General features: G+C 35.8%; 9 protein-coding genes across 14 annotated transcripts; 6 read left to right on the plus strand and 3 right to left on the minus strand.

Moving 5' to 3' along the window:
* Positions 1 to 13,157: 13,157 nt before the first annotated feature.
* Positions 13,158 to 15,064, plus strand: LOC111796714 (uncharacterized). The gene is made up of 2 exons (XM_023679455.2): positions 13,158 to 14,784; positions 14,891 to 15,064. Exon 1 carries the CDS (start codon positions 13,178 to 13,180, stop codon positions 14,753 to 14,755), a length of 1,578 nt encoding a protein of 525 aa, XP_023535223.2. The 5' UTR covers positions 13,158 to 13,177; the 3' UTR covers positions 14,756 to 14,784; positions 14,891 to 15,064.
* Positions 15,065 to 24,953: 9,889 nt separating this feature from the next.
* Positions 24,954 to 27,076, plus strand: LOC111797634 (uncharacterized). Its single transcript, XM_023680694.2, has 2 exons — positions 24,954 to 26,794; positions 26,909 to 27,076. The coding sequence occupies exon 1, from the start codon at positions 24,996 to 24,998 to the stop codon at positions 26,763 to 26,765; it is 1,770 nt and encodes a 589-aa protein (XP_023536462.2). The 5' UTR covers positions 24,954 to 24,995; the 3' UTR covers positions 26,766 to 26,794; positions 26,909 to 27,076.
* Positions 27,077 to 28,774: 1,698 nt separating this feature from the next.
* Positions 28,775 to 36,837, minus strand: LOC111797100 (KRR1 family protein). 3 transcript variants are annotated; one of them, XM_023679998.2, is made up of 3 exons: positions 36,665 to 36,837; positions 32,183 to 34,153; positions 28,775 to 29,138 (listed from the first exon to the last, which is right to left on the minus strand). In XM_023679998.2, the coding sequence occupies exon 2, from the start codon at positions 34,146 to 34,148 to the stop codon at positions 32,205 to 32,207; it is 1,944 nt and encodes a 647-aa protein (XP_023535766.2). In that variant the 5' UTR covers positions 34,149 to 34,153; positions 36,665 to 36,837; the 3' UTR covers positions 28,775 to 29,138; positions 32,183 to 32,204. The 3 variants fall into 3 exon arrangements, with proteins under 3 accessions (XP_023535766.2, XP_023535764.2, XP_086981031.1); XM_023679996.2 differs by lacking the exon at positions 28,775 to 29,138 and having other exon boundaries at positions 31,835 to 34,153; positions 36,665 to 36,836; XM_087124905.1 differs by lacking the exons at positions 28,775 to 29,138; positions 36,665 to 36,837 and adding an exon at positions 35,355 to 35,629 and having other exon boundaries at positions 31,835 to 34,153.
* A 4,893-nt stretch (positions 36,838 to 41,730) lies between these two features.
* LOC111797359 (uncharacterized) lies at positions 41,731 to 48,266 on the plus strand. The gene is made up of 2 exons (XM_087124601.1): positions 41,731 to 42,662; positions 46,284 to 48,266. Exons 1-2 carry the CDS (start codon positions 41,736 to 41,738, stop codon positions 48,078 to 48,080), a joined length of 2,724 nt encoding a protein of 907 aa, XP_086980727.1. The 5' UTR covers positions 41,731 to 41,735; the 3' UTR covers positions 48,081 to 48,266.
* A 2,463-nt stretch (positions 48,267 to 50,729) lies between these two features.
* LOC111797174 (TonB-dependent heme receptor A) lies at positions 50,730 to 55,053 on the plus strand. Of its 2 annotated transcripts, none has more exons than XM_023680108.2 (3): positions 50,730 to 50,861; positions 51,617 to 51,743; positions 54,626 to 55,053. In XM_023680108.2, exons 2-3 carry the CDS (start codon positions 51,671 to 51,673, stop codon positions 54,844 to 54,846), a joined length of 294 nt encoding a protein of 97 aa, XP_023535876.1. In that variant the 5' UTR covers positions 50,730 to 50,861; positions 51,617 to 51,670; the 3' UTR covers positions 54,847 to 55,053. The 2 variants fall into 2 exon arrangements, with proteins under 2 accessions (XP_023535876.1, XP_023535877.1); XM_023680109.2 differs by having other exon boundaries at positions 50,756 to 50,861; positions 51,640 to 51,743.
* A 2,057-nt stretch (positions 55,054 to 57,110) lies between these two features.
* LOC111797173 (uncharacterized) lies at positions 57,111 to 57,978 on the minus strand. Its single transcript, XM_023680106.2, has 2 exons — positions 57,377 to 57,978; positions 57,111 to 57,310 (listed from the first exon to the last, which is right to left on the minus strand). The coding sequence occupies exon 1, from the start codon at positions 57,933 to 57,935 to the stop codon at positions 57,402 to 57,404; it is 534 nt and encodes a 177-aa protein (XP_023535874.1). The 5' UTR covers positions 57,936 to 57,978; the 3' UTR covers positions 57,111 to 57,310; positions 57,377 to 57,401.
* Positions 57,979 to 62,841: 4,863 nt separating this feature from the next.
* On the plus strand, positions 62,842 to 63,734 carry LOC111797172 (uncharacterized). Its single transcript, XM_023680105.2, has 2 exons — positions 62,842 to 63,479; positions 63,560 to 63,734. Exon 1 carries the CDS (start codon positions 62,888 to 62,890, stop codon positions 63,452 to 63,454), a length of 567 nt encoding a protein of 188 aa, XP_023535873.2. The 5' UTR covers positions 62,842 to 62,887; the 3' UTR covers positions 63,455 to 63,479; positions 63,560 to 63,734.
* Positions 63,735 to 66,112: 2,378 nt separating this feature from the next.
* LOC111796898 (exocyst complex component SEC5A) lies at positions 66,113 to 88,093 on the plus strand. Of its 3 annotated transcripts, none has more exons than XM_087124613.1 (21): positions 66,114 to 66,712; positions 67,066 to 67,217; positions 71,294 to 71,385; positions 71,894 to 72,088; positions 72,249 to 72,376; positions 72,461 to 72,619; positions 73,584 to 73,688; positions 74,608 to 74,682; positions 78,148 to 78,289; positions 78,386 to 78,570; positions 78,728 to 78,871; positions 79,419 to 79,545; positions 79,623 to 79,833; positions 83,487 to 83,602; positions 83,699 to 83,933; positions 84,175 to 84,271; positions 85,780 to 85,857; positions 86,012 to 86,068; positions 86,325 to 86,474; positions 86,821 to 87,030; positions 87,590 to 88,093. In XM_087124613.1, the coding sequence occupies exons 1-21, from the start codon at positions 66,305 to 66,307 to the stop codon at positions 87,797 to 87,799; spliced, it is 3,276 nt and encodes a 1,091-aa protein (XP_086980739.1). In that variant the 5' UTR covers positions 66,114 to 66,304; the 3' UTR covers positions 87,800 to 88,093. The 3 variants fall into 3 exon arrangements, with proteins under 3 accessions (XP_023535461.1, XP_086980739.1, XP_023535462.1); XM_023679694.2 differs by having other exon boundaries at positions 66,115 to 66,712; positions 78,148 to 78,285; positions 78,382 to 78,570; XM_023679693.2 differs by having other exon boundaries at positions 66,113 to 66,712; positions 78,148 to 78,570.
* Positions 88,094 to 93,003: 4,910 nt separating this feature from the next.
* Positions 93,004 to 98,467, minus strand: LOC111796713 (ABC transporter G family member 25). Its single transcript, XM_023679453.2, has 4 exons — positions 98,263 to 98,467; positions 97,958 to 98,182; positions 96,902 to 97,505; positions 93,004 to 94,184 (listed from the first exon to the last, which is right to left on the minus strand). The coding sequence occupies exons 1-4, from the start codon at positions 98,350 to 98,352 to the stop codon at positions 93,196 to 93,198; spliced, it is 1,908 nt and encodes a 635-aa protein (XP_023535221.1). The 5' UTR covers positions 98,353 to 98,467; the 3' UTR covers positions 93,004 to 93,195.
* Between the last annotated feature and the right edge of the window lie 13,621 nt (positions 98,468 to 112,088).

A 112,088-nucleotide genomic window follows, 5' to 3' on the forward strand; every position in this document is an offset into this window, starting at 1 on the left:
CACTACTTATGAGTTATCCCATTGATGGATCTTTCCTCGGTCTTCGAGACTCGCAATATAAATATGAAAAGAAACTTACCCAATGATTATGAGCTATCTCACCTGGGACCTCCCTCGCCCTTTTCTAGGACTTGATCGAGGACTCATCAAACCATGATAAAATGAACTAGCATCGATTTATCTTCGCCTAAGCTAGGGGGAGCGCACCCTAACATGGCAACCTTGGCCTCAACACTCGTATTCTCTGTGTCGCACATGATGGTGCATGTTGGCACTACACTTCAGCCAACTTTCCACCGGCCACCTTTATGTGGCAGTCGCCTGCCTTGACACTTCTCTTGCACATCTCTTTGGTGTGTTAGATGATGCATCCTCCTCCTCGGTCACATCATGAAATTTGTCTCTCTTGTCCCTCATGCGGCTGAATGGGCACCACTTGAGGGTCGCTGTTTTACTTGTCTTGTAGTGAGGATCACAACCTACTCTTTCCTTAGTATGATTATAACACACTGTGTGTGCTTCTAAGAAGCTATAACCGGTGCGTGCATAGCCGCCTATTTTTTTCATTTTTTAATTTTATTTTAAAAGGTAGAGAAGATTGCCCAAATACATCAGTCGTGCAATATTTCCAATCATAGGTTTAACCTACCCACGACACCCATGTCACATCATCAAATTTTTGCTAGTGAAGCACCACATCATCCCAATTTTAATTGTTAGCCTGTCAAGTCAGCATCCAAATGCCGACTTCTGGTTTGTTAGCTCATTTGCATATAGACATCGAAAATCGTGTATCGAGTTTTATGCTATTGATATTTTAAATACTAAAATTATTAAGATGTTCAAAGTTTATTATCATTGATCAAAACATATGGTCGTGATTAAAGTTCATAAAGCTAACAAAATTTTGATGATCGATAAGAATATCAAGGTGTTCGAGTACAAAAAGGTGAAGATTGATATCTTTCGTAATTGCTCGAAAACTAGTATATAAAGGATACACAAACATATATTATACGTACTTTTTTCTTTCGAGAATTAAGTTTTACTAGGACTAAATTATAACATATGAAAGTTTTATAAAATTGAAAAAATAGAAACTAAATTATTACTTTCTTGAAACAAATATTAAACCACGGTGTCTAATTAATGATTAGATATACATGAACGCACACCAAGTCAAACCTTTCTAATTAGAAGTAGTAAAAGTGTTGAAAAAGATTTAGTTGCTATTTTTATGTTTTAATTACGAGTATCAAACCACAAACATTTCTTTGACACTATGACACAATCATATGGTAGTAGTATTTATTATCTTAATTTTAGGCTAGTACAAGATGTTTTTAATTTAAATGCTTATCTATTTTATTTAATCTTTTGTTGTGTCGTTTTAAAGCTGTTTTCAAAACACGTAAGTCCATGGCTGTGATTTAAGCTGAAAGTTATGTTTTATGAAAGTTTAAATGAAGTATTTCTGCATTCAATGTTTATGATATGTATACCGTAGCAACGTTAAATTAAATAGAAAATTTCGGGTCGTTACATCACTGATATGATCTTATGTCGTATCAAATCATAGATACAATCTTATGCCAGATTCTTTGTTTTGGCCCGATATTCTACTTTCTATTAGGATTTTATTTTTATCTTCGGTTTATAAATATGGTCATTTTCACATAATAAAGTACCGAATTTTCGTCATTTTAAAAACTTATCTCCAGAAAGAACGTAAAAAACTAAAGATCGTATAAGAAAAGGAAAAATAATAATCAAAATTGATTTTATGATGAGATGATACCCAAAGTTGACAGCCGCATTTTTTAGATTGTGTAATAATTTTTTGTTGGGGGGACAAAAGTGGGTTTGAAATGAGGAAAAGAAGCATCAAATAATGTAAAGAAAAGAACAAAAAAAAAAAAAAAAGAGACCAAAAATTGAAAGTGGTCGAAGAGGCCATCATGAGCTTTGATTAATCATTGAGAATATATTAGGGTTTGGTCGGGCTATCACCATGCATGCAGGGACCTTTAATCTCTTTTTCAATGTCTCATTTCTAGGTTTCTACCTAACCTTTTGCCACTTTTATCCACTTTTTTTTTTTTTTTTTTTTCTTGTTCTTTATTGGCATGTTATGGGGTGATTAAAATGTTTGGGTTTTTGGTTTTAATTCTTTTAATTTAAAGTGATTTTCAAGAGATTTGGGCATTTATATAGCTATGGATTGATGATTTGATCTAATTGAGGTTAACATGGCTGTGATGTTTACAAGTTGTGACAAGAAATACCTTATCGAGGTCTAGCGGATATGTTTTTATATTGGGTTTCAGACCTTATTCACTAGCCTTATAAGAGGTCCAAGTAAGAATGGTTAGGAATTACAGATATATACATGTTAGGATCGATACCAATTGTTAGCTCTCATACCAATTGTTAGGATCGCTCAACAACGCATACACTCGATCAAGATGAACACAAAGAACAGGAGAGAGAAAATACAAGGAGGAATATTGACTAAAAGTTTTATTATTGATGATTTAAGGGACAACAACAGAGAATACAGAGAGAGAAGTACATTTTGAGCTCGGGGACTAGGCTATATATATATATATGGTTTCAATTTACTAAATATAACTTCCAAAGATTTAAACATATAATCTAACAAACATATGTGTATCAAATCTTTACCATCTTTCAAATATATCTGTATTAGATCTTTACAAAATATCTCTCAAATATATCTATCTTCCAATTATATCTCTACCAGATCTAGGCATCAGGCTCCATATCCAACAACTGATATTGTCCACCTTGAGCATAAGTTCTCATCGCTTTGCTTTGGGCTTTCCCAAAAGGCGACATTATTCCTTAATTATAAACCCATGATCATTTCTTAAATTAGCGACTCACTCCCAACCATCCTCAAGAACTAGGTAGCTAATAATAAAGAATTTCAAGTTGGTCACATTTATTTAGTGGTTTAGTTGGACAATAAGTTTAGGATATTATTCATTGGAGGTCTATGTTTAAAAAATAATATATGTACTTTATAGTGTATGGATAAAGTTTGGTATCTTATCTTTATCTTGATAGCATTGTTGATATGTTCTACTATTATTTGATTCAAATTTTAACAATTTTTATCTAAGAAAAAAGATTTTAGTCGCTTGTGAACTTGCAACACAATCCCAAATGAATTATGTTTGTTTTAGCCCACTTCTGCGCCCAAAAAGCTTAGAATCATATCTGAGCGTTTTCTCTCTCTCGATTTTGAAAATCGTCGTTCCACTCTCTCGAACTCTCTCTATATCGATCTAAGTGTCATTGAAGTTATCTGAAAAGGAAATTAAGGATTGATGTCTTGTTTAAGTAGGAATTGACATGCAACGCTGTTGTGATTCATCTCGATCATTGTGGATGTCCATATTCGTGAACAATGAACCACAAAGTATAGTCGATAATTTCTCAGATCTCATTCTTGGTGGTTTATTGGTTTCTTGGTGGGTTTTGGTTGGCGCTTTTGATTAATGTTCTTTTGGTATTGCTGTCATCGCCATGAAATTAGTAGGTGCATTAGGCTTATCGTTGCAGCCCGATTAATCTTGTGTGCTTTACTATCATAACCTAATTTTCGAGATTTTGAAATTTCGACCACGAAAGAGTACGAAAGCAAAAAATAAAAAAATAAAAAATATGATGAAATTAAAATCAACACCACTACATTAAAATTAAAAGAAAATCTAATTATAAGTTGTATTTTTTTGAATTTATTACAAATGGAGAATGAATTTGGAAATAATTACCAACAAAGCACAAAAGACAAAAAATATATATATATATATATAAAGATTAGACTGACGTCCCGTGATGATCTCCTATTTGATTGTGGAGCTCACGAATGCTCTTCTACATTGACTTGTAGCCCATGAATGCCTAAAAAACGGGGTGAAGGGGGTGAGCATAAAAAAACTCACTAATGAGCCTACTTGTACCCTCATGGCATCTTTATCCTAGTAATTTATTAAGGATTTTTCTTTAGACTCTAGAAAGTTCGAGCCTAATTCTATAGATATTTGAGTTTCTGAGAAGGCCTTGATATTTCGAGCTATTATCTTATATGTTATAGACCATATTGGGGTCTAGAAGCTGTTTATCGGATTCTAGCCCCGCAGGTTTCTTGGACGGAAAATCTCATCTCGAAGTGAACCAACTTCCTATTCTCAAACTTGATAAGCTTGTATAGCCACAATAGTGAACGTTCGATATCCTAGGTTGAGATGAAACCTCATCAAATCTCACAGGACAATATTAATCTAGTTTGAACACATCTGTATAAGGTTAATTGTCTACCCATCCACAAGAAAAACCATAGTCATTAGGTACCTTGCCCCTCTCGCAAGACTAGTAAACAATATAGCAAGCTTGTTTAGGGGACACCTGACTGTTTCCACTAACGATAGTGGCACTTGTCGTGAGTTAAACTATTTATGTAGTTCTTTGTCCCATCTCAAGGCTGGTTTATGATCTTTTGACCCCCTTCTATATACAATAGTAGCTCCTTAAGTCAACTACTTATGTAGTCCCTCGTCCCCTCTCAACATTGGTTCATGGGCTCTCGACCTGCTTCTACACACAATAGTGGCTTCTCAAATTGATACTATTCACGTTGCTAGTGGTCTCACAAGTTCTCTTAAATTTCTTTAGAAGCCGTGGAGGTTTACTTGGTTCTTAGTGTATCTATTTGGTTTAAATCTCATCTGATGTTCCTAGGACGCTTGGAGTTAGCTCTTCAAGGCTAATTCAATCTCTAGTTGCACTCAAATCTAGACCTCTGATCACCGCTCACGATCCTAGAGTGCTCGTTCTACTGGAAACGTATTGACTTAGGTCAACGTGTAAACCGCTCTAGCTCTATCTCTAGTGTCCTAATCATAACTTGATTAATTCATGCATGCTTTGTTAAGGAAATAATTAAATATTTCTACAAATCCGGAAATCATTAAAATAGGCCTACAAGTTAAATTCTCATCCTAGGAGAATTTTGGTAATTTTCATAATTCAAATTGCCTATTATGAGTCCTAAGTATGAATATTCTAATGAACTAAGGAAAAATATGCTCACATGCTAGCATGTCCTACGGATCCCTATAAGTATTACTTGAAAAAAGTCTAAATGGCTAATTACTTGCGTAAAACGTGCCTTTCAAAGTTAGTTTTTCTGTATGTTGGAAGCTCTCAATTTTCTAAAATTTCTTTAGTAGGTTCTAATTTAGGTAAATTAAGGTCAATAACGAAATAAGAGCGAAAAATAATCGAATGGGACAAAAAAAAACTAGAACACACTCATTCACATGCCTTAAGCGCCTGGAGGAAGTCCCACGGTGCGGATTAATGCATGTGTTAGGGGAAGGATACTTGCACTCCTTGCGTGACACATGGCATGCTCGAACAAACCATAACAAAGTCAGTGTAACACCCGAGACTTGATGAGAAATTTAAGTAACTTTTTCTTTTAAAATAAAAATTTCAGGATTTTATCCAATCTTTAGAGGTTGAATTTTGAGATGAGGTAGGAGAGAAAATTGTTTAGAAAAATTAGAGAGACTCAAGAAAAATATAAAAGAAAATAGTAAAAAAAAATAATAAAAAAAATCCGTCAAAGTCAACCCGAAGGATAAATTGATTAATTTGACCGATTGCCTAATCAGGTGGTCTGTAATAACCCTACTTATATGACCAATATGAAATATATATATATATATAGAGAGAGAGAGAGGTAACACATGCGATCATGAATGAAACCTATCATTTTAAATCGTATTCCCTTAGGTGACTATCCTAAGCGGTTCATAGGATGTGTATTTATCATTCTATACAATGTCCATACGTGCGAATATGGACCCACCAGTCAGTTTGCACACCTCCTGGGGCACTTTTTGGTAGGGCTAGCATTCTCTTGTACTATTGCCGAACACCCGGTAGGAATAGTGACCATCGTAGCATCATGTTAAACATGAAGATCATTTTTATTTTCATAACGTACACGTTCGTACTCATCATAAGGGACAACATATCCCGATGCATGTGACTTACAATAATGCATAAGATCCCAACATTTTTTCACTTTAATTAGCTCACGTAAGATAACCCTTTCCATTTTCGTTCGCATCATATCATTTTATAACATAGCCTTTAAAACATATTTCGGGGTTGTATATCAATTCAAGACATATTTACTGTGTATCATTCATGCCATACATTGTATTATATCCTATCGTGCTCATAACATATCCCTCAACATATCATTTCATAAATTGTATCATATTATAATATGCATCATTTATCAAATATATCATACCATGACATGTACCATATCATCAAGCATATCATAACATAACATGTATCATAATATCAAACATATCATATCATAGTCATATCGTATCTCGAACATAACATTTCATAAACAACTCGCACATATCAATCATATGACACGTGCAAAGACACCAGGCACGTGTCATCATACATAACACAACTTCTAACCATGTCGATAGTAAGGTTCCAAGTATCATCGAGGTGTTCGTCATATCGTATATCGAACATAACATGTTGGTTGACCTTAACCGACATTCTCCCTAAACTCGAATGCTTGATTTCGTCCCTCGAAGTTGTCCCAAGTATCGTCGAGGTGTTCGTCCTATTAGCAAATCTCATTTATTAACTTAATTGAACTCAAATTGACACCTTAATTGCCTTAAATGAAGGTAGGGTTGCAAGTTGATATTCGACCCGAGTTCGATTCGATCGTCTTCTTTGCCCTACTCGAGCATCCTCCAGTCTACCCCTTCTCTCTCTTCTGGAAACGGTGTTCGGAGGCCTTTCCTTTTAAAAATCCAACCGTCGTGATTTGGTTTCAATATGTCTTCCACGCCCTCGACGTTAAACGCTTCGTATGTACCTACAAACACAACTTCTTGCTCTTTAGTTTCCCATATCCTTCCATATACCATATCCTTTCATTCTCGTCAGCGTCACTCTTTGATGAACGTAAAACGTTCACCTTTTTTTGGTATTCTCACATTCTTAGACCACATGAAAGTATTGAATGGTGAAGGTGATGTGTTTCATTTTTAAAAGGAGGGTAATGGGTTGGTTGAAATCGTAAGATCTCGGATGCCTCATCGAAAATTTCGCATTTTTCCGCGACGACATATATATGTATATATATATATATTTTTTTTTTTGAATCGTTACACAAACCATCACAAACAAAAATTCATAACTCATTCAAGATTAAAATCGAGTCACATATAATCATTTTGTGAATATTAATTTTCTCAATTAACAAATTTAGTAGGAGAGCTTTTATATTTTGTAATGCACTCATTGAAATGATTGCTATATTGGTATAACTTGCAATAATTAAAAAGTTATTGCAATAGGAAGCCCATTGTCACTATTACTAAATGTGATATTTGAAATGGACTTTCATCCATACTCATAGATTTTTCACAACAATAGACATGCGTTCTTGTAGCAACCAAACTATAATATTCATTTTGTAACGGTCTAAGCCCATCATTAGCAGATATTGTCCTCTTCCGACTTTTCCTTTCAAACTTCCCTTCAAAGTTTTTAAAACGTGTATGCTACGGAGAGGTTTCTACACCCTTATAAACATTGTTTCGTTCTTCTTTCCAATCGATGCGAGATCTCACACATCTCATCATTTCTTACGAGCCCTTTTTGACATTTCTCTCTATTACCATCCCTAAATCCGCACCCACGTCAATATTTCAACCAAATTTTGAAAAGATTAATGTTTTAACATGGGTAAGACAACATAAAGTAGAAAAACAAAGTAAATAAGATCTTTGAAAACTAAAAGTCCAAGATTAACCAAAAGTTAAAGACCATATTCACTCCAACAACTTCAAAGTTATGATGAATCAATAGTCAAAAACTTGACATAGAAAAGAAAATTAGTTGTCTTGATGAATGGGAAAGCTACCCATTCTTTACATGTGGCTACTTGTTTTGAATTCTATGGGCTCATAAAAGTTTGGCTTTCTCCCACAAACAAACAATAAACAAATGAACACATAATTCTTCGGCTTTATTACACCTAACAATGGAAATTCAAATATATCATTACTAGTGAATATTACAATTTATGATTCTAAATCATCAATTTGTTTGAATATTTGCACTTCCATTTATGCATTAATTGATGAATGGAAGAGAGTTCAATTACAATTTTGTTTACATTTTGTATGATTGAAGATAAGGTCAAAATCTTATTTTTCATTATTTTAATCCAAGCTCACCCGTAGCAGATATTGTCTTTTTTGGGCTTTCCCTCCCGAGTTTCCCCTCAAGGTTTTTAAAACGCGTCTGCTATGGAAAGGTTTTCATACCCTTGTAAAGGGTGTTTCGTTCTCCTCCATAACCAACGTGGGATTCTTACACTGATTCTTTTTATAACATAAATTTTAAGAACTCATTTTAAAGAACCATGGTGATTTATATACGTGTGTGTTCATGGAGTTGTTCATTGCCTAAATATATAATGCAATGCCACGTGATTAAGATTCCGATTAGGATTTAGAATATAGATTCAGGCTAGATTCTCTTGTTTCTCCTAGGACGTGGTCATATTACTTACTCATTTCTTTTAAGAATGAAGACGGTCACCACATAATTTTAGAGTTCTCATGGTTGAGCTAATTAAGATCACCCTGTTGATACATATAGTAACTTTTAATTCTTTTAAACCTTCTTAAGTCATCTTACCCTCAATATCGCTATTATTTGAATGTGGTATCATTCATTTACTTAGGTATTAGTGAAGAATCTTTGTTTAAACTGAGAAGGGGGAGAGATAGTCAGAGATTTTTTTCCGTTAATTAAACTGGACGAGAGGTGCATATTATATTTTCCATCTCTATCTCTGTCGTTATTTTTTTCTCAAGTATTAAATAGTATTTTGTAATATTAAAATTTAAATTTTTAGAAATTAGGTTGAAAAACATTATATTATAATATTATATATTTTCTTATGAAATACTATCAAATTTATTAAGATATTTTAATTTTTTATTTTTAGAAAATAAATATTATCCAATTGAAAATATATTTCTTTCAAAAATTGAGAAAATTTTCCCATAGGGGTCATGCCCAAATTCCCGCAAAAATAGATGAAAAATTTCTAAGAAACGAAGATTGAAACAGGTGGTGAAGAAGGGACGAGACTTTGTCATCTTTGCCCCTGCCCTATGAACATCTCTAACAATAATCTCGGTATAACACAAACCGACATCAATCAATAACGTACACAAACTTATTTTTCGGTAAAAGATACTGGGATTAGTTCAAACGCTCGGGATCAAGGGACATAGTTGTTATTTCACCATGAGTGAATGAGGCTAGGGCTATTTTACACTAATAATCTCCTGACCTCTATCTAGTCTAAATCCTATCTAGTCTAAATGGTAATAAGGATCGGGGATTGTCTAAATGGTAATAAGGAAGTGGCAGCCGTCCTCTCATATCATATAAAAGATAAAGTTATTCTGCTTGTTCTCTCTTTTCCCGAGTCATTACATTCAAATCGTTATTTTCAATCAAGTTGGTCGTCGTCACACCACTCGCTAATGCAGATCTAGGAAGCTGAGTCGTCCTGCATTGAATACGACTAAGCTACGAGAACGAAAAAGATGAGTATTATTTGGCTCCTACACCAAACAACATTGATTCAATTAAATACAAAAGTGATGAATTATTGAAAAAATTAAATAATAAATATATGATAGTCAAAAGTGAAAGCAAATGAATACACAGATCCGTACGTGGAATTCCAATGGCCTCTATTAATTTCAACACACCTAATCTTGAAGAGATCTTAATTAAGAAAAAAATGGAAGGTTGTAGGAGACATGCCAACCACTCTTGCCAAACCCCAACTCCTTAGTACCTCAACTTTCCTCTAAACCTATCTTCCAAACTTCGTGCCTTTCCACTCGCTCCTCTAACGATTTTGAGGTTTGTGTTTATTTGAATTCGAACGGTAAAGAAATCGTCACGAAAAATCAAAAAACGTGTCGGGATAAATATCTCCCGACGCTATACTGACTCGACAAAAAACGTAGGTAAAACTGCATTGTGGAAACATTACGGAATGTTTGTGTTAGAAGCATCGAGAATAAGACTTGTTCTTTCAATGCTTAATTTAGCATTGAGGAAACATCGTTATACTAATAACGTTTATATCAGTATAATTTTTTTCTTTTTTTTTTGTACCAACGCCTCATAGCTCTATTTCAACCCAACCCATATGAAAAGATTCTTGTAATTATTTGAAAATTTTCGTTAATATCAATGCTAGTATCTTGAATTAAGTGCGATAAAAGGTTAATATACTCCAACAAAATATGGGTAGAAAAGTATAAATTTATACGACCAGAAATCCAAATAAAGTCCCTCCGTGAAATATAAAGATGGTTATTTCTACTGGGTATGACGTATTTGTGTGAAACCGAACGCAAACTATAGGGTTTAAGCTCCCGAAATGCATTGAGGCGCAACTGTTGACTAGACATCTAAGGGTAAAGCACTATTTCGGTACGAGTCGCGAGAGCAGTACCAAATCGAAGCAACCTCTGAATACTAGATATGATCTCAAAATAACAGAGGTCAAGGTCGGCCAGTGAGACGATGAGAGGTAAGTTCCATCGTTTTTAAAACATAAATTTATTTATTTATAGCAATTTAGATAAAATAGTGTTTTTTAACATAAAATAAATTAATGTAGAATAGAAAATATTGATGGAAGACTAAAGTACAATATGAAAATCAACTCTTTATTTATTTATTTATTTATTTATTTTCTTCCATGCATGGTGTGACCAAAAAGGATATATTTAAAAAAAAAATAATGGAAATTTCAAATGTAATAATAAATGAATAATTGATAAAGCATAATAATAAATAAATAAATAAATAAATAAATATAATAATTAATAATAGACTCGAATATTGACTATAAACCAATTCCAGCTAGATACCACAAATTATGCCACCCATTCTTTTCTTACGTATTTTATTCACCGCCTCATATTAATTTCATATAAATAAATAATATTTTTTTAATTAATTAGTTTATTTTTATTACGTCATTAAATTTTGTTTTAATTTTCATTTATTATGAAATATATTACAAATAATATGAATTAAAATTCATAATTATTTTTAAATAAATAATTTAAATAAAATTGCACAAACTTTAAACTATAAATAATTAATTCAATAATCAAATTGAAAAATTAAATAAAATTTGTATTTAAATTATCTCTAAAATTTAATTTTTAAATATTTAATTTTATGCTAAATAAATCTAAAATTTTAAAAATTTAAAAGATTTATTAGAAACAAAATTTTAAAAATCTACCATTTTCGGGAAGATTCTGGCTTTCGTGCTTTGGTGGGTCTCCGAGATCCTTTCGATGACCTATGTTGTGTTGAAGGGATATTTATATGATCTGATTGATTGCGTAAAGCCCGTGGTAGCAACGAAACTGAGGAAAGTATACAGAAAATACAATTCTTTTCTATTCTATTAGTATTAGTTAGTGATCTCGGCTCAGTGAGTTCTTTCTTCCGTGATGAATTGTTGGCACCAGTCCTCCATTTTGTCTCTGTGGATCAAGGAGAAAGGGGCTCGACCAAAGTTCAATTAATTTAAATTGGTTAAGAAAAATAATTTATTTAAAAATTACAAATAGGTTTTATTAAAATTAGAAATGTGGAAAAATCATAAAAATAAAATAAAATAAAATTAATGAGTGGAATATTCATATTAAAATATGGAGTTGATTAATTAGTTTATAAAAAAATAATAATAATAATAATAATAATAAAATAAAATAATAATAATAATAATAAAAGAAAAAACCCATAAATTGATAAGGTTAGTTAAAATTACAACAACCATATAAGAAAAACTAAAACAAACAAATTCAATATTCACACGTTTCCTCAAAATTCAACTCTTCTCCTCGCACGTGTTAGGTCACATGCCATAAATTACTACCATTTTCATTCTACATTCTAGAATGTTCATTTATTTAAACTAAATCGAAAGGTAAGACTCAATATTAATTCGAGCATATTCTCTCCTTTGAGACATGCTCCGAGAGGGTTAGCCCTGACTATCAAGATGGGAGGCGATCTAATCCTTGAAGTCAAAATCAATTTAGTTCGACCATATATATCAGGTTGGACGGATCAGGTTATATTTTAAAAGTGAGCCTATGCCCTACCGAAGAATAGACTTGATAGAATCAATCGATTGCATCAGATATGCCAAAACCCCGAGAGAAGTCGATCCTTTTGATTAGGACAAAATGAATACAACTAACTTCGAGCTATCAGGAGAGGAGAGAATATGTGAGACTCGAAGAGGAGCGGATTTCGCTACTGGTGTGGGAGCGATCCCCTCATATTTTCTATACTACTAAATATAATGTCTCCACCACCCTTATACCGCGCTGTGCATTAAATGACTAGATTTCACACGATTTTATTTTTACCCCAACTGAAATTCTACACAAACTCTCCACAATCGTATGATATTGTCCATTTTGAGCATAAGCTCACATGGCTTCACTTTAGGCTTCCCCGAAAGGCCTCACACCAATGGAGAGAGTATTTTTTGTTTATAAACCCATGATCATTCCCTAAATTAGCCGACGTGGAACTTCCATCATCCAACACCCCGAGTTATTAATTATCAAGAAATTTACTATTGAATGTTTCAATATTATAAATTTTGAATAATTCAAACTTCGACTGGATTCGATTCACGTTTGTTCTTAAAAGATAATATAAAAATTAATTCAAATGTAATATGGGAAGCTTTTTCAAACCAAAAATTATGGTTATAAATTTAAATAATTTTATAACTCAATCCAAATTTGAATAGTATAATGGCATACTCATTTGTCAACATATTGGTCTCTTCCACGAAGGTTAGGTGTAAAAGTTAATATCATTTTATAATTGGTTGGCTATCATTTGTTGCCTTGGAGGAGCTTATTTGAAAGCTATATAAAGAGAGGGGAGGCTTGGGTTTGAAGGCATAACTCAATCCCATTGAGGTACAAACATGGGGAAATCTAGGTCTTCGATGGCCTATCTCGTGGCCACGATCTTGGTGGCGACTCTAAGTTTGCCATCGGTGTTTGCTGCTGATTATGTCTATTCGTCTCCGCCGCCTCCTTACTATTCATACAATTCACCTCCTCCTCCTGTTTATCATTCTCCTCCGCCACCGAAAGTGAAGTATGAATATAAATCACCACCACCACCTCCTGTTTACTATTCTCCTCCACCGCCTGTTTATCACTCTCCACCACCTCCGGTTTACCATTCTCCTCCACCTCCCGTTTACCATTCTCCTCCACCACCTGTGTATCACTCTCCACCGCCTCCGGTTTACTATTCTCCTCCACCACCTGTTTATCACTCTCCACCGCCTCCAGTTTACTATTCTCCTCCACCACCTAAGAAGGACTATGAATACAAATCTCCACCACCACCAAAGATGGATTATGAATACAAGTCTCCACCACCTCCTAAGAAGGACTACGAGTACAAGTCTCCTCCTCCACCCAAGAAGGATTACGAGTACAAGTCCCCTCCACCACCGAAGAAGGACTACGAGTACAAGTCTCCCCCACCACCGAAGAAGGATTATGAGTACAAGTCCCCTCCACCACCAAAGAAGGACTACGAGTACAAGTCTCCCCCACCACCGAAGAAGGATTATGAGTACAAGTCCCCTCCACCACCAAAGAAGGACTACGAGTACAAGTCTCCCCCACCACCGAAGAAGGATTATGAGTACAAGTCCCCTCCACCACCAAAGAAGGACTACGAGTACAAGTCTCCCCCACCACCGAAGAAGGATTATGAGTACAAGTCCCCTCCACCACCAAAGAAGGATTACGAGTACAAGTCTCCACCACCTCCCAAGAAGGACTACGAGTACAAGTCTCCTCCTCCACCCAAGAAGGATTACGAGTACAAGTCTCCACCACCTCCCAAGAAGGATTACGAGTACAAGTCTCCACCACCTCCCAAGAAGGATTACGAGTACAAGTCTCCACCACCACCAAAGAAGGACTACGAGTACAAGTCCCCTCCACCACCCAAGAAGGATTACGAGTACAAGTCCCCTCCACCACCCAAGAAGGATTACGAGTACAAGTCCCCTCCACCACCGAAGAAGGGTTACGAGTACAAGTCTCCCCCACCACCCAAGAAGGATTATGAGTACAAGTCCCCTCCACCTCCCAAGAAGGACTATGAGTACAAGTCTCCCCCACCTCCCAAGAAGGATTACGAGTACAAGTCCCCTCCACCACCCAAAAAGGACTACGAGTACAAGTCTCCACCACCACCCAAGAAGGATTACGAGTATAAGTCTCCTCCACCACCCAAGAAGGATTACGAGTACAAGTCCCCTCCACCACCAAAGAAGGACTACGAGTACAAATCTCCCCCACCACCCAAGAAGGATTACGAGTACAAGTCCCCTCCACCACCCAAGAAGGACTACGAGTACAAGTCTCCTCCACCACCAAAGAAGGACTATGAATACAAATCTCCGCCACCACCCAAGAAAGACTACGAGTACAAGTCTCCACCACCTCCCAAGAACGACTACATTTATGCCTCACCACCACCTCCATACCACTACTAGAGTGATATCCTTCACATCCCTACTCTAGGGTAAGCTTTTCACAAATGAAAATCTCCCCTCGAACCCATTTAACAATATCATCTTTTGTTCCTTCATTTTACATTGATATTAACTTAATCCTATAAACTCTTGCAGGTAAAAGAAGAAAATACTCATATCAATAAAGAGATGGCCTAAGATGATCGTCACTACGTTCAAACAATGGCCCTCCATTATTTATGTCGTGTTCCATGTGTTCTTTTCTTTTCAAATTTAGTTTCATACTGTGTATTCATATTTTACATTAAGAAGTGAGAAAATTTTATTTAATTTCCAAACGATTCAAAAACTTCCTTAAATATAACTATCAATGACCACGAATCATTACAGACTACTATCAAATAAGTTCTTAAACTGTTCATATTTGGATCAACATGTCCCATGTTGTTCTTCGTTGTACTTAGCCATATTTAACAAACAAATCCATACTTTTGTTGACCTAAAAAATCACTTTATAGGTCAATGTTTGTTAAAATAGTAGCTCATAGGGAGGATTATTATAAACCTTTCCTTATTATTATTATTATTATTATTTTTCAATTTTGAAGGTTGACTATTACCATAGTTGACCACTTTAAAATTGTTTTTTTTTTAATCTTTTTAGATGTCTTGTGTAGTAGAGCTCCTATAGTTTAATTGGGTCAACCATTTATATGTTTTAAATTTGAAGATAGTAACTATTTTTAAAATTAGAATAAAATATTATGTAACATTCATGACCATTTCTAAATAGCAAAATAAAAAAAATAAAAAAAAAAATGCTTAAAATGTACCCACCGACCTAGGAAAAACATAAATAAAAAAAAAAAAAAAAAACAAAAAAAAAAAACAACCAAAGTCAACACTAAGAGACTTTTGTAAATTATCATAAGATTTGTATTTAATTTAGTTATTAACTCTCATTCATTTATAAGCATTGATTAAATAAGAATATTATTAATTTGGTTATTAATTTTGTAACTATTTTAATATTAATCTTTCATAACGTTTGATGATTCAAACAATTGTCCCTATATAATGAGCTTGTCTAGGAGAATGAGGGTATCGGAATTTGATATCTGAGTCTGATTGAGTTTTGTGAGTCACAGTGTATTTCTTGAGTGACGTTTTGGGAAGAGAATTTTTAGTGTGAGAGTGAGGCATTCACTTGTAACACTTTGATTATTAGTGAATGATTGCTACTCGTGGATACAGTGAAATTTCTTCTCTCCGAACCACGTAAATATGTTGGTGTCTTTTTGTGTAATTTTGTTCATTGGTGTTGTGAGTACATTCGTTCCGCTTTCGGCCACAACAAGTGGTATTAGAGCCATATTGTGGTATTTGGGGTATTGTGAAAGTTTTGACCTCATCGACTACTAGACGTGCTCACAATCGTGCTTATTTTCTTGAAAATCAATTTTTCAAGAATTGTGTTTTTCTACTTTCATCCAGATTACTTATTACAAATGCAGAGTCATCTGGAACTAAATCACGACGTGGATCGAGAATTTTGAGTTCTAAGCTCGAAGTAGAGAAATTTGATGGAACCAATAATTATGGTGTTTTGCAAGGCAAAGTTAGCAATTTGCTTGTCATGCAAGACCTTGATGCTTCTCTCGAAGAGGAGATGAGTGAAGACATGACAGACGCCGAATGGAGGAAATTAAATAGACAAGCTTGTGGGATTATTCGATCCTATCTTGGCAAGGATCATAAATATTCATTTATGAAGGTGACCATCGCGAAAGAACTATGGGACAAGCTTGAGGCAAAATATATGCAGAAGAGTGTGGAAAATAAACTCCATTTGAGGAAGAAACTCTTCGGTTTTGACTTACGGCAAAATATATGGAGTTTATTTTCCACACTCTTCGGTTTTGTCTTCTCTCCTCTTCGAGAGAAGCATCAAGGTCTTGCATGGCCAGCAAATCGCTAACTTCGCCTTCCAAACACCAAAATTTTTTGTTCCATCAAATTTCTCTACTTCGAGATTAAAACTCAAAATTCTCGATCCACGTCGTGATTTAATTCCAGATGACTCTGCTATTTGTAATAAGTAATCTGGATGAAAGTAGAAAAACTCAATTCTTGAAAAATTGATTTTCAAGAAAATAAGCACGATTGTGAGCACGTCTAGTGGTCGATGAGGTCAAAACTTTTACAATACCACAAAAACCATAATATGGCTCTGATACCACTTGTTGTGGACCGAAAGCAGAACGAATATACTCACAACACTAATGAACGAAATTACACAAAAAGACACCAAAATATGTACGTGGTTCGGAGAGAAGAAATTCCCCTACATCCACAAGTAACAATCAATCACTAATATTCAAAGTGTTACAAGTGAATACCTTACTCTCACACTACAAAGTCTCTTAACAAAATGTCACCCAAGAAATACAATGTGACACACAAAACTCAATTAAACTCCGATATCAAATTTTGATATCCTCAGCCTCCTAGACAAACCCATTATATAGGAACAATTGTTTGAATCATCAAACGTTATGAAATTAAACAAGATTAATATTAAAATAGTTACAAAATTAATAACCAAATTAATAATATTCTTATTTAATAACGGTTATAAAATTATGAGAGTTTATTACTAAAATAAATATTAAAAAAACTCAATTTACAACATTTTTATTCCTTTCTAACATCCATCCCAAGAATTTGCAAGTGACTTAATTGATGAGATTAGGAAGAATAAAAGAGAGAAATAAAAGAGGTAAGTTTGAAAAAAAAAAAAAAAAAAAAAAAAAAAAAAAAAAAAAAAAAGTAACCCGATGACTTCCTATAATGACCCTAAATTTCTACGGACCTAAAATACCTATTATCATATTATACTCTCTTAGGTAGAAATAAACATTTAAAAACTTTATCATAAAACACTGTCATGGACTTACATGTTTGATAACATTTTTAAAACAACGATATGAAATACTAAATAAAACAAATAAAACATTAAAAGTAAAAACATCCTATACTAACCTACTTTTAAGAAAATTAAGTAGTACTATCATATGCACGTACCATAGTCTCTACTTGTGATGTTGTCATTAGTCGTACAGGGGTATCTTGCATTTACCTGAAATAGAAGTAGCACACCACTTTAATATTTTAAGAAATACTTAGTAAGGGACTTGATTATTGGGGTCAGGGAATGCAAATACATGCAACTTATGATTAAAGACCTCTCGTTAAAACCATCATAGGGATGGCCTCCAATCAAGATAAAATTGGGTGCGTAGTATTTCCCTACACATGACCCACACATGCGAGCATGAATCTCCTGGCAGTTCACACCCCCTAGACCCATCATAGTCGGGCTAGCTGTCCATAGCCGACATCCAGAGGTCAACAGTCTCCCGAATGTCATGTCTAGCATGATGAAGATCATCATCATAGTGTACCCGTCCGTACTCATCCTCATAAATGAGGAAGTAACCCGATGTATATGAAAACACAAATTGCATGAGATCCTTATAGTTTTCATCTTTAAATCATCTTTATGATACAATCCTATACACCATTCACACATTACCCTAAGTAACATGCATGCATTGGTTTTCATACGTTCATCATCATTAACATTAATTAGGGTTGTGTCTTAGCAAAATCATCGTCATAATGCATCATGAAATTTAATACATACACATCATCCTAATATGGAATAACGTCATATTAGGTCATCTCATCATCATGCATCTTACATCGTCATGTTATCATACAACATCATCATCATGTCGTCATCATATAAAGTCATCATATAACATCGTCGTATAATATCATATAACATAATCACACCATCATATATCATAGTTTCATCATCATATAACTAGTCACATCATCATATAATATAAAGCATAAATGATAAGTGCAAGGGCCATTAGACACGTGTTGTCGTACACAAGACAAGTCTTTCAACCGACCGATAGTAAAGCTACTTATTTGGTTGGCCTTAGTCGTCGTTCATTCTCACCAAGACTCTAACAAGGATTAAATTTGCAGACATGAGTGAGTTGCTCAAACCGAAGAATCTCAAGTAAAATCAAGTTTATGGAGGAGAATGTAAGCCAATAACCTTGACTGAGCGGAAAAAAAAATTAGAATATTAAGAACAATTAACTGGTTTAATTCTTTATCAATGAAAATCCAACTTTACAAGGTTCGACATCAATTAGAACGATTTGACAAATGACTTATTCTAGCAAATCTAAATTAACAATACTTCTGGCAATAATAAGTCTTTATTCAACTTCTATTCAAATTTTATTTAATGATCGAGCTAGAAATGAAAAGTCAATCTCTTCAATTTAAATAAAAATTAATAATTCTATAAAGATTAAACAAAAATGAAACTAATCATTAGCATAATACATAATACATGAATTAATATTTTAAGAAACAAATAATTCAAGTATTTTAAAACATCACAACTTTAGCCGTTTAAATATTCATTTTTTCAAAAAAATCTACGACATATGTCAAACTATTATACAATATATTTGTAACGTTCGATGAAAGTCCCACCTCCGCTAATTTAGAGAAGGATCATAGGTTTATAATCAAAGAATACTCTCTCTCTATTGGTACGAAACCTTTAGAGAAGCCTAAAGAAAAGCCACGAGAACTTATGATATAAGTGGATAATATCACACCAACATGGAAAGTCGTGTTCTAAAACTATCCAAAACAAAAAGAATATGAAAACATTAAAAAAATATATATATATACAAAGAAGAAATAAACAATCACACGTTTCTTCAACATCTGTCGACTGATGAACAAAATTATTAAAATCACCGAACCGCGTACTACAATTCCTTAAACGACAGCCTGCATGAATTTTTATTGTCGAGGTCAGCTCTAGGTGTAACATGTTGGAAGGGGTGTAACTTGAAATTTAAATATTTATGTTTGATATGGTCGGAGTTCTTGCCATTTTTATGTTGGGATATGTTGACTTTACTGGCATAGGTTAGCATAATAAAACACTTATTTTATTTGACCACAACGTGATGAAGGCCAAAGTAACGGCTCGAGATTAGGGGTGTATATAGGTCGAATTGGATTGGGTTGAAGAAATTGTTTTGGACCAACCCAAAAGTTCGGATTTGTTGGATGGATAATCCAACCCAGCCCAACCCAAACCTCTATTTCAGGTTTCGGTTATCGGGTTATTAAAAAAAAAAAATTTACCCACAATCCATATGGAATAATTCAAAAAAAAAAAAATGAAAGTTGTTCGAACCCCGTTAAAGAATACAATATTTGGTCTTCATTTCATGGCATTTGAGTGGTTTCAAGCTTGTCAAGAAATACATTTTTTGACGTCTCGAGACCGACATTTCGACTAATCTGGTTTGGTTCTGATATGTTACAACATTTTCCTATTAGTTTCAACTCTTTGAAAGCATTTTAAGGTTAGTATGACTATAATAGCACTAGCCCACCACTAGCAGATATTATCGTCTTTGGGTTTTTTCTTTAGCGCTTCCCTTCAAGATTGTTAAAATGCGTCTACTCAAGAGAGGTTTCCACACCTTTATAAGGAATGTTTTGTTCCCCTCTCCAATCGATGTGAGATCTCACAATCCACCTCTCTTCGACGCCTAGAGTCCTTGTTGTCACTCCTTCCCTTCTCCAATTGATGTGGGACTCCCCAATTCACCCCCTTCATGGGTCCCAACGTCCTTACTGGCACATCGCCTCGTGTCCAGCCACCATTCGAAGCTCAACCTCCTCGCTAGCACATCGCCCAGTGTCTAGCCCTGATACTATTTGTAACGACCCTAGATTTCTACTAACCTAAAGTCGTTACTATAAACATAACATAACCGTTTTATGCATAAATAATCACTTGAAACATATTCATAAAACATTGTCATGAACTTACATGTTCAATAAAAGGTCTTTAAAACAAAACAACCTATATTAACCTATAGTCTACAAAATTAAATACAACTATCTTATGCATGTGTCATAGTCTTTAAAGTTGCAATGACACCATCACCATGCAAGAGTACTTTGCCTTTACCTGAAATATAGAAGTAGCACGTGATTGAAGTATTTTAAGAAATAGTCCATAATTGACCCATTGAGTTAGACTCAAACACATACAATCATGAATGAGACGTAACCTATCATCTAAATTTGAATTCCCTTAGGCGACTATCCTAAGCGGGTAATTGGGTCAGGGCACATATAGGTTGCATTTTGAGTCGGGTCACTACTAGGTCGGAGTAGGATTCAAGGTCGCGTGCGGGGTGAGGCAAAAATGAATTGGGCCAGACAAAGTGTTTGGGTTAGATTCATTTACGGGCCCGGGAGACACATGGGCTGAGGTGGAGAATAGATTCATTTTCTTCCTTTTTAGTCGACTTATGGCCTCTTTTGATCATTCTTGACCCCTTTTAACGACGATCTCCATAGGTAAATTCCTATAACATGTAGATAATTTTTGTATTTAATTTATAATCCAAACGACAAATTCTTAAAACACATTGTTTCGAATGCATAAATAATTCTTGACATTTACTTCCATATACAAGTAGAATGCACCGAGCTGACACTGATGAAGGGGCACAGGTCGAGCTTTTCGAGTCGGGTGTAGGGGTCGGTCGCAGATCATAGGTCAAGGCGCATACCCAGGTTGCAGTTCGAGTGAGGTTGCCATCAGGTCAGACACATGGGGTCACCTTGCAAGCTTAAGCTTCTAGCTATTTCTACTCGAATTAGTTCGAAAGGCTTTCATAACATTTGGTGCGTTAGAAGTTTAACCATTCTTATTTTTCTATTACTTTTTTTAATTATTTAACTAAATTATGTTTAGATTTTTTTTAGAAATAGTGACTTAATTGACAAATTCAATATTAGTACTTAATCTTAGTCAATGCATCTCAATTAAAGGCCATTTAAGAATATGATCAACATAATTTGGTTCAAAATTGGAGTAAGACATGCCAACTAACCTTTGCCAAACTCCAAAAATATTGCTCATTTTTCTTCCCTCATGTCTTATTTTACTCCATTTTTTCAAACAAAGCTTCCTTTTATTTAATCATTATAACACTTCATTTAATTATCTCCCTAATTGTTTTTAGATCATTGTCTTCATGATGAATAAAAGAGGAGCAATGTTTAAAAACTCGGTTTGTATGTGGATGGAAACGGGGAATGAAAGAGGGAGCAGGGAGAACGTTTTTTTTCGTTAGCTAAAATGGGTTAGGGATAGAGATCGTATTCTCCACCAAACTCTACCCAATTTTTCGCCCCTTTCCACCGTGTATATATATTTATATTGAAATTTGTATTCGTAGAAATTATAGAAATTTAAATGTCACGCTAATCAAAGATGAAATTTGAATTATCATACTGGAAAGGGAAAAAAAAAACTCTCGACGAGAAACTCGATCTCTACAAAATAAATGAAAAGTTTCACAAAATTGCAGCATGAAACAGGTGGTAAAAACAAAACGTCTTCGTCCCGTGAACATCTCTATTTCTTACTGTGAGATCCAACATCGGTTGAGGAGGAGAATGACTCATTCTTTATAAGGCCGTCGAAATCTCTCCCTACCATTTTAAAAACCTTGAGGGGAAGTTTGAGAGGGAAATCCCAAAGAGGACAATATCAGCTAGAGGTGGGTTTGAGATGTTACAAATGGTATCAGAGCTAGACACCGGGTGATATGTCAGCGAGGAGGTTAAGCCTCGAAGGGGGTAGACACGAGGCGGTGTGCCTTAAAGAGGGTGGATTGGGAGGTCCATTTCAATTGGAGAAGGGAACAAGTACCAGCGAAAACGCTGACCCTAAAAGGAGTGAATTGTGTGATCGATAGACTAAATAGTTGCATATTTAAAAATAAAAAAACGCTAAATTATCACCCACCAAAGTATTTTGTTGGGCCAAATTTAATCCATGGAGAGTAGTCAATGAAAACGATTAAGGAATTAATTAATGTGAAATACGCGCTTATGATTTGGTATGCATGCCATTACACACATTTTTTTGTTCTTTTGTTCTTGTTCTTTTTTGTTCATCCCATGTTCGATGATGTTTGCCTTTGAATTTTCCTTTTTTAAAATTATAGATTCAAATAACGTTAGTATAATGAAAGAAATATGCATTGGTACAGTGCTAACAGAAGCCTCGAGACTCCAAATTCGATAAGTATTAGCATTGATTCTCCCTCACACGCATGTACAACGCAATTGGTTTCCTCTTCGATTATGACGACTTTCATTTCGACACTGTTTGACATCATCCATAGCATAGTTAACTCCAATCTCGAGTACCCACTTCATTCAACATTAGGGTTACAAGATCAAACAAGTTCTAACACTGTCCAGCATCGAATCGAGACTTTTTGGTGAGATTATTTTTTTTTTTCATGGAATTTTCTACTTAAAAATGACTATTTTATTAGCCAAATAATCCAAATTCCTTCTCTATCATGACCGTCGTCCAAATTCATCCATTAATTTATCACATACCATAATATAATTAAATATAATCTCTTTTATATTTTATTCATTTGACCATATAATAAAATCTATATTTTAATTTGACTCATTATTCCTTAATATTTTAATTTTTTTTTATTATTTACAATTTTATATTTTCTCTATCAATCATCAACTTGGTATTTTCGTGTTAGATTTTAATCTTTTAATATATATTTCACCTTTTTTTTCCTAAGAACTTTTCAAATATAACGTGATGTTTAATAATCAAATATTTTTTAATAATTCACATTTATAAATTCTAGCTGGCTCCCTCCATTATTATTATTATTTAATTACTTTTTCAATATTTATTTTGTACCGACCGCAAAAAGTCACCTGTTAAGAGAGAAAAAAAGCTCGAAAAAGGGCGAACTCACGGTCAACTAGCTCCCTAATTAATCTAACCATACCTAGGGATCAGTGAGACAAGTCGCGAGCCAAAAGCTCGGTTGGTCATCTCGATGTGTGACATCATACAACATGTTATGTGACTTAAATTCATGACTGAATTTGGACTCTGCTCATATTTATAGGATGGTTGAATGCATAGAACTTCTCTACATGAGGTCTACACACATGCACATGGACCTACTAGGAGAGCTCGTTAACCTACCCATAAGGTCTATTACTACTCAAAACAAACCTAAAAGATAAAGGATCATGAATAATATTGGAGAAGTAGTCTATTACTACTCGAGCGTGCAATATGCATAATGTCTCACAATTTAAATCATCAGTTCAATGATATTATGCCCTATAACTTTTTTTCGAGACGTGAATTCATAATCTTGATCTGTCTATCGTATTTTATGAACAATTCTAATTCATGATTTCTCGTATAATACGTACATTCATACAAAGTCATAATCGATCATACATGACCATACCCAAATCACATAAATCATATATACTCGTTCAATTCAACAACACATTAGTTTAATCAACATATTACCCAACGTACCAATATGATATTTTTTTATCACTTTAAAAGTACAATAGGGTTGGTAAAAATTTCATCAACTTTACAAAAAGAAAAATAAAAAACAAGAGGATCCACGCGTTCTTCAACCTCTTACGACGACTGATTCTCAAGAAATATTATAACCTAATTCATCACCAAAAGGCGTCGGTCACTATTTGGTCTCATTGGAATCTGTCTTTCCTAACCTTCCAAATTGGTTACCCTAAATTCTGTTCGGTACAAAATTGAAAACTTGATTCGTTTCATAGTTTATGTGATTTCAATACGTACGTGTTTAAAGTTAAATCATTGATGATAGAAAAATCACGAGATAAAAATTGAAATTATTATTTTCAGAAATGATAAACACGAATTTTTTCCAAATAATTTTATTTGAAATTGTATATATGCAACTATCCCTCGACGTAAAATATAAAAAAATACGTCGTTATTGTTACACGAAGAAGTATTCAACCGAAGAACGAAGAACGAGATGTGTTACAAATTTATATAATTTTATAATCTAATCCAAATTTGAATACGAAGCAGGCGGGTCTCATTTGTCAAACATATTGCATTATATTTCCACGAAGATTAGGTAGAACAATGAACAATTTAATACTTAAATTTCTTGACCATGATTTGATTGCCTTGAAGGAGCAATGAATGGAAGCTATATAAAGGGTGGAGATGCATGTTTGGAAGCAAAACCAAGATACCATTGAGAGACACAAGGATATGGGAGAATCCAAGTCTTCGATGGCGTATCTCGTAGCTACTGTTTTGGTGGCAATTTTGAGTTTTACGTCGGTGATCGCTACTGATTATAGCTACTCTTCTCCACCGCCTCCTTACTATGTCTATAAATCTCCTCCTCCTCCTCCGGTTTATCATTCTCCCCCGCCACCGAAGGTAAAATATGAGTACAAATCGCCACCTCCTCCAGTTTATTACTCTCCTCCTCCACCTGTTTATAAGTCACCGCCACCTCCAGTCTACCACTCTCCACCACCTCCAGTTTATCACTCTCCTCCACCACCCGTTTATAAGTCACCGCCACCTCCAGTTTACCATTCTCCTCCTCCACCAGTTTACAAGTCACCGCCACCTCCAGTCTACCATTCTCCTCCTCCACCAGTTTACAAATCACCACCACCTCCAGTGTATTACTCTCCTCCTCCACCAGTTTACAAGTCACCGCCACCTCCAGTGTATTACTCTCCTCCACCACCCGTTTACAAGTCACCGCCACCTCCAGTGTATTACTCTCCTCCTCCACCAGTTTACAAGTCACCACCACCTCCAGTGTATTACTCTCCTCCACCACCAGTTTACAAGTCCCCGCCACCTCCAGTGTATTACTCTCCTCCACCACCAATTTACAAGTCACCGCCACCTCCAGTGTATTACTCTCCTCCTCCACCAGTTTACAAGTCCCCGCCACCTCCAGTGTATTACTCTCCTCCTCCACCAGTTTACAAGTCACCACCACCTCCAGTTTATTACTCTCCTCCACCACCCGTTTACAAGTCACCACCACCTCCAGTTTATTACTCTCCTCCTCCACCAGTTTACAAGTCACCACCTCCTCCAGTTTACCATTCTCCTCCCCCGCCTGTTTATCACTCACCACCACCTCCAGTTTACCATTCTCCTCCTCCACCAGTTTACAAGTCACCGCCACCTCCAGTCTACCATTCTCCTCCTCCACCAGTTTACAAATCACCACCACCTCCAGTGTATTACTCTCCTCCTCCACCAGTTTACAAGTCACCGCCACCTCCAGTGTATTACTCTCCTCCACCACCCGTTTACAAGTCACCGCCACCTCCAGTGTATTACTCTCCTCCTCCACCAGTTTACAAGTCACCACCACCTCCAGTGTATTACTCTCCTCCTCCACCAGTTTACAAGTCACCACCACCTCCAGTGTATTATTCTCCTCCACCACCAGTTTACAAGTCCCCGCCACCTCCAGTGTATTACTCTCCTCCTCCACCAGTTTACAAGTCACCACCACCTCCAGTTTATTACTCTCCTCCACCACCAGTTTACAAGTCACCGCCACCTCCAGTTTACCATTCTCCTCCCCCACCTGTTTATCACTCTCCACCACCTCCAGTGTATTACTCTCCTCCACCACCCGTTTACAAGTCACCACCACCTCCAGTTTATTACTCTCCTCCTCCACCAGTTTACAAGTCACCACCTCCTCCAGTTTACCATTCTCCTCCCCCGCCTGTTTATCACTCACCACCACCTCCAGTTTATTACTCTCCTCCACCACCGGTTTATAAGTCACCACCTCCTCCAGTTTACCATTCTCCTCCCCCACCTGTTTATCACTCTCCACCTCCTCCCGTTTATTATTCTCCACCTCCACCAAAGGAGTATAAATCACCACCTCCACCTGTATACTACTCTCCTCCCCCACCCGTTTACAAGTCTCCTCCACCACCTAAGAAGGACTACGAGTACAAGTCTCCACCACCTCCTCAATACTATTAGATGCACGAACATTTTACTATTCCATTGAGGTATATTTCTTGAATGCAATCCTCCTTGATGTAACCATTTTTCTAATAATGTTCGAGAAGATTGATCAATCTTGCATTGGTATTCATCAAATTCTATTATATTATTTTCTTGCAGGAAACAAAGAGAATATTAGTATCAAATAAAAGAGATGGCCGAATGAAGACGATCCCTACAGACAAATCATGATCTCTCATTAGTTTACTACATGTGATATATGTTTGTTTCAATATTTAGTTTTACATTGTATTCAATATTCCCTTTCAAAGCTTACTATAAAAAGGAAACTTACGCAAATTTTCAATAACTATTACTAACGCATTATTCATCATTCAAATCAAAACACGATCTATATTTATGAACTTGAAGTCAAGAGAACTAAAACATTGACCAAATAACGATTAAAAGAAACAAGATTCTGATTTAATTTGATTGTATGTGGATATCAAAAAATCAAGATTACGTTATTAAGCATCTTCAAATCTCTCACCAAAGCTCAAAGGCGGCATGCTCAAGATGTTCGTATTTTCTTTCACAGCATCTTTACGGGATCAATGATTAGATGATCAACAAGTTCGTAAGGTAAAAGATCTCTCCATTATCACTAACAATGATCTTTAACGCTAAACACTAAAATCCCTTATAGATTATATGATTATTTTTTGAGATAATGTGGAGTTTTGCTATGATATTTCTTGTTGTCTTTTCTTATTGTCTTTGAAATGTAGAGCTTACTATTTTAATGGGTAGTTTGTTCTAAATTATTAAATGTTTATTGTAGCTAATTGCAACTAACGACAATGAAGAAACGGTCTCATATGAGTTGTCGAGTTGCTTAAGCATTGTAACGATAGTAAAAAATCATAATAAATAGTAATAATACGTAAAATAAATAAAATATGGTTTCTTTAATCCACGCCCCCAAATTCACTCATACGCTCATCTAGCTCATTTAACTAAAACGCTCTCATTTCTTTTTCTCTTTTGTGAGTGGTTAGGATCTGCAACTTTTACCATATCTATGTGTAGGTTGTTATAAACTTCGAGGGACAAGTGAAGCTAATCTCGAAGATAGGATAGAATGTCGGCTAAGGCCAACCAAGTGACCTTACTATCGATATGGTTGTAAGAGTGGCTCCGCACGTGTCATATGTTTGATATATGTACTGTGTTTTATGATATGATATGTTGAAAGATGTGATGTATTTTGAAAGAAAGTTGAATGGTACAATATGTTGAAGGATACGAAATGTTGAACGACATAATGACATGTATTAATGTTATCCCGATATTCATTGATTTTTCATTGTTTTATTTTAATTTACTTTAAATATTTTCTTTCTTTTAATTTAAGACTATTTTAAATGTATAAGTTCATGACATCATTTACTATTAGAGTGCCTTATGCCCCATAAGACACTTGATCAATCGTGTATGATAAGTATGAATGATATTTCTTGCATGTGTGTATGTCTCACAGGGAGTTCATGTCATGAAATAAGTACGATGCGCATCATGACCATGTACAATGATGTAAAATATGAGACCTCATGTATGTTGTATATCACGAGCACAGGTTACTATCCCAATATGTTGCGTGCGAATGTGTACATCATGATATGATATGTGCTCCTTTCTTTTTGTTGGTTTCTAGTAGCATGAACATGAACTAACCCATAGTCAAGCTTAGGGAGTACATATACAAGTCAGCCTAATGGGTTCTTCCATGCGTGTGTGCACAATGTCGAGAGAAGTACTATGCATATAACTCTATCCAAAAAAATAAAGTATACCCAAGGAATAGTAACAAAAAGTAGGTCCCTTGCATGTGTTACATTTTTCAAGTCTAACAGCGACATCACTTATTGAACCTACGTTTAGCATTTTTTGAAGGCAAGAACCTCATGTACAGATGATGACATCAGTTAACGAAGCCATAGACACCAAAGAGGACAGCTATGTAAGAAGAGAATCAATGAAAATCGTGCAAAAAGGAGGGCATGTCTAATTTGTCTTGAATTCGATCAACTCAAGATTATAAAAGAATACGAGTCGTTTTTTTGGTAGAATGTGGAGGAAGATTGACAAGATACCTGTTACAAGAAAACAGACCCAAGAAAGGAAGCCTAGGAAGGTTACTTAACTCTTAGGAGAGCATAGACGCAAGAATAGCCAACATAGAAACAAAGAGTATCTAAAGCAAGAAGATGGAACTAAGGGAACTTTGAGGAAGCTTATGCTAGTTCTTCTTACCTCCTCCACTGTTCATCTATCTTTGTTAGTGTTGTGTCAATTTTTATATACCATGTCATAAGTGTAATGACTTTGCTCTGGAATTTCTCCGACCTGTTACATCCAAATTACTTGAGCAAGATTAAGAAGACCATTGTAAAGAGTTTCGAACTTAAGCCAAAGCAGAAATTTAAAATTATGGCCTAGAGTTTGTATTAGATCCAGAAATTGAAAGAACTTTTAAAAGAAGATTGATTGAACAAAGAGCTAGAATGATAGAACAACTCGTACCAAATCTTGATCCTAAAGTATAGCTAAACCTTGAGTTAAACACACCAAATGATGCAACCAATCAGACTAGAAATTCTGCTAAGTATCTATTGAATCATGTGTGTGTTGTAGAGAATCTATTGGAGATCGTAGAGAATAAGTCGAGACCTAACAAAAGAAGTAAATTTGAAGTGTTGCGAAAGACTGAAATGGAAAATAAACCGAAATCTATCGGATTTTTAGCATGTACAACCATCAAACCAGGGACCCAAAACTGGGCTCAACAAAACAACATTCAAATTTTTCCCAAAAAATCCACCTCAATTGTCTATGTTGGAAACCAAGGGAGAATCAGGGAAATAATCCATTCTCAAACACTTCTAACCCTGAGGGGAAAAATCATTCAAAAATTTCCCATGGAGATTTAGGACATAATGCTAACAACTCTCATATGCAATAGAAACTGAACTATCTCCCTAGATTTGAACAACAAAATTTTGGAATTCAATAAGCCACAACCGAATCAGAAGTTAAACAATGCTCAATGAGGAGGAGGTTCCTTAAGTGAAGCCAATAGAATCATAAAGTTGTGCCCCCTTCACCAAAAAAACATATACCCATCTCCCTCCTTTTTGTCACGAGATTGAAGAAGAAGAAAGAGGAAACCCACTTCGAAAAGTTTATGGACATTCTAAAGAAAATACATATAAACACACCATTGTAGAAGCTCTCAAGCAAATTCATAACCATGCAAAATTCCTTAAGGACATCGTCACAAAGTGGAAAAAGTTTGAAGAGTTTAAGGTAGTGCCATTGAATGAGGAATGTACTGTCCTGAAAAATAAGATTCAGAAAGACTCTAGATCCTTCACTATTTCAATGTCAATTAGAGGACAGTTGCTAGGAAGAGCTCTTCGATATTTGAGAGCAAGCATCAACCTAATGCCTCTTTCTATTGGGTATTGGTAACGCTTGACTAATCTCATTCACACTTCAACTAGCTAATAGATCTATCACTTATCCTGAACGAAACATCGAAGATATCCTATTGCAAGTAGATAAATTTATATTCCTATCAGATCTTTTAAATTTTGGACTATGAGGCTGATAAATATGTACATATCATTTGGGAAGACCTTTCCTTAAAATAGGAAGAACTGTGGTGAGTGTGTATAAATGCACTATAACCCTAAGAATGAATGAGAAATAAGTGAAATTCAACATAAATGACACCCTCAAATATCCTTATGAAGTTGAGGAATGTTATGTGTTGAAGGAACTAAAAGAATGTCTGATGCTAAACTAATGTATGATGCTAGTAGTGATTGTGTTGTTGGTGCAATGCTTGGACAAAAGAATGGAAAAATATTGCACCTAGTTCACTATGCTAGTAAAATATTATATGAAGCTCAAATCAATTATACCATTACTAAAAAGGAGTTGTTGGCTGTAGTGTTCATCCTATTTGGTTGGCGCAAAGGTTAAAGTATGCACGGACCACACAGCAATCAAATACCTAATGACTAAGAAAGATGCAAGGCTAAAGTTGATTCGTTGGACCCTGTTGTTACAAGAACTTGAAATAGAGATTCAAGATACAAAAGGGTCTAACACTCAAGTGGCTTATCATCTGTCTAGCCTTGAGCATCCTGAGTAAGAAGACATTAAGAATTCCTTCCCTGATGTTCAACAGTTAATTGTGGATATCCCTAAAGACTTGCCTAGACAGCAAAAGAATTTTTTTTTCCATAGAGCAGAGAGTTATTTATAGGATGATTCCTTCCTATTTAAGTAATGTGTTTATGATATGCTTAGTCATTGTGTCTCAAACGATAAAATACAATCCATTTTAGAGTAATGTTGTGCAACTTCATATGGAGGTCATTTTGGAGGTCAAAAAATAGCTACAACTTCAATAATCCAATCAAATTCAAGTTAATTAGACATAATAAAGTTTAAAATAATCTTCAAATGGATAAAATAATCTTATCTTAAAACCTGAGACATTATACTACGAACAATGGTAAAACAATTTATGAGAATTTTATCAAACCATAGGGATAAATTCCAATTTTTAAATCATATGGACTAAATTTTAATTTTCTCTTGGGACTATACTCATAGCAAGGGATCATACTCATAGTTTAGCCCTACCAATTTTAATAGATATAACCTCCCAAATTTAGAAATATAAATAGTTCTCTTTTTTCCCTAAAAAATTAATCATGCAGATTCTATAAGCAACCATTAACAAGCCATGGTATAGTACACGTCTCAACAAAATATACCCAAGCAAATGTAACCAAACGATGGAAAAATGGTTTTTAGACTGAAAATAAAACCATTCCGAATGTTTAAGTTATTGCTCTTTGAATTAAGGAACACCCAAAAACATTCCATACTAACAAAACGAAACCACAGCTACAACCAAAAGAACTATTCAAATCTCCATAGTCATTTCCTCCATAGTCCCTATTTGGAGTTGTCCCAATAAAATTAGGCTCAACAAATGGCTATTACTAAGTCCAAAGGAATGAAGCTTAACTCAAAGGGTATAATAACATAATAACAATAGGAATGGTTCAAGAACAAAATCTACCAAACTAAAGCTTTTAGGTTCGAACTTTTACAATATAACAAGTCGGGAATGACTGCCAGGTTTAACCGAGAAAAAAAAAACGTGACAAAAAAAAACAAAACAAAACATTATGCCAGACTCTGTCGCTCAATCTAGGAACTAACCTGCATTACTTTGTGTGCTATTTTCTTTAGATATTCATAATTCAGATACACCATCATAAAATGTTGAGAAAAGACCACAGGGAGGACAAAGAAATAAATAATAAAACACAGAAGTTAACTCATTAATGATTGACAAGAAGAATCACCTGCTAGCTTGCTTTTGAATGATCAGTGTTTTGTTTTCTTCTTCGGTTTCGAGGTTATCTTGCCGTATCCCAAGAGCCTACTGTGTGACAATTTAAATTCAGCTTGTCGTTGTTTTCTTCTGGCTTTCCGAGATAAATTGCTTCTATCAACATTTGAATCCTCATTTTGTACTTTGTCAATCTCATTGTCATCCAAAATGTGCAAGTCAGAGCTATTCTTCATCTTTTTCTTCTCATTCTCATCGTCATCCAAAGTGTGCAAGTCGGAGCGATTCTTCATCTTTTTCTTCAAGCCATCTTTCTGCTCACCAAATTGTTTGCCTTTAAGGAGCTCCTTGGTCCTCATTTTCAGGCGCTGTCTAGTACTATTTGGCATCTTCCATTCTTCCTTATAAGGGGCCAACTTTTTCAAAGAAACAAACTGATTCAACTCCTTGTCGTCCAATGCCAGGATTTCGGCAGTACTTAATCCATAACGATTAGGTTGTATTTTGGCATACTTAAACCTCGTCTTTATGTCGTCAATTGTGTCCTCGTAATCTAATTTATAATATTCCTCCATCATGGCTTCTTTAGCTCTTTTGTACAGAGACAATTTACGCTTCCTCTTTCTTTTGCCTTTTTCATCCTCATCGTCATGTTCTTCATCGTCTTCATTGTTCTCTTCATCACTTGGATCATTATCAATTTTATGGCTTAAACTCCTTTGCCTAGCTGCTAAGAAGCCATCACCTGACTCAGATGAAGCCCATCCTTTTGGCAATCCAAGCAACTCATCCTCTTTGTCGAAATCGGGTTTCTCAATCTCACCATCACCTTCATCATCCATATCACTTCCAAACCCAGGATCAATGTCTTCTTTCTCATAATATTCTTCACCAAAAGCCACCTTCATCATCCTGTCATACTCTTCTGGATCAAATTCATCATCTAAATCTTTGATATTCAATAAGCAAGTCTCGTCCTCCCCAATTCCTGCGGTCTCCCTAATCTTCCTAAGCTTCTCTTTTACCTCCTCCTTCTTCAAATTTTTTAAATGCTTCAACTCCTCCTTCCTCTCTAATCTTGCAATCTCCATCCTCTCTTCCTTACTCTTCCTCTGCTCCTTCCTCGAATTCTTCTTTTTCCTAACTGACCCCTCAATAGTCCTACTATGCCCTATAATGCTATCTCCTACATTTTCTTGAAACTTGTATTCATATTCCTCTTGTTTTTCAATCTCTTCCTCATCCTCCGACAGCATCTCCAACTCCTCCTCCCCGACCTTTCCATCTTCACTGAGCCAAAGTTTATTCTTAAAGTACTCCTTCAAGAACTTTGAATTTTCATCCAATTGGTCATCCCCATCCCCAAAATACTCATCCAACTTCTTCTCTAATTCTTCATCCTTTTCCTCTTCTACCATACCTTTATCCTTCACTTTTAACAATGCTTCCTCATCATCTTCATCTTGCATTTCTGCTGCCTCCAAGAATGCCTTGCGTATCTCTTCTTGCTCCTTATCATAAATCTTCACATTTTTAGGCTTCTCATCATTGAATTCAGGGCCCTCTTCAATCAAATGTTTTGCAACCACATCTTTCAAATACATACTACTTTTCTTCTTCTCTGTTAAACTACTTTTGACATCGTCACTTTCCTTTGTAGAGTTGTCATCATCTGAATCGAAAAGCTTGGCATCTTTCTGTTTAAGGGTTGGATCATGCTTCTTGACCTTGATTAATGCATCAAAGAACTCCAGGTCCTTCCTACTTTGGCTGCCTTCTTCATCCTCGGAGGAAGATGATTCAGATTCTGAGCTTTCTGATTCAGAGTCTTCAATTAGACCCTTCTTCTTTAGCTCCTCTAAGCGCTGAAGATCCTCTCGCTTCTTATTATGCTCAAACTTCTTTGCATAATCCCGATTAATTTCTATCTTTGAGTCATCATTGTCAGAATCGCTTCCATCAAACAGTTGTAGACCCATTATTTCTGCAACAAGAAAACGCTTCAAATTAGGATTTTTAGTGATTTCTATCCATATATGTCAGAAGGCATAAATAGATTCAAATTGGTATGGTTTTAGACCTCAATCCCTCAATGTTATGCAACTTTTTTCCATAACAAGCAACAATATTGTATTCTAAAAAATTAAAACAGTTAGCGTAATCAAGCTAATCGTTAAAAATATAAGTAAAAATCAGATGTACTAAGGAAAACATGACCCCCTATTGAATATATGGAAAATGAATCATAATTATGATTCTACATCAAAGAGAAATGAGGGGCAAAGGTGACAGCCTTCACATCACATACAGATAGGCAGAAAAAAAAAGAGTTACAGAAAGATGAAGCAGAAAATGTAAGCGAAAAAATAGAACACAGTAAACGAGAATGGACAAAATAAAACACAAATGCTTATTATCTAAGTAATAAAAAAAAAATTGAAAAAGAAAAAACGTGTCAAAAAATTATTGAAATTGACAATTACAAAACCAAAAATTTAAATCCAAACTACTCAAATGCAAGCATAGACACAATCTCAAACAATAGTTTAAATTCAGCATATATTTCAATAGCCTAGTTGCACATCTATGGCATCCATAATAGCGATTCTCCTTGCAAAACAAACGTAGGTTTGGAACTTTGTAGATATTGAAGAGAGTGTGTCATAAGCTCAATAAAGTAGAGCATATAGAAATCCCTTAATTCCTATAGTTGAAGTTCATTGTTCAATTAATAAAATCCATGGTTTCTTCAGATAAAATCCTATCCCATGGATATCTTTCATATTGAGAAAATCTAGTAGTAAAGTATGGTCCTACCCTATCTCACTGTTTAAATTTGCCTTTCTAAGATTGACATCTATACAGCATCTTCAATTTGAGAGATATAGGCATACAAGCATAAAAAGTAGGTGAAAGAGAAAATTCAAAGGCTTTACATGATGCCTTGTATATCATGTCATTGAATAAGGGTACATCGTTACTATTTGGATGGATATATGAGAAAAGTATAGAAATTTCAACTAAGGAACTAATTAGCAAAGAAAATACAGTAATGATAACTAAAAGATAAAAGTTGTAATCTTAAATCTAAACACAATTAAACTGTATACAAATCTTATGTTTATTAGAGTCTTAGCAATTTTTGCAAAAATAAATAAATTTAAAGCTACTTTAAGCCAAGTTACCTTTTGGTTTCAAACACAATCTTATCTTCTTTTTTTTTTTTTTTTTCCTTCCCTCTTTTTCCTTTGGTAGTGAGGAGGGATAATATTGGAATCATAGCCCATGATAATTAAACCAGTCTTGTGAATATACCAGACACTAAGCAACCAAGCTTTCTTTATACTTTATCTACTGACTGCTACACCTATAATGAGATAGAACATTTTTCAATTCCTTGATGATCCCCTCCTAATTTTGGATTCTATAATTCTCCATAGCTTCAGAGACGCAGAGGTAGTTTATTGTAGGTAGGTAAATCCTCTCTATCTTCCTTCCTCCAAATGTCTCAAAAGATTAAAAATCAATATAGATGTTAGATGTATATTCAATAGCACTTATATTATGATCATACAATTTTGATATAAAAAAATGGATAATCAGATGTTTTAATTGATGTTGTTGATCTAATTTAACAAATTAGAGTCATCAAATTAAATTTCACTGAACTGGATTATGATTATGACCTCGATCAAGACAAACTCAATACTTCCTAAAGAAAAAAAAAAAAAAAAAAAGAGTGTCCATCAAAGTCACTTGAAGATTTGATGTTTCTCCATTTTATCTGAGTTTAAACGAATTCAAGTCTAATAAACGTGTATCAATAAGAAAAAGAACCTAAAGTCATGCATGCATTTGAGAAAATTTCAAAAGGGTACTACATATTAGATACCCGACTAATCAAAATTTGAGCAATAAAGAACTAGAGAACAGTTGAGATGAACAAAGACCAAATTTGGTTTTATTTGAAAAACAGAACACAAATTCAACAAATCACGAAGATCCACAAGAATAATTAGATTCTTAACATCGATGACAGTCAGGGACAGAAAGATTAAATGTGAACTTCAAATGAAAACGAAAGAGATAAATAGACAATTCAAGCAAACAGAAATTAAAAATCGACTTAACAAATAATCATAGAAACAGAACAAAATAGATAATCATTATAGAGGGGAGAATTATATAATAAGAGAGAGAAGAAGAAAATTAGAAAAGCAAAACTTCAAACCATCAAAAAGCAGATCAAAGCCTCGAACATATGCAACAATTCAAAACGGCGATTAGCCCACGTCTAAATTGGAACAGCCTAACACAAATCACGTCCTAATTTGGCGCAAGACTTTTTCTTTCTTTTTTCGCTATTGTTATCTTTCAAATACATACATACATATATATATATATAGATATCAAACAACTGCTCCTTCCATTCGACAAGGCTTAATTCGTGATTTCAAGTGAGAAGAAAAACAGAGTTGGAGATTGGAAGAATTACCAATAAAGAGAAGAAAATCAGTGCAAAATCGCTAAGAGGCAGACTGCAGCGGCACAAGCAGAAGAACAACAACGACGGCAGCAGCACTGAACCGGAGGATGCGGCGACACCACTGAGCAGCTGAAGAGGACGTGGTGGCGTGGAGGGAAGAGTTAGGGCTTTCCTCTTTATTTTCTTTTATTTTATTTTAGAACTTTTATAAAGTGGGAATTTTTTTTTTTTTTTTTTTTTTTTTTCCTCTTAACGGCTAATTCAATAATATGGTTTAATTTAACAATCTTTCAAATTTTAATTTAAATTAGTGAGCTAGAAGATTAGGGTTTTTGTCATCTCGAGAAGGATATTTTCTAGATCGAAGAGTATTAAGATAAGATAAGGAGACCCGTTGTCTTGTTGTTTTTGTTCCTGTTATCATGGAAGTGTTATCTCGAATATATAGAAAGATATGAATTTATATTTTTCACAAATTTAATCGAAACGAACGTAAATGATTTTTTTTCATCAAAATAAAATATTCCAACTTTACATACGTATATCGATCGGAATCGTTCAAACAACTAAAACATTTAAGAACACTCTGGAAAACTTCATTACAAAAAGCACCGTCAGTTCACAAATCAAATAAAAAGCGTTCCACGACCAACTTCTCCACCCGCATCATTAACCAATGAAATTGGAGAGCGGGAACTAATAGTGGGGAGTGATGCATTTCAGTTAAAAAAAACGTGAAGTAGCAAAACCTTGGGTAAAAATGGTACTTGGTGCAATAACTAATAATCTTGTAAATCCTTCGAATCTCGACTCTCAGCCGTTGGATCTCCTCCAAACTTGGATATATTCTAGAACACTCATGGATCATCAAATCCAACGGCTAGGATTCAAAGTTCGAAGGATTTTGTGCCAAACACAAGGTGAAGATTCTGATTTTTTAACAGAATGGCAAATCTGTAATTATCCTTATCTTCAGGGTTATTTTGGTAATTTGCCACTTTTCGAATGTTTTATTATTATTTTCTCGAAAAAAAATCCATAATTTTCTTACCGGTCATTTTTCCCTTGAGCATCTTGAAATTCCTTCTAGACAAGGAATTAAAAATCCGAAAAGATCCTTGATAATTGAATAAAATGACCTTTTCGTCCTTTTCGCTTACACTCTCATTCCCCATCCTTCTCCACAGGTTTCATGTCTTTAAAATTACTTCTCAGCGTCTTACATGGACAGCTATCCTTCATTTTTGGGTGTTACACGTTTACATGGCTAATCAAACAAAAATGGACCTTGATGGTTAATTATTCAAAACATTGGTAGCTGGTTATCATCATTTACGGTAATTACTCTTCAAAGTGACCATTAGTAGCAGGTTATCATCATCAGACATCGTGTAACCTTTACTACAGAAAAATTAGTTTCATCACCCTTAAAATGATTATCAATGATTGGTTACCGATACATATAACATGTAACCTTTACCACAAAAATTATTTTCGACAACCACTCTTCAAAGTGACAATGAGTAACTAGCTATGAAATTACAGAACGTGTCAGTTTAAAACCTTACTACCTCATGGGATTTGAAAATGATACCTTCTATAGTAACTACGTGATCGAGAAACATAACTTTGTCTACATAAGACTTATACTTCGAACACTTAGACACTAGACTCATTATCACTTACGATTGTCCAGAATTGACTTATAGCCGTCATGTTACTTTTTAATCTCGAGATGAACTCCTGCGGTTTATATAACCATCACTGCAATCGAATCTATAAATTTCTTTGAAGATCTCGTTCATGAAATCCATGTAAGTTATCATGCATCGATGATATTTCATATATTAATGATAGACGTAAAAGTTGAGTTAACTACATTTGTTAAGAAACTCTTAGAATTTGATGTAGGAACCTTATGGAAGAACAATACCTTTAGATCTAAACTATCAGCTCCAGAACGATGTGGGATCAACCCAAGAGAAAGTTTTGGAACAGATTATCTTGATGATCAAGATTAAGAGTAAAGAAAACTCGTTGTCAAACTCGTGATTCGAATCACTCCACGAGATAGCTGACTCAAAACTACTTGAATTACTCTAGCATGCAAATCTAAACACGAGAAATACAAAGAAATAATATGCAAACTTCATTTATTATCCAAAATCTTCATACTAAAGCAATAACATGAACGGGTATTTATAGTCTTAAAAATAAACCTTATACTAATCTATATTAATTGAAAGGTTGTAACTTTCTACCGTAATGGCCACTAGCGATGACGTTGAACGTCGATTAGGTTCACGGCGTGGGTATGGTCATCACCACCGTGATCTTCATCCGAGATAGTTGGGGAACGGGGAGGCATGTCAAGTACCATCATTTGAAAGGTTTCATAAATTTTTCGCATGTATTACATGTAGTGGCGTCTTTGATCTAGATAAGAATTTTAAGGATGTTACATAAACGCTTCACTATTAAAGCCTCGAAGTTTTATTCCGATAGTTCTTTGGCCAGTATCGTAATAACAACCCTCAACCAAAATGTTGCTCGAGTAAACTCCAAAGCAATCTCAAGGAAGAAGCTTATTAGTCGTGACATATCTTCAGAGATCTAAACTTTTCTAATTAATAACTCTCGAAAACTTTTATCTTTAGAATTCTCGGTGTTCTCACCACATGAGAAATTCACACTTTAGCTCAAGTTAAGAGACCGTGTCAACCAATGACTTCTAAAATCCTTTAGTCTCTTCCGGTCTCCCCTCCTCTCTCAAGGTCGTAACTGACACCAAAATCGTACTTTAACTAAATTCAGAGTGTAATAGACATCGATCTCAAACATATACCTGTTTAGCACAAAACATACATCCACAAGTATTCAACATAGCCACAAATAAGCCAACCGAACCATTGACTTTTTTCAAACGGTCGTTTCCAATAGTATGCAATTCTCGTGCACCTAGATAAGTCATTAGCAAAAGATTAGAGCACACGGCTCTTGCAAGAACAATTTCCTAGCATTTAACTGTTCAATTATGGAAATTTTATATAACTTACAACGTAAACCGTCTAAACAACTTCAAAACTTAACTCTAACACCAATTGCATTGACCTAACTTTCCACACACGTACCGGTTGAAACGGTTCGTTGAAACATGGAAATCTCTATTAGGAAAGTACAATCGGTTCACAAATCAAGTTAAATCAAAAGCATTTGAGTTGTCCCATGACCAGTTTCTCCACCATGCTCGTTATTCTCGCACCACAAGCTTGCTTTACTTGAAAATCATTTTAAAAAATGGATGAGTATTAAAAATACTTAGATACTCGCACAACCAATAATCTTTGGGATCTAATGTATGCACGTTGTACATTTTGGGTAACTAACCATTAAGGTCCCTTAATTTTTCAGAATTACGATATATATTGGTATCTTTTAATTTCATAAAGCTACACAAACTCATAATATATATTAATGGATACACATCTTATGTTACATAATTCAATAATTCATAAAGTCACGTATGAACGACGCAGTTTACACGACATTCAAGTGTCTATAACGAACTTTCACACCAAATATATAGAATATTTGATACATGAATTAAAATAAATAAATAAAATATGCTAGTTTGAATATTTCTTTTTAACTAGAACAAATAAATTTCAACGTCATAGGCTAGTTGGCCATGGCTAGCTTGTTATTAAACCACAATATAGTCAATTATTGCAAAAAGTCAAAAATAGACTACCATACTTTGGCTAATATTTTTTTTTTTTTTTTTTTTTTTTTTTTTTTTTTGGATCTTCCGATAGGATTCGAGTCCATATGAAATTATGATCGTCTGTTAGGAAAAAAACGAATGAATCTTGTAGGACTCTCGAGAAAATTTTCAATTTCTTTTAGAAGTAGATGATTATTTATTTACTTTTCACTTTTTGTGTAAAAGGTGGTACTGCAACGGTTGAGGCCCACCGCTAACAAATATTGTCCTCTTTAGGCTTTCCCTCATGGATTTAAAACGTGTCTTTCAGAGTTACACAACGGAACCAGTGCTGAGCAGATACTATTACAAATGGTATCATAGTCATATCGGTCGATGTGTCAACGAGGAAGCTATTTCCCGAAGGGGGTAGACACGAGGCGGTGTGCCAGTAAGGACTTTGGGGCTCGAAGGGGGGTGGATTTGGTGGGGGTCCCATATTGATTGGAGAAAGGAACAAGTGCCAGCGAGGACGCTGAGTCCTGATTTGGTGGGCGTCCCACATCGATTGGAGAAAGAAACAAGTGTCAGCGAGGACGCTGGGCCCTGAAGGAGGGTGGATTGTGATATCCCACATCGGGTGGGGAGGACAACGAAACACCCTTTGTAAGGGTGTGGAAACCTTTCCTTAGTAGATGCGTTTTAAAAGCCTTGAGGGGAAGCCCGAAAGGGAAAACCCATAGAGGACAATATCTACTAGTGGTGGATCTGGGCCGTTACAGGTATTAATCTTCGGGGACGTGACAATATATCTAAAAAGTTATTTCGTCAATCATGTTCTCCCCTGAATGTAGGAAAAGCGATACAAAATAAATGTCCAATCCAAGCCAAAGAACGTACCCTGAATAGTCCTCGAGCCGAGATTAAGGATTATTTATTTTTTTAAGGAAATTAAAAAAAAAATTGAAAATGGGTTAATTAATTTGAACAAATCATTCTTATTGAAACATTCTTATGGAACAACTTGATCACTTTTAACTTTAATTAAAAAAATATTTAAATAAATTACCTAAAATTTTGGTTGTTAATATTAAAAAGAATTAAAATGGTGTTATGAACACACGTGGGTCAACTATATACTAATTCAAAACTCCAACAATTTCATATATTAAAATATTATTAACAAAATATATCTTATTATAATTAATTGATAATATTTTACTAATTCCACGTTTGGTGATTAATAATGGATATTTTTAATTAATTAATAATTAAAAAGGACTTGGTTTGCGCTTAGGAGGTATGAAAATTGGAACTATATAAAGGGGCAAAATTTGCATTTCAAACTATATCCCCAAAAAAATATTGTTCTAAGATATGGCGTCTTCCGTGGCGTCCCTGGTTATTGCTATCTTAGTTGTTGCTCTAAGCGTGCCATCGTCAATTGCTAGAGGGTATCGTTACGATCCTTGGCTACCACCTCCGACATATAAGTGGCGGCCAATTTATCGCTATCCTCCATCACCTGTGTATTACTCTCCTCCTCCACCGGTGTATCATTCTCCTCCACCTCCTATCTACAAATCTCCTCCACCACCTGTGTATTACTCTCCTCCTCCCCCGGTGTACCATTCTCCTCCACCTCCCGTCTACAAATCTCCTCCTCCACCTATCTACCCCTCTCCACCACCACCGGTCTACAAATCTCCTCCACCGCCAGTTTACCCTTCTCCTCCACCTCCAGTGTACTATTCTCCTCCACCACCAGTCTACTATTCTCCTCCACCACCAGTCTATTCCTCTCCTCCACCTCCTACCTACAAAACTCCTCCGCCACCGGTTTATCACTCTCCTCCACCTCCCGTGTACAAGTCTCCTCCACCACCAGTCTACTATTCTCCTCTGCCACCGGTCTATCACTCTCCTCCACCTCCCGTGTACAAGTCTCCTCCGCCACCGGTCTACCATTCTCCTCCACCACCAGTCTATCACTCTCCTCCACCTCCAGTGTACAAGTCTCCTCCGCCACCAGTCTACCATTCTCCTCCGCCACCAGTCTACCATTCTCCTCCACCACCTGTGTACAAGTCTCCTCCACCACCGGTCTATTACTCTCCTCCACCGCCAGTGTACAAGTCTCCTCCACCACCAGTCTACTATTCTCCTCCGCCACCCATCTATCACTCTCCTCCACCTCCTGTGTACAAGTCTCTTCCGCCACCAGTCTACTATTCTCCTCTACCACCGGTCTATCACTCTCCTCCGCCACCCGTCTACCATTCTCCTCCGCCACCTACATACTATTAGGTCAACATATACAATCTACTACATACTAGGTAAACGCGAGCTTCATTACAGTTTACATAACTGTCTGCATGTTTTTTAATATACAATTTACCTTAACATGATTGGTATCCTAATTTTGCAGGAAAAAAATCAATGAAATATTCAATTTTCAATTCAATAAAGAGGACAGCCCTAATGAAGATTTGATCATTCCTCTACAATGAAGACTTTAATTTCTTTGCTGATTTCCAAATAATCCCTTATGATTTGAAATGATTTTGATTGATTTTATGTGCTTGTAACGCCGTTGCTACCATGGCATATTGTTTTATTGTTTAACTTTCAATTATTTCATAATATTCATGTCTAAACTCGTCACCACATGCATGTCAATATCATTTTAAGTAAATAATTCTATCAACGGGATCGAAACATATAGACACACATAATACGTATCATATTGGCTTAACTTGGGAGATCGGAGCCTTTTTCATCACGTAATTAAACCTTCCTCGTCCTACACAACCTCTCCCAACTTCTTCGTGCATGAATATCTCCTCCCGGGACTTAACCCCATGTTGAGAGTAAACCTTGTAAGAAGGGTTAGAGTTACCGAAAATGTGAAGAAAATGTTGTTTAAATTATCACAGGATGTTGCAATTCATGCCACGTTAAAAGAAGAATATAACTGCATTTATTGTTAGCGAAATGACCGTAGTTTTCTACTGACCTAAAGTCGCTACCATATGTATGATATAACATCTTGTACGAAAATATTAATTTGAAACGTTTTCATAAAACAATGTTATGGACTTACATGTTTAAGAAAAAAGGTCTTAAAACAATACAACCCAAAAATTAAAATAGAGGCAAGTAGAAATCAAACAGCAATGCCCTCTACTAATCTAAAGTCTATGAAATTAAATATAACTAAATACAACTACCGGTCATGGTCTTTAAATTTGTGATGTAGCCGTCAAACGTGTAGGGGTGCCTTGCCTTTATCTAAAATGTAGAAGTAGCACATGGCTTGAAGTATTTTAAGAAATACTCAGTAAGTGACCACGCTATTGGGGTTAGAAAATGCAAAGACATACAAAATGATCAAGACTTATCAACTTGAAGTTGTATTCCCTTAGGTGACTATCCTAACCGGGTCATTGGATGTGTATTTTACTATTCTACACACAACCTATACGAGTGAATATGGACCCACGCACACCTCCTAGGCTTCGTTCTGGTCGGGCTAGCATTCTCTGGTGTTGTTGTCGGACACGTATGTATATATGTGTGTGATTAAGCGGGGTGGGGATAGGGCGGAGACGAGAAATATAATCCTGTCACCAACCTCATTTATCTAACGGAGTCCCCTATTTCCCGTTGGGAATCCCCTTCCCGTTCGGGACAGGTTGGATCGCTACATCTAACTATTGGATTTAAAAGAAAACTTGAAAACTAATAATAATAAATGAAAAAAATTCATGTAGATGCATATAAGCATATACTCGTAGCATTCTCGTCTCTTGCATTTTACATTGTTAACGATATCTGAAAATTTTTATAAGAAAAGTTCGAGAATATAAATATCTAGTAAGGAATCCTACTATTAAAATCAAAATTAGAACACCGTAGAATATTGACTTAACTTGTGAGACCTCATGGTCTCCTCTCGAGACCGTACCCCATGTTGAGAGTACACCCTGCAAGAAGGGTTAGTTAGGTATAAGTACACATTGCCCTCGAGAAGTAAAAAAGTTTCGGAAGTCGAACCAAGAATTTCGAGAAATCTCGATGGCTAATTTATACATTTGAAATAGGAGTGTTGAGGTTCAACGAATGTATAAACCTGATAGAACCAAGAAGGCTCAACATGGGGTACGGTCTCGAGAGGAGACCTCATGTCTCCTCTCGAGACCGTACCCCATGTTGAGAGTACACCCTGTAAGAAGGGTTAGTTAGGTATAAGTACACATTGCCCTCGAGAAGTAAAAAAGTTTCGGAAGTCGAACCAAGAATTTTGAGAAATCTCGATGTCTAATTTATACATTTGAAATAGGAGTGTTGAGGTTCAACGAATATATAAACCTGATAGGACTAAACGGCTAGGTCATAGAATTGACCAACACTAGGGCCTAGGTAAAACACGTAGCCTCGAGAACATTGAATATGAGTGATATTCAACGAGAGCCTACAAGTAAGTTACTTGCTGAGTATTTTTATACTCATTCTTATTATTCTTTATTTTTTAAATGGATTGTAATTGTAGATGAATCGTCGATGGCAAGAGCATATAGGGAGCTGTTAGATCCGATTCATTATCCCTATTTTATATTCGATTGTCATCTTTAAGCTTATATTATCGTAAGTTATAAATTTCAAATATCAAACATTTACAAGTCACATCGCATCACTAACATCAGTTATAAATGTTAAATATTCTTAATATTTTTAAAAGTAGAGTAAGGATGAGTCGGATTGTAACCTTATTTTTCAGGTTGGTCAAATTGACCCGACCAAAATAATTTTCACCCACGAACCTATCTATATTTTCGGTTCTTAAAAACTTCAACCCAACCCAAACCGAAAAAAATCTAACCCGACCTAACTCCTATGCTTTTAATTATACAATTTAGATTGATCAGATTCTCGAGTCGTATAAGCTTACGTTTATTCGTTGGTTAAATATTTGTGTATGCATCGAAGTACGATTTTTTCTCTTTAATTCCTTATTCTACACATTAACCTAATATTTTATTAAACTCAAAATTACCAAATCCACTCTTTATACTATACTCTTTAATGGCTAAGTCAATATGAACAAATTTATAAAAACCATGCTAGTTTGAATATTTGTTTTTAACATTCATAAATTAATGAGTCTCAACATCATAGACTTGGTGTATTATGGCTACCATTGCACAAAGTCATAAATCCTACAATATTTTATAGAATAATACCCGAAATAGTTAAATAAATAACTTAGAAACATGGAAAAATAAGCCGTTTTCGTGGGTTTAGATGAATTACTGATCTCCACAATGGTATGATATTGTCCACTTTGAGTATAATCTCTCCTGGCTTTGCTTTGGACTTCCCCAACCGGGCTAAATTAGCCAATATGGGACTCACTCCCAACAATCCTCCTCTCAACTACACCTTCGAGGCTCACAGTTCTTTGTTCGATATTTGAAGATTCTATTGTCATGGCTAAGTTTAGGGTATGACCCTGATACCATGTTAGGAATCACGACCCTCCACAATGATATGATATAAACTCTCGTGACTTTGTTTTGGGCTTCTCCAAAAGATGTATTCCTCACTTATAAATGCTTGATCATTCTTCTACTTGGTCAATTTCAACTCATTTTTTAATAATTCCATAAATACAAATTTGTTTTTGTTTATTGTCGTGTGGATAATATTTTATTGATTACGCGCTTGGTTATGTAATAATGATATGTATGTTTTTAATTATTTACAATTTACAATGACTTGGTTTTGGTTGAAGGGGTAAGAAAATGGTGGCTATATAAAGGAGGAGGGTTAGTGTTAAAAGTATAACCCAAACCCTAATTACAAGATATGGGTTCTTCAATGGCTTCCCTTCTTGTTGCGTTCTTGATTGTTGCTCTAAGCTTGTCGCCGTCGATTGCGGTAGACTACCGCTACTATTACTCTCCGCCGCCACCTTTTATGTATAAGTCGCCGCTGCCGCCGGTTTACTATGCACCTCAACCACCATATTATAAATTACCTCCACCTTTTTACTATTACTCTTCTCCTCCTCCTCCCGTCTATAAATTTCCTCCTCCGCCCGTCTATTCGTCTCCTCCGCCTCCCGTGTACTACTCTCCTCCTCCAGCAGTCTACCCGTCTCCTCCACCGCCTGTCTATAAATCACCCCCTCCACCGGTCTACTCGTCTCCTCCACCTCCTGTGTACTACTCTCCTCCACCACCTGTTTATAAATCTCCTCCTCCGCCAGTATACTCGTCTCCTCCGCCTCCCGTGTACTACTCTCCTCCTCCACCTGTCTATAAATCACCCCCTCCACCAGCCTACTCGTCTCCTCCACCGCCTGTGTACTACTCTCCTCCTCCACCTGTCTACAAATCTCCACCACCACCAGTTTACTCGTCTCCTCCACCTCCTGTGTACTACTCTCCTCCTCCACCTGTCTACAAATCTCCACCACCACCAGTTTACCCGTCTCCTCCACCTCCCGTGTACTACTCTCCTCCTCCACCTGTTTACAAATCTCCACCACCACCAGTTTACTCGTCTCCTCCACCTCCGGTGTATTATTCTCCTCCTCCACCTGTCTATAAATCTCCACCACCACCGGTATACCCGTCTCCTCCACCTCCTGTGTACTACGCTCCTCCACCTATCTACCCATCTCCTCCACCTCCCGTGTACTACTCTCCTCCACCACCTGTCTATAAATCTCCTCCTCCGCCAGTCTATTCGTCTCCTCCACCTCCCGTGTACTACTCTCCTCCACCACCTGTCTATAAATCTCCTCCTCCACCAGTCTACTCGTCTCCTCCACCTCCTGTGTACTACTCTCCTCCACCTGTCTACCCGTCTCCTCCACCTCCTGTGTACTACTCTCCTCCACCACCTGTCTATAAATCTCCACCACCGCCAGTCTACCCATCTCCTCCACCTCCTGTGTACTACTCTCCTCCACCACCTGTCTATAAATCTCCACCACCGCCGGTCTACCCATCTCCTCCACCTCCGGTGTATTACTCTCCTCCACCACCTGTCTATAAATCTCCCCCTCCACCAGTCTACTCGTCTCCTCCACCTCCTGTGTACTACTCTCCTCCACCACCTGTCTATAAATCTCCACCACCGCCAGTCTACCCATCTCCTCCACCTCCTGTGTACTACTCTCCTCCACCACCTGTCTACAAATCTCCCCCTCCACCAGTCTACTCGTCTCCTCCACCTCCCGTGTACTACTCTCCTCCACCACCTGTCTACAAATCTCCACCTCCTCCAGTGTACTCGTCTCCTCCACCTCCTGTCTATTACTCTCCTCCACCACCTGTCTATAAATCTCCCCCTCCACCAGTCTACTTGTCTCCTCCACCTCCCGTGTACTACTCTCCTCCTCCACCTGTCTATAAATCTCCTCCTCCGCCAGTCTACTCGTCTCCTCCACCTCCTGTGTACTACTCTCCTCCACCACCCGTCTACAAATATCTTCCACCACCCGTTTACTCGTCTCCTCCACCTCCTGTCTACAAATATCTTCCACCACCTGTCTACAAATATCTTCCACCACCCGTTTACTCGTCTCCTCCATCTCCCGTCTATAAATATCTTCCACCACCCGTCTACAAATATCTTCCACCACCCGTCTACTACTCTTCACCACCAACAAAGTACATTTACAATTCACCTCCGCCACCTTTGTACTTTTAGGTTAACATACGTACTCTAATCCTAAGTAAGGGGATAGCCAAATGAAGATCATGATCGATGTTATACAAAGAAGAAGGCCTTTTAATTTGTTTGTTGATTGCATCTATGATACTTTTAATTGTTTCTACACATCTTGTTTTTCCAATACTATTGATCAATAAAATTAAGGCTTTTATGTTCCTTCATTAAAAAGTTCGACTCAAATATATATTATTGTAATTATGTGGATAATATACTAAAAAGAGTAAACCTACTTGCATGAGTTAATTTACAATAACTAACATCTCATACTCGTAATTGTAAATCAAAGCTACTAATGTCTCATACTCATCTCTAATGCGGAAATATAGCTCTTAAAATGAACATCATTTATAACATAAACTCCGAAAACGCTTAAAACAACTTCTTCTCTCGAAAACACAGTCATGTTCTGATGTGTTTAAATACTAAATACTGAAATTGAGAAAAAATAAAAACAAATATAAAATAATTTAAAACGATGAATGCAAAAGAACCTATTCTAACCTAAGACTAAGAATTTAAATATGAGTCTACCCTATGCACGTGTCATAGTCTCTACTCGTGATGCTGTCATCCTTCGTACAAGTGCGCCTTGTCTTGACATGAAAAAGGATGTGGCACACGACCGGAGTATTTCGACGAATACTCAGTAAGTGGCCCCACTGTAGGGGTCATGCAAATGCAAACATATACAATCATGATTTAGGAACCTATCTCTAGCTCATCTAGGGTGGCCTCAAGTCTTGGACAAAGTGGATGTGTAGTATTGCCCTACACATGACCCACACGTGTGAGTTTGAATCTCCAGGGCGCTCGCCCACGCTCTGGACCCTCTGGTCAAGCTAATCTATAGCAACGTCCGGAGGTCAACAGAACCCCATAGTGTCATGCACCTCATGAACACTCTGCTCGTCATATTGTGCGCATTTGCACTCATCATCATATTATGTGCGTTCGCACTCATCATCTCTAGAGGAAGTATCCTTAAGCTTATGAACCAATATGCATGAGGTCCCTCTAACGTCCATCTTATCATCTCTTCTGATACAACCCTTAGTCTCATCTCTTTGTTACATTAAGTAACACATACTCGAGGATATTTATATTGATATCATTTTCATGCTCTTAGGGTTGTGTCCTATGTCGATCTAACGACATGATGCAATATGACACTCATCATCATATATCATGCTCAATATGAAAAACATCATTATATTAAGGTAAACGTCCTGCAATCATCATACTCATCATATTATCGTAAAGTGCATCAAGCATATCAAGTACGTCATTCATCGAAATATATATACTAAGCACATCATCAACCATCATAACTCATACATCATCATAACTCGCACATCATCATATACTAATATACGACACCATACGATATAGCTCATACATCATCATAACTCATACAATTTTTTAGCCTATCTTATAGTAAAGTCACTACTTGGTTGGCCTTAGCCGAAATACTCCCTAATTTAATTAACATAAGTTCCCGTTCCTCGAGAGCTGCTTCAAAGGTTGCCGGGGTTCACTTCCTATCGCACCGTTTGTCACCTTTTGTTAGTATTTTACATTTTAATTAACAGTCCAACTAGCAATGTAAAATACGACTCTAAAACGATCTCAATTACCTTAACTGGGATCGAAAACAGATCCAGGAGGGTCAGAACAATGGAAATTGGGCTAAAAATGGCAAGCCAAGCCAAAAACAGCCGAGGAGCGGCCAGAGCCGCCGCTGTGCCACCAAGCCTAAGCCATGTGGCGGCATTAGGTGAGCCATGCCGCGCGGCGCTTCGGGTCGAAGACCGGTTCGAGTTGGTTCGCGGGTCGTCAGCTGTACGTAAGTTTGAGCCTTGGGCTACTGGGCTAGATTGGGTTTGGGCCGAGAGAACTCGGGTTGCAAGACGGGCGCAGGTCATGGTTCGGGTTTCCGACGAGGGCCGCTGCAGCTGGATTGGGTTGATGTTGGGCCGACGATGGGTATTGGGCCACTGGACATGGGTCGCGTATTCGGTTCAGGTCGACCCGGATCCGATGGATCCTTTTTTCTTCGTCTGATTCCTTGCACGATTTCTCGATGATGTTTCTCTCTCCTCCGTTCGTCGTTTTCGGCCGACAAATCGGTTCGGGTATTTGGTTCGGGTCGACCTAGACCCGGATCCGACGCCGATTTCCATACTATCTATGTGGTATTTGAAAGACTATTTTTCATATATATATATATATATATTCCATACTTACGATGAGTCGGTTGATCTCACTAGCACACTGTACCGCCCCGTCTACAGAATCTAAAAACCTAAGGTTCTGATATCATTAGCAGACCTTATCCACTTTGATCTGTTACGTTTCGCTGTTAAACTCATGACAAAATCAACAAAGTCAATTTCTTCGAGCATTATTCTCACGTGCCAACTTCGTAATATAATAAAACAAAAGCTAATGATTTTATTAACAAAGGTTAATTTTGTAGGGCTAATTTAAATTTTTATTACATCAAGATTTTTTTTTTTTAGGAAATTAAATTAGGTGTGAAATTGAAAATATTAACATAAATAAATAAATTTGTTATATTAATTATTTGAGCTAAAAATAATTATTTTTAAATTGGTATTTTTTTATTTTATTTTTTGTTGGTAAAGTTGCCCTAATTGGTGACGTGTGTATAAAACGCTTCCCTTCTTCGCATCAAAATCCATTCGATCTTCGTCACCGTGAGAACAAGAGGGATCAGTTTTCCGACCACCCATTACTGTAAGCCAACAATTTGCTCTGTTTTTTTTGTTTATCTGATTTCATGATTGTTTCTCGTTTCTTGATCGGCCTTTGATTTTTAACTTATGTTTTGGTTTTTTTTTATCCCCTTTCTTTCTCATTTTTTGCAATTGTCGTGATCGATTTCATGTTGAAGGAAAACTAATGTTCAGGATCTGTTTCTGATGGACTTTTGTAGTTTCCTTTCCTGTTGTTCAGATCTGTGAATTTTCTTCTGGATTTTGTGGATGTTTTGTTAATTGCATCTTTTAATGATCTGAAATGAAGAATGTGATAGTTGCTTTAAAGATTTATGTATTTATACGAAGCAGATGACAAGGATGAAGATTTTATGATTTCCTTTTTGTTATACATCCCATCTAGTGTTATTCGAAGAGGTCTGGGATTTGTATCCGTTTGTATTTAATTGTTTGTTTTCATTTTTCTAATTTTCTTATGGCTCTTTAGAGCTTCCGATTATTCATTAGGCTTTTATAGGTTTGGCTGAGTATCATGTCATAATCCTTCAAAAACAGTGGTGCTTCAGCACACATCCCAAATTAACTATTTACAATTCATGTTTTTTTTTTTTTTTTTTTTGGGTCAAACTTGTTTTTAATCATGAATAGTGTTTCAGATCAATTCGTTTTTTGGTTTCCCTGTGGCAATGAACTCCTCCACTCCCGACACACACGAGTAGCCTTTAGTAATCATTTGTATTCTATGAACTTATTAAAATTATCTTATTTGTAAAGGAACTTTTGGTTGATTAAATCAGCAAAAGGGAGAACTAACTGCTAGCAGAGAAAATGGCCATGGTCAATGGAGTGAAATCATGCGCAAAGCTGCTGAAGTCTTCAGAATCATTGTTGGTGAAATCAGGTTTTGTTACTTGCTAGCTAGCAATCTAGATTTTACTAAACCTTACGTTTTACAATTTTTGCACATGATTTTAACTTGCTACAATTTTTTACAAATTCATAGCAGTGTAGTACTAGGTTTTTCTAAGACAGCTTTAAATAATGAAACAATCAAATCATGAATCAAAATACAAGTAAACTGATGGAGTTGTAAAAGAACGACAGTAACAAAAAAGAATCAGCTGAAAAAGACAACCAAGGATTATCAGAAAGTAAAATTTATGCGTAGGACACAATCTTAGAACTTTGTTGTTTTGGAAACGATGTAAATGTGTCTCTTCTAGTGGAACATGAGTTTTTCTTCTATAGGAGGCAGTCTAACTTTTGTCTAGTTTTGAGTGGATCTCGCCTTACTTCCTCTCTTTGTTTAGGGCCCTTGTCTCAATCAACAAAAGATTAGAGAAGTTTATGAGTCATTTTGTATAGGAAGAATGACCAATGAGGGTAAAGGTGTCAATTTAGTCCAGTAGAAGGTGGTGTCCAAGTTGTTGGATTTTAAGGGGCTTAGGCATTGATAACTAGAGGGCTTGAGATGAAGTCTTGTTGACTACATAGCGTTTCCTCGGGAGATTGACATCTTGTGGTATAAGGTTATTGTTAGTAAGCATGGTCCACCTTCCAATGGTCCTCTAGCTAGGGTTTGAAAGGGTCCTCTAGAAATCTATGGAAAGCTACATTTGAGGGTTTCTCTTTTTTCAACGATGGGTCTGATACTTAAGTATACATGGAGGATAAGTCGTTGAGGTATAGACCCCCCTTTGCTCCAACTATACTCAATGAGGACTCATTTGATGATTTCAGTGTTACCTTCTTTTGGAAACTTCTCCACTCTTACTCTTGGTTTTATTGTCCTTTGTTTGATAGTGGAACATAAGATATGTGGCTCTTGTGTCTTTGGTATGGTTTTTTTGTTAGTATGGGGCGAAATGATTCTCTGTCTTTGGTTCTGCAATTCTTTGGAAGGGCTTGCTTGTGGTTCATTTTCCGTAGTTGGGTGGATCTCTCTCCTTATAGGTTTCTTTCTTTTTCTGGCTGTTGAAGGACTAAATTTCTATGAATATCAATTTTTTTGCACCATAGCAATAGAGTCATTACTTTGGATTGCATCGTTGGTCCTTGGAGGGTATTGTAGAGTAGAATCCTTTTTCTCTCTTTATTTTTGTAACTCAGATGGGGATAAGGAGGGCCCTTTTTTTTGGGGAGGATAAGTGATGGGGGATAAATCCCTTCGCTTTGTAGTCTGTAACTTATACTAGTTATCTCGATGAGGGATCGTTTTGTTGTGGTAGTGTTGTCTTAGCCTTTGTCTTCTCTTTCGCTGGGTTTTGGTCGTGCTTTATCTGACTGGGAAATGCTAGATGTCATCAATTTCCTATCAATGACTGGGGACTTCCGTTGTAACTTTGTGGGAAGGTATGTTTGTATTTGGAGTCCTTGCTCTGTTGAAGAGTTCTTGTGTAAATCCTTGTTTCTTTGTCATATGAACCCTTCTCCTTTGAGTGACTGACTGGTTGTGGAAGGTGAAAATTTTGAAGATGGTTAAGTTCTTTTTTTTTTTTTTTTTATCTAGAAGGTTCTCCATGGTAGAATCAATACCTTAGGTAGGGTTTTGAGGAGGGAACCCAACTTGGTGGGGCTTTGGTGTTGCTTCATCTGCAAAAGGGTGGCGGAGGAGGATCTGAGTCATATTCTTTGGTTGTGTAATGATGTGTTTGCAGTTTAGAGCCTGTTGTTAGATGGGTTTGGTTTGAGTTTAACTAGACACAAAGGTTGCAGAGATATGATCGAGGAGTTTCTTCTTCACTCTCCTTCTTGCGAGTAAGAAAGCTTTTTGTGACATGCTGGGTGTGCACTATTATTTATGGGCTTTAGGGAGAAAGGAACTAAAGAATTTTTAGAGGGTTTGAGAGGCTTTTGAGTGAGGTATGGTCCTGCATTAGGTTCAATGTTTTTCCGTGAGTGTATGTGCCCAAGTTTTTCTTAAATTGTCCATTATGTTCTATTTATTTAGATTGTCTGTTGTCTGTGAGTGTATGTGACTAAATTTTTCTTGATTTATCCATTAAGTTCTATATACTTAGGTCGGATACGGTTTTTGTAGGTGTTGTGGGTTCTTTCTTTAGACCCGTCTTTCATATTTTCTCTCAATGAAAGATCGGTTTTTCATTAAGAACATTTAAATATTTTTATTTACTTGCAATTCTGGTTTTAGCAATGGATGCTGGATTGCCTATTGCTCACTAATGTTTCATCCAAAAAGTTCATTCACGTGTAGTAATGTCTATTGCGAAGCTTACTTCCAGTGGAAAATCATGCTGTCACATGTTTCAAAATTCCTTGTCATAAATAAATACTGCAAATTTGTTGAAGATTTTAGTTCTGGGTTCTGTCCCAACAAAATTTTGCCTCTTTGAAATTCTGGATTAGTACAGAGAGGCCTCGTGTTAATAGTCTTCGAAGCATTGTCGCTACGGATTAGGTGAAGTGTCCTTGACATTCGTCACCACATAGATTTGTATCATATACTAGTGGTATAAAGTTGATGTGATTTCAACCCTTGTTAGGCATGTATGGAACAATTATGATGGATAATATATATAGTAACAAAGGACACAATTAAAAAATCTTAGCATCAAAAGACATCGCTCATGTACTTTTTAGTATATAAATGTATAAGCATCTTCTTGTCTTTTAAGTTTTCTGGTATGAAAATTATCCATTTGCACGATATTTTTGTGTTTCATTGATAACAATCTATCTATTTCTCCGAATTGATAATGGTCATGTATGAATCGAGGTTTCGAAATCCAAAAAATGATGGTTCAATGTGATCTCATGCTGCAGCTAATCGAGGGATTCACTCAACTGGTGTGAAGAAAATGGGAGGACATGCTCATGGACATGATGAACCATATTATTTGCACGCCAAGCATATGTACAACTTGGACAGGATGAAACATCAGAAGCTGACCATGACGCTTGGAGTACTCACTGCATTCAGCATTGGTGTGGGCGTTCCAATCTTTGCAGTCGTCTTTCAGCAAAAGAAGACGGCCTCTGGATGATGACTGAAAGAACGTGCGTGGATTCGTGTTGCAGCCCGCATCCTCTCGTTCGTTTTCTTAATTCTGTATAAACCCTCCTTTCAAATGCACAGAAACTCAGAATCTGGATTCTGTTTTTGCCAATAAGTCTTTTCATCAACATCCCATTATTGGATATTTTTGTTAAATTATGTTTGTTCCAAAGATCTCTTTGATCATTTAGATTTCTCTCCCTGCATTTGTTCTTAGTTTGTTCGCAACCAATTTCTACATCCAATGAATTTGATAAGGAGACATGGTCTTGGACCTTTTGAGCTTCCTGCTAATAAATGGCCTTGCCGTGTAACATCATGAGAGATGATAATGCATTGTTCTTTGCAGCCCAGGGTGCCATATGGCATGGCTGTTATATTTGTGATTTCAGGCTGGCAAAGTGGTCGATGGAGCAAGTGAAAATATAATGAAGGGGGAGAGAATTCAAGGTAATCATATATATATATACATACATATATATATATATACATATATATATGTACTTGGATGGTTGAGCCCCAGCACATATATATATATATATATATATATATATATATATATATATATTTGGTACTTGGATGGTTGAGACCCAACACATTCATGGCGAAGACTTGGAATGGATATCTTCCTTTCTTTAACGAAGTGACGGTTGTTCATGTGTCAATGGTTCATTGGATAAGAAAAACAAGACAAATGTAGATTGGGTGGATTTTGAGAGTTTTAAGTTTGAAAATGAACACTACTTAATGATGGAAAAATGAGGCATATGGTGAGATTTCATATTTATTGGAGAGAGGAACGAGTGTACGTCCAAAGAGAACTGGAAGGAAAAGTCCAAAGAGGACAATATCCGTTAACGGTGGACTTGGGCTCTTACAAATGATATCAAAGCCAGACATTGAACAGTGTGCCAGTGAAGATGTTGAGACTCGAAGGGGGGTGGACATCGGGTGGTGTGCTAGCGAGAATGTTGAGTCCCGAAAGGAAAAACCTAAAGAGGACAATATTTGTGGGGGGTGGACATCGGGTGGTGTGCTAGCGAGAATGTTGGGTCCCGAAAGGAAAAACCTAAAGAGGACAATATTTGTTAGCGGTAGCCTTTGACTTTTACAAATGATATTAGAGCCAGACATTAGACGGTGGACTTTGACTCTTACAAAAAGGCAGACATTAGACGGTGGACTTTGACTCTTACAAAAAGGAAAAACCATTAGACGGTGGACTTTGACTCTTACAAAAAGGAAAAACCTAAAAAGGTGGACTTTGACTCTTACAAAAAGGAAAAGGACAATATTTGTTAGCGGTAGGACTTTTACAAATGATATTAGAGCCAGACATTGGACGGTGGACTTTGACTCTTACAAAAAGGAAAAACCTAAAGAGGACAATATTTGTTAGCGGTAGACTTTGACTTTTACAAATGATATTAGAGCCAGACATTGGACGGTGGACTTTGACTCTTACAAAAGATATCAGAGCTAAACATTGGACGGTGTGCTAGTGAGAATGTTGAGTTTCGAAGGGGGTGGACATCGGTTGGTGTGCTAGCAAGAATGCTGGGCCTCGAAAAGGGGGTGGATTGTGAGCCAGAATGGAAATTAATGTCTACTAACCAAGGTATATTACATCCTAAGTTTGAAATACAATATTATTAGTCTTGGTCAAATGACAATTAGTAGGTTCGTTCCTCAAGATATTTAATAGAAACAGAGTCCTTTTGATGAAGGTAAAATTGGATACTAATGAAAAACCATCAACATCTTCCAAAAGTGTCCAATGACATTAGAGGTAAGGAAGGGAAGAAGAAACTAGTAAGCCGAGAGAAGAAGGAATCAAAGAACATAGCTAAGAAGAAATCAAAGGCTACATCGATCAGCAAAGAGCAACCTACAAATCGGTGTGGTTTGTCAAACTTATCATCTCGACCAAGGAGGCCTAGAGGAATGCCACCAAGGTGTAAGAAAAATAGGTCATCGGACTTACCATCACAACCAAAGAGGCCTAGAGGCAGACGTCAAAAGAAACAAGAACCGAGTGATAATTATGGTGACAATTACCAACTTATTCCGGTTCTTCAATCAAAGTAAACTTGTCTTTCCAACTTGTTCTCTTCGTTTCCGTTATTTATTTTGGTATACTTAAAAACACAACCATCTCTCAGTTTGAGTACTGTATGATTCTCTTTGTGAACGTTCGTTGAATTATCAATAAACTAAATATTTAATCCTATTAATATATGAATTAACATAATATTTAAATTAAAAAAGAAAAGAAAATATATTTGGAAGTAAATATTAGATCATTATTTTGATGTGTGGTACAATAGGAAGGATTGGAAGGTTTTTATTTAATGAAAGGCATAGATGATTGAAGCATATAGATGAGATTATATGATATGGTCGTCTCCTTTATTGAACTTAATTCAAATGCCTTTGTTTATTTATTGTTTTTCCTGCAAAACAAACATGAAGCTTAGCCTCCAATATATTCAATTATATGTGTATCTTAATATACTCACCTTATAATCACTCCTTATCGCCCTACTAGTAGTACGGCGATGGTGGGGGAGGAGGCCACTTGTACTCGGGCGAGGGTGGTGGAGGAGACTTCTTTGGTTCTGATCGGGGTGGCGACTTCTTTGGAGGTGGTGGAGGAGACTTCTTCGGCGGTGGCGGTGGAGGAGACTTCTTTGGCGATGGTGGAGGCGGGGACTTCTTTCGTGGTGGTGGTGGAGGAGGAGATTTCTTTGGTGCTGGTGGAGGGGGTGACTTCTTTCGTGGAGGTGGTGGCGGAGGAGACTTCTTTACCTCTGGCGGAGGGGGTGTCTTTTTTGGGGGAGGAGACTTCTTTGGCGACGGTGGTGGAGGAGATTTGTCCTCATCGTCCTTCTTAGGAGGTGGAGGAGAGTAGTAGACACGTGGTGGAGAAGAGTATTTGACCGGTGGAGGAGGAGAGTAGTAGACAGGTGGTGGAGGAGAATAGTAGTCGTCGTAGCCTTCAGCAGATGTGGTTGATAAGCTTAAAGCTGCCACGAAAACTGCGATAACAAGATGGACAATGATAGACGGAGGACCCATTTTTTGTTATACTTTGGGTTTTCTTAACTCTGATTCTGAATTGAACATTTCTCGACCTTTATATAGATTTAAGGTTCTTGATTACTCCTCCCATACTAACTACGTCATTTATAATGGTAATTTAATTCAAAACATTAATATTACTCCATCAATCAAGGAAATAATAAAACATCTCAAAGTCTTTAAAAGCTCACAGGGATCAAATAGGAAATAATACTCTGAATCATAGAACTATAATAAAATATACGATCAACTAACATTTATCAAATTTGAAAAAGGGTCCGAAGAAATGGTTCGACTCTCTTATTTTAATTTCTCGAATCGAGAGATCCATGAATCGGGATCCTAATGCATATAGATACAAATGGTCCAATGGGAGCGAGAATTTCTAAGAACATTTCATTTCTAAGCAGAACAGCCATTTTTCATTTTCAAGTAGTGTTCGTTCGATTACGTAAACACGGTTGAAAGTTCAAGGATATTTTTGAAACAAAAATAATAATGAAGTTTGAATACCGTTAAATTAATTAATGTTGGTAATGGGGCATCGAGACAATATTAAAAATTGAAGAACGGTGATACGCAATGGGTAATACTTTTGACTTTGATTGTAGCTTATGAAGTGCACGACTATCCATATATACACACATAACTCTTTACTTTTCAAATTTATTTTGCATTAACAACAATTCTTCAACACATTCAATTTCAATTTAATTTATTGCGATGGTGCCTTGCACACAATAGCTAAGTTTTAAAAACATTACTCGTTCTTAGGGAAGAGTAGGGGTGTACATGGTCCGGGTTAGCTCGGGTTGGGAGATTTTTTTGATCCAACTCAAAATTCGGGTTGGTTGGATTGGTAACCCAACCCAACCCGAAACTTTTCATAATCCAACCCAACCCAACCCTCTATTTTCGGGTTGGGTTCGGGTTGGATTGTCAATTTTTTTTTTAAGTTTTATTTATCCACAATTTATAATTATTCCGATACAATCTTATATAAAATAAATATTAATTAAAAATAATAAAATAACAAAATAATATAAAAGAGATAGAAAAGAAACAGTATATATTAAAAGAAACTAAACAAAGAAGTTAAAAATAATAAAATAACAAAATAATTGAAAGAAACATGTATATACATGGGGTGGATACCACTCTCGCAAACCCATTAATATGGAAGGGTTCTTAATATATTTTATGTATTTATATTTGGTTCGGGTCAACTCGAAGGTTTTGCTCACGAACCCAAAACCGAACCGATTAAGTTCGGGTTCAGAAAAATGAACTCAACTCTACTCGAAATGCTTATCCAACCCAACCCAACCCTTATAGTTTGGGTTGAGTTGGTCTGTGTTGTCGGGTTGAATGTACACCCCTGTGGAAGAGTCACTACTACTGTGATAATCGAGTAAAATAGGAGTATATGAATAAATCGAGATGACATCTAATGAGAGTCATCCTGAGTGTAACAACCCAACTTTCCATACACATAGGGTCGGAGAAAAGGAAAAATCTCCTAAGTTGTCCCATGGCTACTCCTCTACCCGACTCGTCATTCCTGTGCCACGACCTTACTTTGACCTGAAAATCATTTAAAAAAAAATGTAAATATTAAAAATACTCAGTAAGAAACTCCCCTATTGAGGTCGAATATGTAACTCATCGTATAACTAATCAAACAAAATCGAGGGATCTTAGTAGTTAATTATTCGAAACATACAACATGTAATTTCCTCACGGAAGCTATTTTCAGCCATCACTCCTCAAAGTGATCACCAATAACCGGTTAAAAAGTGTCCCGCTTGGTGGTTCGAGGTTACTTAGAGAATACATTTTCTAACGGTTCCAGGTCAATTTCATGGCTAATTCGGCTTGGATCTTATATGCTCGAACCGTTCCCTACCAATTTCAATTGAAATATTGTTGACTTTGTGTAAGGATGACTATCATACATACTTCAAACTTATTTAGTATTGAAAATAACATTAAATTTTAATTTAATTTAATTTAATTGATATAATCATTGAGATGATGTCTTGCACACTAATGCTAAATTTTAAAAAGATGGATTTTATTATTTTTTTCAACGACTCATTCTTATATACACGAGAGTCGCTGCTGAAGCATTTTTACACTCGAGTAAAAGAATGACACATGAATGAATCGAGATCACATGTAATGATCCTCATTTTCTACAGGCTTAGAGTCGCTATCATAGGTATGACATAACGTTTTAATGTGAAAACATTCATTTAAAACGACTTCATAACGTTTACGAAAATATCTTAAAACAATACAAAGAAAATATTCAAAATAAATTAAAATAAAACCAAGAAAAATATTGAAATAACAATGTCGTGCACTATCCTAAAATCTACGAAAATAAATGCAACTACCCTATGTAGGTTTCATTGTCTTTGATGCAATGTCGCTGTCAAATGTACGAGGTTGTCTTGCCTTTACTTGAAATATAAAAGTAGCACAACTTGAGTAAATTAAGAAATACTCAATAAATGACTTCACTATTAAGGATCAGAAAATGCAAACACATGCAATCATGAATTGAGACTTATCAATTAAAACCATAGTGTCTTAGATAGCCTCCAGTTTTTGGCATATTAGATGTGTAATACTTCTCTACACACGACCCACACGTGTGAGCGTAGGCCCACTAGACAGGCTCGAACACTCCCAGGCTTGCTGGTCGGACTAGTTGGTTGTAGCCGGACGCCCGAAGTTACAATGTCTACAGCAACCGTCGTGCATCATGTCAAACATGATAGTCATCTCATCATCGTAGTACAAGCGTCCATACTCATCATAAAATGGGAAGTATCCCGATGCATGTGAACATATATAGTATGCGTGAGGTCCCTATACTCTTTATCTTAAACCATTCATGCAGCACAACCCCATACATTTCTCACATATTACCCTAAGTAACATGCATGCATAAACTTTCATACACTACATCATTCATAACATTACTTACGAGCTATGCATCAGTAAACTCCTCATTGTCATACATGTCGTAATATGTCATACATTTCATTGCCAAGCATATCCATGTCATAATGCAACATGACATCTCATACATATATATATCATCGTAACATGAGATATTATCATAATGTATCACATCGTCGTACATCTCATGTCATCATAAACATATCATATAATCACAATGTAACGTATCATCATAACATAACATATCCTCATAACACATCATATCAAACAACGTGAAAGGGTCACTGACACGTGTCATTATACATAAGACAATTCTTCCGACTGAGCCGATAATAGAACCACTTCCTTAGATAGTCTTAACCGATTGAAATTTAATGCGGCGAAGAGTAAAGACTTGTGTGTGTATATATATGGATAGTCGTGCACTTCTTAAGCTACAATAGAGACTCTCCATTCTCTACACAAAGTCAAAAGTAGTAAACTTGTACGTCACCCTTCAAACCTTAAATTACCTTTTTATTTTCTTAGTTACATTATTAAAAATACTCCATTAAAGTTTCTATTTAAGTTTTTTTTAATAATACCTTTAAATTTTAAAAAATATTCATACCCGAAACACATTTTTGAATTTTAGAATATTTCATTAATATCCTTATAATTTTTTAAATTAATTTTAAAAATACCCTTGAAATAAAATTTTAAATGCATCGTTAACACCCTTAACCTTTATATACATACATGTACGTATCTATACATGCATACATAGAATTGTATATACACAAAAAATCATCTACTGATATGAATCACGACCAAGGAATTTTCATACCTCAAGATCTAATTATAAGGACGAGAGCCAAGAAGCTACAACAAAACTTGTACACTTATATTCAAACTATAGTGAGCTCATCAAAAGAAATTCTAGAAGACGTTGGAGACCTCCATTATATGTTGTGTAAAGTTGAGTTTCAAGGAACAGATGCATTAGATGCACTTTAAGTTGCATTTAATGAACTCAACTAAAATTTATGGGAGTAGTCAAAGGATGACAAATAAACACATTTCATTCCTTACATTATTTAATTATAATTTAAATATTTATTTGTTTTTAATATAGGAGTTAACTAGGTTACCATATTCCACCGTTAACTAGTCATTTTAATATGGAGGTTATGGATATTTCTCATTTACTAGCAAATTTAATTTAGAATTTCTATTTTTTTAGTTTTCTTGATAGCTAAGATTTTCCCTGTAAATTCTTTGTGTTTAGAACTTGCATGTCAGAATCATTCTAGTGGTAGTGATCAAATCTCTGGTGGAGTGATTCGAATCACGAGTTTAGAAACGAATTTTCTTTGCTCTTGATCTTGATCATCAAGATAGTCTGTTTCATACTTTTTCTTGGGTTATATCATATCATTTACCTTATTAATCATCTTAATTTTTTTATTATTTTTTTTAATTTAAGGGTATTAAAGAGTATTTTCTATATATATATATATATATTTTTTTTTTTAAGTTAAAAAAGGTATTTTTGAAATTTTTTGGAAAGTTAAAAAAGTATTTTTTTTAAAAAATAATAATAAATAATTATTTCCGTCCAAATTTAATGGTAAAGGTGTTTTTGTAATTTTTTATTTTAAAGGTATTTAAAAAATTACAAAGTTTTTTTTATTTTATATTTTATAGTTTTAAGATAAGTTGTTTTCAATATTTTTTAATTCAATTTATTAAGTATTATGTTCTGTATATTCTTTATTAGACGGTTTAACATTCACAAATCGCAACCGAACTAAATTAACAATAATGTTACAATATAAATGATTAATTAAATATTAATCTTTCAAATTCTACGTCTTGATTAAGTAATATTAATGACTTAGTTAATATTTGAGGAGTAATCAAGAACCTTAAATCTATATAAAGGTCGAGAAATGTTCCATTCAGAATCAGAGTTAAAAAAACCCAAAGTATAACAAAAAATGGGTCCTCCGTCTATCATTGTCCATCTTGTTATCGCAATTTTCGTGGCAGCTTTAAGCTTATCATCCACATCTGCTGAAGGCTACGACGACTACTATTCTCCTCCACCACCTGTCTACTACTCTCCTCCTCCACCGGTCAAATACTCTTCTCCACCACGCGTCTACTACTCTCCTCCACCTCCTAAGAAGGAGGATGAAGACAAATCTCCTCCACCACCGTCGCCAAAGAAGTCTCCTCCACCAAAAAAGACACCCCCTCCACCAGAGGTAAAGAAGTCTCCTCCGCCACCACCTCCACGAAAGAAGTCACCCCCTCCACCAGCACCGAAGAAATCTCCTCCACCGCCACCACCTCCACGAAAGAAGTCACCCCCTCCACCGCCACCACGAAAGAAGTCCCCACCTCCACCATCGCCAAAGAAGTCTCCTCCGCCACCACCGCCGAAGAAGTCTCCTCCACCACCTCCAAAGAAGTCGCCACCCCGACCAGAACCAAAGAAGTCTCCTCCACCACCCTCGCCCGAGTACAAGTGGCCTCCTCCCCCAGCATCGCCGTACTACTAGTAGGCTGATAAGGAGTGATTATAAGGTGAGTACACTAAGATACACATATAATTACTCGAACATATGTGAATATATTTGAGGCTAAGCTTCATGTTTGTTTTGCAGGAAAAACAATAAATAAACAAAGGCATTTGAATTAAGTTCAATAAAGGAGACGACCATATCATATAATCTCATCTATATGCTTCAATCATCTATGCCTTTCATTAAATAAAAAACCTTCCAATCCTTCCTATTGTACCACACATCGCAATAATAATATAATATTTACTTTCAAATATATTTTCTTTTCTTTTTTAATTTAAATATTATGTTAATTCATATAATTCAACGAGCTCACTTGTGTGTTTTAAACTAAATTTTAATCCCGTGAGAGAGGATTAGGGCCTACAAGGGTAGAAAATTCGTGATGTTTGACCCTAGAGAATGTGGTAACGGACCCATGCCCTGATAGCTTTTACGACATATAAGGGAACCTTTTAGAGCTTGAGAAAAGCCCGTGGAAACCTACCGGGAATTGGATGCAATGAGAGAGTATTTTTATACTCACCCCTTTTCCCTTTTCTTTTTCAAGTACCTGTCGAGGTGGGGAGGTGCTCAAGAACTACACTATTATAGAGAGGTGTTGACCTAAGACGTTAATTAGATTGTATTTTTGTGGGTTGTCATTTGTAATAATTTGTATCACATACTCGTTCCCCGCTTGTAAATAACTTGGACGACAACTATTTTGTATTGTTTTCGATTTTAATTTTTGGGTCTATTTGCTTTTGTCTTGTTTTTGTAGTCATGGTACGAGATTCAATGTCTTGAAAATTGGGTCGTGACATTTTCTGACATTTTTGTTCTTTGACTTAGATAGATTGTCTTGTCTATGTAGTGAAGGACCGATATCTTGAGTAATCTAGTGGGATAGTATGGTGTCTGATCATTTGAACATGATTCATGGTGTGTTAGTTGGTGAACCTTTCCACATGACCATAAAGTTGCCGTATTTTGAAGGAAATGACCTCGTGTGTTGGCGAGCTAATGTATCAACCTACATAGTCCTACAATGGGGCAGTTTTTTTTAAAACATAGTGACCTTGATTAGGAGGCCATTAGCCATTTTCCACAAGGTTGGGCATCTAGTCATCTCGACATATTGCCCTATCCAGCCTAGACATAGCTCGACGGTGCCTAAACTACTACCACCTGGTACGGTGCTGCTAGCCTAAGGGTGAACTAGAGGAGATAGGAGGTGGAGACTCTGGTGACATCATTCATACTCCTAACAGCCTGGTGAGCTACATTAGTCATTCCTGGATGTCGTGGAGGCCTACTAGGTAGTTTAAATCTTATCGGGACTAGCTTCTTGGGGCTAATCTAATCTTTGAGTGTACTCATGTCCAGACCTCTAATCTCCACTCACGATCCTAAGGTTCTCGATCTACTAGAAATGTATTGAGCTAGGTTCACGTGTAAACCACTTTGGCTCTAGTGTCCTAATCTTAACTTGGTTGACTCATGCATGGTTTGTTAGGGAGATATTCCTATTGATCACGTAAAGCATCGAAGACATAATCTAAATATCATTTTGGTCACCTTGGGTGTTGAGATGGTCTACTAGGTTCCTAGGACGATTAGGTGGCTTAATATGAACTTTCTACTCTAGGCTACTATATTCTGGCTCTCCGAGTCTTTATTAGTCCGGGAGCACTAGGGTCTATACCACTTGATTGTCGCTCATGATTCTAAGGTCCTTAGTCTACTAAGGGCGTTCTGACCTAGGTTATCGTCTAGTCGATCTAGCTCTAACGTCGTATTCATAACTCTATTTAGATAAACACGCTCTACAAGGAGAACACACAATCAATCACCTAGAACTAAACATATTATATCATACATTCATACAAGTTCAGTGAGGAGATAACATCCAGCAATCGCTCTGAGCACAAACTACGATATCCCATCCTCCATTCGAGCACAATGGAAAACATTAAAATCGTGGAACATTAATTCTCATTGTAGGGGTATTTTGGTAATTTTTCTTAACATACATAGTATTCTCATCCAAATAGCAAAACTTCTCTAGTAGGTCTTGATTCACATTGAAATAGTGTCGGTATCAAAACTGGGGCGAAAAACTAACGAACGAGAGTCAAATGAATGAAAAAGGGATTCACACGCGCCTTCACGCCTACAATAGAGAGGGTGCTCGTAAGTAGCTTGGTCAGTTCAAGTGGATCAGGTCGGGTCACGATGCTGGATCATACGTAGGGTTTTTTTCGGGTCATGCACGGGTTATTGGGTCAAGGTGGATCCTAGCGTTCGACACATGAATGTGTACCTATGTGACACACTTTAGGTTACAATTAATTATATAATAAAAGTTGACTTCAATTTTGATGATTTTTTTTTCCGATAGGAATAAATTTTAAGGTACAGCGACTAAATTATTAAATATTAAAATTTATAAACTAAATTATCATATTTTTTAGGTCCAAAACTGTTTATTTATTTATTTTTATTTTTGATTTTTTAATTTTTGATTTAACTAAAAAAATCTTTAAAAAAAAACAAGAAATAATTAATTTGTACCGATTTAAGGGTATTACTGTGTACGTACGTGTAAAGCCACGTGTCCCTCCGGTGAAGAGAAAAGACGGCTTCTTCGTTTGGTGCTTCGATTTCATCTACCTTCCATTTTTTGTTCTTACTTTCTCGGGCGCTGTTCATATTCAATTCACCAATTCCCAATTCCCAATTCCCAATTCCCAATTCCAATTGATTTGAGGCTTTTACCACTGATTTCCAGATCTACTCTTAATTCTCAATCTTCCGGTGGTACTGAATCAGAATCCGGCGAAAATGTCCACCGACAGCGACGACCTGGATGAGGATGAACTGCTGCGGATGGCTCTTAAGGAGCAAGAACAGCGCGATGTCAATTATGTCTCTAAATCTGGCAAGCCCGTTGCTAATTACGTCCGACCGCCGGCTCACTCCCGGAAATCGGCTTCTGGAGCTGCTGTTTCTTCTAAAACTAGTGGCAGTAAAGCGCAGCCTAAGGGTGGTAGGAGAGTTGTCGACGACGATGACGATTCGGAGGTTGAGATGCTGAGCATTTCCAGTGGTGATGAGGATTCCGCCAATTATCGTCGAACGTCCGCAGTTAGAGGTCGCGGCGGTAAGGCGGCTAGGTCCTCTGGTAGGGACGATGATCCTGGCTGGGACGGCGAGGAGCCTCATTGCTGGAAGCATGTTGATGAAGACGAGGTTCTTCTACATCGTTACTTTAATTTCGCTTCAATTTTTCGATTTATACAGCAGTTTCTTCAAGTTTTAGCTGTTTTAGGAGAGTGGTTAATGTTTATCTTCCCTCTTGTTGTTGAAATCATTTGAAAAGTATATTTAGATGCCTTTGTCAAGCTTTTTCGGAAACGGCGATCAGTAACCAGTAGTTTTATGCATTTAGATGGCTGCAATCAAATTTTGTCTATCACTTTTCTTGGATTAATTTCTTCTGTACTGTGGAACTTGCCCTCCCCAACTTAGACGGGGAGAATGCTTTGTCAATATATATTATTAATGATTCATCATTTGTGGATGAATGCTATTTGCTTGCACAGCTTGCTAGAAGAGTACGTGAAATGCGGGAGACAAGAACAGCACCGATTCCTCAGAAGTTTGACCGAAAGGTATCTGCCATTGGTAGACCGGGGCTCAGCCATTTGCAGTCATTCCCTCGTGGCATGGAATGTATAGATCCACTTGGGTTGGGGTAAGTTTATTTCTGGCTTGCATTTTGTACTTGCTTCATGGGCTTATGACTATTTTCATAAACTTTATGTTTGTAGTAACGTTTTGAACATGACTTTTGGTATTTGATTGGTGGTGTTAGTAATTATTCTAGTTCTAGGAGGCTTAAATTATCACATCATTGCAATTTATGCCGTGGACCTTTTGTACCCATCATGGATTTTTCATCCCTTTTGTAAATTTTAGGCATCAATCAAATTATTGCTTACCCGAAAAAAAAAAAAAAAAAAAAAAAAGAAAAGAAAGAAGAGAGAAATGAGCAAAGATATTTTTCTATGTCTTTTAGATACAACCCTGTTCTTTATAATTAACCTTTGTGATGGTTTCATGCAGCTTTTTTAGTTCCTGTTCTTTATAATTAACCTTTGTGATGGTTTCATGCAGCTTTTTTAGTTCTTACGCTTCTAGGATAAATTCTTCCATTTATGCCTCATTAAAAGAACTAGTAGGTTGTGCCTTTTGTCTTTTGGATGTTAAAAAAGGAGAATCCCTCTTTGAAGTATTTTTACACTAGCTTCCCGTTCCCAACAGTTTGAGAATGGAACTAGAGAATATCATTTGGTAGAAGACATACTTTTGAGAGCACTCACTCTATCAAACCTACAAATCTTTGTCTTTTTTTGGATAGTAGAAGAGTTTTAGCTTTTAAAAGATCATGCCTTGGAGAACTTTAAAAAAAGGGATTGGAGAACGAGGAGTAAGTATGTCAATAACCTTTCATTTTCTCTATGAAAAAATTGTTTTTCCATTGTTTTTTGGGGTGAAAAACATACTTTCCTAAGATAAAATGAAAGAAAAGATATGCCAGCGATGCAACAAACAACCCAAGCCAAAAGGCAAGAGCTTCCATAGAAAGGGGCTCCAACTATTAAAATCAGGTTAAAAAAGAAAAAAAAAAAAAATGCAACGTTGTAATTCTGACATAAGGATGGAGAAGAAGCTTTTGGGGTGAATATAAAAGTCCTTAATTTGGTAAAACTAGCCATTTGATTGAACTTCTTGTTACTTCTCAAATGCGCAATTTATCTCACACTTCCTTTCATCTTAATGAAAACAGTGTCTTTGATTAGGGTTTTCCCTTTAGTGGGGGAAATTGGTAATTGGTAGTTGGTCGTTAGGTTGGGGTGCTTTAGCTCCAATGGGCATTCATGCTATCGTGACTAAGGAAGATCCTTTAGTCTTGACCCCTACTCCTAAGAATGGAATTTGGTCCAAGATGATTGAAAGAGGTAGTTCAAAGTTGGTTAGGGAGCTTGAAGTTGGATTACACGGTCAGTTATGAGAAGAGGAAAGCTTCCTTGGAAGCAGGGTTGAATCGTCTTTATGTTGAAGCTTGTTAAGGAAAATTTTACTCAGGGATTGGACTAAGGGTAAGAAAGTCCTAATATAAATGTGACATAAGAAAGTCTAAACTTTGTTTTACTCTTCTTTGAATACAAATGCCCTCAATATTGAAGTACGTTTATCTTTTCCTGAATATAATAATTGTCTTTATGTTGAAGCTTGGAAACAAGAAAGCTTACTAACATTTTACTCGGGGATTCCTCTTGGAGGCAACCTTAGGCAGGTATCTTTTTGGAGTCTCATGGCGGACAAGGTGAGAAAAAGGCTGGCCTCTTTGAAGAGAAGTTTTTTCTCCAAAGGAGGTAGACTTACCCTAATCCGGTTGGTGTTAAGTGGTATTCTCACTTTGTTTCTCCCTGTTTAGAGCACCATGTTCAGTGTGATAGTTTCAGGAAGCTTATGAGGGACTTTTTGTGGGAAGGTGTGGAGGAAGTTGAAGGAGTTCATTTGGTGAATTGGGAGATTGTTAAGAGTTAGAGGGTGATGTGGACAAACAATGGTGCTAATTGGAAGGAGCTTGGACGACTGATAATGACATTTCTTGTACAAGCACAAGTCTGATAGTGAAGAAGCCTAGGCAGCATGGGTTGCTTATCAAGCAATGGCAGCTGGGGTTAGTTCTGGCGGCTGCTAGGTGTAGGGGTTTAATTTGTTGGTTCTAATGCCATTTTAGAATATTAAGAGAATAAATATTCTCTTTTTTCTTTTATTCACAATGAATGACAATGGTTTCTTAAGTAGAAGAAAAGTCCATTACAGAAAAGGAAATAATGTTGCAAATACACACAAATTACTGCTAATATTGTAGAGTAAATCAAAGGACTCTTATTTAATCAGAAAATGAAATAACCAAAGGATGTGACATAAGGATTGTTTCCCTCATCCTACGTGCGCATTCCTTTGTCACAACACCAGAAAACATCCCGTTCTGAGATCCCATAGTCGACAAAGTTTGTAGGAGTCTCTCATCTTGGAAAAAGAGTTTTTCCTTTTTAACCTGTGTCGAGTGGTTTTCTAACCTATTTTTGGTCTTTTTTATGATCCTTGTGGAAGTTAGAAAAACCTTGGAGAAGCTTATGAGGGACTTCTTTTCAAAAGGGATTGAGGAAGGGGGAGGATCACATTTAGTCAATTGGGAGAGGGTGATAAAACCAGTTGGCGTCAAGGAGTTAGATATTGGGAATATAAGGGCAAGTAACAGTGCGCTGATGAGTAAAAATCCCTCCTGCCTTGATAGACTCCGTTTATCCCAGAAGGACATTTGAGCATAGAATGTAAATTATGGCTTTGAGCCAATGACAACTGAAGTTCATGCAAAAGAATTCCAAATAGATCTTAACTGATACCCAATAATCTGATTGAAATTGATTGATACACGCTTACATCCCAAAAATTATTGAAGTGAGTTTCATTTGAATATTCATGACATATTTTTAATACCATCGACAATGGGGTTAAGGTCTTTGGTGAGATATTAGGTATATGATTGTTAATTCACATTTTAGTGGAGCTTTTAGATTTGAATGCTCATGACTCCTTCAACTTGCTTTCTTTCTCCCCCTCCCCTCGCCTCCTTTCCCCACCTATTGGCTCCTGATAGACCATTGATTATTTACATATATCAAAGAAGGTCTGTGAGTGGAGCTGGGGTCTAGAGAAAGAGTTAGATAGAGGGACTGTATTAGAGAGCTGATGAAAGGGTATGCTCTGGGAATTTTAACACAGTAGAGGTTAAGAGAGATGGATAGCTCTATAAATCTCCTCTTTGTCTTGTACACCATTATTGATAAATAATATTGAGGGTTATCACCTGCTCTCTACTCTAGCTCCTTTCTCTTCTTCAATTCATCTTGCCTTTCTCCTTTTTCCTCCTGTCCATAGATTAGGACTATAGCAAGCACTCAATTTAAGTGGACAGAAGTTGACAATGCCTTTTACTAATTATTTATTAGAAGCTGCCTTAGCCTTTGAAATGAAGGAACACAAACTTGGGGGTGGTAGCCAAGTTCAATGGTCAAAAGATATTCTAAAAATCTCTATATATTAGGTCCCCATTCTTAGCAGTAGTACAATCGTTGTTTTTGTCTCCTCCCTGCCCTTCGGAATGGATTTGAACTTCAAACTACCCCCTACCTTTCCTTGATATCAATTCCATGTGATCACGAACACTTGTCTGCCTCATTCCATGTATGTTCAAGTTTTTTGCTAGAGTTAATTGGGACAGCTTAAGAAAGTTCTCCCTCTACAATCTCAGAATATCACTCAACCTTCTTTTTTGTTAGGTATGTCTTAGAATCTCTTCTGACAAGTAAAATGATTAAAGAATATGAAAGAGAAAAGAAAAAAACGTGTTGTCATGAAACTAAACATTGAGCTACTTCTCTTCCTAAATTTTGTCCCTAAGATAGTGGGTTAGCTGCAGCTTTTCGATGGATAGGGCTTTAGGTTTAGTGACATTTTGGTCTTTGTGGTTCTACTTTTGGGATAGTTTCTCCCTTGTGCACTTTGTTCTTCAATGATTTATTTTGGCTTTTGCTGTTATTGGTTGATTATCCTTTTCACTCAGTTTGCATCTTTGAACATTTTCTTTCTTTTATTATATCAACAAAAGCTTGTTTCTTGTAGAAGAAAAAATTATAGAAATGCTTATATAAAAAACATACTTGCTAATGTGGTTTTCTGTTGTATTTACAGAGTAATAGACAACAAATCATTAAGATTGATCACGGAGACATCTGAGAGCTCTCCTAAATCTGAGAAAAATTTCATTGATGGTGCCTTCCGAGGTATATTTTCTTTTTTGGTTCTGGCGTACAAATTCATATCCACCTTGTTATTGTTTCTCATGAGGAGAACAATTTGCTTATCCATAGCAATATAGGGTTTGCTCCAATGGCTTGGTATTCCCGATACGCTTATTTGGGTTTGGGCTGTAGCCCTTGGAAGGCCATTGTTCAGAGTCATCTTGAGTTCTTACAATTCTGTTCCTTCTGTTCGTTAATGAGGATTGTATTCTATTTAGGAAGAGTATGTCTATTTAGGAAGAGTATGTTATATGTACATCTCCTTCTCTGGTTACCAGACCATATCTCTCTTTGCTCTAACTGGCTATGAAGTGTTTTCTCTTGCTTTGTTTCTTGTGAGTGCTACGGAATATTATTATATGATTATAATTACATTAAGATGTGGTCGGGCGTTTGTACTTGATATTTTTGTTGGTTGCATAAGTTAGGTACTTCGCGATAATACTTGTTGTCATTGGTGCTGACACATATTTTATATGCATGTTGGCAGACAAGTTGATGTATTTCTCTGAAAAATTTGATGCAAAACTTTTCATTTCTCGGATACACCAAGACACAACTGCAGGAGACTTGGAGAAAGGCGCTTTTTCTATAAAAACTGACCTTAAAGGACGGACGCAGCAAAGAAAACAGTTAGTCAAAGACAATTTTGACTGCTTTGTATCTTGCAAAACCACAATTGATGGTATGCAAAAATCGTTTCTTTTCAGCTGAATATGACTATCTGCTACTGAGTTAATATTTACTCCAACATTTTTCTTGTTTATTCAGCTTTTTACCGTTTCCTCGTCTGATATGAATATGCATTGTCTATTGATTGTGATGGTAATGTTTGTAATTCCTAGATATTGAGTCCAAGTTGAGACGAATTGAAGAAGACCCTGAAGGTTCTGGAACTTTACATTTGTTTAATTGTATTCAAGGAGTAAGCAAGCAAGCCAATCGGGCTTTTCAGTCTCTGTTTGAAAGACAGGTCAGTATAGATTCAAAACTGGCAAGGGGCTTTGAAGCTTTGAACTATTGATTGGAAATGGATTATATAAAGTTTCTTTTGTAGGCACAAGCTGAAAAGATCAGATCAGTTCAAGGAATGCTGCAAAGGTTCAGAACGCTTTTTAACTTGCCAAGTACCATTCGCAGCAGCATTAGTAAGGGTGAATATGACCTGGCAGTTCGGGAGTACAAAAAAGCAAAGTCAATTGCTTTGCCATCTCATGTAAACTTCAGTTCTACATCCTCTCATATTTTGTTTACATAATGTCTTACCACAATGCATGAGGGAGGACAAATTTTGATTTTTGGGTTGAAGCCACTCTTAACTCTCCGTCAACTTCCACAATGTGTTTTCTAAATCTGCCTTTGCAAGGAAACCTTAGTGCTCTGTCCTTCAAAACTTTGTATATAACTTCCTCCGTTCTTCATGCTCTTCCAAGTCATGTCAAATCTGGCAAACATATTCTGTTTCTGCAATAATAGTTTTCATGTTCAATGCAGAGTGAAAAATGTTGATGAGTATTTCGTTTAAGCTGCCTTTTGGATTCCTACCTTTTGCTTTCTTTAGCCAATTGTGCTCTATAGTATATTATTTTGTGCAATTTATTTTATATATGACAGTTGCAAAATTACTTGACTTCCTTTATCCTAAGATTATTCTGTACCTTATTATCCTTCTGATGTGTGGTAAGCTTTTATTCTGTATGTTTGTTATAAAATGTAGCATCGTTATGTTAATGATAGCTTATGGGAAGATTTCTAGTGAAAGGCATTACAGTTTTTGGACATTGGAAACATTATCTTTGTGTCATCCAAGTGCCTAAACTTTCGAACTATCAAATGAACAAAATGATATAACCCATGGTTTTGCACTGGATCATGCCTTCCTGGAAATTTAAGATAAAACTGACAAATGAAGTTTCCAGAAAGGTTCGTTACATTGTTTGATTTTTGAAATTTTAGTTTGAGTATTTTTTTTTTCGCTCTCCTGATGTTACTCTGTGCAATTTTTTTCGCTCTCCTGATGTTACTCTGTGCAACTTTCTACCCATTTACAGGCAATGCTTAGACACTAACGTCAGTCTGAATATGGAAATACCCTAGATTGATGTATTTGGTTTATGTAGTTGGATATTGATGAATTGTTGGATGACAATTAAATTCTCATTGCTACATGTTGGTTTCAGGTGGGAATTTTGAAAAAAGTTCTTGAAGAGGTTGAAAAAGTGGTGCACGAGTTCAAAGGCACACTTTACAAGTCAATGGAAGACCCAAAAATAGATTTGACAAATGTGAGCTTTCTTTTTAACCATTTTTCATTATTTTCACTTCATCCTCTAGACCTCTACAGGATAGAAAATTTTGGATATCTTCCTGATACCTTGTGGCTGCCAAAAGCATCTTTATAGTCTGTGCTGGGAGCAGCACTTGTTGCTCTTAAATTAAAGAGTCAGCTCTTTGTTTTGCATTTAGTTCACTCCAAGTTACTAATTACGGAAATATATTTCAGATAACTTTGTGTACAAGAAAAGAAATGATGTTTGCATCTTCGTCAGTACAAAACTTTCCATCGTAGCTATAGTTGAGTCAGACTGATTGCATCATATACATATTACTGATGATGGTTTTGGTTTTGATTTGCAGTGGATAGTTTTATATACTCTTTTTCCTCCTAGGAATTGTTCGTTCAATTTTCTGATTGAGCAATTTATTTTAGATCAATGCGTTTCTTTAGTAAAACAGATTTGATGCATGCATTTTCTATAAATGAAACTGAATACTACATAATTATATATCTTGAAGCTGTGCGATTGTTATTAAGATGGTTGGATATGGAAGATATGCAGATAAACCGTAGACTGTACACAAATTGTCTTAAATAAAGGTATTCTGCAAAAATTCAGCCTCAGTGTAATCCATGGGTCAATCTAGTACAAATAAACGGGGTAATTTTGTAAAATGAACACAAACAGCTATAGCCTTCGTCTTTCTATAATTAATTTTGTAGAAATATGTTCATACCTAATTATGTTCACAATTTTAGGAGAGTCTTTAAAATTCTATTCTTCCTAAATTCCTTCCAAAGCTACAAGAAGTTGTGGCTTGTTCATGTATATTGTAATGTAATAGTATTACCAACTCATTTTTTCGATGTTCTCATTTGTATGCAAACTCTTGGGTGGCTAATTATTCTTTTGATATTTCATTTAGCTTGAAAACACTGTGAGACTACTACTGGAGCTGGATCCTGAATCAGATCCTGTGTGGCATTATTTAAACATACAGGTAAACAGTGCTTCCTCATGGCATTTGGATTTCTGATCATATATTCAGTATGTGGCGTGAGATTAATATTATATTGGGCAGTCTATCGAGTATATAGATATTTTTTTATTTTTTTAATAATATTTTTTAAGAAACGATGATATATATTAACCAAAGGGAAGGAAGAAGATACTACCAAAGAGATTACAGAAGAACTGCCCTTCCAATCTGTCATAATCAAGACAAGGCTGTAACTACGAAAGAATTTGGTATGATTTGACATCACTAAGAAGCTATATGAACCACACTATCCCAACAAGAACAAAAAAAAGAAAAAAAAAAGGAAAAAAAAAAAAAAGAAAAACAAAGCAAACTTTTCTTTGGATGTTCCTTGGTTAATTTCTTTCCAATCGAAAAGCTTTCAGTTTCAGAGATCACTTAGGCCAAGACCGTAAAAAAAACCACTTCTTATTCAGGGTCATCGAGATCTTTACTGAAAAGAAAAGCTTTACTAAAAATGCCATAAGAGCGCTCTAACTTTGCAATTCCATAGAGGTTTTGCCTTGCCTTTAGGGTTCCAGCCTGATAAAGCTTTGACCAACCAATCCTCCACTCTCGAGGGTGGCAAAGGTCCAAGCCGAAGATTTTTAAAATGAAACGCCACCCTTTGTACACAAATGGAAAGTGAGGAGAGGTGGTCTAACAACTCCTCCTGATACAGACAACATACCTAGGGGGACAGGGATCATCTAGGGAACTTCCTTCGAATTTGGGCATGGGTATTCAAACTTCTATGGGCCAGAGACAGAAACATTTTGACCTTTTTAGGGTCTTTGAAGTTCCAAAATTAGATCCACCAAAGGAGCCTTCAAGCTACCAGGCTTTTGAGTTAACTTTAAAAAAGATAACTCAGTTGAGAACAAGCCTGAAATTTCCAGCGACCAAGTAACTGAATCCAGCCCATTATTCAAATGAATCGAATCAAGCTTCTGGAGGAGTGCTAACAAATTTCCAACCTCCCTGTGAAAAGCACCTTTTCTCATGCCCGAGTCTCAAGCTTGATGCCCCATATTTGAGCAATCTGCAATCTGCAATCTGCAATGCTCGATATTGAAATATATTAATTAGTTGTGTTGGTTGTAGAGAAACTTAGGCAAATATGTATCTTCACTTCTGAAGTGTTGTGTTGGGTTGTATAAGAGTTGTTATTTTAATTTGAAGCAAATGAAAAACCAAAAGGGTGCAAATAAGTTATCCCTAATAATCACTTTGAACATCCCTTCATCATGGGTTTAAAGATCGGCGATTCCTATCAATACTTGAAACCATAGTAGTTTACAACGTTGCTGGGGCACTCCCAGCTGTGATTTTCGATCAAATCCAATTCTTAACAATGTTGAATAAGAAACATTAAGTATTGAGTTATTCGAATCTCTCCCGAATACATATTATGCAAGGCTCATAATTTATTTTATTTTATTTTTATAAGAAGCAATAACTTCATTACCAAAATGGATGTACAAAAAGAGGGGAGGTGAGATATCTCCACCCCCCACAGGTTACAAAATGGCCTCCTGCTGGTGAATAATTTAGCTGTACTTGATTACAAAATAATTTAACAAGTTCCCGAAAGACCTTCTAGCTAGTTCTTGACCTTGGAAAACCCCTTTTGTTTTGTTTTGTTGTTTTTTTCAATTGTTTTTAACGAAACATTTACCACTTCATTCAAATGGAAGAAACAAAAAGTCCAGCGCACAAAGCGGTAAGGTGTCCCCTCCTAGAAAGAAAAATTCTACATAAGAATCTCCCAATCTAAGTTGATGAAGAAAGCGGAGTAATTACAAAAGAATGTGTTCGCTGCTCCAATTAGAAGCCTTGAACTGTACAAGATCACAATACAAAAGAATTGTACTTATCTGAAAGGACTCTTGCATTTCTCTCCTTCCATAACAACCATAAATAGCCTTCAAAACGTTGCTGCAAAGCACTTAAGCTTAGTTTTTTTAGCGCCATCCATTAAGAGATTCCACCATCCAAGCATCTATTTACTGAAGCTTACACCCATTCAAGCCAAACAAATGGCCAAAATAATCCGACCTGACACTAAAACTGCAATGAAGAAGGCTGTGATCAAGCATTTCCTCGTTCGTCTGGCATAACAAACACATATTTGGGGAGATAAATAAGTGAGGTTATCTCTTTGAACCTTATCACACATATTCACTTTTCCCACGTGTTAATCAAACCTTTGAACTCATATTTACACTGCTTTTTGCTACCGTTACCTTTGTTCCTCGTACATTCTTTTTATGAAATTGGTCTAATGTACAAATATAGCACCTCTACTGTCTTCCTTGAGATATGGAGGTTACACACTTTGCCTTCTGGTTGGTTTTCTATGCCCTCTATGAGATTCGCAGTTTCTTTCCCATTTTATCTTAGAGGAGTAGTCTCAACTCTTTACTGTTTACAGCCAGTGGGAGTGGCCAGACATGGTTTATTCCACAAATTCTCTTTAGGTGTCTTTTTCATTTCTTTCTTAGCTAAGCTTTCTTTTTATTTCTCTCTTAGCTGGTTGCTGTTTCGATTAAACGTTCAGCTGTGGTTTTTCTCAGTAAGGGCATTTTTCATCGAAAAATCAATGATATTAATATAACTTTTTAAATTTTTGGAGTATTATTGTAGCGAAACCCAAAGTTTTGAGGTATTTTCTATAATTCCTCTGTTATTTTCTACCTTTCTAACCTATACTCATATTCTTAAAATCTCTAATTCAAATGTGGTCTTAGTTCGTTCATATATCCTTCCTATACTTGTGAGTCACATGCTCACTAGCTTCAACCGTGGTTCGTCCTTGAACCACAATGTAGTAGGAGATGTTTGCTCTGATACCAACTGGAATGCCCCAAGCCTAGTATTCAAAATTCCGATCCTGTACCTGATAGCCTTGATATTCCCATGCTTCCCCTTGCCCTTGCCACATCACTTTACATGTCTCAAGGGGAACTTCCTCTATAGACCAACATTGGGACCTTTCAGGATGTTCGATTCTCACTTACATGCTTTCGTGTTGGGTGACCTCTTTAGAATTCTTATAAAGCATTTGAGTGATAATTTTGGTTCTATTTTCCTTTTAGCTTCTTGGAGTTAGTAATCACGGTCATTTTTAGCACTTTTTTTTAATAATATTTTATTTGATTTGAGTTCAACAATTGTGAATATGGGGATTGACCCAGTGGAACACCTTCTCTAAAGCCTTTGCTTGTAGGGAGATTTTTTTTCAGTGTTCTGTATATCTTTTGGTGATTAATGGAATGGTTTCTTATCATAAAAAACGGAAGAAAATGCATTTTTTCTGATCTCCATCTTTTCCTTCCCCCTTCCCCTATTTTCATATTGAAGTGAATGGATTAGTTTAGAAGTCAAGCGTAAAGAATTAAGTACAAATGGTCAGCTCATCGAGGTACGTTTTGTTTTCTTTTATAGAATCACAAGATACGAGGTTTGCTTGAGAAGTGCACCATAGATCATGAGTCAAGAATGGAAGCTTTGAATACTAAATTGCGTGAAAGAGCTATTGCTGATGCAAGATGGAGGCAGATTCAACAAGATCTGGATCAATCTGTAGGTGAAATCTGTAAAGATGATTCTAATGATGATTTGAGCAAATTTATTAAATTGAACATGGCCTTCGTTTTAATTTTTTTTCATTGTTGTCAGTCAGATGTTGATCATTCTTCTGTTAGGGTTGGCCATCTCCCTGTGGGTGTGGAACTCGTGGAAGTAAATAGTGAAGAAGTTGATGCTCTCAGAGGTAGATATATTCAGAGATTGACAGCTGTACTTATCCGTCACATACCAGTGTTTTGGAAAACTGCTCTTTCTGTTTTCAGTGGGAAATTTGCCAAGGTAATTTGAGATCAGTTAGTGATCTACTGCATGCTGTCTTGTATAAGTGGATCTGTTGTTTTTAAATTATTTCTCTATAGTGCTTGTGAGGATAAGATTAATTTTTTCTTAACTTTCATTATAGCCTTTATCTTGATGCTTGATTTTATAATTTCAGTCTTCTCAAGTTTCTACTGAATCAAGTACAAACACCTCGGCTAGCAAAAATGAGGACAAGGTTGGTGAAGGGAAGTACTTGAATCATTCTCTCGAGGAAGTTGCTGGGATGATACGCAATACACTGTCTGCATATGACGTAAAGGTGAGAATGCAATTGACAGTCATATGCTTATATCTTGGATAGTCACTGCAATAATGGTATTGGATTGGATGATTTCTTCTCCGAGTAGAATTTTAATGATGTGCTATAAATGTTTTTGTGATCATTCATAACTGTGATTTTGAAGGGTACTCTCCTCTCACCCGTGAGAGACTGCTCTTCATGATAGAGAATCTCCCAAAACATTTGAGAGGGGCTATCATCCATGTAGTTGGCTTTTGTTACTGGAAATTTTGTTACCGTTTATTTTTACATTACCTAGCAGGGAGATAATTTTTTATCTCAGCCATGGGAGGACAACTAAATATCTTTTTTGTATCTGCTTAATAAATCTTTATTATGCCCCCCTCTATACAGAAGTATATTCTCCCATGTGAGCTGGACTTAAAGAAATCCTCTTTGTTTTGGGTTACTCCCATATGAACTTAATCAGTCAGTGTTGCATAGTTCAATCTACATTTATTACATTTGGTTCCTCCATGCAGTACGCTTAGCTTAGTAAATTTATGCAAAATGCTTAACTTGTCAGGTTAACAGCACCTTTCGTGATCTTGAAGAATCAAATATTCTTCAACCGTATATGAGTGATGCCATAAATGAAATATCTAGCACATGTCAAACTTTCGAAGCGAAGGAATCAGCTCCTACAAGTGCTGGTATCTACACATCATTTATGTCTAATTTTTTCTACCCGCTCCAATCATTCACATTTTTTTGCTTTCTGTGAACACAGTGATTGCACTGCGAACACTTCAATCAGAGGTGACAAAGATTTATATTTTAAGGCTTTGTGCCTGGATGCGAGGCTCCATCGTAAATATTTCGAAAGATGAAACATGGGTCCCTGTGTCAATTATTGAGAGGAATAAATCTCCATACACAATCTCTTTCTTGCCTCTAGCATTTCGATCTATCATGTCTTCTGCAATGGATCAAATAAATTTGTAAGCCTCCAAAGCTTTCTGTTATAAAACTTTTCTGTATTTTTTGTTTCTTATAACACAAAGAAGAGAAAATGAATAAAGCAGAGGTCTTGTCACAGAAGTTCATGCTATTGTGCTCTTGGACAGCAGTTTTATACCGAAGAGAAAATACATTAATGCATTGGAATGCCATACAAAATTACTTAATGCCTTGAAATGTCATAAAAAATTACTTCGGGCATGTGATAGTGAGATGCTGGTATCTTGGGCTTCATATACATCTAAAATATTAGGAATTTACTAACTGCATTGCTTTGATGCGCTTGTGTGTTTAATGTTTGTGGCTACCGTGCATAAATGTTGATGTCAAGTAGTCATGACGAGAATAAAATTTTAGAGAAATATAGAAGGGAAGATATGAGATGCCACCGACATTTGATGAAATTAATTATGCTGGTATTCATCCTGGAATTTATCTCTTGGTCCTGATGGCTTTACTATAGCTTTCTTTCAAAACTGTTGGTATAGTATCAAGGAGGATTTGTGGAAGGATTTTTTTTGCAAATTCTTGATCGAAGAATTATTGATAATAGAATGAATGGGACTTATGTATTCCTCATGCCTAAGAAGGATAAGGCGACTAAGGTGAGAGACTGTAGACCCTATTATCCTTGCAACAAGCATGTACAAGATTATTGCAAAAATACTAGTGGGAAGACTGAAGCGATTCCCTCCTAATACTATTTAAATGCTATTTCTGACAGTCAAGGAGTCTTTATAGCAGGAGAGAAAATTTTGGACCAAGTGCTTATAGCTAATGAAGCTTAGAAATCGATTTGAGAAAGCCTATGACTGTGGATTGGGTCTTTTTTTAACAGATTTTTGGGTACAAAGGTTTTGGGGTCAAATGGAGAGGTTGGATGAAGAATCGAATTAGTTATATGAATTTTTTCGTTCTTGTCAATGGGAATTGTATTAGGCCTTAAAGGGGGGGTTAGCATTTATCCCATATTTTCCATCTTTTGTTTGCTGACAACATTTGTTATTTTTATTTATTTATTTTTATTTATTTATTTATATTTTTTATATTTTTTTTGTTTGGGCGAGGAGGATTATTTTGTCAATCTAAGTAGGGTTTTTTCCTTCCTTGAGGCATTCTCTGACTTGAAGACAAATAGGGGGAAGAGTTTAATTGTAGGTTGGGTGTGAAGTTAGTCAGCTCGCCATTGCTAGCTTGGGCCCCCTTTGGGTGGGAACCAAAGAAGTTCGCCGTTTTGGAATTTTGTCTTGGAAAAGTTTTAGGAAGGGCTGACTTCTTCAAAAATGGTCTATTTTTCCAAAATAGGGAGACTCGCTCTTATTCAGGTAGTTCTAACAAGGATTCCTTGCTATTTCTTGTCCTCATTTAGCTTCCTGAATTCATTCTGCAAGGGTCTTGAGAGATTGATGAGAATTGTTTTGTGGGAAGTGATGTAGGAGGGTGGTGGTTTGCATTTAGTTAAGTAGGGGGTGGTTCTTAAGCCTGTCAACCTTGGGGTTGGGGTGTTTAGATTTTGAAATTAGTTTTTTTTTTTTTTTTTTTTTTTTTTTTTTTTTTTTTTTTTTGATAAGAGATAATTTCATTGATGATTGAAATTTACAAAAGGGATGTAATATCCATGGTGTTTACAAAAGACCTTCCCAATTTGCAATGAGGGAGGTATAACTATAGGAGGTAAAAATATTAGATAGTTTCCACCGAAATGTAGCTTGGTAAGCAACATTGTCGAAAAGTTTTGTACAAGTCTGTATCTTTTCTGCGAATATTCTCTGATTTTTTTCTTTCCCAAATTCTAAAAGAAAGCCATGATGAGGTTTTTTCATAGTAGGTCTTTTTCATTCTTGAAAGGGTGGTACGTTAAGGCCATGTTCAATAGATTCTTTTACCTCCCTAGGAAATGTGAGATGCCATCCAAATATATTGAGAACCATTGTCTAGAAATTAAGTAGCTTTGTGATTCGCTTTCTTTCTTGCCTAATGGACACCAATTTGAAGAAAGAGTGATACAAGACATTCTTTTGCTAATGGCTTTATGCGCTATTTCCCAAAGGAAGAACTTTACCTTTTTAGGATGATGTCCTTTCCATACCGTCTTTGCTAGCATGTGATTTATTGCTTCATTTTTTCCCATGTTTATCATTAAGGAAATGAGGCTCTCTTGGCCAATGGTTATGGCATTCCTTCTTGAAGATTGATGTGCTGTAGTTTAGAGTGATAGCGAGTAGGTGTTGCCCCACCCTTTTGAGTGGTCTTTGAGTGGGGTGTTGAGGAGCCTCTGTAAATTCCTTTGCAGAGCTATTTCTATGGGTCTTCTTTTTTTTTTTTTTTCAATTTTTTAATTGTTATGACTTACTTATTCCTTGGGCTCCACTTTCTTTCAGATTAGAAGTTGCATCTTATGGCTTCTGTGTGGTGTTCTCCAAACTAGTCTTCTTCAATTTCTTTGGGCTTTCATTGCCCTTTGTTAGATAGAGAGGCAGTTGAGGTGAGAGATCTCCTTTTTATGCTTTGAGACCACCTTATTGTTCTAGGGAGAAAGGATGTTAGGGTGTGGTTCCCCTGATCTTGATAGGGAGATTTCTTGTCATTCCTTTTTAACCTTTTATCCTCTCCCCTTGCTCAATTGGCTGCTCTTGAGACTTTAGTCTTCTCCTCTTTATAGAAGATAAAAGTTACGAAAAAAAGGTCGAGGTTTTTGCTTTTACTAAGGAGAGTCAATGCCTTGAATCATGCCCAATGGCATTCTTCCGTCATCTTGCTTCTGCTATGGTGCATTATGGGCAAAATGCATTTGGAGGATTTAAGTCGTTTGCTATGGGAGTACCGGTTTGAATTTCCTTTGGGATCAGAGGTCGAATTCTTTTGGGGTTAGTGGGGCTTGGAATAGGGACGTGTTATTTGATGGAGGAGGTGACTTTGCATCCCGCTTTTAGGGAGAATGGTAAAATATTGTGGCAACGAGCTTCTTTGCTATTTTGTAAGCATTTGGTTGGAGTGTAATAGTAGAAGTTTGAGGGATGTGGAGAAATCTAGGGAGGAGGTTTAGGAGTTGGTGAGATTTAATAGTTCCGTTTGGGCGTTGGTCATAAGATTGTTTTGTAATTATGATATTGGTCCTTTCTTTTGGATTGGAGTCCTTTCTGTAGTTAGTGTTGGACTCCGCCTTTATGGAGATTTGTTTTTTGTTTGCTTTGGTGTTGTTTCATTTTCTCAATGCATTTGATACATTCAGATATGTGGTTCCATATTCTTTTTTTTTTCCCCAAATAATTGGAATTCTCTAACTGCATTGCTTTGATGTTCTTTTTATATATGTGCCTCTCGTGCATTATGAAACACACAGAAGTTATGTAATCATTGCGAGATAGAATTAATGAGAACTGAGAACGGAATATAATATCCTGGTTCAGAACTAATATATTGGCATTTGGACATAAGTGCCATGTTTACGCATACTCTCGAATAGGATGAAGTTTCAGTTATTCGTTTTGCATGAGAAATGTATACATGAACAGCTTTTTAACGAAATGTCACTGCAAGAACTACTGTTCTCTGGAGATGCAAACAAAAACTTTCTTTAAAGAGAATATTACTTATTTATTTTTAACTGATTCTCAGTTGCATTAATTTTCAGTATGGTTCAGTCTTTAACAAGCGAGGCTTCGAAGTCGGAGGATATATTTTTGCAACTTCAAGAAATTGAGGAATCTGTTAGACTTGCATTTTTGAACTGTTTCCTTGATTTTGCAGGTATTATATACTTCCAATTGTTTTTGTTATCCTTGCATGGAAATACTTCTTAATTATATCTAGTGATATACATCATTTAATACATACCTTATCTAGGTCATCTGGAGAATATTGGAAATGGGCTTATCCAGACCAAACAAAACAAAGACAATCCACACTTGCAGAATGGATTTTCTCATGAATTTCAGGACAAACTACTTTCAGATGTGCATGGGAATTTTGTGAATCCACATCAACAATTATTAGTAGTCTTGAGTAATATTGGTTTTTGTAAAGAGGACCTTTCGTGTGAATTATACAGCAAGTACAAGCATATTTGGTCACATTATAGGTGAGTGATTAAGGCTCATTTTTACCTAGCAGATAACTACTTTGTCCTTCAAGATTCTAATAATACTTTTCCTAGATGTAGTTTAAAATCTCTTGGTTGACGTGATGTATAATATTTAAGTGCAATGCTTTACATTTTTCTAATTTTGAAGTACTTTAAACTCCTTGTGATTGAGATTATGGATGCTGAAAAAATTATATATATTTGCGAGGTTTCCACTAACGCCTTCCCTTCATTCTAGGGTAAAAACTGAAGAGGATAGCAGTGACCTTCAAGATCTTGTTATGTCCTTTACTGCAATTGAAGAAAAGGTCCTTGAACAGTATACCTATGCAAAGGTATTGCCAAAATGCATTCTAAATTTATATGGAATTTATTTCTTTAAAGCAACAACAACAACTCTCTTGATTGATTCCTGCCTTTTCGTTAGAAGTATATTCTTACCATCCGTGAGTCCTTCCTTTCTTGTAAATATTTTGAAAAGAGGAGCGAGTCTTTGTGAACTGCTTGTTATTGACAAATCTGATGTTTCCTTCCACATTCAATGCAAATCATGCATTGAATCTGATTTTTTTTATTTTTTTTATTTTTTTTATTTTTACATTTAAATTGTAATTTATTAATGTTGTGTGTGCCTAGTAATCTTATGTTCTGCAGTACTTTTTTTTTTTCCCATCATGAAGTCTTGTACATATAGATATATTTATGTTTCCTATCCCAAAAAAATGAAGAAAAACAAAAAGAAAAGTAAATGAGATATACGTACGTACTTGGGAAGCTTTGGGTTCAGAAGAATGACTTCCGAATATCAATGTGATATCTAGTATTCGAACTGTATTTCTTAAAAATTAAAATGAACCGATGCAATGAAATAGGTCTCCTTTGCAATGGTTTTTTCTTCTAAAAGAAGTTTCCTAGAGAGGGAGGAAACTTTTATGGCAAGCTGGCCTTGTTATTTCCCATTGGAGTTTAGGGCTTGAGAGGATAGGATGTTTTAAGGGTATGCAGACTCTTGGAAGTGGGAGGTTAGGATTACTGTGCATTTCAGTACTCCCCCTTGAGTTTCTACTTCAGAATTTTTGTGATTATTTCTCATTCTTAGTTGCTCAATCGGGGAGATTTTCTTGTAATTGTTTTTTTCCAGTTCGTCTATGTTAATAATAATTGTTTTCTTACCAAGAAAACAAAGTTACAAATTTGTTGTTATAGTTTACCACGAAATTGTATAATATCCTTTTGTTTCTTTTATTTCATTTCAATATGAGCTCAATTTTCCATAAGCCAAATAAGATTGATTTCGATTTGATATGTTGATGAATTCTTTCTTCTAGCATAATCAGCTGTATTGTTGGAGCTTAAAGATAATTTGAGACTCATTACACATGAATAATGTTTATGAGCATAAACAGTCGAATTAGTTCATCCAATCGAGTATTGAATTTTATTTTAAATTTCAATATTCAATAGAATTTCCTCCACTTTTTTCTTTTAGTATAAAGCTATCACGTTGTTGTTTTTTCTTCTATGAAAAACTGTACTCTTGTAGAGCAAATGGTAAACTACACAACCAGGCAATAAAGGAAAAAAAAAAAAAAAAAAAAAAACTAGACCAAAAGGAGCCAAAACAAAAGTGAAAACTAAAGGCAAACAAAACGAAATCTTTCCTTATATCATCTCATAATTACAAAGTTTTATTTTTCCAAGGTTCTAATTAGATGGTTTAGAATTCTTCAACGTTTTCTTTTTCATGGCCATGAACATCAGCTGATAGTATCATGATTTTATCCATATTTTCTAGGTTTACACCAAGCTTTCATGAACTAATGGTTGATTGTCTTCACATCAGGCAAACTTGATGAGAACAGCTGCTACTAACTATTTACTGGATTCCGGAGTCCGCTGGGGAGCTGCTCCTGCAGTTAAAGTATGCTCCACTGGAGACTGTTCCCATGAGTGCTCCTATTGATAGCACTGCCTTTTACATTATTTATTTATTCTTTCAATATTTAGCACCTAAAACTAGTTCTCTTTGCTATTTTGTTATGTTTTCCTTTTCTTTATCTTTTTTCTTTTTGCAGGGTGTGCGTGATGCAGCTGTAGAGCTTCTCCACACTCTTGTGTCTGTCCATGCTGAGGTGATCTTACCATCAGTTTAGGATAATGCCAACCGTGTGCTAGAAGCGAATTATGCAGTTTCATTGTTCTGATTTTCGTTCTGGATGTTAAAACTTTTTTAATTAAACTTTCTGATTCTTTAATGCTAGCTTGATGGTGCTATGTCCTTTGTGAAAAGGCTTCTACACTTTTTTTGTTCTCATTTTATTTGCCGCTTTCCTTCCTTCTAATTACGAGTTTTGGCTAGCTGACTCTTATTTTAATACATCGTTTCAGGTTTTTGCTGGTGCTAAGCCCCTTTTGGACAAGACACTAGGCATTCTTGTTGAAGGTTTAATTGATACTTTCCTCAGCATTTTTGATGAAAATGCAACGACAGAGCTACAGTCACTTGATACAAATGGTTTCTGTCAACTCATGCTTGAGGTAAAATTAATGTTAAACTAGGGAAGGGAAATCAACGTTAGCTGTGTAATCTGATACTGATCGAACATAGGATGTTTTTCATGCATTTAGATTTCAACGGAGGAAACAAACTAGAAACATGAACCGCTGATCTGTAACCGCAATCAAACAAATAAATTGCCCATGCACCAATTCCAACAGAAAAAAATGGTAAAATAATAACGAGCTGAAGAAAAAAAGCCATGCATCTCATGTCTCTTTTTTGTTGCATTAGGGGATGTATCATAATTATGTATTGTGCACTGGAGCAGCTTCATTTAGATGGTTAACCTATAATGGTAGTAGCTGACTTGTGCTCCTTTTGCAGCTCGAGTACTTTGAGACCATATTAAATCCTTATTTCACACCCGACGCAAGGGAGTCTTTGGGGTCTTTGCAAGGAGTTCTTTTGGAGAAAGCTACTGAAAGTGTGACAGAGGCAGCTGATAATCCAGGCCATAATCGTCGGTCAACTCGTGGGAGCGAGGAAGCTCTAGATGAACGACAGCAAGGAGCAACTGCCCCAGATGAACTTATTGTGAGAAGCATCTCCTTGCACTACATTCTCTTGTACATGTTAAAGTTCAAAATAATGCCTCGACTTCCTCTTTATCATTTTAGACTTGGCATATGCATTTTAGTCCCTCAAGTTTAGGTGTTTTCCCAATTTAGTCTCTTCATGTTATAACATGTTTCGAGTGTAATCTTTCCATTGGAGCATGTTGCAATTGGCATTAACCACCCAAGAGAGAGAATTTGTAGTTTTATATTTTACAAATTTAGAGGAATTAATTAGCTTATCATTTGCAAACTTTAAAATTTACAGATGGAAAAGATATAAACTTAAAATTTGTTAAGATGTAAGGGACTAGAATTATACTTTGCAAACAATAGGGACTAGATACAAACATTAAGGACTAAAACATATATCTGATTTATATTGAGCCAAAAGGTAGAACATCTACATCAATGTCTAGAGTTCTTTAAGTTTACCAATTGCTACATGATAACTGATTCATATGTATCAACCATACCTTTTCTTTTACTACAGTTGTTGTGTGCGTTGGGCTATAGTCAATTATCTTTCTATGATACAGGCACTGGCACAGCAGTACAGCACAGAGTTGCTTCAACAAGAGCTCGAGAGAACACGAATAAACACCGCTTGCTTTGCAGAGTCGATTCCATTAGATTCTGTCCCTGAACCAGTCAAGGCAGCATACACTTCATTTAATGCCACTTATAGAGGAGGCATAACTCCCACGGGGTCTCCTAGTTTCTCGTCCCGGAGCAGGCGTCGTTTATAACCTTAGATTCTTGTTTGCTTGATGGATTTTCCCATGTCAGTGCAGAACTACTTTGCGGTTTTGTTCATTCTTGTAAGTAAATCTTCATTGGTCATCCTAGTTTTATTTTTCCCCATGGTCAGTTTTTGCTGTATAATTGATGTCTATTATTTACTTTCAGGGATGTGGAACTGTTTATATTGTCCCAAGTTTACTTTACAAATATTAGTGTCGACAATATGTTCGGTTTCTTGGTCTATACATTTGTGAATGTCTGCTTATATCTTAGAAATTTCAAGTCTTAATTGTTGTGCTCTGGCTGTGTAAACTTTATAATTTGCTTCATTGTCATTAGCAAATTCTCCTAAAAGATTTTGAGTCCAGTTTTCATTTTTGTTTATTTATATTTCTTTAGATCAAGAAGCAATCAAAAGCTCGATATAAATTTGGCGATTTAGATTTTGCAACACTGAAACGAAAAGCATTGTTTTATAGTATCCTGAAACCGTTGATCGTTGCAGGTTCGAATGCTCGAATGCGACAGCATCGAAGTTTGGTGATCATAGATCTTTCTTGGTTTACTGCAGGAAATAGTGTACAGTATGCTTTATATTTACTTGATCTTATGTTCAAGGTTTCCTCGAGACTACCTGTTGAACAGCTAAAAGTTCTATTTTTTTTTTTTTTTCAAATTACTACAGATTTGAACTTTTGATCTCGAGCGGGTCTAATAATTTTAAAATACTTGATGTCCCACAAGAACTAAGTTCTTGTAAAAAAAATATTCAACAAGTTCTAATTAGTAAATACAAGCAAATTATAAGCTAGAAATATAACATAAATTAGCAAGAATTAGTTGATAACTCACATTTACTATTTAGATTTGAAACTAAGATTGTGGAGAAATTATGATGTTAAGTAATATCATATAGAGAAAATCGAAGTAAAAATAATTGAAGTTTGGAAGGATCTGATGTGTTTCCATGCTTTTGTGCTACCTAGTTGCCTAGCTACGCTCATTACGGTCCGGGTTGAGGGATTTTTTTTTGACCCAATTCGAGTTTGGATTGGTTAGATTGGTAATCCAACTCAACCCGACTTGCATGTAGAAACTTATTGTAAGGTACTCCTCTTCCCTTCAACCCTTCTTTTCAGTAATGTAAGTTGTTTAGAATTTTTTGGGATATTATTAATATCAGGTAAGTTGGATACGTATCCAATTAGGTATTGAATGGAGCAGGCTTGAGCAAGTTGGTAATTGTTACCCAGGTTATAATTGAATTTTTGTTTCTTTTTAAGCCTGCCCTTAGGCCTCTTAGTTCGATGTCCCATTTTTCTTATGCTCTGGTGGCCTTCCTCTAGTCTCTTTGGTCGAGGTGATAAGTCTGATGAACTACACCGACTTGTATGTTGCTCTTTACTGGCTGAAGTAGCCTCCAATTTGTTCATAGTTGTGTTCTTCGGTTTCTTCTTCTCATGATCTACTGGTTTCTTCTTCTCTTGATCTACTGGTTTCTTCTTCTCTTGATCTACTGGTTTCTTCTTCCCTTTCTTGCCGCGAATGCCAATGGAGGCTTCTAGAAGATGTTGATAGTCTTCATTAGTATCTTATGTAGGCAATTTTGTAACCGTTTTACCTTCATCAACAAGGCTTCGTTTCTATCGAACATTTTAAGAAACGGTCTAATCAACTCCACTCTACTACATTTTTCTGTCATTTGACCATGAATGATAATATTACTCATCAAACTAGATACAATATATACCTTGGTCAGCAGAAGTTGATCGCTATTCTTGCACTTGAATAAGACGGATACCCTGCCTTGGATAAGTATAATTGACCTGTCGCCAAAATTTACATTTCCAATGAGCTTCTCATCAAACTCTTTGAACTTCGCTTGATCTCCGGTCATGTGGTTGTTCGCCTCGTTGTCTAGATACCACATGTTGGTTTCCCTCGATCTTCTCTGTCTGTGAGGAGGTTTGCTATAACCTTCTCTTCCTTGAACATAAATAGGTTGGACATCTTCTCGGCTAACACTAGTATGGGCTCTTCATCATGTTTGAATGTGAGGTTTGTCTCCTCATCTTGTTGCGGCACTCCACTATATAATGCCTGTACTTTCCAAACAAGTAACACTTAATCATGCTCTTGTCCTTCCAGGGGTTGACATCGTCATGAGTTTGTGAGATATTTTTACGACCTCCACTGTTATCATGGCCACAACCACGAACTTTGCTTTTCTAATTGTAGCCATCGCGTCCCTTCGAAGCTAAAAAAGAAGAATCAATCGCATCTTTCTTTTCGTCCGTGCGAACCACTCCTCATATGTGAGCAAGTTTGGTATCGACTCCCACTCGGGTTACACTGTTTGGTATCGTTTCCTACAGTTTTACCCTTTCGAAGCTGTTTTTGACCTCGTGGAAAGCATTTAAGGTTAGTTTAACCCCAAATGGCTCAAATTAAGTTATTTTGAGCTATAAAGTTGAATTAAGGGTTGCTTTTAACTATGTCCATGTCATGTATTGATATAATCGCGTGGCAAAATATAGGTTAGAGTGTAGGACAAGGGGCACCTCAAGTCAACTTTAGAATTATCGAGTAAGTTCAGCTCATGCTAATCAAGTAAGTGGTGCCACTATCGGTTTGGTTGGAAGAATTGTCTTACGTATGATGAACGTGCTTCGTGGATCCTACATGTGTCATATGCTTAAATGTTATATTATGTTATGCTATGTGATGTTATGTTATGATATGATACGTTATACTATCATAAGTCATGCTATGCTATGCTATGTTATACTAGGCTACGATAAGCTATGATGGGTGATGATGTGAACATCTATCTGGTGCTCTAATAGTTCTGGATAATCTCCTCAGTACATGCTCAAATATCACTTGCTCCAAGTATGGTTCTTCAACAACCGTCTCAACCGTCTCCAAGTACATGCTCAAATATTACTTGCTATAATATCACTCAAGCTCAACATGATCGTAGACTTAGAACCTTTTTTTTTTTTTTTTTTTCTTTCTTTCTTTCTTTCTTTGTCTTTGTGCAAGACATTTTAATCAAAGATCACGTTACAATGTTTTTCTATTCTTGTCATTCCAAAATATGTACCCGAACATGTCAACACCATAGCCTATAAAACAACAATTCATAACCTTAGCATCAAGCTTGTCTTTTTTCTCTAGATCATCGTGAACATACGCAATGCAACCAAAACCTCTCAAGTGAGAATAATTGACTTCTTTTCCTCTTCTAGCAATTTAAACTCCAAGGGCACAGACAGTTCTTTGTTGATCAAATAGGCGGGTGTATTCACAGCATCTGCCCATAATGTTTTTGGTAATCCATAATGAATCATCATGCTCCTTGTCTGCTCATTCAATGTTCTGTTCATCTTTTTTGTAATATCATTTTGTCTTTGCCCTACCGAGAACTGTTCTCATTAATCTAATTCACTCGGTCGCACAAAATGTTTTAAGTTTTGACTTGTTGTACTCTCATCCATTGTTCGACCCCAGACATTTGATTTCAAGTCGGTCTTATTTTCAACTTCAATTTTCCACTTTTTTGAAGGTAGCAAACACATCTAACTTATGTTTCAAAAAATAAATCCGTATCTTCTTGCTGAAATCATCAATGAAGGTAACGTAAAACTTTGATCCACCAAGTGATAAAACTAGAGAAGGTCCCCAAACATCATTTCCAACCACGCTTTCTTCGGTTCTCTAGCAGCCTTTATGAAATTAACTCGTATATGTTTGCCCATATCGCATCTCTCACAAAGACTCATATCAACAGACTTCATGTTTTCTAAAACTTCTTTCGCAACCAACATCTTCATTCATTTGACACTCATATGTCCAAGTCTATTATGCCATAAACTTGAATTGGAAGCACTCTTAGCAACAACAACCATGTTTATACATCCTACAGTGATGTATAAGGTTCCAGATTTTGTGTCACGTGCTACCACCATGTCACCCTTCACAATCTTCCACAAACTCTTCCCAAACTCTACTGCATAACTTGTGTTATCCAACTAACCAATAGAGATCAGGGTTTTTTTGAGACTAAGAATATATCTAACATCCTCTAATGTTCACTGATTTCCTTCTAGAGTATGTATGTAGACATCTTCATTCCCTTCAATCTCCAAGGTTGTTGGCAAGATACACCTTCCCAAAATTTTATGATTTGAAATTTCGAAACAATTTCTTACGTGGAGAAGAATGAAACGATGCACTTGAATACAAAATTTAGGATTTAGTCGGACGGTTCATACTAAGAATGAGAGCATCCTTAATGTCTTATGTTGAATTTACAAAACCATCATCATCTTCAGATTTGTGATTCTGCTTCCTCTCTTGTTTTTCGTACATATTCGACAATGCCTTGAACAAATCCAACGTTATCTTCTCCTTGACAATATTGAATGTCATGTTTTTGGACAACACCAATAATATCAGCCCTAGGCCTTTCGATCTTTGAAATTCCACTACTCTATGGTTATGGTATCCAGTTTTACCCCAAATAGGAGTTCGAGAAGATTTTTTTTATACAAGTAATCTTCAATCTGCATCTTCCAAAAACTAAAATTAGATCCATTGAACTTCTCAATTCCAATCTTTGAGCTTTTCTTTTTCACAGATCGTGGTGAATTTCACTTAGCTCTGATACCTGTTGTTAAGATCACACAACAACACACACTCGATCTACATGAACACAAAAAATAGGAGATAGAAAATACAATGAGGAATATTGGTTAGAAATTTATATTCATGACTTCAAGTATGTACAATAATAGAAATTACAAAGAATACACCAAGTTTATTTTCAAACCACACAATCTAATGGGTATATATATGGTTTAATTTAGTATATAGAGTTTTACCAACTATAGTCATCTACGACGTATAATTATCTATCATCTATAACTTTACCGGATATAATCTTTTACTATACAGAGTTGTTTACTATATAGGACCATTTACTTCATATATCATATATAACTCTGCTATATATAAGCATTGATTAAGCTACAAATAAGTAGCAGACTCAGCCTAACACAACCACACCGAGCACTCCCATAATTTTTCACACATAATTCTAACATTCGTTACAAATTTCAACCTTAATGCTTTAAATCAAATTACAAAGGGGAAGAGAAAAATCATGGAAAACATAGAAATTTCAAAGAAATCATTTACTCGGATGTAATAAAAGAGAGAAGTGGCTTCTCATATTGCATATATTCCTAGTAATATTACAACAAAAAACATTCATAAACTTCTTCATGGCTATTTACATTTGCCCAAATCATCTTTGGAGAACCAAATGGTTAGTGGAAATCCATTCGAAGTGTGTCAAACATGCATGCAATGCAAGCTTCTCCTTCATTTAGGCTATCTATTTGATGCGTCTCAAAGCCAAATATGCCAATAACCTATACCCCACAAACATAAATAACAAAGCTCCAACGCTCAATGCAGGGCTTATTTGCCCTACCACATCTTCTTCCACAAAGTTACACCTTGCTTTGTCGGTTCCATGTCGTGAGCAACCGAGCAACGACCATATCTTGTCTCCGGTGCCATATTGCACGTTGATGAAGAGCCTATAACTGTAATATGTCGCTGAAATGTATTTGATCCAAGCCATGCACGTTGGTACTTTGTGTACATAAAAACCTCCCGTCAAGACAAATGCCAACATCGTCACGGTTACTACGGTGGAAGCTTGTTTAGCATCCATGATCGTTGCACCTAACGTAAGGCCAAGCCCTTGCGATACGAGAACATAGCCAAGGAGGACTGACAACGTCAAGAGAAAGGCACCAAGCTCTGGTTTTAGCTCGGTCATCCAATATGCAATCGTGAGGAAAATTGTTGGAAGGATGAGCTCCATAGGAAGGTCTCCAATGACTCTAGCCATGAAATATGACGATAGCGTGTACAAACCCGAAGCTCGTTCCTTAAGGAAGATTGCTCGCTCTTGAGGGAATGCAAAAACTGCGTTAAAGGAAGGGAAAACTCCCCAGAAAATTGAAATGAAGAAAAGAAGGCCGAGACGATCTTGAATATCTCGAAAATCCGAGTGCCACCACATCAATCCCGCGAGCATCGCCGCAGTGATAACTTGAAAAACTCTCAAGCCATTGAAGGTCTCATGTTTTCGTTCTTTGAGATTTCTCTGAAGTAAGATACTCAATTGGTTGCACCACATGAGGAGACTAGTTTTGCAAGTCAATCGTTCACGAGTTTTCGTTTCGAGCAACGTTGATGTCTCCATGCAAGCTGCCTTTACTCTTGGAGCCAAAAGAGTGTTGTAAGAAGTAATTAGGGTTTGCTTCATGTTGGGTTTCTCTCCTTCACTTGTATTTTCAACTTGGTATACACCTACATGCATGAAAATAACACAAAATCAACTTCTAAATTCACATACCACACCAAAACTACAACTTTATTTTCACTATTCAAAAGTACTAATCTGGTAAAGGATCTAGTAGGAATGTTTGAATTGGTGGTTGACATAATTCAAAATAAAAATAAGAGCTTTAAAAAAATTCAATGACCCAAAAAATTGATCAACTCAATCTAATAGGTACGGTTTGGATTGGACTATGAAATGATATTATATTGTCTACTTTTAGCATAAGCTCTCGTGGCTTTGTTTTGGGCTTCCCCAAAAGGCCTCACATCAATAGACATGTATTTCTTACTTATAAACCCGTGATTATTTTCCTAAATTAGCCAATGTGAGACTCCCTCCCAACAATCCTCCCTCGAACAAAGTACACTATAGCTTCTCCTGAGGCCTATGGAGCCCTCGAACAGCCTCCCCTTAATCGAGGCTCGACTCCTTTGGAGTTCTCGAACAAAGTACACTCTTTGTTCGACACTTGAGTCACTTTTGACTACACTTTCGAGGTTCACAACTTCTTTATTTGACATTTGAGAATTAGCCAATGTGGTACTCCCTCCCAACAATCCTCCCCTAAAACAAAGTGTAGTGTACCCTTAGCTTCCCGAACCAACCTATGAACACTCCTATTTAAAGGACTAAAGAAAGACCCTTAAAATGCATGCACGTGTAGATTCTAAAACGGGATGTTTCCCATTATATAACTATCTTAATAATTTATTTCCCATGAACAACACAAAAGCATTAAATATTAAACATACCAAAAAAGAAAGGAAAAAAAAACATTTAAAATAAGGAACAGCCATAACTCTTTTGAAAAAAACATTGACCATTGTTGGTGGTAAAGGCAAGAGTTCCACTAATGGTTGGTGCCTTCCACCAAGCACTTTGGGCGCCCATCATGCCCATTCCAAAATGCTATCATTATATCCCAATGGGACTGCAAAATCTCAGCCCTACACATGTCGCCCTACTCGACACGTGTCTACCCTAATCTACTTCTTCCAATATTAAAAAAATCGACGTAAACCTAAACCCTAAACCCTAAACGATATCAAATATGAGAGATGTAAATTTGAATCTGACGTCACCCATAATTATATTATATTTTAAAAAATAATTAAGAACGGGATCCATTATGCACTAAAAATTACCAAATCGAAACCTTCCCGCACTTTATAATCATTTATATATGTATGTCTCCAACACATTAATGTTTTACCCTAAAGTTTTTATGTATCCTCTCTCACATATGATTCCTAACCACATTAAGAAAGGGGGGAAATCTCTCTTAGGCTTTATTCTTCACAAAGGGGTTTGAGATATTTATCTCTATATAGACCTTTTAAAAGGCAAAAACAAAAGGAAAAACAACCCTTTAAGGATTAAAAGTTGTGTAGCTTTGTTTTCAAAAGTTGTGGTTTTTGTTCAAGGGATGAAAGTGATTTGATAAATTTAAGGTAAATGTAAGTACGTGTATTTAGAGACGTTCAAGGGATGGGGACAAGAACAAGCCTTTCCTTGTTCCTGTTCTCGTCTCCTATTTCAACTTCTATCACTACAAAATTTTTTATTTATTTTTATGAGTATCGAAATGGAGATTTTCCACCAGTACCGTCTCCATCCTTGTTTACCTAACAGTTAGAAATCTCTCCCCACTCTCTCTTCCATTCTCAACTTAATCCTAGATTTCCCACACTATTCTAAGTGGGTTCCCACTCTGGGATGAGAGTACACGTAGCTAATTTGGAGACGATCATGAGTTTATAATCAAGTAATACTATCCATTGGTATGAGGCCTTTTTGGGAGCACAAAGCAAAGCCACGAGAGCTTACGCTCAAAGTGGACAATATCATGCCATTGTAGAGAGTCGGTTCATCTAACACCCACAACACGGGCTCCACAGGTTAATGAACATCTCTAATTGTATATACCTCGTAATTAAGGTATTGAATTTGAGACCCATTTAAAACAAACACACGAATCATTAATCTATTCGAAGTCTTTATTAATATTTTTCCAACTCATTTGCCATCCTTATTTAATATATATATATATATATATATATATATAGATAATTGAGGACTCTTTTTTGACAGCTTGCATTTTAATGAGGAGGTCGGTCCCCTATTTTATGGTCATTTCAGGCTTCTGATATTTTATGAGATGAGAATTTAATTTTCTGTCTCCTTTTTTTTATTATTTTATTTTTTTATTTCTAATATATATATATATATATTATTAAACACATTTTTAATATCAATTTAAGCATAGCTCAATTAGTTTAGATATATTTTACTGATTATAGTGTCAGAAATATTCTAAAACTCCCGACACTTACTTATTTACCATAATACTCTCGACCCACTTTCATTTTCACAATTAAAAAAAGATTATTAATATTTTCTTTTTTCTTTTTTTAAAGGTGGTTGTGAAAGAAACCCTAAAAAGTTCCTCATGGATAATGAACACAATATCCACTAATTTATTAAAAAAAAAAAAAGTTAAATTAATAATTTTAGACCCAAGAATTAATTAGTAAAAAAAAAATGAAAATTTTAAAATCAACCTAAAAGCTTAATGTGATTTCCATGGTTAATTAGCTCCTTAATCAAAGTTAAATTATTGATAAATAAAAAATTAATGAAGATTTAAATACGATATGGAGAAAATAAATTAAAAAATACGTACCATTGGCGAGATCGAGGAGAAAATCAGCTGGGTTCATGGGAAAAGAAGGTGTGAACCCAATAGACTCAAAATAGCTCATTGCTTCACTTCCTTTCCCATAGTACAAGCATCGTCCTTCCGACAGGACCAGCACCTTGTCAAAGGTTTGGTACACCCGGCTCGATGGTTGGTGAATTGAGGTCACTATGGTCTTCCCCTTGTGAGCCAGGGCAGCCATGGTGGTCACCAGTCGGTGCGCCGCGGTCGAGTCTAGCCCTGATGTTGGCTCGTCGAGAATTAGTAGGCTTGGGTTTATGAGCATCTCGTGGCCTATGCTCACTCTTTTTCGTTCTCCACCCGAGACGCCACGGATGAAGGCGTTTCCGATGATCGTGTTTTGGCATTTCGTGAGCCCGAGCTCGGCGATCACCGACTCGGCTATTGTGACTTTGTCTTGCTTTGAGAGGGAAAGAGGTAGTCGGAGGAGAGAGCAAAATATGAGAGTTTCCCGGACGGTTAAGTGTGGGTAGAGGACGTCGTCCTGTGCCACGAACCCGGTCCATCGGAGTATCGATTTGGAAAGCTTTTGACCGTTAGCTAATACTGACCCGGTTAGACCATCACCCTGTTATCAATACAAGAGGATCAGACCTCTTTTTGACTCAGATTTTGACTAAAAATGTCCATTTTAACGGTTCTCTATTTATAATTCTAAATAGAATCAAATAAATTACAAAGAAAATAGAGATAACAATAAATGGATACATATATTTAAGATATTTGACTATAAGAAAAGAAAAAATATGATACAAAAAACCACAATGGAAGATATTTGTATATAATAAATGATCGAATATAATACTTAATGTGAAATATCCTTAATCACACAAGATATTTGTCTATAATAAAAAGGCAAATATGATACTTATGGTAAAAAGTAATTGAAGGTTAAATATCATACCAGATATTTATATATAATAAAATATCAAATATGATACCTATGTTAAACCGTAATAGAAGGCAGATATGATATATGTTATGGTAAATCATAGTTTAAGACTAAATATCTTTTAACACCTGTAATCTTCCCGCAAGAGCATTAAGAAGAGTTGACTTGCCACTTCCGGACGGGCCAAGAATGGCCAAAGTCTCACCCGGCGACACCATCCCAGAAACCCCATGAAGAATACTCCGTTCTTGAACGGGCGGCGCCGCCCCATCGCCCGACCCACATCCAAAAATCCGTCCAATAGTATTTCCACTCTTGTTCGTCACCTTCACTCGATAACTCACATCTACAAACTACAAACACGGAAAAATCATCACAAAAAACTGATCCAAACATCGAACAAAATTTCTAGCTCACCCTGAAACATCCGTACCTTAAGCGTAAGAGGACGACAAGAAGACGAAGAAGGAAGGTGAAGAGAAGAGACATCTTTAGCTTGAGCACCACCAACAAAAGAAGGCATTTTGGGGGGAACTATATAAACTAATGTCTCTTTTGGGATTGTTTTGGGGATTGAAATGATAATGAAATGAGGGAGTTTATGGAGAGGAAGAGGGAAAAGAGGGAAGAACAAAGGGTATTTAATGGAAGGGAAGAGGGTATCAAAGTGGATGACACGTCAAAGGGAGTGGAATGGCGTGGCGTGGCAGCTCCATATGGCAAAGATCAAAACCTTTTCTTTTTTGCAGCTTCGGACCACTAACTCTTTTTAAAATGTTCATACTTTGTTGGTTGATGTCATTTTTTGGGGTGATTCTTTCAAACTTTGCCTTTTGTTGCCACAGAGTGACAATGCTTGCCTCTTGCTAGATGGAGGAGAGAGGGCTCTTAAAGACCTGTTGGTTTGCCTTGGAACTAGAGGTAGGTGAGTGAGAGAGAGAGAGAGAATAGGGGAGCGAAACTATGAGACTGTCGTAATATGACCGTATTGGTTTTAGTAACGGATAAAATATAGTTAAAAAGGTAAGTGATTTGAAGGTAGAACGATAATGGAGAGAGAGAGAGGATGAGAATGAAAAAAATTGATAGAGATCACTTGTTTTATTTAATTTGATTGGAATACGTGAATATATTGGCGGATTAAAAGGGTGAATGTAATAAGTGAGAGAGGAAAAACAGAAGAAAAGTGACTGAGATAGAAACAGAGGACGGGATCACCTTCCATAACATATATCGATCTTTCAATCTCACTTATGTTTCTCATTCTTAACATGGTATCAGAACATAATTCTTAACATGGTATTAGAGCATCATTCTTAACATGGTATTCATAGCGATGAATATAAAAAAAAATGTGTTAAATAAACCTCGGAATTTTGAAGTTGGATTCGGCTAATTACGCCATAAAGGAAATTTTGATATTTAAGAACTCCAATAAATTTAGATATTTACCTTCACCGCTTTCATATTTGCTATTTTATTACAGGTAAATATCTTGTATTAAATTTTTTTTTTACTATACCGTTTATTTAATTTTGTAAATGATTATAAATAGATACACCTTATTTAAATATGTTAAAAAAAATGTGATAATGATGAGAATGGAAAAAATATGGAACGTGATCATTAAAATGTGGTTGTTGTGAGATCTACGTCGATTAGAGAGAAACAAGTGCTAGCGAGGAAGTTGGGCTTCGAATGGGTGGATTGTGAAATCTCATATCGGTTAGAAAGGGTAACGAAGCATTTGAAACCTCTCTCTAACAGACACGTTTTAAAATTTTAGAGGACCACTAAAGAACGGTTGAAGAATGGTTGAAAATGCACTTGCAAAATATGTTTATGTAAAATTATTAGTCACATCGTTTGAGTTTTTTTTTTTTTTTTGGAAAAAGTTAATTTTTTTTTTTTTTTTTTGTATCAATTCACTCGAACTATTTAAATTTTACGAAATTGGACAATAGATATAGATATCGCAAGTTCTATTCTCTATTAATTTTTCGTTGCTTATCAAATAGTAACAAAAAGCATCTGAAACTCGAATAAAAAAGGGTACATGAATGAATCGAGACCATATCTAAATAAGACTTAAAAAATTGAAATTTCAATGGCTCGTTCATAGAAATAATTCTACGTTGAGTGACCTATTAGAAATTTTCTTACAAAACATATGATTAATAACAAAACATCTTGAAAAAACCGAGGTTGGTTCGTGAGAATAGTCTTAACTCTTACAAATGAGAAGTATCTAACGCGACCATGTTGTAAGGAAATGTCACGGCTATCAAGTACAGAACCCGAATTTCAAACCTAACCATAACACACGTAACAAAACAATTCTTATTCGATTCGACGATATATATATATATATATATATATATTTTTGTCGGGAGAGAGAAAGAGGAGGGCATTAATTAAGTAGAGGATATTTTGTTGATATTATTGTGAAGGAAAGAGATTAAAAAGGTTGGGTGAAATTGAGGCAAAATGCAATTAATGAGGACTCCAAAAGATATGAATGAAGTTATATAAAGTTATTTTTATGGTGGGAAAGTTTAATATATTCCTAAAAACTTGCTTTCATCTCTTTCCCCAATGATATTTGCGCATAACACATGTATTTTGTTGAGAAACCATGTTCAATAAAGTTGTTCCTCACCTTTTTTCTTTTCTATAAAGTTAAATACTTCATTTTCTAATATTATTTCTTTTCATTATTATTACTATTCATGTATAATTAAATGTCGTATTTAGCATCATTCTTAGAATTTAAGACATTTTACCGACGAACAACATGAGTCAGAATAAAAAAAAAAAAAAAGTATGGGAACTATTGGAAATCTAATTCTTATTCTTTATTCTGTCCGGATGAATTTCATTTTTATCTTATCTTGTTTTTTAGACTCTTTTCTAAGTGAGGTGTTTATGAGTCAAGTTGAATTGGATTTGATTAGGACGTTTTTTATTTGTCTAGTGAGATCCGAATCTAAATCTACGACGACGTTTGGTAGTAATCACTCGTGTGTATCAAGGTGTTCTTTGGCTCTCCCTCTGTACCTACGTAAATATATATATATTTTTTTAATCTTACAACTCTATACATCATTCACACAATACCCTAGGTAAGATGCATGCATTGACATTCATACATTCATCATCATTAACATCAATTAGGGTTGTGTCTTAAGAAACTCGTCGTCATAATGCATCATGACATTTAATACATGTACAACATCTTAATATGAAATATGATCATATTAAGTCATCTCATCATCATACATCTTACATCATCATCTTCATGTAATCATATATATCTTACATCATCATATAACGTAAAGCATAAATGACAGGGCTACTGGGCGTGTGTCGTCATACATAAGACAAGTCTTCCAACCAAGCCAATATTAAGATCACTTACTTGGTTGACATAAGTCGAAACTACTATGACTTCTTGATGCTAGCTTGACGCCGCTCTCTGAAATTTAATTCTGCCTAAGGAGTCCAACAATCATAAATTAGAACTCAATTAGCTCGCTTAATTTTGTATAAAATAATTTAAACTTGCATCAAAATTTTAAACTAGCTAAAAGTAGTCATACTACCCTTATACGCTTCCCAAGGGTTGAAACTAGAAGAAAAATGTATCAGTTCCAAGCTAGATTAGCCGAAATGTCAACTTTGAGCCGTCGAAAAGTGTATTCTCCAACTGATTTCGAATCGTTCAAGGGGATGATAAAATGAAGTGAGACTAACTTCCTACTTCTCAACTTAAACAACACGGGACAATTTCCGTTTTTTTTTTTTCTTTATAATTTTAAGGTTATTACAATTATATATATATATATACATACATATATAAATGTGTTGTTTTATTTATATTGGATGAATGTTGTTTTAGTTGTATTGGATGAAGGGGCTTTATTGATGGTTTCAAGCATTTTCCTTGTTAAGTGGGACTTTTCACATGCTTCATCTTGTAGCCAACGTGAAAATATCTTCATATGGTTGGATTTAGAACCTCACGTGACTTCCCTTTTGAGTGTTCTTAATTTTGATGGCTTTTCCTTTCCATTTTTCTTTTTTTTAATTAAATTTTTAGTACGATAAAGTATGAAAATTTAAATATCGAGTACATGTTCATTGTTAAACTAGACTTAGTTTAACCAAATTTTTAGTTTCATTTGGAATGATTAAAATTTAAGTACCAAATTATTAGGCTAGGTCTGTGGGGTGGGTTGGATTAGGTTGGGTTAGGTGAGTCGTAATCAGACATGTTTTAGACAAACTCAATTGTTCGAATTATAAATTTTTCAACTCAAAAATCTTTATTAAATAATGAACTCAACTCGACCCAATTATAAATTAAAATTTTTGTTTTTAATAAAAGTAAAAATGTTAGTTCGTAAAATATATATTTAATTTATATACAAATATTTAATTAAAATTTATAACTCAATTTCAATATATATTATTTTTAAGGGTTGTGGGAGAATAAATAATAAAAATATTATGAAATTAAATAAAAATAGAATCAATATATGTGTATGATGGTATAGTAAGCAAAAATAAATAAATAAATAAATAAATAATAATAATAATAATAAATTCATATTAGTTTAGTTTAACCCGCTCATTCCATCAAAATTTCATTTATTCCCGTCTAAATAAGTTCGTAATTCAATTTATTTAAATTTAATCCCGTCTAAATAGGTTCGTAATTCAATTTAAATTGGACAAATTAAATCGGGTTAATCATATTTTTTAAACCATCGAACCTTTTGAACAACCTTCCTCTTTATTTTTGTTTAAAATTATTATTTTCGTAGATTTTAAATTCAATAGTATCGAATTTTAGATTAATTTAATTTTTATGCTAATTGACGGTAAAGTTGATTATTCATGTGATGCCTCAATAATAAAATGGTACGTGAATAAATCAAGACCACATTTGAATGAGAGCGATCTTAAATGATATAATGATTAAAAAATGTAATGAATAAAAGTTACTACTCATACCAACTCCAAAGTAAAGCATGATTAGCTTGGAGAAATTTTATGTTGGGTGACCTGCTACAAATTTTTCAATGAAACATGTGAGCGAGGACAAAGTATGCTATAATGACCTGAGTTGATTTTCGGAGATAATAGCGTTCACTTATAGAAACGGCAAGTAAGTAATGTTCTAATTCTTGATATGAATCTTGCGCTTAGAAAAGTAAAATACATATTATTTTCACTATCGAATAAATGTTAATATGATATATCCACTATGTTGGATGAAAGTCCCGCATCGGCTAATTTAGGGAATGATCATGGGTTTATAATCAAGAAATACTATCTCCATTGGTACGAGGTCTTTTGGGAAGTTCAAAGCAAAGTCACGAGAGCTTTTGCTCAAAGTGGACAATATCATACCATTGTGGAGATTGTGACTCCTAACATATTATACTAGTCTTTGCTAATATAAATTTGTGCTTTAACAACTTACATGGTATAGGTTTTAATATCAGGTTAAATCGCGAATGAATCTAGTTAACGAGTAGTACAATAGACTTTTGTAAGGTAAAGATATGCTTTTCTTTTTGTGGGCAAAATTTCTCATAGCCAGCTAGCTTAGTACAATGATACAAGGCATAAAATCAACATATTCTAATTTGATGCCTTTCCATGATGCCAACCATTTTGGGTCAATTTCCTTTTTCACTATCACTTTTTTCCCTTCCATAAAAAAAAACCCATTTGTCACTGATCTAAGGTGAAATCCCATCAAAGTTTTTTACTCAATATGGGTACCATTCTCGAGTAATCTTATCTCCGATCAGTAATTTTTGTAACATTTCATGTCTAGGATTTATAATTTGAATTCGGTACCTGATAACTCTGATATTCCCTTGTGATAAGGTCAAGTTATTTCTCAGTTGGTGAAATCCTATCAAAGTTTCTTACTCAACATGGGTACCATTCTCGAGTAATCTTATCTTCGATCAGTAATTTTTGTAACGTTTCATGTCTAGGATTTAGAATTCAAATTTGGTACTTGATAGCTCTAATATTCCCTTGTGACAAGGTCACATTACTTACTTCTCGCTTGTAAGAGTGAAGACTATCCTCACATACCAATATAGGTCCTTTAAGCATATTTTGTCCTAACTCACTCTTTAAGAAAATTTTAAAGAGGTCACCCAACATCATGAGATTACTCCAAACAAACTAGGTTTAACTATGAAGTCAGTTATTTTAGGTTTTTTATAAGCATCCTATCTTTAGGATTGCTCTCATTCATGTGTGGTTCAAGTTTATTCACGTACCATCTTTTACTCAAGTGTCACTATGTAACAAACTCAAGCGCACCACTCACATATATTATCCGTTTTGGCTGGTTACATATCGCCGTCAGCCTCACAGTTTTATAATGCATCTACTAGGAAAAAAATTTCACACCCTTCTAAGGAAGGCTTCTTCCCCTCTCCAACTAATGTGAGATCTCACAATCCACCCCCTTGGGAGTCCAGCATCCCACTAACGCATCGCTCGGTCTGGCTCTGATATCATTTGTAATGTTCGAGCGTCCTCACCAGCATATCGCTCGATGCCTGGCTCTAATACCATTTGATATGTGTCAACATCTTCGTTGGCACACCACTCGGTGTCTAGCTCTGATACCATCTGTAACGTGTCAGCATCCTCGCTAGTACAACGCTCGATGCCTAACTCTAATACCAATTATAACAACCCAAGCCCATCACTAGCAAATATTTTTTGGTTTGGTCAATTACGTATCACCGTCAGCCTCACGGTTTTAAACATGTCTACTAAGAAAATATTTTCACATTCGTATAAGGAATGCTTCATTCCCCTCTCCAACCAATATGGAATCTCACACAATGCTTATATCAAGTTCATGAATTTACAAAAACTTAAGTATAGTTTGAACGAAAAGTCAAACGTGGAATAAACACAAAAGTATTGGAACTAAAACAAGTCACGTTGTATGTTTAAAGGGTGAGAAAAGAGTATAAAATTTGTGCATATCCAATAGAAAAGAGACATTTAGAAGCATGAGCTAAAGAGGAAGGCATTGAATTTAGAGCACTTAAAAGGTTTGGATTTGGTCCAATTATATGTGTGTATTAGGGTTTGGTGATATTGAGTTTGTGTGGTCTCCAATAGCACTATGGTTGAGTGAGTGAGTGACAAGTCCTATCATGGCATGGACTTTTGGTGCTTTGAGGCTTTAAAAGAGACCAATTTCACTTGTCCACGTACCCCATCCTCTATTGCTCCATTTCACCATCATTATTTCTTCAACTTCAAACTTTTCCATCATTTTTAATATTATATTCCAAAATAGAAATGGACCATGTTGCTTTTTCAATGTCAAATTCATATAATATATATATTCATACATTCATTTTGTTATGATCCATCTTTCTTTTGATCATTATTTTAGTTGGTCATTAGCTTCTATAATGACTCTTTGAACTTTAAAGGAAATGAGGTCGTGTAAAAGCTACCCAATTATAATATCTAACCAACCATTACTTGTAATGAATCAATAATGAAAAAAGAAATAAAATCGATCTCTTAAATGTAACAAGTTCAAGCTCATCGCTAGCAGATATTATTCGTTTTGACTAGTTACATATCGTCGTCAGTTTCATAGTTTTAAAAAGTAAAACGCTTCATTTCCCTCTTTAACCGATGTGGGATCTCACAATCCACCCTTATGAGCCCTAGCATCCTCACTGGCACTGTAACGCTCTAGGCACACCGCATGTCCGCTTTGATTCGTTACGTATCTCATTAGTTTCACAGTTTTAAAACATGAAAACGCTTCATTCCCTTTTTCAACCGATGTGGGATCTCATAATCTACCCTCATGGGGCCTAGCGTCCTCACTGGCACTGTAACGGCCCAGGCACACTACTGGCAGATATTGTCCTCTTTGGGCTTTCCCTTTCAAGGTTCCCCTCAACGTTTCTAAAATGCGTCTGCTAGGGAGAGGTTTCCATACCCTTATAATGGGTGTTTCGTTCTCCTCCCGAACCGATGTAGGATCTCACAATTCACCTCCTTCAAGACCCATCGTCCTCGCTAACAGTCATTCCTTTCTCTAATCGATGTGGAACCCCTACCAAATCCACTCCCCTTCAGAGCCCATTGTCCTTGCTGGCGCATCGCCTTATGTCTACTCCCTCTTCGGGAAACAGCCTCCTTATTGGCACATCGCCCGATGTCTGACTCTGATATCATTTGTAATAGCCCAAGCCTACCACTAACCGATATTGTCCTTTTGGGCTTTCCCTTTCAGTATTCCCCTTGTTGGGCTTTCCCTTTCAATATTCCCCTCAAGGTTTTTAAAACGCGTCTCCTAGGGATTAACACCCTTATAAAGGGTGTTTCGTTCTCCTCCCCAACCGATGTGGGATCTCACAATCACACTGTCTTATATCAGGCTCGGATACTATTTTTAACAGCCCAAACCCACTGCGATATTTCTGCTTTGACCCGTTACTTATCGTCATCAACCTCACGATTTTAAAACGCGTCTATTAGGCCACACCCGAATGTTTCATTCTACTCTCCAACCGAGATGTCAGTTAAAAGCGAGAGAGTTTGCTAAAAATCTCAAAAGGTATGCCACAAAATTCGTGAAACAATATCTAGGCTTGCCTTTTCAATCTCCGAGAAATAAAAAATCTTAAAATTTATAACGATTGAAGCCATTCGTACTTATAAACATCACACAAACATGAATGATAATATCAAATTACAAAAATTCAAATTATCAAAAAGCTATTCATAAACATAAACGTTATGTTTGAGAAGGACCCAATAATCCTATATTTATAAGTACAAACAAAAGCTAACATTTTTCCTTTTGACTAGTACCTATCATATGTACTATATGTTACTTTGAATCGTCTCCTTTCATATTTATAATTAAATTTATATACACAGCCAACTTTGTTACGGAATATAATTATGATAGCTCAATTTCAACTTTATATATGTTAGTTACGTATGATTAATCGTTTCACACGTCTTTAACTTAATACAAAAATGAGTAGATGTCGGGAGAACTCGAACGGAATATAAATTTTCATATTTAATTCTTTTTCGAGGAAAATGGCATGTGTGTTATTTTATATTATTAAAAGTAAGGGTCCATTCAAGTTGTCTTTATTTTGGGTAGTGGGTAAATTAGGAGAGATTTGAAATTAATGTTGGCTAAGAAATTAGTAGTCAATGGAGTAATGATGTTTTTATTTCTTTTGGGGAAAAAAGAAAAGTTTTTGAAAAGGAAAAAGGATGAATCTTGTTTGTGGATTGATGCATGATGGGTTTGAATGGGCATGAGAGTGACCTCACCATAAACCCATGAAATAATAATAATAATAATAATAAAATAATTTAAATAAACATCGTGTTGATTTTGCCAACATAAACGTAAGATGTTCGAGTTAAAATTTGTGTTTTTTATATAAATTGATAGTTCAAAATTTAATTCATACCCGTTGAGTGTTGGGATTCACGACTCTCCACAATTGTGACTCTCCCCTGAGGTTTATAGAGCTCTCGAATAGCTTTCCCTTAATCGAGGCTCGACTCCTTTCTCTGGAGCCCTCGAACAAAGTATACCCTTTAATCACTTTTGACTACACATTCGAGACTCACAATTCTTTGAGGATTCTATTGATATGGCTAAGTTTAGGGCATAGCTCTAATACCATGTTAGGAATCACGACTCTCCAAAATGGTATGATATTGTCTACTTTGAGTATAAGCTCTCATGGTTTGCTTTGGGCTTCCCCAAAATGCCTCGTACCAATGGAGATAGTATTTCTCACTTATAAACCCATGATCTTCCACTAGATTAACAAATGTGTGACTCACTCCCAATAAACCTCAACAATTGAGTGCATACAGGTTGGGTTGGGTTTGAAAAATCTTTTGAACCGATCAGAATTTTTGGGTTGGTTAAATTGGTGACACGAACAACTATATTTTTGGGTTGGGTTAGGTTGTCGGGTTATTTTTTATTATTATTTTTTTAAAAAAATCCTACTTATCTACCATACATATTACGTTAATAACTAAAGTCTTATAACTCAAAATATCAAACATTCACAAATCAAAACTCATCACTAACGTCATAATAATCTTATAATTAGTGTTAGGTTAGGTTGTAACCTTACTTTCGTGTTGATTAGGTTTACCCAACCAAAAAGAGTCAATCTGTCAGCTAACACGAATTTCTTATTTTCTAAAAGTTCAACCTAACCCAAATCGGAAAAAATCTAACCCAACCCAACTTTTATACTTGTGGTTGGATAGTCCTAGTTGGTCAGATTCTCGAGTCATATAAACACCCTAATAGGTTAGTATACAGATATTTACTTCCATTTGATTCCTAAAGTAGAAATATTTTTAATTTGTTAATTACTTATAAACTTTAGGTCTTAGGCATCAAACTTTGTATGAACGATTAAAATTCTTAATTACTTCTAAACTTTCACTTACCCTTTTTAGATTATATATGTCATAATCATTTAAAATCACTTTTGATGGTAAGAAAATATTGTTTAACGTTTAAAATTCAAATATTAAACTAATTTCATATTATTAAAAGTCACGTTCGAAAGTGGTCGATTTGAAACGTATATATTTATTAACCGAATATATGAATAAAATATAGGAGTCAATTGGAGGCTTTTATTAGAGTAATAATATTAGGTACTAAAAAGGGTTTTACACCAAGTTTGAAATTTGAAATTTTGATGCTATAATTATAAAGTCAATTCTAGAAGCAATAATTATCTCCTTAGCATGAAACCATGTGCAATAAAGGCATTTGTTAGAGAATAAAATAATTGAGACATAGAGCATTGGCTATAGCCAAATTGGTCAAACTAAAGCACTAGGGTTTCTCATGGGGTTTATAATTTTACTTTGTTATGAGTATTGGAAGATCAATGGAGACGATTTTGTTTAAGAAACTATGTGTGTCAAATATATAAAGGTTTTGTAATAGTAGGATATGTTCGAGGGTTAAAATTGATTTGAATTAATCGATATGCATTCGTTACTGTCTAGAAACGGGGAGAATTTAAGAGTTTAAAACACGAATATTTTGCTACGGAACGGTAGCTTAAACCACAAATTTGATATTTGTATCCAATTACTTTTAGCCTTTGTTACTCCACCTCAAGCTAAGCAAGTAAGTGGTTCTACTATTGGCTTGGCTGGACGAATTGTATTATGTATGTTGACACGTGTCTTGTGACTCCTACACATATCATAATTATGATTGATATATATGTTATGTCATGTCAGGCTATGACATATATGTTATGTTGTAAAAATATGTTGGAATGATGATAATCTCTGATGCATAAACCTCCGTAAGTTAAGTTATATATATTATTAAAGATTAGAAAGGAATTATGTATGCATAATTCTGATATTCACTTTGTTGTTGAGAAATTGTGACTTTATTTGCATCATAAATTTATGTCATGACTTTAAGTTAAGGGAACATCATGTATTTTTGTGTGTCATATGCATTGGGATACTTTTCCGTTATGATTAGTACGGAAGTATACCTTACAATTTACGACATTTTTGTTCGTCATGATGTTATGCGAGTCATTTCCTCCGTGGTGTCTCGTAGCCCGTTAGTGAGTGTTAGCCTGACGCGACGAGCCAGGTCAAAAGGTATGCGAGCCCGCTTGATGGGTCCATGTTTGCATGCGTGGGCGGTGTGTAGAGAAGTTTTATACATCCAACCTTGCCCAGATGGAAAAACCGCCAAGGTCATGTCATGATGTTCTTTAAATGATAGGTCCCACCATATTGCATATGTTTATATTTCTCTACTTCAATAGTGGGGTCACTTACTGAGTATTTCTTAAAACACTCAAGTCACGTGCTATTCTTATTTTTTTTCAGGTAAAGGTAAGACACCCCTCTACAAATGACGACGTCGTGATGAAGTTCATGGAACCAGTGTTACAGTAGTTGCATTTTATCTATTTTTTAGCCTCTTCGGTTAGATCAGTGCATTGCTTTTTATTTTTCAAATGTATTATTATTTAATTTTTGTTATATTATTATTTTTTGTTGTTTAAAGATTTTACTATAAATGTTTAAGTCCATAACATCGTTATTAAATTATTTCAAATGAATATTTCCATACTTTACAATCATGTCATACATGTAGTAGCGACTTTATCTTCTTCGAACTTAATGCACCAATAGATAGAATAGCAGCAAATAGGGGCAATAGTTAGGAGAGGTGCGCCAACGGCGAGCAGAAGCAAGGTTATTAGATACCTCAGGAAAGCCCGGCCAGAATGCTGAATCTGACCTTCGTCCAAGAGTTCTCGGGGTCCGGAATTCGAAGTGAAATTTGTTATTTGCCTCTTACTAGTCGGTTCCGGTTCAGTCCAATTAATGTAATGGTGAGAGTCTTAAACCTGTAGTAAAAATAAGAGTCGTTATAGTGCAATAAACAATAAACGTAGATATGAAGCTCGATTTTCAAGTTAATCTCTGCTATTCTAGTCACTTCACCCGATTTACTTGTAACTACCCTATCTAATCAATCAAAATCATATTTTGCATGCCAAAATTCCAAGAGACATGGTCGTTTGAGGGTTGCTTAGTTCACCTAGCCATTGTCGGCAACCCTCTAGTGTTGTCAATTCGACTTCATTAATTTTTTAAATGTTTTATCTTTTTAAGGTTGAATTAGTTATCTTTCAACCTCAATTCTTACTCATTTTTTCCACGACTCTATTGAGAAGAACATGACGAATCAAATTAAACGAGCATCAACTAAAATCGATAGCTAACTAACGAGAATTTACTTGGAGACAGATTGAATCCCAAAATTCCTAAAAGACTTACCTAACTCCGATGAGTTCCCACGGTGAGCTCTGAAGTCTCTTCCCTCGAATTTTTTCTATGTGACGTTTGAGTAAAGGATAGGTATATGAATAAATTGAGACCACAACCGAATGAGAGTGATCTTGAGGATATGATTGTTAATTAAGAAATGCTTAAAAAGATTTGATAGTTATTACCTATACCAATAAGGTGTAGATTCATTTTTGGTGGTTCAATCATTAGAACTCTAAGGTTAAGCATGCTTGACTTTGAGCAATTCTATATTGGGAGACCTTCTAGACTTTGACCTGTATTGATTTTGTTGATAGTTTTCACTCTTAGAAATAATTTAAGACAAGACAAGTTGATAACATGTCACGTCATGGTGGATGCAGGGGAACGTTGAGGTTATTTGGTATCGAATTCAAATTCAAAATTTTAGTTCGAGTTTTGGGCATGTGATGTTACAAATGATATCAGAGCAGAACTTATCCTAGTAGGATGTAATTTAATGATGAACTAAGGTAGTAGCAGGTGGACATGTGACTCCCGAGTAAATAAAGGGTATAGGAATGAACCAAGGCCACATTGAGGGTGATCTTAAATATGTAATGGTTAATTAATAAATACTTAAAAAGAATTGATAATTACTTTCTATACTAACAAGTTGCATCTTAATTTCGTATCTAGGTTGGAATAATTTTATGTTGGATGACCTTCTATGAGTTTTCTTAGGAAGTATGTATGTCACGACCCAAATTTTGAGACGTTGAAACCCGGTTCGAGAATAAAAAAAGAAACCGAAAATGAATAAAAGTAAAATAAAAGATAAAAATTTTGTAAAATTTAAATCGGTATAAGGTAAAAAAATAACAACCATCGACATATGGGCTAGGGCGTAATACCAGTGTTACGATCGTACATCTTCAACCGTGCGGCATTGTGATCTTGACATGCTCACGATAAGCCTTAAGAAAAACTTAAGCCTCATAATTATTTTTCGCCCAACTTTGTGGCTTCGTAGGACCATCAACCGTCAACTAAACATCGCTTATGCAGAATCCAAGCTTATTCGGCCACACATGTTCATGTGTGCATGTTCAATCATTGTGACACAAGAACATCACATCTCATTATCATCAACGTTCCCAAAAACACGACTCATGCATCATGATTTCGTCCCATGTCTCGAGACACATTGGCCATTTTGGCTTTCTCGGACACATCCGTTGGGAACGGACCCATGTGTTGATCATCTCATCAAGACATCCTGAACATCCATCCATCCTGGTTCACTCAAGCATCAAACTCTCCCGTGTCTATGTTAAACCATTTACGACATATATTCCAGATAGTGGATGCATTATT

The sequence above is a fragment of the Cucurbita pepo genome, chromosome 6 (assembly GCF_057944985.1).
Source record: "Cucurbita pepo subsp. pepo isolate OVF chromosome 6, ASM5794498v1, whole genome shotgun sequence".
NCBI lineage: Eukaryota > Viridiplantae > Streptophyta > Magnoliopsida > Cucurbitales > Cucurbitaceae > Cucurbita > Cucurbita pepo.

Coding starts and splice junctions, on each gene's coding strand:
- LOC111796714 (XM_023679455.2), top strand. CDS start 13,178: ATGGCCTATCTCGTGGCCACGATCTTGGTGGCGACTCTAAGTTTGCCA.
- LOC111797634 (XM_023680694.2), top strand. CDS start 24,996: ATGGGAGAATCCAAGTCTTCGATGGCGTATCTCGTAGCTACTGTTTTG.
- LOC111797100 (XM_023679998.2), bottom strand. CDS start 34,148: ATGGGTCTACAACTGTTTGATGGAAGCGATTCTGACAATGATGACTCA.
- LOC111797359 (XM_087124601.1), top strand. CDS start 41,736: ATGGCGTCTTCCGTGGCGTCCCTGGTTATTGCTATCTTAGTTGTTGCT. Junction 42,663..46,283: donor CTCCGCCACCTACATACTAT/TAGGTCAACATA, acceptor GCTCTAAGCTTG/TCGCCGTCGATTGCGGTAGA.
- LOC111797174 (XM_023680108.2), top strand. CDS start 51,671: ATGGCCATGGTCAATGGAGTGAAATCATGCGCAAAGCTGCTGAAGTCT. Junction 51,744..54,625: donor ATCATTGTTGGTGAAATCAG/GTTTTGTTACTT, acceptor CTCATGCTGCAG/CTAATCGAGGGATTCACTCA.
- LOC111797173 (XM_023680106.2), bottom strand. CDS start 57,935: ATGGGTCCTCCGTCTATCATTGTCCATCTTGTTATCGCAGTTTTCGTG.
- LOC111797172 (XM_023680105.2), top strand. CDS start 62,888: ATGGGTCCTCCGTCTATCATTGTCCATCTTGTTATCGCAATTTTCGTG.
- LOC111796898 (XM_023679693.2), top strand. CDS start 66,305: ATGTCCACCGACAGCGACGACCTGGATGAGGATGAACTGCTGCGGATG. Junction 72,377..72,460: donor AGTCTCTGTTTGAAAGACAG/GTCAGTATAGAT, acceptor TTTCTTTTGTAG/GCACAAGCTGAAAAGATCAG. Junction 74,683..78,147: donor GGCATTATTTAAACATACAG/GTAAACAGTGCT, acceptor TTTCTTTTATAG/AATCACAAGATACGAGGTTT.
- LOC111796713 (XM_023679453.2), bottom strand. CDS start 98,352: ATGCCTTCTTTTGTTGGTGGTGCTCAAGCTAAAGATGTCTCTTCTCTT. Junction 98,183..98,262: donor GTCGTCCTCTTACGCTTAAG/GTACGGATGTTT, acceptor CCGTGTTTGTAG/TTTGTAGATGTGAGTTATCG. Junction 97,506..97,957: donor CTCTTGCGGGAAGATTACAG/GTGTTAAAAGAT, acceptor TATTGATAACAG/GGTGATGGTCTAACCGGGTC.